Source organism: Apium graveolens, chromosome 5, assembly GCF_009905375.1.
Source record: "Apium graveolens cultivar Ventura chromosome 5, ASM990537v1, whole genome shotgun sequence".
Classification (NCBI taxonomy): Eukaryota; Viridiplantae; Streptophyta; class Magnoliopsida; order Apiales; family Apiaceae; genus Apium; species Apium graveolens.
This window is the reverse complement of record NC_133651.1, coordinates 231806160-231950338: the sequence shown is the minus strand read 5'-3', so window position 1 is coordinate 231950338 and position 144179 is coordinate 231806160. Positions and strand designations below refer to the sequence as shown.

Here is a 144179-nt window from a genome sequence, read left to right as displayed (position 1 = left end):
GCTAGGCTTTCAACTTTTGATGTACCATACTTATGTATCTTTATCAATTGTAATAATGGCAAAGAAATGTAAATTTATTCAGAAACCCTTTTAAGGTGTAATGGCATATAATTGTGGAATAAAATGACTCGTGTTATTTTTGGATATTCATCTCTGAGACTATAACTTGTGGGTGTGTGTTTATTGTGGGGTCACAGTACAGAGTAGTTGATTGTTTATTAAGATTGGGTGTTATAAAGGGAAATGGAACTCGCGACAACCCGGATCCCCGACCCCGGATTTGGGGGTGTTACAGAAATGGTATCAGAGCTAAGCATTATAAACCTCAGAGATGATATGACGTTAAAATTATAAGTTCACTAAGATAATAAGAACTCTTGTCAAGTTCATAGTCGGACTACCTAACGTAGTACTGACAGTTAAAACCCTTATGGGAACCCTTATAAATATCGTGATAGAAGCGTAGTTCGTTATCGTATATGGTAGAGGGACTCTGAACCCTGAGGTTGAGGAACAACAACGCGATGATGTTTTATTACTTATTGGAGATCAGATTATGGATCCATCATGCGTCCTAACGTGGGACCAGATGATGTTCATATTGAGGATGTAGCGGTTGAGGATGTTGTCCTAGAAGGGATTGTTGCTGAGAAGAATCCCATAGAGGATCCTGACAAGAATGAATAAAGGACCACTGACGAATTGATGACTATGGTTAGGGCGACTACCAGAGGTAGGATTGGCCGGTTACTACCGGAGGTTCATTCAAGTTCGTAAAGATAGTAGCCCCTTTAACGCGCTTACTCGTAAGACTGAGAAGTTCAAATGAACAGAGAAATATGAGAACAACTTTCAAGAATTGAAGCAAAGATTGGTGACGGTCCTTATGATGGCGTTGCCGGATGGAAAAGGAGATTTTGTGATGTGTAGTGACGCTTCACATAAGGAATTAGGGTGCTTCTTATACAGCACAACAAGGTAATCGCATACGCGTCAAGACAATTAAGGGAATATAAAATTCGATATCCCCGCCCATGAGCTTGGGCTCGTGGCAATAGTTTTGCCCTAAAGATTGGAAGTACTACTTGTATGGAGAGAAGTGCGAGATTTACATAAGCCATAAGTGCTCTAGTGCATTTTCACGCAAAAAGAGCTCAACATGTGCCAGAGGAGGTGGTTAGAGCTAATCAAGGATTACGATTATGAGATTCTTTATCATCCAGGGAAAGCCAAAATGGTGGCTAATGCCCTTAGTATAAAGGAGAGACTCAAGATGAAAATGTCTTTGGGAGAGTTGATAAGAGATTTTAAGAAAATGGAAATAGAAGTGAAGGTAACCGGAGCCGGTACCGAAACGCTGTTCGAGATTGCAATACAGCCCGAATTATCGAAAAAGATCATATTGTGCCAAAAAAAAGTGATGAATGGAGGCAGAGAACCAATGACCGGAAAAGAGATTAATACCTAGAAAGATGATGAGGGAATAATGAGGTATCCCTACAGAATTTGGGTTCAAATTGTTCAAGAGCTTAAGGACTGGATCTTAGATGAAAGTCATAGTTCGAGGAATAAGATTTAGGGCAAACCCTGAATGTGATAGTCAGGGAGGATGCCATTAAGATAGAAGGAACCCATAACATAGTGAAGTGGAAAATGAGGATTTAAAATATGTAGGATGACCCCGATTATGGGGAGGAGGGGAATGTTCAGACTAAGGAAACAGAAGTTGATTAAGGAAAGTAGACCCGAGACGGTACTCCTATACGATAATTCATGGACCTTTCTAGACATAACTTAGACTATTATCCCCAACCACCACCCTGAGGAAACAATGAGGTGAGAAATTCTTTCAGGACCTTTAAGTCGTTAAGCTCTCAGAGTTCCAAGGAACAAGCTGACCCAGTCGAGGCAAGAGCCTGGCTAAAGGAAATACAAGAATCATTTGAGATTCTAAATGATTGATGAGTCACAAAAGACTATTTTTGTCACTTACTCTCCTAAGAGAGAGGCCACCCGCTGGTGAAAGGCCAAGGAAGGCACGGAGCAAGAGATTATAATAAACTGATTAAAGTTCAGTCAATTGTTTTCAGGAAAGTACTTCCCAAGGTTATAGAGATAATGTAAAATCTTTAGAGCCAGAACAAAGGCAGACGAGTATGATGAATTATGAAACTAAGTTGTAAAAGTTGTCAAGATTCGTTCTGATGACAAGAATCCCAGAATGACGTGATGTTTGAAGTCAATGAGTAGTGGGTTCATGAAATGATTGGAATAGAAAAGAAAATAAAAAGAAACTGAAGTGGAAAGGAAAATAAAGACAATAGAGTTTGAGGAATGATAAGGGAGTTGGGTATGAGGAAACCCCAAAGACTCGTAGCAATAGAAATAGAAAAGTATGTATTCGTCAGGATGAGGGTGATTCACCATAAGTTAAAATTGATGGTTGAAGGCATAAGAGATACATATATTTTATCCCCTGTAAGTTGGGAGGATTCGAGGAAACCTTGAGATAGTTCGAAGGATAAATAATGAGACGCGGATAGACTGAGGAGACAAGGAAGTAAGAAATTAGGAAAACTGGATGAAGGAGGTGACCTTCAAGAATGTGAGGTGTAAGACCGGTGGCATGATACCCAAAAAGGGAGACGTCAGGTATGAAGGATATCCCAACATTGAGATGACTGTTGAGATAAACAACAAAAGTAAATGAGGAATTATTAAGAAGCAGTTCATGTTGAACACGACCAATATCTTCCAGAACATCCTTGTTATCATTACCAAATTAGGCAAGAAAAGCAGATAACCGTTGTTATCTTTTGAAGGCCATATTGATTGACCTCATTCTGAATACAGATGTTATTGTGAAATTAGGCATACTATCGAGGTGGGAATGATTGAATAAGACAACCTTATCAGGGATATATGACTTGATTTATCCATGGAAGGATGCATGTACCTTTTTAAAGGTGGAATTAAGGATAGAACATCGGTAACTTAAAATGAATCCTATGGGAATGCATAAAGGTTGGCATTTTGCCCTTAATATGGACAACATGAGTTTTGGCAGTATGAATTAAAAAGGATTAAGGTAACAACAACCTCTAAAGATCAGTGGAGAAAGTTTTCAGAACTATATAGACAATGGTTCTAGTATTAGTAAATGGTATCTTGATATGCCCTGTACCTAGGGAGTACCGGATGAAGAATTTAAGGATAACCTTAGAGGTTTTACAAGGAGAAAGGTATTATTCAAAGTTCTCAAGAATAGAAATTTTGATGAAGGAAATATGACGTAATTATAATAATGCCAGGTGGGGCACGTGTTGAACCATAAGAAAGTGTAGATCGATCCAATGAGGGTTGAGATTGGTGAAAACAAGAAGGACCCAAGATAAGAGACATCCTAAGTATGATCGAGAGTCAGTCGTGGCAATGTTCACATCTAAAGACTAAGGCAATGACTTATGGAAAAATGGTGATTTTTTTTCTCTCACCAGGACTTAAGAGAAGCATTTTCACATAAGCAGTGATTGAAATGAGGTAGAAAATATAGTTGGAGGTGGTTAAAATAACATTGATTGTAAGGAAATTTTACTATCAGGAAAGGCCAAAGAGGTGGCCAACACTTTAAGTGTAAGAGGACAATTATCGGCGCTCGTGCCAGAGGAATACAGTGATAATGGTTAATTCCATGAAGGTTGTATTATGGTGTGAAAGATTGACATTCCTTCTGATGACTGTGCGGTACTCAACCGTAATAGTAGTTTGGTAAAGATTTAATTCATGTAATCGCCGTGAGCGGGCTTTCTATCTTAGAAGGTCCTATCTTGAGATAAGCCAGGAGCATGTTACGAAAGGACTAAATGAACCTTTGAGCTTCTGTCTCCCAGTAAAGAAATATGGTTAATAATGGTATTAGCCTGCTATCGTTGCTTTGATTGAAACTCTTCTGCAATTTTATCTGCTTCATGTCATGTATGTACGTCAAGATCAGGAGTGTTCTTCGTAAATTATGAATGGTGATTATGTTACCTCCTTAGAAGGATTTGATACAATATGTATGGACTTCGTATGGTTAGTTATTAAGGCTGTATGGAAAACGAATGACTACTGTAGGTCAATGGTGGACCATAGTAATGCAGCAATGATTCTGCGAGTAATGAGTCGATTACTTACAACTGTGAGAGTTGTATTGGAATGGATGTTGAGATTGAGTACCACTAATCGGGTCGTGGTGGTGTATAAGTTATCATTGATAGACTAATTAAGTCTATTATCTACCTATTGAATGCTTATTCCTTCTTATCAATAGAGAGTCGTATTACTATACGAGGAAGGTTGCGGTGCAAGCATAGAATTCTAGTAACGATGATGTCTAGAATGAGACCCCATATTCGATTTTTGATGTCGAGGGAGTTTCAAAGGTGATTGTTTATAAGCTCGAGCAAGAGCATGGGTCCATAGAATGATGGATAGAATAGTAATATTCAGACACGTGAAATACGATGCTATAATACTTGATATTGATATAGATACATATGTTTTGTTCTCCTATAACAAACCTCTATAGTTCAGAGGTAGATTCTAAGCCAGATATTTGTGGCAGTATTTTTTTCATATACAATTCTCTTCAATTCGTTCTTTTCTCTTCTTTTCATTTCATGTAAGCTGAGAAGAACAACCCTTCCAGAAGGGGAGGTATTGCCGAATGGCTATCTATCTGTGTGATAGAAGCCTAGTAGGATACCACATGTGTTTAATTGCTTGTCAAGTACTAAAGGCTGGCCACCTTCTGTACTAACTATGCAATGTAACAATGTTCATGATCATAGTGATCTCTCAATAAATTCTTTTACTTCTATATGAAGGACCAAGCTTTCGAAGATGGAGGCAGCTAGAGATGAAATGGTACCAAGTACGGTGGTATTCCGAATCTAACACGTTCGTGATACTAAGGTTGACGTGATTATTTAGAGTGTATAAAACTCTAGCGAGTAAAGGTATATCTAGAATAGTATCATGTACGGAAGATAGTAATGATTACGAACTGGAAAAGAATGGGTATTGAGAAGCAAAATCTATAGTGCTAGAAGCTATGATGAGAGTCTGTTCAATAGACTTGAAAGAATTTGGAATGATCACTTAACGCGGATTGAGTTTTCTTACGATAATAGATCGTATGTCAGTATCGAGATATCGCCTTATGAGATCCTTGAGGGAACATAATATCGATCTCCCTTATGTTAGGATGATGTTGCAGAGCGCAAGATGCTCGGACCCGCAGTAGTCCAAAGGACCAAGGATATAATAGATCTAATCAGAGGACGGCTGGTAGTAGCCCAAGATGAACATAAGAAGTATGTTGATTTGACACGAAAGGACAAAGAATAGGAAGTAGGGGACCTAGTGCTGTTATAGGTATTCCCTTGGAAAGGATGAATGAGGTTCGGAAAGAAAGGAAAACTAAGCCCATGAATTATTGGACCCTTGGATATATTAAGACGTATTGGGAAGTTAGCATATGAGCTAGCCCTACCCCGAACATGTAGCAAGTTCATAACATGTTCCACGTATCAATGTTAAGAAAGTGTAATTCGGATGTCAGACCACTACTAGAAATATGGGATCAGACATCGGTTCACAACCGATGTAAAAAAAATCTGAACCGATGTCTTCGCGTGTGATGTTAAATGTCATCAGCCTTTAACATCGGTTAACAGCCGATGTCTATTACAATGTTATACATCGGTTTTAAGATTAAATGTGATGTATTTGCAACAAATTTCAGCTTATGTTACAGTATTTGTAGGTGAATATGAGTAAATTATGAGGTATTTATCCATTAAAATATGAAACCTACAAGCTCTAAAAGCCATTTATTAAAATTCTTTCGAACAAACCGATGTGAAATGCTTGATCAGACATCGGTTAGATTAGTTGCCCGATGTTAAATGTTTGATCAGACATCGGTTAAATTAGCCTCTTATGTGAAATAATGGATAAGACATGGGTGTTATTCAAAAACCGATGTTAAATCTTTTTATTTAACATCAGCCAATTTCTCTAACCGATGTTATTTGACTTAAAATACATTGAGTTTTTCAGAAACCGATGTCAAATGACTAATTCACATCGGTTTTTTTAGTTCTTTTTCGTTTAATATTATTTTGTATGATGTCTTTTATACATTATTTACATCGATTTACATGTACCACTGTGATGTAATATTCTCTAAATTGCATGCCATCCTACATCCACAGGAAACCAAAATAATGCAATATCCTAACAAAAAACATCCAAATGGAAACATAAAGGTACTCATCCAAATTACAAGTCTAATACCAAAATATTACTCATACCATACTATACATACATTTCAAATAAAATACAAGCATTCCATTAGCCAACTCATATTATACTAATTTTTAAGTACTAAAAACAAAAGCAACTTGCTCTGTGTTGCTGTACCAGAAACTCACAGCCTCCCTCTTCGACCACCCATTCTGCGAGTGCTATCAGTTTGGATTGGAGTAACATCCTCCAATTTCTCTAGCCCCTCATCTTGTTATGTTTGAACAACATGCAGCAATCAATTTAGGATGGCAAAAAGTCATTTCAGCAATACCAGAAATACATTTATTCTGAATAAGTTAAAGTTCTTGCCTTTCATAATTTAGCGCTGGAGACCTACAATGCCATGGTTATCCAAACCTGATGCTCTGCTCATAGCATCAACTGGCTTACTTTCTGGCCCAAGTAAGCTGTCCCTGTTGGCAAAGTTTGACATATTCAAAGTCGACTTCATCTGGTTAACTTTTGATCTCAAATTTGCAAGCATGTCCTTCCACCGATTCATCTCTTTGTCTGACCTGTGGACAGAAAAATAAAAATTTTAAAATCCAGACTCATTTTTGGGACAATAATAGCGGAAGAAAAATTGACAGTTAGCACTGAGATAATTTGAACATTGATATATTCAGACCCACACACACATGTAAGACACTTACATGTGTCTGATATATGCATATATAGCTATTATATATGCTAAAAAGGGAACAAAAGTGTAACAAATCACGATAACATCCTGCTTCAAGAATCAGACAGTCGACATTAGATTATATTACTCAATCTCTATTTAAGTTAAGTTACACACTAAGCTGCACTGCAGCCTAGTGGTCGCTACAATCTGATAACTTCTGTCTCTGTGCAGTTTTCTATTCTCTAATTGTTTTAACATATAATTTGAAGAGGTTCTGGCCTATTAAGTGGCTTGCCTACTTATATCGTAATGTTCTAATTATCATCTTGCATTTATAAGAATAAGAAGATTAAGGACATTTGCTTGTGACAATTAAATTGTAATACGGGTACCCTCTATGGCGCAATGGACCTCTTCATTCTAGGGAAGCACCAGATGAGTTGGAGTACAGGCTTCAAAGAATGAAGGCTATATCTATGAAAAATAAAGAGGCAAAGGTGCTAAAATGGAAGCAGAATCATAGTGTGGGAATAGTCACTAGGGTTGCTCCTGATACTGCTTCCCAAAAGGGTGTTCGTGATGCTTTTACTACAATCAGGAAACCTGAAGACCCTTGATGAAGATATGAGTAATATATCAAGTTTTGGCTCCGTAATATCACCTTCTGAGAGTTGTGTGCATCTGGGAAGTGTAGATGCAAGGAATTTGACAGGTCGGGTGACCATTCATTTGAGTTTATTCCCTCCTGGCTTATAGCCTAGTGGTTACCCCTCCTCTGGGTACATGACGTGTAGATTTAAGCTATTTATTATAAGTGTAGTGTCCAAGTATTTCAAGTTCCTCTAACAAAGAACAAACAACAAAGCATGAAGAGTAAGCATGGACACAATCAGATTTTAGGAAGTTCTATTTGAAAATGAAAAGGGCATCCTGTGTCCCGACTTAAATTTCACTTTTATATTTTCTAATCCGCGTCGTTGAATTTCAGATACCTCTAAAGATCAGATATCAAACAAATTTCAGGGCTTCACTTACAATAAATGTGTTCGTTGAATGAAGCAAAGATGTGAGCAACACCAAAAACATTATCTCCATCCCTAACAGCAGGCCCCAATGTCACATCTTATTTAGGCTCCCTGGTCTTTCTCCTTGACTACACATCACCCAAAGTGATACCATATCAAACAGACAACCTTCTAAAATGCAAATCAATAAAAGAACCCTATACCAGTTACCATAGATCAAACATTTCACTCAAATACAAATCATGTCAATTGCATCCCAAATAGGTTAGTGTCAATAGTAATACGGATAATTAATCACTCATTACATTTAAGCTTACAATCGCAAAAATAATATAAAGATCACTTAACATATTAATCTAAAAATAATCATATTCTTGTAAACGAATCATCTTTTCCTACTTACAGGATTAACACCACGGCCTCTGATAGCAGATCGAATACGAGTTGCATCATAAGCCTCCTCATATGTAAAAAGCTCAAGATCAGTCAACCCAAGGTTGCAATAAAAGAGACTTGAGTTGGAGAAGTGATCCCGACCTCCTATATCTTCATCTGATTATAGTAAATTAAAAAAGAAACCATCAAACAAACAGCAACTAGAGGTCCCAAATTGTATTTATCTCAGATATATTGAATAATCTAACCAGACCGTCATAGTGAGTGTCGAACATACATTGACTCTTCCTCTCAAATTTGACACTCACATTTGAACTCTAAAATTAATTGTGTGATTCCTCTTAAATTGACACTCACATTAAGATAAAGTAAGATTATAAAAACATTACAAGAACCTTGTTAGATGGTTATAGTCCTTTAGAACGTACTGAGAAAGAGGGTGAATAAGTCCTTCTCAGGCTGAGTATCCTGTTTCTGCACCAGAAATGCCATGCTCTGAATCACTTTCTCTGTAGCTATAGCTACAAGAAATATGTTATTCGGATGAGTACAACAATACAATATATATGTACACACTTTGATATATTACCTACATTTATGCTTTTTCACTTGTTTTTCCTCAACCGACTTTGGAGTTTTTCAATTTGGATAAGTATTATCAATATACTGCCCTCTCTTAGCAATTGCTGCACCTCGCCATGAAGAATATCATTCTCTAAAAGCAGCATTCTACTAATTACAGTCATCTTCTCAAACAATAATTTGGATAAATGGCTTCTTTTTTCTTTTCTTCAAGAAATCTGTAAAGTAGAGAGAAAAGAAAATGTTATAATTAATCACTGACTAAAATTCTGAAAACATGTCGGAACATCTTAACCGCACTACATATCAAACCCTATGATATCAAGTGAATAAATCATGCATCTATACCTCTATAAACATATAGATTTCTAGATTCACACATAAAAAGTTAAAACACCTTACCAACATAGATTTATCCTTGCTAACTTATTGAATAGAGCTCCCTGTAACAGCCTAGAAAAAATTAACATTAAAATGCGAATAGGGAAATCTACAAAATAGAACCGAGAAAAAAAGTGAAACATAGATAATCGGAACAAGAGAGAAAGACAGTAAAAGGGGGGAGAAACATCCAACTTAACCAACTTTATAATAATAATATTAAAATTTATCAAACCAATTTTGAAACTGAAACTTAATCGAACGATATAGGGCTCCTTTCAAGCTCCAAAGCTACTATATAAGTCTAATCTTACCAATTTGAAACTCGATTTGGTGGATTAGGTCCAATTTCAGTGTCAATTTGTACTAGTTATAAATTAGGGTTTGTGAGAGGGAGTGGTGAGAAAGGAAAGAAAGAGCAGAGAGGCGAGGGAGAGAGTCAGGTGAGAAAGGAGAGAAAGAGCAGAGAGGTGAGGGAGAGAGTCAGAGTGTTTGAGAGAGAGGGGGGAGAAGGAGAGAGAGAGAGAGTTGTTGTCGTCGATGTTTGAGAGAGAGAGTGAGGTTGTGAGTAAAAAGAGGGGAAAGGGGGAGATAGATCTGGAAATGGGGAAATAAAATAAGTAAAGGGGAAACAATTTTTTGGTAAAAGGGGGGAATTTGTGTACCAAAACCGGGGAAAATTGACAAGTTAATTTCAAATTTTTAAAAATTGGTCATAGACAACGGCTTGTAAAAATGACCGATGTCAAAGTTAAAATATGGATTTGATAGTTTTTATTTGTGAACATAGACAACGGTTAGTATAAGAAACTGATGTCAATGTTCTCATCCAACATCGATTAATTGAAAACTGATGTTAAAAATTCTTTTAACATCGGGTGCATTACATACCGATGTCTAAGCACCGATGTCGTATGCACTATTTCTAGTAGTAGACAAATAGGGGCATATGAGCGCATAGACATGCAACCAGACGTAACCTACATGGAGCAACCGGAAGGGTTATAGATCAAAAATGGACAAGTGCTTAGGAGAAGGGTTATCAAACTAGTCAGAGTTGGATGGTAGAACCACAATGTGGGAAAATTACGTGAGAGTTAGAAAGTGCAATGCTAAGAGAGTATCCCTATTCATTTTTATCTGATTCCGGGACGGAATCCTTTTAAGGAGGGGAGACAGTAATAACCCCAATTTTTGGAATTTTGAAACCCTTATGAATAGTGTTTTGCTGATTATGCTGAATAAGAAAACTTTTCATACCACACTATGTAGGGGTTCTTTATTGATCTTCTGAGTATTATTAGTACTCTATGTGGTATATAAGTGTATGTAAAGATCGTCAGAATCCAAATCCGAACACTTTGATTTTCCCGAAAATCCAACAGATACCGAAAGAATTGAGTATAAGGTAACAAGATTTAAGGGATTTAAATTCAAGGATTATAAGAGAGGATCATAAAAGGAATAATTTATTGAGAAAGGTTTAGGGGAACCCAAGTAATAAGATCCCGGGTATGATCCCTCAAACGAAAAACGAGAACGAAAGTTAAGCGAACCGTATAACAGATCAGCGGTCATTAGCCAAGTGAGTAGGAGTTAATCAAAGGGTTAGTGGGGAGTGATGTCATCTCACCAACAAGAAGAGGACAACTGTGGGAGGATGGCATAGCATGATGACCTAAGCATGACCAAAAGAGAAGTGTGTTGGTTGATTGTGAACCACACAAAATTCACCATGGTTAAAAGTAATTAATCAAAAACAAGCAACCAACCAAGGCAAGCAAAACAAATCACAAAAACACAACTTGACTTCCTTTTGTCTTCAAGAAAGCTCTCGGCTTTTCCATGGAAAGCAAGGGAAATTTTTCAAAACTTAAGCTACACACCTTCATAATTCAAGAGGTTTGTTTCTTTAGCTTCTATAATTCATAACTTAGATGAGCCATAAGTTTATGCTCAAGATTCCATGATTATCATAGCTAATTAATTCATCAAGTTCTTGGTGAATAGTGTTTTTCAAGAACTTGAAATTTTGATCTTGTTGTTTTTGTTTAGATATAGCTTTGGTAAGGATTTTCAAGGGTGATTCCAAGCTCCCTAGTTACTTTTACTCACCAAGGAATGTATAATCTCATACCCTAGCCCTACTTTTGTATATTTAGAGCATTTGTGTTTGGTATGGTTCATGAGAAGCTTGATTATTGTGTAATTAGAGATGTGTTGGTTTTGTGATGTGTTTGGAGTTGTAAATCTTGTTGATTAGTTAAAGAACTTAAGTAAAGCTTTTAGCTCATGTTGGGAAGTAGTATAAATTTGGAAATATTGAGTTGTTGAGGCTGTTGTAGCATTGTATGTATGGATTTTGGTTGTATGGTTCAATTGTGGTTGATTGGTGGTTGATTTGGAGGTAGGATAAAAATTGGTAATCGCGTAAACATAGTCGTCGTAATGTCCGATTTACTTTAGACTGTTTTGTTCTTAATATCAGGACCCGAGAACTCACTGTTAGGTTTGACCATTTCCATGGTTAGATAGTTCATGTTACGAGCTTCGTTTTGATATGTGGTTCGTTTGAATCCGATGTATGGTTTAGGAGAAACGACCGTTTTAAGTAACGGCATTTTGCGAACGAACCATTACCCCTCGCCTTACTTTGAAACCTGGGTTAAGAACCTTAAATGACTAATTGGGGTTTGAAACAATTGTGTAAAGTGGATAGGGCAGTTGGTAGGGTACTCGCGAAAGAATCGCCTTAAAATTCTTAATGGTTAAATTATTAAAAATGGTGGAGCCGAGGATACTCGAGCGACTTAATGAATTGTTAAGCGCAAAAGCGAACATTAGGGTTCAATTGGTTAAAGTCTAGTTTCTTAAGCGACCGGGGTTTAATTCCGACTTATGTTTGTATTCATAGGTTATCGGACCCACTCTAAGCTTAAGTCTATCCGGGAGCACTCAGGCAAGTTTTCCTACCCGTTATACTGTTTGTTGTGATGTATATATATATATGCATTATCTTGTGATAAGTGCATGATTATTATTAGAAAAATCTTGCTATATATTAGAGCATGTGATATGGTATATATGCATGTCTGTTTCGTAATCTTGATATATATCTGTTGATTCAAATGCTTATAAGTTGCATAATACCTATGCTAGAGATAAGCAGTAGTTGCGTATACCCTTATATAGGGGACCCAAATGTGAACATTTTCTAAACCGGGAGTCGATGTTCCCGAGTATAATATATATATATATATATATATATATATATATATATATATATATATATTTATATATATAGATATAGTTTTCAAAACTATTAATCGAATAAGGTTATTCGATGACTTTATTTTATTTAATGAATATTATTTTAATATTCATTCGAGGACTTATGACTCCGCTTATTTTATTTAATGAATATTATTTTGAATATTCATTCGAGGACTTCTGACTCCGCTTATTTACTAAATAATATTCTTTATTTTATTAAAGAATAATGTGTCGATAATCAAACTTATTTTCGATTATTCAAATAAAGATCATACTTTCGTATAAGTATATCTTTGGTTATTTATTATTCATTTCAAGTATGAGTTTTAAAACTCCTACCTCGATTATTTTTATAAGGATCATCCTTATGGGAATATTATTTAAATAATAATATTCAGATACTTTCTAACATATTGGGACTGATTTATTTTATTAAATCAGCATTACTCTAAACATTCTTTAAAATATTTTCGAGTCTTCAAAATGATTTTAAAGTTAGGGAGGATCCCAAAACTTATTTTTATATTTAAGATCCTCCTTTCGAAGGGGATTTAAATACTCGCTCAAAACCTGAGGGATCCGGCTCTGTGGTGTGTTTTATATTCGCAACAAGGTTGTTGTTTTGATAAAAGAGTTTTTGATTACTTACCCAACACTGGGGAAGTAAAATTCTTATAACAAGTTAATCCATTAACAGGCACTGCCTGGGAAATATCGGTGAGTTTTCCTTTCCAATTAGATACGACTTCTTGGTAGAGCCGTATCAACAAGTTTCTACTTGGGGAAAGGGGGGACAAGCTTTACATTTCAGAGTCATGGATTTCATCTGAACTAGGAGAGGCGTAAGTGGTCGAGTGGCGCCGGCCCAGCCTTATTATATTGCCCAAATGGCCTGAAAGTTCCGCTAAGACGGTCCATTCCTTAGGAGTCCAGTGTTCGGTTGACAAGTAAATCCGACAGGTTCTCCCCTAGATGTAGAAAATGGTGGGGTTGCACTATTGCGACTTATCATCGTAAGTGGTCTTCCTGGCACGGCAAACTCCCGTAATGAGTTCATCATCCAGTTTGGATATTTCTGCAACACTACTCGGAGCATTCGATCGAAAGGCTACAGATGGGTGATTGTTGAGGCATTGACAGGGTCAAACGGTTATAATGATGTTTCCCTCAAATGAAGTATCTCGTAACTTCATTTCTTTTAAACAACATTTCAAGGATTGAATCTATTCAAGTCTTATCTTGTAGTCTCATCTATGTGATGAACTTTCGAAACTGTTTATACCTTGAATGGTGGTGGTTCAAGTAGTATTCGGAAAAGATATAAGTATATTGGAGTATCTTGTAACTTCATCTTTTTAACTTATATCCAGTTAATGATTATCTTATGAATGACAAAGATTTTCAGAAAAATGTTGAGACAAGGTTAAATATTTGAGATCACCTTGCAACGATATTTTATACTGTTATAAACTGGAACTCTGTGTATATTATACATGTCAGAGGATTTCAAAGATTGTGAAAAGTATATATGTATATATATACTGAATATTTTGCGACTTGTCGCGTTAAGATATCAACTTGGTTCATTTCTTCTTGACCAAGACTTTCATGAGTACTATGAGAATGCTCATATATTGTTAATTATTATACATATTATTTCGGTGGGCTTGTTGCTCACCCTTGCTTTCTTCTTTCATCACACAACATCAGATAGACAAGATGAACAGGACCAAGCTCCCAATTCGTGAGCGGATAGGAAACGTTCCGCAGTTTCCTATAGGCGTAGATGTCGCTGTAGCTAAGGTAGGAACTACCAATAGGCTAGGCTTTCAACTTTTGATGTACCAGACTTATGTATCTTTATCAATTGTAATAATGGAAAAGAAATGTAAATTTATTCAGAAACCCTTTTAAGGTGTAATGGCATATAATTGTGGAATAAAATGACTCGTGTTATTTTTGGATATTCATCTCTGAGACTATAACTTGTGGTGTGTGTGTTTATTGTGGGGTCACAGTACAGAGTAGTTGATTGTTTATTAAGATTGGGTGTTATTAAGGGAAATGGAACTCGTGATAACCCGGATCCCCGACCCCGGATTTGGGGGTGTTACACAAATTCCAAGATTTGGAGTTCCCTTAAGGTACCTAAATATTCTTTTAACAGCTATTAGATGAGATTCTTTGGTTCAGCTTGAAATCTAGCACATAAACATGTTGCAAACATTAAATCTGGTCTACTTATTGTGAGATAAAGTATGATCCTATCATACCTCTGTAGCTTGTGATGTCAACTTTCTTACCAGTTTTGTCCTGATCAAGCTTGGAGGCTGTTGGTATGGGAGTCTTTGTTGCAGCTGAATCTTCCATATTATACTTCTTAAGAAGTTCTCTGATGTACTTAGATTGAAAAATGAATATTCCATCTTTCCTTTGACTCACTTGTAATCCAAGAAAGTAGTTCAACTCTCCCATCATACTCATCTCGTACTTACTCTGCATTAGCTTAGAGAATCTCTTGCAAAGATCGTCATTAGTAGAACCAAATATAATATCGTCAACATATACTTGAACTAATATCATATCAGATTTATGCACTTTATGAAATAGAGTTTTATCTATGACACCTCTAGTAAAACCATTTTCAAGTAAAAACTCAAAGAGAGTGTCATACCATGTTCTTGAAGCTTGCTTAAGACCGTGGAGAGCTTTGAATAGAAAGTATACAAAGTCAGCCAGATTTGGATCTTCAAAACCAGGTGGTTGTTCCACATACACTTCTTCTTCTAGCTCTCCATTCAGGAATGCACTCTTCACGTCCATTGATAAACTTTGAATTCTGAATGTGCTGCGAATGCCAGAAACATCCGGATTGCCTCAAGTCTAGCTACTGGTGCATAGATTTCATCATAATCAATACCATCTTCTTGAGAGTAACCTTTAGCTACCAGTCTGGCTTTGTTCCTCGTTACAGTTCCATCTTCATCTAGCTTATTCCTGAATACCCATTTAGTGCCTATCACTGACTTGTTCTTTGGTCGGGGTACCAGCTTCCATACTTTCTGCCTCTCAAACTGATTGAGTTCTTCTTGCATTGCAATAACCCAATCTGGATCTTCCAGTGCCTCATCCACTTTTTTAGGTTCCATTTCTGAAAGAAACCCTGAGAAGTGGCATTCATTCTGAGTGGCATGTCTAGTTCTTACTCCTGTGTCAGGATCACCAATGATCAATTCAAAGGGATGGTCTCTATTCCAAACCCTTTGATGAGGCAGATAAGATCATGATATTTCCCCTTGTTCAGCCTGATGTTGAGTGTGAACTGTAGATCCTCTTCCTACTCCCCCTGAGTTGCTGACACCATGACTGGATGATTCTGATCTGTTTGTAGTGGTTCTTGATGGAGTTCCTGAATAATTATCATGCTCATTATTTCCACCATTATCACCACATGATCCTGAATCAGCATTGCCCTAAACTACAGGCACAGTTCTAGCAATCTTAGGTTCTATTATATCCAAAGGATCATCTGATAGATTCTCAAATTCCAGAGATTCAGAATCCTCTTCTCTCTGCAGGCTTGCCAACTTGGTGTCGTCGAATGTTACATTAAGGCTTTCAATCACCTTCTGATCGGAGATCACATAAACCCTGTAAGCTTTAGATTCCGGAGAGTAGCCAAGAAATATGCCTTCTTCTGATTTAGCATCAAACTTTCCTAGATGTTCATTTCCTTCCTTTAGCACAAAGCAATAGGCATTTAGTGTAACACCCCCAAATCCGGGGTCGGGATTCGGGTTGTCACGAGTTCCATTTTCCTTAATAACACTCAATCTTAATAAACAATCAACTACTCTGTACTGTGACCCCACAATAAACACACACACCACAAGTTATAGTCTCAGAGATGAATATCCAAAAATAACACGAGTCATTTTATTCCAAAATTATATGCCAATACACCTTAAAAGGGTTTCTGAATAAATTTACATTTCTTTGCCATTATTACAATTGATAAAGATACATAAGTCTGGTACATCAAAAGTTAAAAGCCTAGCCTATTGGTAGTTCCTACCTCAGCTACAGCGACATCAACGCCTATAGGAAAATGCGGAACGTTTCCAATCCGCTCGCGAATTGGGAGCTTGGTCATGTTCATCTTTTCTATCTGTTGTTATGTGATGAAAGAAGAAAGCAAGGGTGAGCAGCAAGCCCACCAAAATAATATGTATAATGATTAACAATATATGAGCCTTCTCATAGTACTCATGAAAGTCTTGGTCAAAAAAAATGGACCAAGTTTGATATCTTAATGCGATGAAGTCGCAAAATATTCAGTATATATACTTATATACTTTTCAAAATCTTGGAAGTCCTCTTTCATGCCTAATATACACAAAGTTCCAGTTTATAACTGTATAAAAATATCGTTGTAAGGTGATCTCATATATTTTACCTTGTCTCAACGTTTTTGTGAAAATCTTTGTCATGCATAAGATAATCATTAACCAGATATAAGTTGAAAAGATGAATTTACAAGACACTTCAGTATACTTATATCTTTTCCAAATACTACTTGAACTACCACCGTTCAAGTTATAATCAGTTTCAAAATTTCATCACACTGATGAGACTACAAGATAGGACTTGAATAGATTCAATCTTTGAAATATCATTTGAAAGAAATGAAGTTATGAGATACTTCATTAAGTCCCGATATATATACACTTATATATATATACATTTCATACACTCCTTGAAAACCTCTGTTATGAAAATTATAAACAGAGTTGCAATATCCAATGAATTTGGAAAGGAGAAAACCTTGGCATAAACCTGATATCTTGCTGATCAGGCAAAGATACCAATAAGTAACCTTTTCTACTAGTAGATAGACGAATTCCCCACTGGTCATCACCCTGGCCGCAATAGGACCTTATGTTGGACTGCCACTCAGCCACTTACGCATTTGATGGACTCCCACTGAGCCACTTACACTTTCATGGACGCCCACTGAGCCCATGTTGCTTATCCCGACTCGACAGATGGACTTACTTCCCGAACGTTGGGTAAGTAATCAGTTCATTTACCAAAACAGCAACCTTGTTGGGAATATAAAATACACCACAGAGCCGGATCCCTCTGGTTTTGAGCGAGTATTTAAATCCCCTTTGAAAAGAAAGATCTTAAATATATAAAAATGAGTTTTGGGATCCGCTCTAACTTTTAAAAATCATTTTAAAGACTCGAAAACACTTTAAAGAGTGTTTGGAGTAATGCTGATTTAATAAAGTAAATCAGTCCCAATATATTAGAAAATATCTGAATATTATTATTTAAATAATATTCCGATAAAGAATAATCTTTATACAAATAATTGAAGTAGAAGTTGTAAAACTTATACTTGAAATGAGTATTAAATAACCAAAGATATACTTATACGAAAGTACTATCTTTATTTGAATAATCAAAAATAAGTTTGATTATCGACACCTTATTCTTTAATAAAATAAAGAATATATCTCAGCAAATAATCGGAGTCATAGGTCCTCAAATGAATATTCAAATAATATTCATTAGATAAAATAAGCTGAGTCATAAGCCCTCGAATGAATATTCGAAATAATATTCAATAAATAAATAAGCTGAGTAATAAGCCCTCGAATGAATATTCGAAATAATATTCATTAAATAATAAGCTGAGTCATAATACCTCGAATGAATATTATAAATAATATTCATTAAATAAAATAAAGGAGTCATACATCTTCAAATGAATATCCAAGTAATATTCAATAAATAATATAAAGGAGTCATAAGTCCTCGAATGAATATTCAAGATAATATTCATTAATAAAATAAAGTTATCGAATAAACCTTATTCGATTAATAGTTTTGAAAACTATAACCATATATATATATAAATATATATATAAAAAATCTACTCGGGATCCTCGACTCCCGGTTTTAGAAAATGTTTTCACCTTTGGGTCCCTATACTAAGGGTATATGCAAATTACCGCTATTCTCTAGCATAGGTATTATCAACTGAACCAACAGATATATATGGCAAGAATACGAAACAGACATGCATATATATACCATATCAGCATGCTTCAATATATCGCAAAATTTGCTAATTAACCAACATGCATCTATCACAAGATAATGCATATACATATATACATCACAATAACAGTATAACGGGTAGAAAACTTTCCTGAGCAACTGGGGGTGATAAAAGGCTCGGGACGAGTCTGGTAACCTATAAACAACAAGTAAGTTGGAATTAAACCAAAGTCACTTGTAAATCTATACTCTAACTACCTTAGACTCTAACGCTCGCTTTGCGCTTACTGATTCTCTTAAGTCACTCGAGTACCCTCGGCTCCACCATTTTTTATAATTTAACCATTACAAGTTCTAAGGCGATTCCTTCGCGAGTGTCTTACCAACTGCCTAACACTCTTACCATAATTGTTTCATACACTAATTAACCCTTTTTGGTCTTTAACCTATGTTTCAAAGTAAGGCGAGGGGAAAAGTTTCGTTCGCGAAATGCCGTTACTTAAAATGGTCGTTTCTCCTAAACCGTACATCGGAATCAAACGAACCACATATCAAAACGAAGCTCGTAACATGAACTATCTAAACATGGCAATGGTCATAATCTATCAGAGAGTTCTCGGGTCCAAATGTTATGAACAAAAGCAGTCTAAAGTAAATCGGACATTACGACGGCTATGTTTACGCGATTACCAATGTTTAAACTACTCCAATTAACCACCAACTAACTCATAACCATCAATACAACAAAACTTCACCTAAACCATACCACATCAGTCCATAATCTCCAAGGTTTTCAACTCAAACAACCACAATCAAGAACTATGAACTATAATCAAGCTTCAATTACCAAAACACTTCCAAATCAAACCAAACTACTAATAATCACAATCCATGCTTCTCATTTCACAAAACCAACCATTAAACTTACTAACAATTAAAGTAAAGGCTAGGGTTTGAAGTTTATACCTTCCTTGGGAGGTGTTAAGTTGCTAGGAAGCCTTAGGGAGCCTCCTACAAGCTTGATCTTTCCAAAGAAATCAAGAACACAAAGTTAGGCTTTGAAGTTTCTAAAAGTCAGATTTAAAGGACTGTAAAAATGAGGGTCTTACCATGATTATTTGGATGAGACTTGTGAACAAGAGTTGTAGGCCATCTCAATACCTTTCCAATGAGCTATAGAACACAATATTTGAGTGAGAAATGAAGGAGATACAGCAGTTTTAGTGTGCTGGTTCTGTTTTGACCGAGAGCAATGGAAATGGGGGAGGAAATGCTTTTACTTTCTTGTGTTGGTGGAATAATGTGGTGGATAATGATGGGTTGTCTTGATATTTTTCTAGGTTAATAATAAACAAAGGAGTTAGTGGAAGATGATCTCACCATTTGCCATGTGTTGGTGATTTGTGGTGAGATGAGATCATCCCTAGTTAACTATATAATTAACTAGCCATTCCTTCCTAACTATCACTTGGTTTCTTGTTTGATCAACCATCCACTTGCCTTGCCACTTGCAAAGGTATTTACAAGAGTCGTTATTCATTTCTTTGTCCGGTTATCACTCAATCTCGTTGATCGTTTGGTTAAATACCATAATGGTTTTATTGATAAAATCTTCTTGGTATTTTTAATACCTAAATTAATTCTCCTTTATAATCCTTGAATTTAAAATCCTTCATCTTAATATTAATTCCTTAAATCCCTTAATGTCTGGTGGAAATCTCGGGGAAAAATAAAAGTGCTCGTCTTCAAAATCCGACAGCTTTTACATACACTTATTTTCTTTATGGAATACTAATACGATCTTAGAATTTCCATAACAGTGCTCCTATATATCGTGGTCTGATAATTTTTCTTAATCAGCATTGTCAGCAAAAGTTACTATTCATCCGGGTTTCAAAAATCTCCAAAAATTGGGGTTATTACAGTCTCCCCTCCTTAAAAAGATTCCGTCCCGGAATCAGATAGAAAACAGGTGTGGATGCTTTTCTAGCATTGTGCCTTCTAACTCTCTAGTCAATTTTCCACATTATGGTTCTACCACCAAACTCTGAATAGTTTGATAACCCTTCTCCTAAGCACTTGTCCCTTTTCGATCTATAACCCTTCCTGGTTGCTCCATATAGGTTACGTCTGGTTGCATGTCTATGCGCTCATATGCCCCTATTTATCTGGCATCCGAATTACATTTTCTTAACATTGATACGTGGAACACGTTATGAACTTGCTACATATTCGGGGGTAGGGCTAGCTCATATGCTATCTTCCCAATACGTCTTAATATATCCAAGGGTCCAACAATTCGTGGACTTAGCTTCCCTTTCTTTCCGAACCTCATCCTTCCTTTCCAAGGGAATACCTATAACAACACTAGGTCCCCTACTTCCTATTCCTTGTCCTTTCGTGTCAAATCAACATACTTCGTGTTCCCATCTTGGACTACTACCAGCCGTCATCTGATTAAAATCTATTATATCCTTGATCCTTTGGACTACTGCGGGTCCGAGCATCTTACGCTCTACAACTTCATCCTAACATAAGGGAGATCGATATTGTCTTCCCTCAAGGATCTCATAAGGCGATATCTCAATACTAACATATGATCTATTATCGTAAGAAAGCTCAATCCGTGTTAAGTGATCATTCCAAATTCTTTCAAGTCTATTGCACAGACTCTTATTATAGCTTTTAACATTAGAGCTTTTGCTTCTCAATACCCATTCTTTTCCAGTTCGTAATCGCTACTACCTTCCGTTCCTAATATTATACTGGTTATACTCTTGCTCGTTAGCATTCTATAACCTTTTAATAACCACGTCAACCTTAGTATCACTAACGCGTTAGAATCGGAATACCACCATACTTGGTACCACTTCCTTTCTAGCTGCCTCCATCTTCGAAAGCTTGATCCATCATATAGAAGTAAAAGAATTCATTGAGAGATCATTATGATCATGAACACTTGTTACATTACATAGTTAGTACAGAAGGTGGCTAGCCTTTAGTACTTGACAAGCAATTAAATAATAGCTGGTATCCTACTCGGCTTCTATCACACAGATAGATAGTCATTCGGCAATACCTCCCCTTCTGGAAGGGTTGTTCTTCTCAGCTTATATGAAATGAAAAGAAGAGAAAAGAACGAATTGAAGAGAATTGTATATATGAAAAAAATAAACTGCCACAAAATATTTGGCTTGGAACCTACCTCTGAACTATAGAGGTTTGTCATAGAAGAATAAAACATATGTGTATATATATCAAGTATTATCGCATCGCATTTCACATGCCTAAATATTTTCGCCATTCCGTCCATCATTCTATGGACCCATGCTCTTCCTCGAGCTTATACACAATCACCTTTGAAACTCCCTCGATATCGAAAATCGAATATGGGATCTCATTCTAGACCTCATCGTTAATAGAATCCATTTCTATACCGCAACCTTCTTCGTATGGGTAATACTACTCTTTATCGATAAGAAGGAATAAATATATCATAGGTAGATAATCGACTTAATTAGTCTATCAATGATAACTTATACACCACCACGACCCAATTAGTGGTACTTACTCTCAACATCCATTCCAATACAACTCTCACGGTTGTAAGTAATCAGCTCATTACTCTCAGAATCATTCCTGCATTACTATGGCCCACCGTTGACCTACTGTAGTCATTCGTTTTCCATGAAGTTTTAATAGCTAACCATACGGAGTCCATTCATATCATATCGAATTCTTCTAAGGAGGTAACATGATCACCGTTCTTGATTCATGAAGAACACTCCTGATCCTGACGTACATTCATGACGTGAAGCAGATAAAATTGCAGAAGAGTTTCAATGAAAGCAATGATAGCAGGTTAAAACCATTCTTAATCATATGCCTTCAATAGAAGACTTAACTCAAAGGTTTGTTTAGTCCTTTTTTTTTGAAACATGGTCCAGGCTCATTCTCAAGATAGTATCTCCTGAGATAGATAGCCCGCTCATGGCGATTACACGAATTAAACCTTTACCAACTACTATTACGGTTGGGTATTGCACAGTCATCAGAAGGAATGTCAATCTTCCAAACCATTATACAACCTTTATAGCTTTAACCATCATCACTGTATTCCTTTGGCACAAGCGCCTATAATTATCCTCTTACCTTTAAAGTGTCGGCCACCTCTTTGGCCTTTCCTGATAGTAAAATTTCCTTACAGTCAATGTCATTTTAACCACCTCCAAATAAATTTTCTACCTTATTTCAATCACAGCTTATGTGAAAATGCTTTTCTTTAATATCTGATGAGTAAATAAAAAAAAATATCACCATTTTTCCATAAGTTATTGCCTCAATCTTTAGAGGTTAATCACTGTCACGACTGACTCTCAATCATACTTAGAACATCTTTTATCTTAGGTCCTAATTGCCCTGAACAATTTCGACCTTTACTGGTTCGATCCATACTTTCTCGTGGTTTAACGCGTGCCCCACTTGGCATCATTATAATTATGTCATATTTCCTTTATCAACATTTTTATTCTTGAGAATTTCGAATATTTCCTTTCTCCTTGTAAAACCTCTAAGGTTATCCTTCAATCGTTCCTCCTGTATTCCCTATATACAGGGCATATCAAAATACCATTTACTAATACTAGAACCATTGTCTATATACTTCTGAAAAATTTCTCCACTGATCCTTAAAGGTTATTATTACCTTAATCCTTTCCAATTCATACTGTCAAAACTCATACTATCCCTATTAAGGGTGAAATGCCAACCTTTATGCATTCCCCTAGGATTCGTTTTAAGTTACCGATGTTCTATCCTTAATTCCACCTTTAAAAAGGTACAAGCATCCTTCCATGGATAAATAAAGTCATATATCCCTGATAAGGGTATCTTATTCAATCATTTCCACCTCGATAGTCTATACCAAATTTCACAATAGCATCCTTATTCAAGTTAAGGTCAATCCACATGGCCTCCAAAAGATAAAAATGGTTATCCGCTTTTCTTTCCTGATTTGGTAATGATCACATGGATGATCTGGAAGATATTGGTCGTGTTCAACGTGAACTTCTTCTTAATAAATCCTTATTTACTTTTGTTGTTTATCTCAACAGTCATCTCAATGTTGGGATATCTTTCATACATGGCGTCTCCCTTCCTGGGTATCAAGCCACCGGTCTTACACTTCACATTCTTAAAGGTCACTTCCTTCATCCAATTTTCCTAATTTCTTACTTCCTTGTCTCCTCAGTCTATCCGCGTCTCAATATTTATCCTTCGAACTATCTCAAGGTTTCCTCAAATCCTCCCAACTTACAGGGGATAAAATATATTTATCTCTTATGCCTTCAACCATCAATTTAACTCATGGTGAATCACCCTCATCCTGATGATTACATACTTTTCTATTTCTATTGCTACGAGTCTTTAGGGTTTCCTCATACCCAACTTCCTTATCATTCCTCAAACTCTATTGCCTTTATATTCCTTTCCACTTCAGTTTCTTTTTATTTTCCTTTCTCTTATCATTATTTCATGAACCAACACAACATAAGCATTGATTTTAAATATCCCGTCATTCTGGATTCATGTCCTCAGAACGAATCTTGATAACTTTTACAACTTAAATTCATAATTCATCATACTCATCCGCTTTTGTTCTAGCTCCAAAGCTTTTACACTACCTCCATAACCTTGGGAAGTACTTTCCCGAAAATAATTGTCTGAACTTAAATCAATTTATTATAATCTCTTACTCCGTGCCTTCCTTTGCCTTTCACCAGCGGGTGGCCTCTCTCTTAGGAGGGTAAGTGACAAAAATAGTCTTTTGTGATTCATTAATCATTTAGAATCTCAAATGATTCCTGTATTTCCTTTAGCCAGGCTCTTACCTCGACTGGGTCAGCTTGTTCCTTGGAACTCTGAGAGCTTAGCGACTTAAAGGTCCTGAAAGAATTTCTCACCGCATTGTTTCCTCATGGTGGTGGTTGGGGATAATAGTCTAAGTTCTGTCTAGACTGGTCCATAAATTGTCGTATAGGAGTACCATCTCGGGTCTCCTTTCCTTACTCAACTTTCTGTTTCCTTAGTATGAAATGTTTCAACCTTCTCCCAAAATCGGGGTTATCTTATACATTAAAAACCTTGTTTTCCACTCTATTATGTTATGGGTTCTTTCTTTCTTGATGGCAACCTCCCTGACTATCACATTCAGGGTTTGCCCTAAATCTTATTCCTCAAACTATGGCTCTCATCTAAGTTCTCATCCTTAAGCTCTTGAACTTTTGGAACCCAATTTCTGTAGGAACACCTCACTATCCCCTTATCATCTTTCTCGGTGTGGATCTCTTCTCCAGTCATTGACTCTCTGCCTTCATTCACCACTTTTCTGGCACAATATGTTCTTTTCCAAAAATTCGGTCTGTATTGCAATCTCAAACAGCTTTTCGGTACCGGCTCCGGTTACCTTCACTTCTATTTCCATTTTCCCAAAATCTCTTATAAACTATCCCAAAGACATTATCATCTTGGGTCTCTCCTTTTTACTAAGGGCATCAGCCACCATATTGGCTTTCCCCGAATGATAAAGAATCTCCCAATCATAATTCTTGATTAGCTCTAACCGCCTCCTCTGGCGTATGTTGAGCTCTTTCTACGTAAAAATGTACTAGAGCTCCTATGGTTTGTGTAAATCTTGCACTTCTCTCCATACAAGTAGTGCCTCCAATCTTTAGGGAAAAACTATTGCCACGAGCCCAAGCTCATGGGTGGGGATATCGAATTTTATATTCCCTTAATTGTCTTGATGCGTACGCGATTACCTTGCTGTACTGTATATGAAGCACCCTAATTCCTTATGCGAAGCGTCACTACACATCACAAAATCTCATTTTCCATCCGGCAACGCCAACATAGGGAACGCCACCAACTTTGCTTCGGTTCTTAAAAGTTGTTCTCGCATTTCTCTGTCCATTCGAACTTCTCAGTCTTACGAGTAAGCCGCGTTAAAGGGGCTACTATCTTTACAAACTTGAACGAACCTCCGGTAGTGACCGGCCAATCCTACCTCTGGTAGTTTCCCTAACCATGGTCATCAATTCCTCAGTGGTCCTTTATCCATTCTTGTCAGGATCCTCCACGGGATCCTCCTCAGCAACAATCCATTCTAGGACAACATCCTCAACCGCTACATCCTCAATATGAACATCATCCGGTCCTGCGTTAGGACGCTCTATCGGATCCACAATCCGATCTCCAATTAGTAATAAAATATCATAGCGTTGTTGCTCCTCAACCTCAGGGTTCGGAGTCCCGCTACCATATACGATAACGAACTACTCTTCTATCACGATATTTATAAGGGTTCCCATAAGGGTTTTAACTGTCAGTACTACGTTAGGTAGCCCGACTATGAACTTGGCAAGAGTTCTTATTATCTTAGTTATTATATTAACGTCACATCATCTCTGAGGTTTATAACGCTTAGCTCTCATACCATTTCTGTAACACCCCCAAATCCGGGGTCGGGGATTCGGGTTGTCATGAGTTCCATTTCCCTTAATAACACTCAATCTTAATAAACAATCAACTACTCTGTACTGTGACCCCACAATAAACACACACACCACAAGTTATAGTCTCAGAGATGAATATCCAAAAATAACACGAGTCATTTTATTCCAAAATTATATGCCAATACACCTTTAAGGGTTTCTGAATAAATTTACATTTCTTTGCCATTATTACAATTGATAAAGATACATAAGTCTGGTACACCAAAAGTTGAAAGCCTAGCCTATTGGTAGTTCCTACCTCAGCTACAGCGACATCAACGCCTATAGGAAATTGCGGAACATTTCCAATCCGCTCGCGAATTGGGAGCTTAGTCATGTTCATCTTTTCTATCTGTTGTTGTGTGATGAAAGAAGAAAGCAAGGGTGAGCAGCAAGCCCACCAAAATAATATGTATAATGATTAACAATATATGAGCCTTCTCATAGTACTCATGAAAGTCTTGGTCAAAAGAAATGGACCAAGTTTGATATCTTAATGCGATGAAGTCGCAAAATATTCAGTATATATACTTATATACTTTTTAAAATCTTGGAAGTCCTCTTCCATGCCTAATATACACAAAGTTCCAGTTTATAACTGTATAAAAATATCGTTGCAAGGTGATCTCATATATCTTACCTTGTCTCAACGTTTTTGTGAAAATCTTTGTCATGCATAAGATAATCATTAACCAAATATAATTTGAAAAGATGAATTTACAAGACACTCCAGTATACTTATATCTTTTCCAAATACTACTTGAACTACCACCGTTCAAGTTATAATCAGTTTCAAAAGTTCATCACACTGATGAGACTACAAGATAAGACTTGAATAGATTCAATCTTTGAAATATCATTTGAAAGAAATGAAGTTATGAGATACTTCATTAAGTCTCGATATATATATACACTTATATATATATATATACATTTCATACACTCCTTGAAAACCTCTGTTATGAAAATTATAAACAGAGTTGCAATATCCAATGAATTTGGAAAGGAGAAAACCTTGGCATAAACCTGATATCTTGCTGATCAGGTAAAGATACCAATAAGTAACCTTTTCTACTAGTAGATGGACGAATTCCCCACTGGTCATCACCCTGGCTGTAATAGGACCTTATGCTGGACTACCACTCAGCCACTTACGCATTTGATGGACTCCCACTAAGCCACTTACACTTTCATGGACGCCCACTGAGCCCGTGTTGCTTATGCCGACTCGACAGATGGACTTACTTCCCGAACATTGGGTAAGTAATCAGTTCATTTACCAAAACAGCAACCTTGTTGTGAATATAAAATACACCACAGAGCCGGATCCCTCTGGTTTTGAGCGAGTATTTAAATCCCCTTTAAAAAGGAAGATCTTAAATATATAAAAATGAGTTTTGGGATACTTATACGAAAGTACTATCTTTATTTGAATAATCAAAAATAAGTTTGATTATCGACACCTTATTCTTTAATAAAATAAAGAATATATCTCAGCAAATAATCGGAGTCATAGGTCCTCAAATGAATATTCAAATAATATTCATTAGATAAAATAAGCTGAGTCATAAGCCCTCGAATGAATATTCGAAATAATATTCAATAAATAAATAAGCTGAGTAATAAGCCCTCGAATGAATATTCGAAATAATATTCATTAAATAATAAGCTGAGTCATAATACCTCGAATGAATATTATAAATAATATTCATTAAATAAAATAAAGGAGTCATACATCTTCAAATGAATATCCAAGTAATATTCAATAAATAATATAAAGGAGTCATAAGTCCTCGAATGAATATTCAAGATAATATTCATTAATAAAATAAAGTTATCGAATAAACCTTATTTGATTAATAGTTTTGAAAACTATAACCATATATATATATAAATATATATATAAAATCTACTCGGGATCCTCGACTCCCGGTTTTAGAAAATGTTTTCACCTTTGGGTCCCTATACTAAGGGTATATGCAAATTACCGCTATTCTCTAGCATAGGTATTATCAACTGAACCAACAGATATATATGGCAAGAATACGAAATAGGCATGCATATATATACCATATCAGCATGCTTCAATATATCGCAAAATTTGCTAATTAACCAACATGCATCTATCACAAGATAATGCATATACATATATACATCACAACAACAGTATAACGGGTAGAAAACTTGCCTGAGCGACTGGGGGTGATAAAAGGCTCGGGACGAGTCTGGTAACCTATAAACAACAAGTAAGTTGGAATTAAACCAAAGTCACTTGTAAATCTATACTCTAACTACCTTAGACTCTAACGCTCGCTTTGCGCTTACTGATTCTCTTAAGTCACTCGAGTACCCTCGGCTCCACCATTTTTTATAATTTAACCATTACAAGTTTTAAGGCGATTCCTTCGCGAATGTCTTACCAACTGCCTAACACTCTTACCATAATTGTTTCATACACTAATTAACCCTTTTTGGTCTTTAACCTATGTTTCAAAGTAAGGCGAGGGGAAAAGTTTCGTTCGCGAAACGCCGTTACTTAAAACGGTCATTTCTCCTAAACCGTACATCGGAATCAAACGAACTACATATCAAAACGAAGCTCGTAACATGAACTATCAAAACATGGCAATGGTCATAATCTAGCAGGGAGTTCTCGGGTCCAAATGTTATGAACAAAAGCAGTCTAAAGTAAATCGGACATTACGACGGCTATGTTTACGCGATTACTAATGTTTAAACTACTCCAATTAACCACCAACCAACTCATAACCATCAATACAACAAAACTTCACCTAAACCATACCACATCAGTCCATAATCTCCAAGGTTTTCAACTCAAACAACCACAATCAAGACCTATGAACTATAATCAAGCTTCAATTACCAAAACACTTCCAAATCAAACCAAACTACTAATAATCACAATCCATGCTTCTCATTTCACAAAACCAACCATTAAACTTACTAACAATTAAAGTAAAGGCTGGGGTTTGAAATTTATACCTTCCTTGGGAGGTGTTAAGTTGCTAGGAAGCCTTAGGGAGCCTCCTACAAGCTTGATCTGTCCAAAGAAATCAAGAACACAAAGTTAGGCTTTGAAGTTTCTAAAAGTCAGATTTAAAGAACTGTAAAAATTAGGGTCTTACCATGATTATTTGGACGAGACTTGTGAACAAGAGTTGTAGGCCATCTCAATACCTTTCCAATGAGCTATATAACACAATATTTGAGTGAGAAATTAAGGAGATACAGCAGTTTTAGTGTGCTGGTTCTGTTTTGGCCGAGAGCAATGGAAATGGGGGAGGAAATGCTTTTGCTTTCTTGTGTTGGTGGAATAATGTGGTGGATAATGATGGGTTATCTTGATATTTTGCTAGGTTAATAATAAACAAAGGTGTTAGTGGAAGATGATCTCACCATTTTTCATATGTTGGTGATTTGTGGTGAGATGAGATCATCCCTAGTTAACTATATAATTAACTAGCCATTCCTTCCTAACTATCACTTGGTTTCTTGTTTGATCAACCATCCACTTGCCTTGCCACTTGCAAAGGTATTTACAAGAGTCGTTATTCATTTCTTTGTCCGGTTATCACTCAATCTCGTTGATCATTTGGTTAAATACCTTAATGGTTTTATTGATAAAATCTTCTTGGTATTTTTAATACCTAAATTAATTCTCCTTTATAATCCTTGAATTTAAAATCCTTCATCTTAATATTAATTCCTTAAATCCCTTAATGTCTGGTGGAAATCTCGGGGAAAAATAAAAGTGCTCCTCTTCAAAATCCGACAGCTTTTATATACACTTATTTTCTTTATGGAATACTAATACGATCTTAGAATTTTCATAACAGTACTCCTATATATCGTGGTCTGATAATTTTTCTTAATCAGCATTGTCAGCAAAAGTTACTATTCATCCGGGTTTCAAAAATCTCCAAAAATTGGGGTTATTACATTTAGCACCAAACACATGAAAGTATTTTAGTGTTTGTTTCTTGTCAGCCATAATCTCATAAGGAGTCTTGTCATAATCTTTGTTAATCAGGGTACGATTTTGAGTGTAACACGCTGTGTTGACAGCTTCAGCCCAGAAGTAGGTGGGAAGTCTTGATTCACTTAGCATAGTCCTTGCTGCTTCAACCAAGGTATGATTCTTCCTTTCTACTACCCCGTTTTGTTGTGGGGTCCTTGGGGCTGAGTACTATCTCGAAATACCTTTCTCCGTACAAAATTCATTTAGAAATGCATTCTTGAATTTTGTCCTATTATCTGATCTGATCTTTCTAACAGGTAATTTCGCTTCCAGCTCAATCTTCTTTATATGATCTAATATCAGCCGAGGTGCTTCATCCTTGGATTGTAAAAACAACACCCATGTATACTTTAAGAAATCATCGACCATTACTAAAGCATATATTTTCCTTGATGGTGACAATACGTTCACTGGACCAAATAAATCCATGTGAATCAACTGAAGAGGTTCAGTTATACTTGTCATTTCCTTGCTTCTATGTGATGCTTTCTTTGATTTCCCTTTTTCACATGCTTCACAGAGTCCTTCTTGATAGAATTCTATCTGTGGTAACCCTCTCACTAGTTCTCTCTTGATCAGAGAGTTCATTGTTTTGAAGTTCAAGTGCGAGAGCTTCTTGTGCCATAGCCAACTTAGTTCTGATGAAGCTTTGATATAGAAACATCTGCTTACTCCATCACAGGTAGACTTCAACATACAGATTACCTTTCCTTACTCCCAGTAAAGCAAGCTTCCCATCTTTCCTATGAGAGATCAAACATCTTTATGTTCTGAAATCAACATTGTATCCCCTGTCACAAAACTGACTTATGCTCAGAATATTATGCTTTAAACCTTCCACAAGAAAGATATTCTCAATGATGACATTGCCAATTTTCAAATTGCCATATCCCTTAGTAATCCTTTGTTGTCATCTCCAAAGGTAACTATAGGGCCAGCTTTCTCAACCACACCTGTGAGTATGGACTTTTCTCCTATTATGTGCCTAGAACACCCATTATCCAGTATCCACATGATCTTTTCTTTTCTTACCTTACCCTACAAACACAGATTGATTAAGAAGACTTTGGTACCCAAGCTTTCTTGGGTCCTGAAGGTTTAGGAGTAGAAACAGAATCAATAATTGAACCCTTAACAGGCTTAGCTTCACTTTGGCTGGCTCCTTCTCAGTGTTAGTCTCAACAGAGTTGTCAGACTTAGAAATAGGAGTAACAGTCTTGTCTTGTGTGTGCTTATTACTCATGTTTGTCTTAGTGTTGATGCAAGTGCTAGCAGTTGCATGAAAAGCTTTAATATAATCAGACATGGTAACAAATACACATGGCATACATCCAACTATACCACAAGGTTCATGAAAACTAGGCATGGCAGGCATACTGGAAGTTGCAATAGATTTTACTTTACCTTTAGTGCATGCATGTGTAAGATGTGCAACATAATTGCAATTATTATAAAGCTTCCTAGATGCAGATGAGGAAGAAGCAAAATCAGATTTCTTATTAACACCTACCTTGCCATTCCTGTTCTTCTTAGTCTTAACCTTAGCACTCTCACCAGTCTTAGAGTTGACTATAGGTTCTGGTTTCTTAAAAGTTTTCGTTTCCTTTCTATCCACCTTAGTACCTAGGTCAGCTATGGATTTAGCTTTCGTAGCTGGAGCCTTAGGAGTCTTAGGGGATTCCTCTACCTTCTCTCTATCTTCAGCAATCAATTCCTCATTGATCAGCAAACTTACTTCATCCAAAGGTTCTGAAATAGACTCGGTGAATATCGGAGATACAACATTCTTAATAACATATGGAACCTTTTCTAAGACAAACATGTTTATCTCTGATATGCCACTATGTTTCTCACTGTTCAGCTTAGAATAGTCAAGTCCTATTGAAGTCTTAGATTTAAATCTTTGACTATCTATTATCTCCTTCTGAGTCAAAGCTGCACTCTTAAACGCCTGTAACTTCTTTTCTAAGTCAGCAATTTGGGTTCTAAGAATGGCCTTTATTTCTGCATTGCACTTAACCTTATTCTCTAGATACTTATTCTTTTGCTTAAGGTCTTCTAGTGCAACTACAAGCAATTCTAGTTCTTCATTCTTAGAGGTTAAACTCTCAGATTTAAGAACTGACTTATCATTTTCTATTTTATATGCAAGCATGCTTGTATGAACATTATACAATTCTAAAGTAAGTTCATGCACAATAGATTTATATTCAGATACAGACATTTCTATAGTGGTAAGTTCAGGAACCTGAGATGGTCGTGGTGATTCCTCTGCAGAGTCTGCCATGAGAGCCAGATTTACATGCTCTTCCTCTTCATCCGAATCAGTATCATCCCATCTTTTTCCTTCAGCGATGTAGGCTCTCCCTTTTTCCTTTACCACATAAGCATTCAGCTTCTGTTTCAGCTTCTCATTCTTCCTTTTCAGATCTTCATAAGTTTCCTTCCTTTCATAGGAATCATTTGGTTTAGCTGCCTTGGGCTTTCTGCAATCAGATGCAAAGTGCCCTAACTCATTGCAGTTGTAGCATCTGGTTTTGCTCTTATCAACCCAGCTTGACAGCCATGTATGCCATAGATTTGTCCTCCAACTGTTCAAGTTCCTCTTGAGTATAGAACTCACTTTCATCTTCTGGCTCACAATGAGTAATTTCAGCTACGACAATTTCTTTAATTGTTGAGGAGGGTGCAACCTTGTTTTCCTGAGATTCTGGTTCACGAACTATAAGTGCAGTGGTTTTTGCAAGTGTCGTACTCTTACTGTCAATAGAACCAGGTCCATAGATAATGGTTCTTTATTCTTGCTCCAGCTCATGTGTTCTTAACTTACCATAGATCACATCTAGGGACATAGTGATAAAATCTGATATTTCCCTGATTGATGTGTTCTTTTATTCCAGGTGAACTGGGAGCGTCAGCATAAACTTTCTGTTAGACTCTCGTATGGGGTAGACTTTCCCTTGCATCTTTAATTCACTTAACAGTCTTGTATATCTCTCAAAGAGTAAAGACAGTGCTTCTCCGGGTTGAAGTTTGAATGCCTCATACTAAGTCATCAGAATATCCATCCTGTTTTCTTTAACTTCCTCTGTTCCTTCCATCAAAAGCTCAATGGTCTCCCACATATCTTTTACACTGTTACTTCCTAGAAGCTGATGGCTCATATCCTTATTGGTCGATTCCACAATTATGAGTTGAAGGCTTGTGTCCAGATTTATCAACTCCTTATCGGTTTCCGTATATTTAGACGGATCCCTGGGAGTAGATGTGGAAGGAATTCTTACGCCAGTTGTAGTTGTAGATTCAGCAATTACTTCCATCGGAACATAAGGTCCATTCAGTAGTATCCCAATGTAAAGTGGATTCGAAGCTTTCATAAACAGCATCATCTTTTTCTTCCATAGGTTTTAATTATCTCTGTTAAATGGAGGAACCTTTATGCTTCCAATTCTTTGGTTATTCATTTTCTTGGCCGAATTAAATTATTTAAAATTCAAGAAATTTCGAGAAATGAGAATTTTTTGAAAATTAAAAAATTCAAGAATTTTTCAAGAACTTGTTTCTTTCTCCGGATCTTTATTTGTATGTCAATCAACAAGCTCTGATACCAATTGTTAGTCCCAAAGTATCGTAGAAGGGGGGTTGAATACGATACCTACAATCTTTTTCGATTTGTTTCAAGTTCTTCGTTAAAAGTACGGAATCAAAAACAACACAAAACAATTCGAGGAATATATTGTTTTATTAATATAAACCTTGAGGTTGCTACAATCTAATCAAAGTATTGATTAGCTACAATAAATTCAGTAGCATAACATTCTGTTTACAAGGATAATACATGTGAAGCTTTAATGGAGCTCTCGTAAACTTTCTGTGTTTGTTGAAGAAGATAACCAACTGAATTGAATTACATTCAATTGCTGCTTTGTAGTCTTTCAAAATTAAATAGACAGCTGGTCAATTATTGTCCACACAAATCATTTAACTTTCTTGCACATTGAATCAATGAACAACACCTCTGTGGCGACATATCTATGACGACAAGCTTTCTCTGTGTATCCTCTGTGGTGACAGCTCTGTGGCGACAGAGTTGTCTTGTTATTCTCTGTGGTGACAACCTCTGTGGTGACATGCTTCTGTGGTGACAATTGCTCTCCTGTGGCGACAGCCTCTATGGCGACAGTTGCCTTGAGCAATTGTTCCAACACCTCTGTGGCGACAAGAGCTTCTGTGGCGACAGAGTTGCCTTAGAGCAATATCTCTGTGGTTACATCTCCTGTGGCGACAGGGGTGCCTTGGTGCCATTTCTCTGTGGTTACATCTCCTGTGGCGACAGGTAGAGAGATCTGTCTTTTACTTAGAATATTTTTTGCTCTTGGTCAAACCATTCTTCAATGTATCAATCATTTTTCTTCTGTTAATTGAATCAAAATACTTCCTTGAATGCTGATGTTTGGTGCACTGGTCTGGTTCACAAACAACTAGTACTGATAGGATCCTGATTCAATTTGTCTTGTGATTCTGAGTTGATACATACTGATGTTTATCCATTGCTTCTTTCACTGAACCCTTGATCTGTAACATTTGAAGTCAATACATGCAACTGATACATAAAGCCCCTTGATGTCTTATTCTTCATGGCTGCTTGAACATAGTAATGAACTTCTTCCCATGATCTGTAGGAGGACTTAATGAATCAATCACATCATTTGGTTCTTTGTGTTTATCCTGTCTTCATCCGAAGGGTTCCCGTGCTTCACAATTTAATAATGTTCATCTATTTATGTTTTCATATTGAGTTATAAATCATCGATTACATGTTACATTACATTATGCTTTACAATATATATGCATGCACGTGTTGAAATCGTGATATTTATTTTTCAAATACAGTTTCTTTAAAATAGAGCTTATGAACTACATTACATAATATATATGCTAGAGATAAGCAATATTTATGTATACCCTTGGTATAGGGAACCCAAAGTTGAACATTTTTCTAAAACCGGGAGGCGAGGTTCCCGAGTATATTATATATAGTTTTCTATAATTATTAATCGAATAAGGTATACTCGATAGTTTTGAATAATAATCAAACATTATTTTTTATTATTTAAATAAAGATTTTACTTTCGTATAAGTATATCTTTCATAAATTATTATTTATTTCAAGTATTAATTTCAAAACTTTTACTTCATTTATTTTTATAAAAGTTATTTCCTTATTGGAATATTATTTAAAGAATAATATTCAGATGTCTTCTAATATTTTGAAACTAATTTATTTTATTAAATCATCTTTACCTCAAACGTTTTTAAAAATGTTGTCAAATCTTCAAAATGATTTTAAAAATTTAGAGCAGATCCCAAAACTCGTTTTATTTTAAATCTTTCCTTTCGTGGAGGGGGAGGGATTTACATACTCGCTGAAAATCTGAAGGATCCGGCTCCATGGTGTATTTTTGTCACAATGAAGTTGCTAATTTGATAAAAGAGTTTTTGATTACTTACCCAACATTCGGGAAGTAAATCCATCAAAATGTGTCGGCACAGGCAACATAGGTCGGAGTACGATCTATCAAACTATAAGTGGCTGGGGTATAGTCCATCAACGCGTAAGTAGCTGGGCGACAGTCCAGCATGAGATCCTAATGCAGCCAGGGTGATGACCGGCAAGGAATTCATCCATCTACTAGTAGAGAGGTGACTTGATTGATATCTTTTCCTGATCAACAAGGTATCGGGTTTATGCCAAAGCTTTCCTCCTTTCGAAATCATTGAGTATTACATCTCTGTTTATACTTTTCATAACAGATATTTTCAAGGAGTGTATGATATATATATATATATGTATGTGTGTGGACTTAATAAAGTATCTCGTAACTTCATTTCTTTTGAATGATATTTCAAAGATTGATTTTATACAAGTTTTATCTTGTAGCTTCCTCTATGTGATGAACTTTTGAAACTAATTATACTTTGAACAGTGGTAGTTCAAGTAGTTTTCGGAAAAGATATAAGTATATTGGAGTATTTTGTAACTTCATCTTTTAAACTTATATCTAGTACATGATTATTTATGCATAAAAAGATTTTCAGAAAGTTATCAATAAAGATACTTTGCAATAGCGAACAAACTATATATATATTTTGAAAATATATATATATTGAGTATTTTGTGACTTCGTTGCATCAAGATATCAACTTGGTTCATTTTTGCTTGACCAAGACTTTCATAAATACTATAAGAATGCTCATATATTGTTAATTAATATACATGTTATTTTGGTGAGCTGTTTTGCTCACCCTTGCTTTATTTCTTCATCACACAACAATAACTAGACAAGATGGACATGACCAAGCTCCCAATTCACGAACGGATAGGAAATGTTCCGCAGTTCAGGGTAGGCGTTGATGCCGCTACGGTCGAGGTAGGAGTTACCAATAGGCTAGGCTTTCAAATTTTGATGTACCAAACTTATGTATATCTATGAATTGTTATAATGGCAAGGAATATGTAAATTCATTCAGAAATCCTTTTGAGGTGTAATAACTTTTAATTATGGATAATATGACTTTTATTATTTTCGGATTTCATCTATGAGATTATAACTTGTGGTGTGTATGTGTGTGTGTGTTGTGGGGTCACATTATACAGTAGTTGGTTGTTTATTAAGATTAAGTGTTATTAATTGAAGTGGAACTCATGACAACCTGGATCCCCGATCCCGGATTTGGGGGTGTTACAGAAATGATATCAAAGTTGAGCGTTATAAACCTCAGAGATGATGCGTTGTTAAAATGATAAGTTCACTAAGATAATAAGAAATCTTGCCAAGTTCATAGTCAGACTACGTAACGTAATACTGACAGTTAAAACCCTTACAGGAACCCTTATAAATATCATGATAGTAACATAGTTCATTATCGTATAGGGTAGCGGGGTACCGAACCCTGATGTTCAGGAGCATCAGCATGATGATGTTTTATTACATGTTGGATCTCAGATTGTGAATCCAATAGAGTACCCTTATGAGGGACCAGATAATTTTCATGTTGATGATGTAGCGGTTGAGGATGTTGTCCTAGAAGAGATTGTTGCTGAGGAGAATCCTTCCAAAAATTGAAGAGATGATCGTTGAGGATTTATGACCATAGTTAGGGCGACTACCAGAGCTAGGATGGACACAAGGGAGGTACTAGAGGATGGAGAGTTACCAATGGCACAATGGATAATGAGGGCAGATGGGGTGGGGTCTTCGATGACACCAGTTATACCAGTATCAGACCCTCTCCAGGATGTTCCTATAGACATCCATGAGGTTCCACCAGTTCCTGTTCCCTCCCCTGCTCAGAGCCCAACACCTATTGAGGAAATACCTCATTTATATCTTGCACCGTCATCACCTAATATTGTGCTCGATTATCCGATTGAATCACCCGGGTCTACACCACATGAACCCCATGGACTGCTACTTGCATCCGGTTAGGCTTCTCTTCACATGACTTTGGCGGCCTGTCTGAGGTACGTAATTTCAGAAGTGAGTTGCTGGATCGACTCACTGCACCGAGGAGTGAGGGATGGGTACTTTCGGAAGGCTAAGTCTATAGCATGGATATGATTGAGGCTACCACCCAAATTTCAGCTAGAGGCCATCTTGAGGATCAGATTGATCCAGCTCTACTTATGACAATCCTAGACCTTATCACCTCTTTGATGGAGCAGGATAGGAATTTCATTTGTGCCTGCATTTCTTGATCTAGAGTAGTGTACAGAGTCAAAGCGATCAGACAAGGATTTTCATTCAGCACCACTTTTGGAAGATTAGCCTAGTTATGAATGATTAGTCTAGATTGACTAGACAATTATCTGTAATAGTACTTTTGGAAAAGATCAGATCAGATGATGTAATCTTCTTCCCTGTGTTTAGTTGTTGTACTCTCAAACAAATGGTTATGTATATATTCGTTTATTTCAGCTGAGATTGATTCCTTTTGTGATAAGATGGCAAGTTATTCATATTTTTAATTGCACTATTAACATTTAAGTGTGTCGTGAAGTGTATAGAAACTTGGGAATTCATATTCTGACCCTATAAGGGTTGTATGAGAGAAAGACTTAATTAAAGTAAGTAAAACCAATATAAAGAGATTCTCAAAATTTTCTAAGCATTATGCCCCCACAAGGAATAAGATTAGGGCAAACCCTGAGTTTAATAAACAGGGAGGTCACAATCAAGATATAAGGAACCCAGAACCTTATGAAGTGAAAAATGAGGATTTAAAACATATAGGATGACCCTGATTATGGGGAGAAGGATGGAACATTTCATACTAAGAAAACAAAAGTTGAGTAAGGAAAAGAGACCCAGGACGGTACTCATATGGGGCAATTCATGGACCTGCCTAAATAGAACTTGGACTATTATCCCCAACCACCACCGTGAGGAATCAGTACGGTGGGAAATTCCTTAAGGACCTTTTAGTCGCTTAAGCTCTCAGAGTTCCACGGAATAGCTGACCCAGCCAAGGAAAGAACCTGGTTAAAGGAAATAGAGGAATCATTTTAGATTCTACATGATTGATGAAGCACAAAAGAATGTTTTACCACTTACCTTCCAAAAAGAGAAAGGCCAACCACTGGTGGGAGGCCAAGAAAGGTATAGAGAAATATGTTTTAATAAACTGGTAAGGGTCCAGTCAATTGTTTCGGGGAAATTACTTCCCAAGGTATTAGAGAGAAATATGAGAACAGCTTCCAAGAACTGAAGAAAAGATTGCCGACGGCCCCTGTGTTGGCGTTGCCAGATGGAAATGGAGATTTTGTGATTTATAGTGATGCCTCGCAAAAGGGATTAGGGTGTGTGCTTATGCAGCACAGAAAGGTAATCACGTATGCGTCCAGACAATTAAAGGAATATGAAATTCGATATCCTACCTATGATCTTGAGCTTGCGGCAATAGTTTTTCCTTAAGGATCTAAGGAACTACTTGTATGGAGAGAAGTGCGAAAATTATGCCGACCATAAGAGCCTCAAGTATATTTTCACGCGGAAGGAGCTTAACATGTGCTAGAGGAGATGGTTAGAGCTAATCAAGGATTATGATTGTGAGATTCTTTATCATCCATGGAAGGCCAATGTGGTGGATGATGCCCTTAGTAGGAAGGAGAGGCTCAAGATGATAATCACTTCGGAAGAGCTGATGAGATTTTAAGAAGATAGAGAAGTATGTCATCATCAGGGTGATGGTGACTAATCATGAGATAAAATCAAGGTTTGAAGGCATAAGCGATACCTATAATTAACCCCTTTAAGTTGGGAGTATTCGATGAGACTTCGAGATAGATCGATGGATTAATAAGGAAACACGAATGGACTGAAGAGACAGGAAAGCAAGAAATTAGGAAATTGGATGAAGGAAGTGGTCTTCAAGAATATGAAGTGTGTGTAACACCTATGACTTGATACTTAAAGGGGAGATGTCAGTATAAAAGATATCTCAATTTTGAGATGACCGTTGAGATAAATAACAGAGGTAAATGAGTAATTAAAACTAAAAAGTTCACGTTGAACACGACCAATATCTTCTAGAACATCCCTGCTATCATTACCAAATCAAGCAAGAAAAACTGATAACCGTTGTTATCTTTTGGAGGCCATATAGATTAGCCTTAGTTTAAATAAGGATGTTATTGTGAAACTAGGTATAGACTATCGAGGTGAGAATGATTGAATAAGATACCCTTATCAGGGATATATGACTTGATTTATCCATGAAAAGATGCAAGCACCTTTTTAAAGGTGGAATTATAAAAAGGTGGAATTGAGGATAGAACCTCGATAACTTGAGATGAACCCTAGGGGAATGCATAAAGGTTGACATTTCACCCTTATTACGGACAGTATGAGTTTTGACAGTATAAATTGGAAGGATTAAGGTAACAACAACCTTTAAAGATCAGTGGAGAAAATTTCAGAACTATATATACAATGGTTCTAGTATTAGTAAATGGTATCTTGATATGCCCTGTACCTAGGGAGTACGGAATGAAGGATTTAAGGATAACCTTAGAGGTTTTACAAGGAGAAAGGTGATATTCAAAGTTCTCAAGAATAGAAATTTTGATAAAGGAAATATGATTTAATTATAATAATGCCAGGTGGGGCACGTGTTGAACCATAAGAAAATATAGATTGACCCAATGAAGGGCGAAATTGGTGAAAACAAGAAGGACCCAAAGATAAGAGACATCCTAAGTATGATCAAGAGTCAGCCGTGATGACGTTCATATAACGACCCGTATATTTTTATTATTATTTAAATGAGTAATTATGGAATAAATAATTAAATAAAATATTTATGTAAGTTATTACTCTGTCACTATGTGTATGTGATTACTACTGTATGGAATTAAATTGCGTGGTTAATTAATGAATTGTATGATTTTGTATCGTTGTTAAAAATGGTGTTAATGTAGTTTTATTTCCATAAATACTTGGAATCTCTCTAAAATTATTTTTGTGACTTTATAATTTCAATAATTATTTTTAGGACTTTAAAAAATTGAGAAATCAATATTTCATTAATTATTTATTTTTAAATGATTTTCTGAGTGTGTTTAATGGTAAAATCCATATTTAATTATGGAAATCTTCAAAAATTATGAAACTTATATTTTATTAAGTTCGTATTATTTTGAGAATTTTAAAATTATTTTGGGAATTTTCGGAGTTAGTTTCACCTGCGCGTTGATTCGTTTAATCGTTAAAAGCGGGAATAAATTGCGTTTTAGAAATTATATTCATATTTTGAAAGTTACGTTTTTATTTACTTCAGGATATTTAAAACATTTTAAGACTATTTTCGTGATTTTCTGAATTTGTTTTAAATGCAGCTCGGTTCGTTAATTATGAATTGCGGGCATGTTGCACGTTTCAAGAACGTTTCAAAAATTATAAAACTTTATTAAATTTCAAATACTTCAAGAAATTTGAAACTATTTTTAGTGATTTTTTGAGCTATATTTACTCGCAGAATCATATCTTTAAATTTAAATTTCGGACATCAGATCGAGATAACAAACAGTAAAAGGGGGTACGTGGCGGAATTTTGGCTACGTGGCAGCCCCAGTATTATCGCGTATATGCTACTTGGCTTCTCTGTTTTACATCAATATCTCTACAATCTCCTTCTCTCTTCTGATCTCTCACTTCTCCCTCTATCTTCATCTCTTCTCTCTTATTCTTTCTCGAACCTGATTCTTTCCCCGATCTCCTATTTTTAGTTGCCCCTATTTTCGGTTCTCTCGCCACCGCGCCACTGTCCTTTTCTGGAGACTTTCTTTCTGGTGTATGTATACATCTGTGTTCAGTCCTCCATCGCCGTTTATCCGATTGTTTGCTATTCGTGTTGAATTGAATATGTATATATGTATTTACGTATGTAAATATGTTGTGGTTCGCTGGTTGTTTTTTTTTCCTTTCCCGTTCTCCTTGAGTCCCCTGCTGCCACCTGTGTTTCTCTGGTTTTCGGCTGTTACTGTATTACTTTTTCGGTTTTGGGCGTGCGTGTGATGTACACGCGCGTGTGTACGTATTGTTGTTGTGTATGTGCTGTGGGTTCTGTTAGTTTAATTTGGTTTTATCTATTTCTGCAGGAAAGTTAATTGAGGGATATTTGTGAAATACTTTTTCCGTGCGGAAAATATTATAATATTTAATCGGTGAAATTTGTGAGGAAACCCGAAAATTAATCAGGCACCGACGAATTTTGCCGCCGGCGGTGGACTGTGATGATTTATTCTGAGTCCTAAATTTTATAAATAAATATAAAATACGAATAATAATAATAATAATAATAATAATAATAATAATTAGTTGATTTAAATCGGTGGTTGAGAAATTGTGAAATGTAGATTGTGTGATTGGTTGTGATTTGACGTCGAGTTGTTCGACGGGTAGGCCGATAAACAGAGGAGGTGCTGCCGAATTTTTGAAAATTAAATTTGGAAATTTGGGACATACCCTGTAATTATCGGAATGTCGAACGAGTATAAATAAGTATATCTATATATTTTGTGCGGAACGTGATTGTATGTTATGGTGAATGTTCTGTTAAAACCCAATAACCCTAATTTCGCAAAATAACGAGTATACATATTTTCTGAAAACAAACACTGAACCGATTTCCAAGATTGTGAACCCTAATTGTTGCGTGTGTTATTATAATCTATATAATTACGAGTCGGGATTTGATATTAAATGGGTAGATGTGTTATTGAGGATATGTCAAGCATACCTAGACGTCTAACGTAGGGTATTTCGGCTCTGTAGGTTCTAGTTGAAGGACTCCAGAAGTGAAGTTGAACTAAAGATAACCTAGTGATCAGTCGAAAAGCGTAGCAAGGTTCTAAGCGAAGGACCTGAACGTTGAAGTCGGATCCAGGATAGTCTGATAGTAAGGCGATAAAGCCGAGTGTCCAAGTCAGTTCAAGGTCAATCAGAGATAGTCGTAAGCTCTGCAAGGCAAGTACCCCTGACCATTCTTTTTATGGTTCAGTATATGTGAATAGCTAATATTTTAATCTCATAATGGAACAGAAATGTTTTATGTTACGTATCCCCTGTATTTGAAAATGTTGTTTAAAAAATATATTTTAGGGAAAAGTAACTTCTGAAAATACCTATCTCTAAATGCGATTTATATGAAAAGAGTTTTGAATAGTGTGCTATGAAAGAATGGTTTTAAAAAGAGATAGATTACAGTGATTTTGGAAACTGGATAAAGAGACTGTTTTAATCCACCTATGTCGTAGAATTTTGGAAAGAGACAAAAAGGGAATTCAGTTGATCTATTGGAGTTGCGTAAGAGGCCCGTTATTCGGTAACGGCCTAGCATGTGGTTGCGTAAGTGGCTAATTCGATTGGGCATTCTGTTTAACCGATTAGTCTAGCGTGGGGGAAAGACCTAGCTAGTCTTTTCCCAAGTTCCGGAACACATTCTATTTCTGGACGGCCGCTAGTCGCTGTCCGGTGAGGGTAGACTGATCAGCTATCTTCACCCGTTAAACGTCCAATAGATTTAATTGATTTAGTTTTGAAATTGTTTAACAAATCAACGTGTTTGAGATAGATGATGTTGTAGTTCCAGTAATGGAACAAGTGATTTTGAGGTTCCCGGAGTGGAACAAGTTTTATAGGTCCTGTGATGGGACAAGTTTTATGGTTCCCGTAACGGAACAAATGATTTTGGGTCCCCGTAATGGGACAGATGATTTTCTGGTTCCTGTAATGGAACGAAAGGTTTAAAAATGAAAATAGCATGCTAAAATTGAACTATGGTTTTTATGCACAGCACACTACTGATGATATTGTTTTACAGAGCATGCTAGTTTTGATATCCAGTTTATACTTGTTTTACACGTTTCTGGCAAGATATTAATTTTTTTCCTATAACTGCTTTACTTTAAACTGTTTTACTTGTTATTCATATAGTGGTGTTGCTGAGCAAGCAATTGCTCACCCTTGTAGAATATTTTATATGTATTGCAGATGTCTAAGAGATTCTTGCGCGGTAGTCAGAGCAGAGTTCCAGCTCCTTTCGTGTCAGGCTCCTTTGAGTTAGTTGTGTTCAGACCAGATGAGGTCTGTTGAGTTGCTACATTAAAATAGTGGTCAGGATTGTGTAAGGTAAATTGGGTTGTGTTAGTTGAATAACCTAAGTCATACTTAAACCTGGAAAAGGTCTTGGTAAAGGGGTCGTAGTTATGTAGTATTAATGAGTTGGATTGAATTATGATTGTTACTATTGTTGTTAGTGACGTCAACTCCTGACCCCGGGGTTGAGGCCGTCACAGTTGGTATCAGAGCTACAGGTTTGAGTCCCTGATTTAGGTTATGGGTAGAGTCAAAAGAGTGAAGAAAGGTTCGTAGATAGATGTGAGTCAGCAACTCAATCAGAGGAGTGAGTCTATGAGTTTAGTTAAGGGTTTCGGAGACGTAACCCTGACGTTTATTGAGGATTGACTGGAACTGCCCTAACCTAGTGTACGTCTTCTTTGTATATGTATTATTAGTAACATTCGATAAAGATTTCTAGTTCCCTCTCGAGAATTCGAGTCTGATTGCGAGGATTCAGCGTTGAGCGGGCCCTTGTTGTGTCAGCTGAAGAGACGCCAACCTTATTTCTAAATATCGCAATTTTTGTGTCGAGGAATGTTATTGGACTGATTGTGTGACCTTGGTGAGTTCGGATAGCGTGATAATAGTCAGGTGTTGTTATGACGACTAAGTTTGGTAGTGAAAGTGGATCAGAGTGGGAGATGATGTCGTTGAATTCTTTTATTTCTTCCTTGAAATGTATTTCCAGAGTAATTGTTTCCTGTTCCATAAGTTACTTATTTTCCTGTGAGAAAGTTGTGAACCCAAAGTAAGCTACTTAGGGTTTTGTTGATCTCATTACAAATCAGATTCACCCCTCTTCCTATTTGTGAATTTTCTTTCGAACCTTGTTTTTTCTCTCAGAAATTTTATTGGTTGATTGGGGCAAACAATGCATATGAATTGATCATTTGTCTGTGTGGCAAAAGGGTCTGGTGGGATGCCACCGAATTATGTGTTGGGACCGTATGGTATTAAGACTGGCCATCTTATGTACTTGTATGGTTGCTCTCAGTCATACCTACATTTTCTTCTTCACTGTTTCTTCTTATTCGATTTCCTTGAGCCAGAAATTTCATTGGATATTCTATGGAAATGAATTTATGCGATTAGATGGTCCTCATTATTAAAAGCAAGTAAAAGCGACTGTTGAGAAGAACGAAAGTTCTATATCAGTATATCATTTAAGAAGAATGGTAACCATGATAGTTTAAGACTTAATGATGGAATTATAGCCTTAGGAAAAGTGAATCAATGGTTGATGGGTTACTTGCGGTGATAAGGAAATCATCCTTAGAAGGATGGTTAATTGAAACATAAACGATGGTGCTTAGTAGAGTCAGTGTCCCTTAAGCTTGACTCGATTTATTGGCTTGTTCTGCATAGTGTGTGACTAATATATTCAGCCGACTTTTGTGGTATGTTGGATAAATTTAGTTGTTGTAACTGAGTAGGGATGTGAAGTTGGTCAGTTGCTGTTATATTGAGGAACCGTGCTATGATGACTAGTTCTTTATATTTTCATTTTTCTGTACTGTTGTTGATTCTGCTACTGTCATTGTTGCTAATGCTGCTAATCTGGATTTCTTTTATAAATGGACCCCGATATTAAAGACTTGGGTACTGTGATTGGGCAGCATTATCCTGATACAGGTGCACCATTTAAACGGTGATACCCTTTTGTCAAATAATTTTATTATGTTTTGAATAAACTCATTTATATATTTCAGGAAGATGCCACCCAAGAAAGCTACCCAGTCTAAAGAAAATAGTAGTAGTTTTACGGAGGGTCCAGCTATAAATGAAATTCTAGACTTATTGCGCCAGCAGCAGTAACAACAGTTGCAGTTAATCCAACAGGTTCAGCAGCAACAATTACTATTGCAGCAACAACAGAAAGGAGGGAACCGAAGTGCTAGTTTTAAATCTTTTCAAAATGTTAACCCTCCTGAATTTAAAGGTGAGCCTAATCCGGTAGCTGCTGGAGTATGGTTAAAAGAGATGGAGAAAGCTTTCAATCTTGTTCAAGTAAGTGAGAATCTTAAGACTGATTATGCAAGCTATTTCTTGAAAAATGAAGCGAATTATTGGTGGGAGTCAACCAGGGCATTAGAAGGAGAAGGCCCTGTTCCATGGGCTAGGTTTACTGAGTTATTTTTGGAAAAGTATTTTCCTGAATGCGCAAAGAATCAAATGGAGATTGAGTTCCTAGAACTAAAGCAAGGTGAAAGAAGTGTAGCTGAGTATGAGGCTATGTTCACAGAGTTGGCTAGACTTGTACCAGATTATGTGTGTTCTGAAGCTCAGAAGGTAAGGAGGTTTCAACAAGGATTGAAGCCTGAAATTCGTAGTGGAGTGGTGGCATTGCAACTCAAGACGTATCCTTCCGTAGTTCAGGCCGCCTTAGTAATTGAATTTGATCAGAATTTAGCCGCTAGAGAAAAAGAAGATAAGAAGCGAAAGATTGATGATATGGAAGAAGCGTCAGGTCAAGAAGGATCCATTCAGAAGTCTCATAAAAAGGTCGGAAGGAGTAAGAATAAAGAATTTAGAGAGAAAAATATTTCTTTAAATAGAATTAGTAACACCTCAGCCAGCTCTAATCAGGCTAATTCGGTTAAGTCGCCTATATTGGAGTGTAAGCAATGCGGTAAGAGGCATGATGGAAGGTGTAAGGCAAATACTGAATGTTTTAGGTGTAGTTATAAGGGACATTATGCGTCAAAATGTAAGGTGGAAAATCCAAGGGTCGTCTGTTATAGCTGTGGTAAGGTAGGGCATGTTGCCAAAAATTGTAGAAGTACTTCCCGAGATAGCATTGGAGGTAGTGCATCAAAGGGTTTGACGTCCATTACAGCCAAGGCTAAGAATTGTAATGTGATTAAAAGTTTAGCTGCTCAGGACCCTGATAAGGAACCAGGGAAATAATTGATTACCGGAAGAAGCAAACGATAATCTCTACGGAAGCTAATATTAGGATAAGTATTCAAGGACATAAGCAAGAAGATAAGGCGTAATTAGCGCATATAAGGTATATTAAGAAGGAAACTTCAGGATTGTGTGGTGAAAGAATAATGAGACAAGGTGCATTCCGTGTTGTGCACTGATGTGATCCATAGGAAAGAATAATGGATGTATGAAGTTACGTGATGATTATCAGAAGTTGGAAAAGTTGACGAACAGGAATAAGTAACCCTGCATAGAATTGATTATTTGTGAAAGGAACGTGTTGGTACTTGGAGGAAGACCTAAGATCAGACTAGTGTCAGCTAAAGGTAAGCATGAGGACATACCAAAGGTTGCGATTAGAATGAGTTATGAGCGCTGTAAGTTTTGGTGATAATAGGCGGTGTAATGAGTGTATCAGTTGTCTGTAAGGAATTAAGGAATATGGTGCATCAGGAGTACTTAAATGGTATAATCGTATTTATTGATAACATCCTCGCCCATCTAAAGGTTAGGGAAGACCAAGGTGAAAACCTAAAGAAATGCCGCGAAGGGTTGAATGGTAGCAATTGTATATCAAATCTTAAGAGTATGAAGTCCTGGTCAGGAGCCCGGCTGTTTGAGTAACTACCAACCAAGCAAGGTCCATTTAGGGACCGATGTCTTGAGTAGAAGAGAAGAAATGAGCATGAATATATAGAATGAGGATCGTGGTATAGGCAAAAGTTTTACCTTGGAAGAGATTGGTTAAGTTTGAATAGAAGGGGCAAGTAAATTCCTAATTGTATTGAAGCATTCGAGGTATAAAGAATATAGGTAAAGTTATCTATAAGTTAGTATCATCGCCGCAGTCGTAATATATGTATAAATAATATGTTATACGTGTCAATGATAAGGCGACATGTACCTGATTTGAGCTAAGTCGTTGATTGAGAGTCAAGGGGCTCTCATCTGGATTTGTTTTACGTGGAACAATCGATTCGAATGTTAGATCATTAAAAAGCGAATCCCTAGGAATGAATTTATGTTTATAGTGAGTATGCTTTGGAATAAATCTTTGAGTCGAAGAGTCTACCTGAAAGTTAGAGTTAAGTATGCTTAACAAATATCCTCACTTGTTTAGTCAAATCAGATTCTGAGGACAGAATCTTTTGAAGGGGGAAAGATATAACGACCCGTATATTTTTATTATTATTTAAATGAGTAATTATGGAATAAATAATTAAATAAAATATTTATGTAAGTTATTACTCTGTCACTATGTGTATGTAATTACTAGTGTATGGAATTGAATTGCGTGGTTAATTAATAAATTGTATGATTTTGTATCATTGTTAAAAATGGTGTTAATGTAGTTTTATTTCCATAAATACTTGGAATCTCTCTAAAATTATTTTTATGACTTTATAATTTCAATAATTATTTTTAGGACTTTAAAAAATTGAGAAATCAATATTTCATTAATTATTTATTTTTAAATGATTTTCTGAGTGTGTTTAATGGTAAAATCCATATTTAATTATGGAAATCTTCAAAAATTATGAAACTTATATTTTATTAAGTTCTTATTATTCTGAGAATTTTAAAATTATTTTGGGAATTTTCGGAGTTAGTTTCACCTGCGCGTTGATTCGTTTAATCATTAAAAGCGGGTATAAATTGCGTTTTAGAAATTGTATTAAAATTTTGAAAGTTACATTTTTATTTACTTCAGGATATTTAAAACATTTTAAGACTATTTTCGTGATTTTCTGAATTTGTTTTAAATGCAGCTTGGTTCGTTAATTATGAATTGCGGGCATGTTGCACGTTTCAAGAACGTTTCAAAAATTATAAAAATCTAACTTTATTAAATTTCAAATACTTCAAGAAATTTGAAACTATTTTTAGTGATTTTTCGAGCTATATTTACTCGCAGAATCATATCTTTAAATTTAAATTTCGGACATCAGATCGAGATAACAAATAGTAAAAGGGGGTACGTGGCGGAATTTTAGCTACGTGGAAGCCCCAGTATTATCGCGTATATGCTACTTGGCTTCTCTATTTTACATCAATATCTCTACAATCTCCTTCTCTCTTCTGATCTCTCACTTCTCCCTCTATCTTCATCTCTTCTCTCTTACTCTTTCTCGTTCCTGATTCTCTCCCCGATCTCCTATTTTTCGTTGCCCCTATTTCCGGTTCTCTCGCCGCCGCGCCGCTGTCCTTTTCCGGCGACTTTCTTTCCAGTGTATGTATATATCTGTGTTCAGTCCGCCATCGTCGTTTATCCGATTGTTTTCTGTTCGTGTTGAATTGAATATGTATATATGTATTTACGTATGTAAATATGCTGTGGTTTGCTGGTTGTTTTTTTTTCCTTTCCCGTTCTCCCTGAGTCCCCTACTGCCGCCTGCGTTTCTCTGGTTTTCGGTTGTTACTGTATTACTTTTTCAGTTTTGGGCGTGCGTGTGATGTACACGCGCGTGTGTACGTATTGTTGTTGTGTATGTGTTGTGGGTTTCCGTTAGTTTAATTCGGTTTTATCTATTTCTGCAGGAAAGTTAATTGAGGAATATTTGTGAAATACTTTTTCCGTGCGGGAAATATTATCATATTTAATCGGTGAAATTTGTGAGAAAACCCGAAAATAATCAGGCACCGACGAATTTTGCTGCCGTCGGCGATGAGCCTAGGCGAGCCGACGGTGGACTGTGATGATTTATTTTGAGTCCTAAATTTTATAAATAAATATAAAATGCGAATAATAATAATAATAATTAGTTGATTTAAATCGATGGTTGAGAAATTGTGAAATGTAGATTGTGTGATTGGTTGTGATTTTACGTCGAGTTGTTCGACGGGTAGGCCGATAAACAGAGGAGGTGCTGCCCGAATTTTTGAAAATTAAATTTGGAAATTTGGGACATACCCTGTAATTATCTGAATGTCGAACAAGTATAAATAAGTATATCTATATATTTTGTGCGGAACGTGATTGTATGTTATGGTGAATGTTCTGTTAAAACCCAATAACCCTAATTTCGTAAAATGATGAGTATACATATTTTCTGAAAACAAACACCGAACCGATTTCCGAGATTGTGAACCCTAATTGTTGCGTGTGTTATTATAATCTATATAATTATGAGTCGGGATTTGATATCAAATGGGTAGATGTGTTATTGAGGATATGTCAAGCATACCTAGACGTCTAACGTAGGGTATTTCGGCTCTGTAGGTTCTAGTTGAAGAACTCCAGAAGTGAAGTTGAACTAAAGATAACCTAGTGATCAGTCAAAAAGCATAGCAAGGTTTTAAGCGAAGGACCTGAACGTTGAAGTCGGATCCAGGATAGTCTGATAGTAAGGCGATAAAGCCGAGTGTCCAAGTTAGTTCAAGGTCAATCAGAGATAGTCGTAAGCTCTGCAAGGCAAGTACCCCTGACCATTCTTTTTATGGTTCAGTATATGTGAATAGCTAATGTTTTAATCTCATAATGGAACATAAATGTTTTAAGTTACGTATCCCCTGTATTTGAAAATGTTGTTTAAAAATTATGTTTTGGGGAAAAGTAACTTCTGAAAACACCTATCTCTAAATGCGATTTATATGAAAAGAGTTTTGAATAGTGTGCTGTGACAGAATGGTTTTAAAAAGAGATAGGTTATAGTGATTTTGGAAACTGGATAAAGAGAGTGTTTTTATCCACCTATGTCGTAGAATTTTGGAAAGAGAAAAAAAGGGAATTCAGTTGATCTATTGGAGTTGCGTACGAGGCCCGTTATTCGGTAACGGCCCAGCATGTGGTTGCGTAAGTGGCTAATTGGATTGGGCATTCTGTTTAACCGATTAATCCAGCGTGGGGGAAAGACCTAGCTAGACTTTTCCCAAGTTCCGGAACACATTCTATTTCTGGACGGCCTCTAGTCGCTGTCCGGTGAGGGTAGACTGATCAGCTATCTTCACCCATTAAACGTGCAATAGATTTAATTGATTCAGTTTTGAAATTGTTTAACAAATCAACGTGTTTGAGATAGATGATGTTGTGGTTCCAGTAATGGAACAAGTGATTTTGAGGTTCCCGGAGAGGAACAAGTTTTATAGGTCCTGTGATGGGACAAGTTTTATGGTTCCCGTAACGGAACAAATGATTTTGGGTCCCCGTAATGGGACAGATGATTTTCTGGTTCCTGTAATGGAACGGAAGGTTTAAAAATGAAAATAGCATGCTAAAATTGAACTATGGTTTTTATGCACAGCACACTACTGATGATATTGTTTAACACAGCATGCTAGTTTTGATATCCAGTTTATACTTGTTTTACACGTTTCTGGCAAGATATGAATTCTGTTCCTATAACTGCTTTACTTTAAATTGTTTTACTTGTTATTCATATAGTGGTGCTGCTGAGCAATCAATTGCTCACCCTTGCAGAATATTTTATATGTATTGCAGATGTCTAAGAGATTCTTGCGCGGTAGTCAGAGCAGAGTTCCAGCTCCTTTCATGTCAGGCTCCTCTGAGTTAGTTGTGTTCAGAGCAGATGAGGTCTGTTGAGTTGCTGCATTAAAATAGTGGTCAGGATTGTGTAAGGTAAATTGGGTTGTGTTAGTTGAATAACCTAAGTCATACTTAAACCTGGAAAAGGTCTTGGTAAAGGGGTCGTAGTTATGTATTATTAATGAGTTGGATTGAATTATGATTGTTACTATTGTTGTTAGTGACGTCAACTCCTGACCCCGGGGTTGAGGCCGTCACAGTTCATATTTAAATACTAAGGCAATAACTTATGGGAAAATGGTGATAATTTTTTTTACTCACCAGAACTTAAGAAGAGCATTTTCACATAAGTAGTGATTGGAAATGAGGTAAAAAAATTTAGTTGAAGATGGTTCAAAAGATATTGATTGTTAAGAACTATTACTTTCAAGAAAGGCCAATGAGGTGGCCGACACTTTAAGTGTAAGAGAGCAATTATAGGCACTCATGCCGAAGGAATGCAGTAATGCTGGTTAAAGTCGAGAAGGTTGTATTATGGTGTGGAATATATACATTCCTTTCTGATGACTGTACAATACTCAACCATAATAATAGGATGGTGGAGATTTAATTCATATTAATCGATGTGAGCGGGCTACCCATCTTAGAAGGTCCCACCTTGAGATAAGTCAGGACCATGTTCCAAAAAAAAGGACTAAATGAACCCTTAAGTTTCCAGTCTCCTGTTAAGGACATATGATTAATAATGGTATTAACCTACTATCATTGCTTTGATTGAGACTCTTCTGCAATTTCATCTGCTTTATGTCATATATACATCAAGTTCAGGAGATGTTCATCATGGATCACAAATGGTGATCATGTTACCTCTTTAGAAGATTTCGATACGACGGGTATGGACTCCGTATGATTAACTATTAAGATTCCGAGGAAAATGAATGACTACAGTAGGTCAGCGGTAGACCATAGTAATGAAATAATGATTTTGTGAATAATGAGACGATAACAACCGCGAGGGTTGTATTGTAATGGATGTGGAGATTGAGTACCACTAATTGGGTCATGGCAATGTATAAGTTATCATTGATAGACTAACTAAGTCGATTATTTACCTATTGAATATGTATTCCTTCTTATCGACAAGGAATAGTATTACGATACAAAAGAGATTATGGTACAACGTAGGATTCTATTAATGATGATGTCGAGTATGAAATCCAATATTTAATTTTAGATGTTGAGGGAGTTTCAAAGGTGATTGTTAATAAGATTGAACACGAGCATGGACCCATAAAATGATGGACTAAGTAGCAAAATATTTAGGCACATGAAATACGATGCAATAATATTTGATATTGATATATATTATAAACATGTTTCGTTCTCCTTTGATAAACCTCTATATTTCGGAGGTAGATTTTAAGCCAGATATTTTGTGGTAATATATAATTCTCTTAAATTCTTTATTTTTCTCTTCTTTTTAATTTCGTGTAAACTGAGAGGAAAAACCCTTCCAGAAGGGGAGGTATGGCCGAATGACTATCTATCGGTGTGATAGAATCCTAGTAGGATACCACATGTTATTTAATTGGTTGTCAAGTAATAATGGTTGGCCCCCTTCTATAATAACTATGTGATGTAACAAGTGTTCCTTGATCATAGTGATCTCTTAATAAAATTCTTTTACTTCTTTAAGATTGATCAAGCTTTCAAAGATAAGAGCGACTAGGAAAGAAGTAGTATAAATGTGTTTGTCTCCGGAATCAAAACGTGTTTGTGATACTACGGTTTGTGCAATTATTAAAAGGTTATAGAACGCCAGCGAGTAAAAGTATAGACCGATTAGTATTATAAATAGGAGATAGTAACGCTTACGAACTAGCAAAGAATGAGTATCGAGAAGCGAAAGCTGTAGTGCTAGAAGGTATGATGAGAGTCTGTGTGACAGACTTAAAAAATTGGAAAGATCGCTTAGAATGGATGGAGTTTTTTTACGATGATATATGATATGTTAGTATCGGGATATCGTTGTATGAGACTTTTTAGGAAAGAAGATGTCGATCTCCCTTGTATCGGGATGAAGTTGGAAAGCGCAAGATGCTCGGACCCGCGATGGTCCCAAGAATATAATAATTTCAATTTGAGGATGGTTGGTAGCAGCCCAAGATGGATAGAAGAAGTATGTTGATTTGACTTGAAAGGATAAAGGGTATGAAGTAGGGGACCTAGTGTTGTTAAAGGTATCCCCTTGGAAAGGATTGATGAGGTTCGGAAAGAAAGGAAAGCTAAGTCCATGATTTATTAGACCTTTGGAGATATTAAGACGTAGTGGGAAGTTATCATATAAACTAGCCCTGCCCCCGAACCTGCAGCAAGTTCATAACGTGTTCCACATATCAATGTTAAGGAAGTATGATCCGGGTGCCAGACACATAGTGGAATACGAGCACATAGACATGCAACCAGACTCAACCTATATGGAGCAACCAGTAAGGGTTATGGATCGAAATGAGCAAGTGCTTCAGAACAAGGAGATCAAGCTAGTCAGGGTTTTGTGGCAGAACCACAATGTCTAAAATCGATTTGAGAGTTAGAAAGCGCAATTCTAGAAAAGTATCCTCAACTATTTTCTATCTGATTCTGTGACCAAATCATTTTAAGGAGGGGAGACTGTATTAACCCCAATTTTTGGGAATTTTTGTAATCCTGATGAATAGTAACTTTTTGTTGATTATGCTGATTAAGGAAAAGTATCAGACCATACTATATAGGATTACTATTATAGAAATTATGAGATCATATTAGTATTCCATAAAGTAAATGAGTGTATGTAAAGGTCATCAGAATTCGAATTCGAATTCGAACACTTTGGTTTTTTCCCAAAAAATCCACCATATACCAAAAGAATTAAGTATAAGGTAATATGATTAAAAGGAATTCAATTCAAGGATTATAACAGAGGGTCGTTAAAGGAAATAAGATAATAAGAAGGGTTTAGGGAAACCCAAGTAATAAGATCCCGAATATGATCCCTCAAACGGACAACGAGAACAAAAGTTAAGCAAACCGTAAAATGAATAAGCGACAAGCTTGTATAAGAAGCAGGGTGATTGAACAAATGGACTAGAAACAAGGTGACATCATCAAACCATGAGATGAAGACATGTAGAAGGGAAATGAGATCATCAAGATGATGTAAGAAAGTTAAAGAGATATTTATGCAAGATTGATCATGGACCAAGTATTTTAACCATTTGTTTAACCATGGTTAAAGCTTAACCAAATAATTAAACACCACATAAATAACAAGGTAAAAGGCAAGAAACAATTTTCTCTTCTATCTTCATCTTGCTTCGACTTTTTAAGAAAAGAACAAGGAATAGAAATTCAAAACCTTAGCTTCACTCAAGCATAAATCTCAAGGTTAGTTTTCATGGATTCTAAATTTCATAACTTAGCTATGGTATGATTTTGATTGATTCCAAGGATAACATAGCTGATTAATTCACCAAAGTTTAGGGTGAATAGTGTTTTCAAATTCTTTGTGTTCTTGATTTCATTTGCAAGATCAAGGTAGTATAAGGTTAGATCAAGGTTCTTTTAGGCTCCCTAGAAACTTTGCACCCTACAAGCAAGGAGGAAGCTTCAAACCCTTTAGTACCAGATTTAAATGTTGAAGTTTTGAGATGGTTTGGATGAATGAGTAGTAATTTGAATGATAAGCATGATTTGAACTTTGTTTGATTAAGTAGTTTAGTTGATTTTGGAGATAGTATGATATTGGATTGGATTGAGATTTTTGAGCTCATTTTCACTACAATCAGTAGCCTAGGTATGGATCTTAAGTTGTTGATGATTTGTAGTTGGATTAGTATGATTTGGATTGGTAAAATTTGGGAATTATGTAAACATAGTCGTCGTAATGTTCGTCTTCCTTTAGACTTATTTGTGCTTAATCTTCGTACCAGAACACCCACTGTTATGAACTCATCATTTCCATGATTAGCTAGATTATGTTTTAAGCTTCACTTTGATATGAGTTTCACTTTGATCCGATTTATGATTTAGGAGAAATGACCGTTTTAAGTAACGACATTTCGTGAATGAACCCTTACCCCGCGCGTAACTTTCAGACCATGTTTAAGGCCCTTAAAAGACTAATCGGGACACAAAACAATTATGTAAAATGGATTATACAGTTGGTAAAGTCCTCGCGAAAGAGTCACCTTAGAATGTTTAACGGATAATTTTATAAAAATGGTGGAGCTGAGGGTTCTCGAGCAACTAGTGTAAATCCTTAAGAGTAGAAGCGAGCGTTAGGGTATGCATGAGTAAAGTTTATTTTCATAAGCGACCGAGGATTAATTCCGGCTTATGTTGTTGTGCATAGGTTACTAGACCCACTCTAAGCTTATGAGTAAAGTTTTGGGATGCATGCACGTGTTATTCTTTAAATATATATATATATATATATATATATATATATATATATATAAATATATATGCATGCACGTGTTGAAATCGTGATATTCACTTATCAAATACAATTGCTTTGAAGTAGACCTTATAAACTGCATAATACATATACTAGAGATAAGCAATATATGTGTATACCTCTGGTATAGGGAACCCAAAAATGAATATTTTTCCTAAAATCGGGAGGCGAGGTTCCCGAGTATATTATATATAGTTTTCTATAACTATTAATCGAATAAGGTATATTCGATAGTTTTGAATAATAATCAAAATTATTTTCGGTTATTTAAATAAAGATTTTACTTTCGTATAAGTATATCTTTCGTAAATTATTATTCATTTCAAGTATTAATTTCAAAACTTTTACTTCATTTATTTTTATAAAAAGTTATTTCCTTATTGCAATACTATTTAAAGAATAATATTCAGATATCTTTTAATGTTTTAAAACTGATTTATTTTATTAAATCATCTTTCCTCAAACGTTTTCGAAAAAAATTCAAATCTTCAAAATGATTTTAAAAGTTAGAACGGATCCCAAAACTCATTTTAATTTAAATATTTCCTTTCGTGGGGGGAATTTAAATACTCACTCAAATTCTTAGGGATCCGACTTCGTGGTGTAATTTTGTCAAAACGAAGTTGCTGGTTTGATAAAATAGTTTTTGATTACTTGCCCAATATTCGGGAAGTAAGTCCATCAAAATGTGTCGGCATAGGCGACAAAGACCGGGGTACGGTCTATCAAGTGTGTAAGTGGTTGGGGTACAGTCCATCAACGCGTAAGTGGCTGGGCGACAGTCTAGCATGAGGTCCCAATGCGGCCAGGGTGATGACCGACGAGGAATTCATCCATCTATTAGTAGAGAAGTGACTTGATTGATATCTTTGCCTGATCAACAAGGTATCGGGTTTATGCCAAAGCTTTCCTCCTTCCAAAATTATTGGGTATTACAACTCTGTTTATACTTTTCATAACAGAGGTTTTCAATGAGTGTATGGTATATATATATAAATGGACTTAATGAAGTATCTCATAACTTCATTTCTTTTAAATGATATTTCGAAGATCTATTATATACAAGTTTTATCTTGTAGCTTCCTCTATGTGATGAACTTTTGAAACTAATTATACTTTGAACAGTGGCAGTTCAAGTAGTTTTCAGAAAAAATATAAGTATGTTGGAATATTTTGTAACTTCATCTTTTAAACTTATATTTAGTAAATGATTATCTTATGCATAAAAAGATTTTATGAAAGTCATCAATAAAGATACTTTGCAATAGCGAACAAACTATAGATATATTTTGAAAATATATATTTTTGAGTATTTTGCGACTTCGTCACGTTAAGATATCAACTTAGTTCATTTTTTTCTTGACCAAGACTTTCATAAATACTATGAGAATGCTCATATATCCTTAATTAATACACATGTTATTTTGGTGAGCTGTTTTGCCCACCCTTGCTTCATTTATTCATCACACAACAACAGCTAGACAAGATGGACATGACCAAGCTCCCAATTAGCGAACGGATAGGAAACGTTCTGCAGTTTCTGGTAGGCGTTGATGTCGCTATGGCTGAGGTAGGAGCTACCAATAGGCTAGACTTTCAACTTTTGATGTACCAGACTTATGTATATTTATTAATTTTAATAATGGCAAGTAACATGTAAATTTATTCAGAAATCCTTTTGAGGTGTAATAACGTATAATTATGGATAATATGACTTGTATTATTTTCGGTTTTCATCTTTGAGACTATAACTTGTGATGTGTGTGTATTGTGGGGTCACAGTACGTAGTAGTTGGTTGTTTATTTAGATTAAGTGTTATTAATGAAAATGGAACTCGTGACAACCTGGATCCTCAACCCCGGATTTGGGGGTTTTACATGATCGACCGACCAACTGATAATTATAATTTTAATATTTTATTTATTATAAAATAGTCTAGATTTAAGTTGAAGTTCAGATCAAAGTATACGAATTATGTTTAATACGATATTGATTTTGTTCTATCTCGTATAAATAATTTACATTATTGTGTTTTAACTCGAGGCCCATTGCACAAACAAATCCAACTAATTTTGTTTGTTTATTTTAATTTTTTTTTACGCATAAATTAATAGGATAATTTTTTTAGTCTGGATAAATAACATATATGTTTTTTTTGTCGGTCGAATTCTGTTTTTATTTTAATTTTTTTTTCATTTTGGATAAATTGTATAACATTTGTTTAGACTGGATGAATAATATATAATATTTGTTTTAATCCAATTTAATAGTATAATATTTTTAGCGAGGATCTATAGTATCTTAAACTGAGGCACATTATGCCAACCAAATTTAACTAATTATATTTAATTTATTTTAAATCTAAATTTAACTCTGATAAAAAATATAATTTGTTTTAGCCCCCGAATGAAAAGTGTAGATTCTTTTGTATTATCTCGAGGTCATACCGAGCAACAAATTAATTTTTGATAGTATAGTTAAATATATCTATAATATTTATTTAAAGTTTAAATAAATTGGTTAATATAAATTAGAATTCAAATTATTTGAAGAAATTGATTTTAACATTAATTAGACTAATATATAGTTTAATATGAATTAGAATTAAATTGTTAGAGAATACTTTAATATCAATTAAAATTAGAATTAATCGACCGATAATATCACTTAGAATTAGAATTAACCAAATGATCAACCAACCAACCAAATTTATAATATTTCGTGTATTATAATATAGTATAGATACGAATTATGCTTTGTTTGATATGAATTTTATTTTATCCTGAATCAATAATTTAATTTATTGTGTTTTAACCCGAGACCCATTACATCGACAAAATTTAACTAATTAATTTTAGTTTCATTTTAATATTTTTATTCACTGATTAATAAAGTAATTTTCTTTTAGCATGGATAAATAATATTTATGATTTTTTTTATTTGGTCGAATTATATGTTGGTTATAATTTTTTTTTACTTTGGATCAATTGTATAATATTTTTTATCATGGATTAATTTTATATATTATCTTATTTTAACTTAGTTCACTTATATAATTTTTCAGTCGGATTAATAGTATTTATTATTTGTCATATCATGAGGCACATTATATAATAATAACTGAATCCAACTAATTAAATTTAGTCTACTATAAATTTTATTTTAGTTCGGATCAATAATATAATTTGTTGTAACCCATATGAAAAGTGTATATTATTATATTTTATCTCGAGACCCTTATACAAAGCAACAAATTATTTTTTGATAGTATTGATAAATATATATATAATATCTATATATAATAGATATTATAATATATTTTTTATAGTTCGATTATATAGTATCTAATCTGGTTTGATTTTTATAGTAAAGATTGTTTTATAATTAAATAAAATTCAAATTAGTAGAATAAATTAGTTTCAATATTAATTATAATAAATTTTAATATGAATCAGAATGTAAATTGGTAAAAAAATTGATTTTAATATTAATTAGAATTATATAAAATTTGATACAAATAGAATTTAAATTGATAAAAAAAATCAATGTCAATTATAATTGACCGACCAACCACATCGGTACATAAAATTATTATTTGTACATGACCATCATCTGATTTAATAGTTCCTTGTTAGATATATTTGTGATGTCATGTCTAATCTGATTTTTTTAGTTTCAGAACTTAATATCAGGACTTATCAGGACTTACTGGAAATCAGGATTTACTGAAGACATGAAGATATAAGAACTTAAGATATCAGAACTTGTGATATCAGAACTTAAGGAAGGATATGCTTCAGAAGTAAAGTGCGGCTGATTTCTAGGAGAGGATCTGGATTAAACAAAGGAAGATATGATTTAGGAGTTGGACGACTAGAAGACTTATAAAAAGATAATATCTGATTGGTATATTTTAGGAAGAGATATATTTCATATCAATTAGAAGATATATTGTAACTGTGTACTATATAAACACAGTTTAGGGTTTATACTATATGTGTTATCATTCATGAGAATATTATTCTTTGTAACCCTAGCAGCTTGTTAGATATATTTGATAATGTCATGGCTAATATGATTTATGTTTAGATTTCAGATCTTACTTAACAGGACAAATCAGTACTTAACCATTAATCAGTACTTATACTGGAAGTCAGGACTTAAGGATATCAGTACTTATATTATCAGGAGATAATTATCAGAAGTTAGATATCAGAACTTAAGTGTTGAAGGACGTTCAAATAAGGACAGTAGCTGATTAAAGGAAAGAAGATCGAGATAAACATAAGAAGAGATATGCATGAAGAAGGAGTTCCGTGAAGAATGGAATACTTGGAAGAAAAGATATCTGATTGATATATTTTAGGAAGCAGAATTATATTCCATATCAATTAGCGATTATCTTGTAACTGTGTAGTATATAAACACAAACATAGGGTTTACACTATAAGTGTTATCATAATCGAGAAGATTATTTATTATAACCCTAGCAGCTCTCGTGATATTTGTTCATCACTGAGAGGTAACAGTTCCATACCGTAACAGAGTTTATTATTTCAATAAAGTTTATTTTCTGTTACTTAAGATATTAAAGTTCGATTTGATTGTATTATACACTGTATTCACCCCCTCTATAGTGTGTGTGACCTAACAAGTGGTATCAGAGCTAATCTGTTAACACACATACAGTTAAAGATCCAAACACAATCATGTCTGACACAGAAACTCCAACTAAGCCTACCAAAACTGAAGAACCTCCAAAGACACAAATTCAAAGTCGGTATGAGACTATCAGAGTTCCCATACTGAGACCATCTGAATATCCCATATGGAAGGTAAGGATGACCATGTTCCTGGAAGCAACAGATCCAGAATACCTTGATAGAATCAAGGAAGGGCCTCACAAACCAAACAAGCTCGCTGTTGCAGTTGCAGGTGAAGCAGCAAAGACCGTACCAAAGGAGAAGAGTGATTATACTGCTGAAGATATAGCATCAATTGCTAAGTATGCTAAGGTACGACACTTACTGCATAGTGCCATTGATAATATAATGTCAAACAGGGTAATCAACTGCAAGACTGCTAAGGAGATATGGGATGCTCTGGAAACAAGGTGTCAGGGAACTGACACAATTAAGAAGAACAGGAAGACAATACTCACTCAAAAGTATGAACATTTTGACTCAAAGACTAATGAGTCATTGAATGATTTATATGATAGATTTGTCAAACTTTTGAATGATTTGTCATTGGTTGATAAAGAGTATGATCTTGAAGATTCAAACCTTAAATTCCTGTTAGCTCTTCCTGAATGCTGGGATTTGAAGGCAACGACAATAAGAGACAACTACAATCTTGATGAAACAACTCTTGATGAAATCTATGGAATGCTCAAGACTCATGAACTTGAGATGGAACAAAGAAGCAAGAGGAAAGGAGGAAACTCAAGGACATTTGCTCTTAAGGCTGAAGAAGAATCCCCCAAAGCAGCTTCCTCAAGGAAAGACAAGGGTAAAGATCTTTTAATAAAGTCTGATACTGAGTCATCAAGTTCTGAGAGTGATGATGACTCAGATTCTGAAAGCTTTCCTGAGACTGATGCTGATGAGGAGATGATGAAGCTGTGTGCTCTTATGGTGAAAGGTATCACAAAGATTGCATACAGGAAGTTCAGGAAGGGAAAGAAGTTTTCCAGGAAAGGCATAAGTTCTGATAAGAAGAATTTCAGAAGATCTGAAGGCAGAGGAGGAAAGTCTGACAGAGAAGATTATACAAATGTTAAATGCTATAACTGTGGTGAGAAAGGTCACATATCTCCTGATTGCAAGAAGGCAAAGGGTGACAAAGGCAAGGCTCTTGTCACAAAGCAGAAAAGCTGGACAGACACCTCAGACTCTGAAAGTGAGGAGAACTATGCATTGATGGCAAATGCTGATAAAGAAAGTGCTGAGAGCAGTTCTGAAGCTGCTGAAAAAAGGTACCTCAGACTACTTATGATTTTCATACTGATGATATTAATGAGTTGAGAAGATATCTTAAAACCATGTTTGTTAGTTATAGAGATCAAACTTTAACATGTGAAAGATTAACTTCTGAAAATCTTGCTTTTAAGAAAAGAAATGATTTCTTAGAAAAAGAGTTAGTTATGTTCCATCAAACTCAGAAGGATAGAGATGATGCTTTTTATGTTAGGGATGAAGTGCTAAAAATGAATGAATCTCTAAAAACTGAGTTAGAAAAGGAAAGAGAGATTATCAGGACTTGGACTAACTCTGGCAAAACAACTCAAAATTTGCTAAGTAGTGGAAACTGGAAAGAGGGCTTAGGTTATGGAGAGGATAAGAATGATAAAGGAACTGAAGAAATTACGCCTGTTGTTAAGCAAAAGCCAAAGTTAAAACCTGTTAAGTTTGTAACTGTAAAGTCTGAAAATGAGAAATCAGAAGTTAAAGAGGAATTAACTTCTGACAAACTAAAACAGGAAAAGACAGCTGAAGTAAACATAGGCTTAATGACAAAGAAGCAGCTTAAGCATAAGCTGAAAGATGTTAAGAATGCAAACAAGGTAAAATCGCCTAGGAAAAATAGGAATGGAAAGGAAGGTGTGAATAAAAGCAATGATTATAAACCTGTTCCTGATGCTCCTAGGAAAACATGTCATAACTGTGGAAGTTCTAAACATCTGGCTTCTTTTTGCAGGAAGAATAAGAATATTAACTCCTTACCTTCAAAATCAGGATTTAAGAGTCAGTCTGTTAGATACAAACCACAAAATCGTTGTTTTCATTGTGGTAGTGTATGGCATTCCATTTATACTTGTAAGGAATATCATAGTTTGTACTATGATTATTATCAAATAAAACCTTCTTTGAAGAAATTTCCATTGTTCCTTCTAGTATAAATTCTAATTCAAAGTCTGATAGTGTAAGTTCTGATAAGAAAAATGTTAACATAAACTCTGATGCTAAATCCGCTGCAAATGTTAACAAACTTAATAAGACCAAAGGATCCAAGCAAGTCTGGGTCCTTAAAACTAATAATTTGTGGTCTTTGTGATTGCAGGGCAACAGGAAAAATATTCTAGTTCTGGACAGTGGATGTTCAGGACATATGACTGGAAATAAGGCCCTGCTATCAGACTTTGTGGAGAAAGCTGGCCCAAGTGTTTCTTATGGAGATGGCAACATTGGAAAAACATTGGGATATGGCAATATCAATCTTGGAAATGTCATAATTAAAGAAGTAGCTCTGGTCTCAGGACTTAAACACAATCTGCTGAGTATAAGTCAAATCTGTGACAGAGGTTATCATGTTGATTTCTTTGAAGAACACTGTGAAATTGTGAGTAAATCTAAAGGAAAAGTTGTTCTGAAAGGATACAGGCGTGGTAACATTTATAAAGCTAAGCTTTCAACAAGTACTGATGGTTCTGCAATTTGTCTGATGAGTAGAGCATCAATTGAAGAAAGCTGGAATTGGCACAAGAAACTCTCTCATTTAAATTTCAACAATATAAATGAACTGGTCAAGAAAAATCTTGTGAGAGGACTGCCAAAGTCAGTATTTGCTCCTGATGGCCTTTGTGATTCCTGTCAGAAAGCCAAACAAAGAAAATCTTCATTTAAGAGCAAGACTGAATCATTAATTCTTGAGCCTTATCATCTACTACATGTTGATCTATTTGGTCCAGTGAATGTCATGTCTATTACAAAAAAGAAATATGTGTTGGTCATAGTGGATGAGTTCACCAGATACATATGGGTGTATTTCTTGCACACAAAAAGTGAAACTGCATCTATCTTGATTGATCATGTCAAACATCTGGATAAATTGGTCAAAGATTCTGTGAAAATCTTAAGGAGTGATAATGGCATTGAGTTCAAGAATTTGATAGTGGAAGATTTCTGCAAAAACCATGGAATAAAGCAGGAATTTTCTGCTCCTGGAACTCCACAGCAAAATGGAGTTGTTGAAAGGAAGAATAGAACTCTCATTGAAGCTGCACGTACAATGTTTGAAGAAGCAAAGCTTCCAACCTATTTCTGGGCTGAAGCCGTGCAGACTGCTTGTTTTACTCAAAATGCAACACTCATTAACAAGCATGGAAAAACACCATATCAGATGGTGAAGAAAAAGAAGCCAAATCTGAAATACTTTCTTGTATTTAGATGCAAGTGTTTTATTCTCAAGACTCATCCTGAACAGCTATCCAAGTTTGATCTAAAAGCTGATAAAGGAATCTTTGTTGGATATCCACTTTCCACAAAAGCCTTCAGAGTCTATAATTTAAGAACAAAAGTGGTCATGGAATCTATCAATGTCTCTTTTGATGACAAGAAGATTACTGGTCTTGAAGATTTCATTGACCATGATCAGCTGAGATTTGAAAATGAAGACTCAAATTCTGATACTGAAAATCCTGACAATCTAAGTCCTGATACTTTAAATTCTGATGGATTAAACTCTGATGTTATTGAAACTGTGGTGACTACGTCAAAGGAAGATGCACCTATGCAGGGGGAGCATTCTCAAGATCTTACCACATCTCAAGAAACATCAGAACATACATCTGGCTCTTCAAGTTCTGATTCGTCAATTTCTGATAAGCCAAGTTTTGATAGTGCTGAAAATCTAAATACTGAAGAATCCAACTCAGAGAGCATAGTTTCAGGGGGAGCATCAGAAAATGAAAATGAAGACAGCATGGATCATGGGGGAGCATCCAGTTCTAGAGAAAACCTTCCATCTGCAAGGAAGTGGACAAAATCACATACACCTGATTTGATAATTGGAAATCCTGATGCAGGTATCAGAACTAGAACAGGTACTTCAAATGAATGTCTTTACAATTCTTTTCTCTCTCAGACTGAGCCAAAGAAAGTGGAAGAAGCTCTTCAAGATGCTGATTGGGTGCAAGTAATGCAGGAAGAGTTAAATGAATTTGAAAGAAACATAGTCTGGACCCTAGTACCAAGACTAAAGAATAGATCTATTGCTGGTACAAAATGGGTATTCAGAAACAAAACTGACAGTGATGGCATAAATACAAGGAATAAGGCAAGGCTGGTTGCAAAAGGATATTCTCAACAGGAGGGAATTGATTATGATGAAATATTTGCACCAGTTGCTAGGTTAGAAGCCATAAGGATATTTTTGTCTTATGCTGCTCACAAAAAGTTTACTGTCTTTCAAATGGATGTGAAAAGTACTTTTCACAATGGAGAATTGGAGGAGGAAGTATATGTTGAACAACCTCCAGGCTTCGTAGATTCCAAACATCCAGATTATGTCTACAGGCTTGATAAAGCACTTTATGGACTTAAGCAAGCTCCTAGAGCATGGTATGAGACTTTAACTCAGTTTCTTTTAGAAAGTGGATTCAACAGGGGAACAATAGACAAAACACTGTTCTACCTCAACCATGGAAAGGACTTACTTCTGGTCCAGATTTATGTTGATGATATCATTTTTGGGTCTACAAATGACAGACTTTGCAAGAAGTTTGCCAAACTGATGCAGTCAAGATATCAGATGAGTATGATGGGGGAACTTAGCTATTTTCTGGGCCTTCAAGTCAAGCAGAATGAAGAAGGCACTTTTATTTGTCAAACTAAGTACACCAGAAACTTGCTGAAGAAATTTGGAATGCAAGATTGTTCAAGTGCATCCACTCACATGGCCACTACAACAAAACTGGATAAGGATACTGGTAAATCAGTAGATATTACTAATTACAGAGGTATGATTGGCTCTCTACTTTATCTAACTGCTAGTAGACCTGATATCATGTATGCTACCTGTCTTTGTGCAAGATTTCAAGCAGATCCAAGAGAACCTCACTTAACAGCTGTGAAAAGAATTTTTAAGTATCTTAAAGGAACAACTGATCTGGGATTGTGGTATCCTAGAGAATCAGATTTTAAACTAATAGGTTACTCAGATGCAGATTTTGCAGGTTGCAAAATTGACAGGAAAAGCACAAGTGGAAGCTGCCAATTCCTTGGAGGCAGATTGGTTTCTTGGTTCAGCAAGAAACAAAAGTCAATTTCCACATCAACTGCAGAAGCAGAGTATATTGCTGCAGGAAGCTGTTGTGCACAGATTCTTTGGATGAAGAATCAGTTACTAGATTATGGGTTAACATATTTCAAAATCCCTATTTACTGTGATAATCAAAGTGCTATTGCTATGACAGGTAATCCAGTTCAACACTCTATGACAAAGCACATCAGCATCAGGTACCACTTCATAAGGGAACATGTGGATGAAGGTACAGTGGAATTGCACTTTGTTCCAACAGATCAACAACTAGCAGATATCTTCACAAAACCACTGTGTGAAGCCACTTTTACAAGATTGGTAAATGAACTTGAAATGGTTTCAGGTTCTTTTTCTAAATCTGCCTAGTTTTGTTCTGATGCATCAGACTTTATGATCAGTATTTACAGAATGTAATCTCTTTGTGTATTCTGTGATTAATTGATAAATGTTTTTAAGTACTGACTGTTGTCTGATATATGTTTCTAAACTCTGATAAGTGATATGTCTGTCTAAGTAACCATTCAATCCTATGAGGATAACTGTGCTAGATACTGACCTAGTAGTCTTCAATAAACAAATGATCCCATGTAAGAAGTAATTATTTCTGTGGAAATTTTATGACACAAGCAAATTCTGATAATTGAGCTTAGTTGAGTTTACTTTGTGTATCTTATTACTAAGTCACAAATTAGAATAATGCTACTCATCTATTAAGTTCTGATACTAGTAAAACTGCTGAATGTACTAAATGCTGATAAACCTCACTTATCAAAAGAAAAACCAAAAGGATCAAAGAATAAAATCAGGTACTCCTTTGAGATCTAGAGTAAAAATGTGGAAGGGACGACCCAAGTGCATTGCTGGTATTAAGTAAATATGCATTAGAAAAGCAAAATATTTTCTTGGTGACTTTTCACACTCTATGATTACTGGAGAAATACTCTGATAATAGCATAAATTCTGATAAGCAGTCGTGACTCACTTACACTGAGAAGCCACTGTAAAATAGAATTTAAAAAGATGCATAAAATTAGCAGAAAACAGTTGAGGTGGACTCAAGCATGAACTCATTCATCAGTAGGTTTCAGGATAATGACAGCTCTTTAGCAAAATTTTAGTTATGCCTTATTTCTAAGATGTACTGAAGTGAATCAGACTTTACTCTTTGTCTGCTATTTAGCTTAATGCACACACTAACCACTCCATATGAATGATGAAAATCACTGTGATGATCTATGTTGTTTTAGATGAACAGTCATTGTGTCACCTTACACTAATTCTGAGGACAAGTTCTGGTTGCATATTCTAAAGATTAAGTTCTGAAGAGTATAACTCAGAACTTGTATGAGGATTTACTCAGATAAGCATTCCTTTTTCGAGTTAAGAAATTATGTTCTGATGACTGTTAAGTTCTGATATAAGTCTAAGTTCTGATATTACAGTCTAAATTCTTTACTTGACTTATCTGTGGATAAAATTTGATAACAGTCTCGGTTCAAACTAGAATATGTTGAAGTGGAAGATTAATAGTCACTATGGTTATGGTTAATGGTATTCGTACTTGAACAGTCTACTTTTACTTGTTACTTGTGCGCATTAAACCATGTTTTCTCTTTCCAATGAATGTTATTCTTTTTTTCAAGTCTGGGGACACGAAGAAGAATTAATTCTACCTGTCAGCATTAAATTCCTTTGCGTCTCCTGGCATTCACTTGCCTATATAAGCAACCACTTCACATCAGCTTTCCCATCAAATTCTTTCTCATAAACTTACCTTCATACTTTTTCTTTCAAAAACACAATGGTCAGATACAACATGTTTTTGAATTACCAAACATTTAATATGGAGCTAAGCTGTGCTGATTGGCAGCAGGAATGACACGTCACGGCCATTCCTGAGGAGATATGGGACTCTGTCCCACGGGAGGTACTGAACCACCTCCTGTTCTTCTATATGGATTACCATCGCCATCTGGAGCGATTGGAGGAGGAAAGGTTGGAAGCTCTTCGCCAGCAAGAGCGAATCATCCGACTCGCCATTCTGTTTGTCGAGAGTAGGAAGAAGAAATGATTTATTTTCTTCTTCCTGTTTTTCTTCATCATCAGCCTTGCCCTGCTTCTTGAGCTAGGACTAAGGCTGTTGATGTTAGGTTTAGTAGCTTAGGGAAATCTTGTATAAGTACTGATGTAATTTCAATTTCATGAATGTATTCTCTTGATATATTAATGAAATTTGTTTTTGTTTCAAGATTTTGTCTCTAAGTTATTGTTATTGTGTAATGCATTGATAAATCCTGATAATTATTCATATTCTGATGACCATATAAATTCTGTTTTAATTTAAGTTCTAATTTTCCTTTATCAGTACTTACTCATATAATTTATCTTGGTCATTTTCACTTGATTTCTTTTCAGAATATTAATGATGCAGTGAAAAATAATTAAATCAGTGGGAACCGTTTCAATTTTGAATTAAAACTATTTCACCTTGATTAATGGAATATCTGAGTAAGTGGAACGGTTTTTCCTTGAAAACAGGCAAGTGGGTAAGTAATGATTACTATTTTCTCGAGCCCAGTAATTATCCGTTATTACTGCATGTCTGACAGGTGTCCCAACGGTTACTTTTTGTGTATAAGTAACAGAGAGAAAAGATTGTCAAATCTTTTATTTACTTTTCTCTTTTATCTCTCTCTCTTTACTTTCATCCTTTCTCATCTACTGACAATTTTTCATATAGACATTTTTTCAAACACAATACAAGCAACCGTATTTCTCTCAAATTTTAATGGCACCCAAGGACATAATCTTCCATGGAGCAAAGTTTGTTCCTAATAACTTCTCTGCAATACTCAACACGTCAGAGGCACCCTCTGAACTTCATTTCATTCAGGACTTTCTCACTAATTCTGATATTGGGTACGTTTTAACTGAGCCTGAATCAGTCTCTGGAGTTCAAGTACTGGAGTTCTGGAGGAGTGGAGTATATGATGATGGTGGTGCTCAAGGTTCCCCGAGTATTATCTTTTCATCAGGGGGAAATAAGTATGTTGTGACTTTGTCTACGGTTCGACAAGCACTGCAGATACCTGAGAACTGTGTTTATTCTACGGTTGACGAACCAGTTCTTCAGAACATGATGGCCAGTATAGGATATGAGGGAACATTGGCAAAACTTGGAAAGTTGAAGAGATCTTTCATGAGGAGGGAATGGAGTTTCTTCTTTGACTGCATTACCAAGGCTTTCGCCAATAAATGCTCAAATTTCGATGCAATTCCCATATTCAGCCAACAAATCGGGTATGCTCTTATAAATCAAACTGATTTTGATTATGCAACTGTTGTCTTAGGTTTTATTGGGGATAGGATGACAGAAGATCGCAATACTGTATATTTTGCCAGATTTTGTCAGCTTATTTATAAGTTCTGTTGTAATCAGCCCCAAAATTTTGGTGATTTAATTCCATCCTTCAGAATTGCTAAAAGAGCTTTCACTGACTTATTATCTACTGATAATAAGAAGGCTGTGTTAAGACCCCTCTTAATACCTTTATCTGTCAAACAAGCCTTGATCACCTATGACCCTGTTAAGTACACTGCACTTTTTCATAGATGTTCAACCATCAGAACCTCATCCCTCAACACCTACTGTGAAGCCTTCATCTTCTAAATCTAAGAAGACAAAGACTGTTCCTAAAACTCTTCAGAAGAAAAGGAAAATTGCCTTGAGAGATGAATCTGATACTGAGGACTAGGTTCCTTCTTCAGAATCTGTTGTAAGTGAAGCTGAGAAAAAGACTTCTCAGAAGGATTGTGGAATTGGGGGATCTAGGCTTCTCAAAAGGCTTAGAAGAATGACAGTTCCTGAAACTCCCAAGGAATCCAAATCAACAACGAGATACAAGAAACAGAGGGCAAAAAGGCCAGTTTCAGATGATGACGAGGAAGCAGCTAAGGAAGGGGATCAGGAATCTCTGATCTCACAAGACAAGGAATTTGCTACAGTCACTTCTTCTCCATCAACTTCATCTAAGGAAGCTGTTTCTGAAAAGGCTACCACGCCATCTGTGTCTCCTGTTAATCCAGGCACAAGTACTGATATTGATGTTCAAAACTTGGTTGTGCCTGAAGTAATTCTCTTAGAAGCTCCAACAACAACTAATCCTTCAACAACACCTGTTACTGATGCTGTTCAAACTCCAGAGTTATCTACAACACCTTCTCTGCATCAAGATGTTGATGCTCAGACTTTAGGTGAGCATCAGGATATGGCTGTTGATCAGAACTTAGAACCAGATCAGCAACTAGAGGATGTTGAAGCCTCCATTGCTACTCACACTGTTGTTTTATCAGAAGATACTGATTCCGTAAGTTCTGATGCTGCAAATGCTGGAGATACTGGTGATGCTGCTACAAATGCTGATGCTGATACAGCAGGTCCTTCAGGACATGCTCCTCAACAAACTAATCTTAAGTCTGAACTTGTTAAGAAGTTTGTTACCAGAGAAGCACCAGTGCCTTGGAGTGAAACTACTGCAGGACAGAAGTGGACTAAGGAATGGAACTCAGTCACCTGTGTTCCAACTGCACAGAATCTGGCAGAGCAATTGACAAAAGCTGATGAGATGTTAAATATTGATGATTTCAAAACACAGCTTAGAGTCACTGCATTGAGTACTAAACATTTACAAGGTCTTCATTCAAATACTCATGCAGAGTTACATCTCTTACGGGAAGAACTAATGAAGCAAGAACAAGTTCACAAGATTGATAAGAAAAAGTTCTTCCAACCTACCTTTGACAGGATTGCTTATATTGAGAAGACTCAAGATAATCAACAAGCTCAGATTGATGATATTCTAAAAATCAAGCTTCTCAGCAATCACAACTTAATGAAATCCAATCTTCAGTGGAATTGCTTGTCTCTCTTCTATTACCTGCTGATGCCAAAAAGGGGGAGAAAGTAATTAAGTCCAAATGCAAGACTGACAAGACACTGAAAGGGAAGGATGATGGAAAAGATGATCGAGGAAGCTCTGGAATGGGTAGAGGTCATAGTCAAGGTAGAGGATTCACATCAAGACAAGCTGAAATCACAAGTCACAAGACAAGTTCTGATACTGGGAAAAGGATAAGTTCTGCTACTGGTAAAAGGATAAGTTCTGATGAACTTTTAGATCTTGATGAGGAAATGTCAAGACAGTTATTTCTTCAGGAAAATCCAGGAATGGACTTGGAGAGTTTAATGGAAGAAGAAGCCAGGCTTAAATCAGAAAAAGTCACATCTAAATCTGAAGCTTCTGGTAAAAAGCCACTTCCAAAACTCAAAGGCATTGTGATCAAAGAAAGGACACATTATGAAGCAACATTGGCTAGATCACAACCACAGATAGATCCAAGATCCAAGGGTAAAGAAAAGGTTGGTGAACCTATCAAGGTTTATGTACCTCCTGAGGATGAAGAAATTACTGATGAAAAGGATGATCTTGCTCTGACTTCAAGAAAAGTTCTTAAAACAACCTCTGACATAGCTCAAGTTGTTCAGAGTCAAGAAATTGTAAGTTCTGATATTCAAAAGAAGCAAGTAACCTCTGACATAGCTCAAGTTAACTTGATATCAGAAGATAGACCAAAGACACTCCTACCAGGATTCACTAAAGCAAAACAGACTCAACCTTTGAAGACTACTGCAAGTGGTTTTGAAGCTAGAGTAGTTACTGGAAAGGAAGCAAGAGATAAAACTGGATTGGGAAGTGCTGATGAAAGGAGAATACAGAACACTACCAATGATCCAACTTCCTTGAGTGAACCAGGTATTGGAGCAACTCCTGAGAGATTGAATCAACTGGAATCTGTACAAATGGTTTACCATACCTACTTGAAAGAATACATCTTGTTGTATTTCATGACAGATGGTAGGGTTTATCATATAAGGCAAAATGCCATTCCGTTGAAGTATTTTGAAGAATTGGAGCATGTACTATTCTTACTTCAAGTGGATGACAGATTTACAGGGACTGCTGCAAACTATTTGAAGGATCAGATTCAGAGACAGAAAAGGCTTTATTCTGTTAAGTTTGACAGCACATACGTTCCAAAGTACAGAGATCACAAGGGTGATATAGTTAAAATGAAGCCCAATTCTGCTCAAATTATAACTACCTTTCTAGGGTACAGGGCTGTGGAATTCAATCTTGAGTCTGATAAAGCTTATTTGATCAGACTGGATCAGGATATAAGAAAAGGAAAGATCAATGATCTCAGAGCTGCAATCTTTCAAATTGGTGAAGATACTACAGAGCTTAAAGATGCCAAAAGGAGAATGATTGATGAACTTAGATATGCTGAGAGATGTTTGTTGAAGAACTATCTTAGAACAACTCCTGACATCAGAAAGATCAGATAATGAAGCCAAGTCAAAGATCTACAACTCCTTAAATTCTGATATTTGTACAGACTGAAGTTGTTATCAGAAGTTAAATATTGGTAAAGCTTTAAGGACTGTAAGTTGTAGTTATCTAGTCTAATTCTCATGCATTTGTACTTAATGTTTTTGACATCATCAAATATCTGTTAAACTTGTATATTATGCTAATTTACAAGTTGGGGGAGATTGTTAGATATATTTGATAATGTCATGGCTAATATGATTTATGTTTAGATTTCAGATCTTACTTAACAGGACAAATCAGTACTTAACCATTAATCAGCACTTATACTGGAAGTCAGGACTTAAGGATATCAGTACTTATATTATCAGGAGATAATTATCAGAAGTTAGATATCAGAACTTAAGTGCTGAAGGACGTTCAGATAAGGACAGTAGCCGATTAAAGGAAAGAAGATCGAGATAAACATAAGAAGAGATATGCATGAAGAAGGAGTTCCGTGAAGAATGGAATACTTGGAAGAAAAGATATCTGATTGATATATTTTAGGAAGCAGAATTATATTCCATATCAATTAGCGATTATCTTGTAACTGTGTAGTATATAAACACATAAATAGGGTTTACACTATAAGTGTTATCATAATCGAGAAGATTATTTATTGTAACCCTAGCAGCTCTCGTGATATTTGTTCATCACTGAGAGGTAACAGTTCCATACTGTAACAGAGTTTATTGTTTCAATAAAGTTTGTTTTCTGTTACTTAAGATATTAAAGTTCGATTTGATTGTATTATATACTGTATTCACCCCCTCTACAGTGTGTGTGACCTAACACAGCTCTTAGTGATATTGTTCATTACTGAGAGAGTAGTTTAACCTACTGTAACAGAGTTTATTACGATTGAATAAACTACTACTTTGTGTTCTAAATCGATTTGATTGTATAAACACTATATCCAACCCCCTTCTATAGTGTTGTGTGACCTATCAAGTGGTATCAAAGCATCTCTGTTGATATACAAACAGTGAGATCCAGTTTACAATCATGTCTGACGAAACATAAACTCTACCTAAGCCCACCAAAACTCAAGATACTCAAAACAATCTAACCCACAGTTGATATGAAAGTATTAGGGTTCCCATACTGAGAGCATCTGAGTATCCTATATGGAAGGTAAAGATGGCTATATTTCTGGAAGCCACAGATCCATAATACCTTGATAGAATTAATGATGGACCATATAAGCCTACCAAGCTTTCTGTTGCAGTTGCTGATCAACCAGTAAAGACCATACCAAAGGAGAAAGGTGATTACACACCTGAAGACATCTCATATATTGTCAAGGATGCAAGGGTAAGGCATTTACTTCATAGTGCAATTGACAATGTCATGTCAAACAGGGTAATTGGATGCAAGACTGCAAAGGAAATATGGGATGCTTTGGAGAAAAGATGCCAGGGAACTGAAGCCATCAAAAAGAATAGGATGACAATACTCACACAGGAGTATGAGCACTTTGACTCAAAATATGATGAGTCACTAACTGATTTATATGACAGATTTGCCAAACTCTTGAATGATTTGTCAATGGTGGACAAGGAATATGATCTTGAAGATTCAAATCTTAAATTCCTTTTAGCTCTTCCTGAAATTGGGATTTGAAGTCTACTACCATAAGAGACAACTATGACCTTGCTGAAACTACTCTTGATGAAATTTATGGTATGCTCAAGACTCATGAACTTGAGATGGATCAAAGGAGCAAAAGGCATGGAAGAAAGTCAAAGACAGTTGGACTTAAAGCTGAGGAGGAATCTCCTAAAGTGGTTGTCTCAAAGAGGGGTAAAGGAAAGGCTCTTATCATACAGTCTGATTCAGAGTCATCATATACTGATGATGATGATTCAGAATCTGAAAATTTATCTAAAGTGGATGTTGATGCAGAGATGATGCAACTGTGTGCTCTTATGGTAAAGCGTATCACAAAGATAGCCTACATGAAATTCAGAAAGGGTCAGAAGTTTTCCAGGAAAGGTGGAAGTTCTGAAAAGAAAGGGTTTAGAAAGACTGAAGGCAAATGAGGAAAGTCTGACAGAGGAGACAACTCAAATGTCAAATGCTACAATTATGGTGAAAGAGGCCACATCTCTCCTGACTACAAAAAAGGAAAAGGTGATAAAGGCCAGGCACTTATCACAAAGAAGAAAAACTGGGCAGACACTTCAGATTCTGAAGAAGAGGTGAACTATGCTTTGATGGCAAATGCTGATAGCAGTTCTGGAACTGCTGAACTAAAGGTACCTCATTCAACTCTTGCTTTTCATACTGATGATATTTCTGAGCTAAGATTATATCTTAAAACCATGTTCATTAGTTTTAGAGATTATAATTTAGAAAATGAAAGTTTAAAATCTGAAAGTCTTGCTCTTAGAAACAGAAATGACTACTTAGAAAAAGAGTTAGTTATATTTTATCAAACTCAGAAAGAAAGAGATGAGGCTTTGTATGTTAAAGATGAACTGCTAAAACTGAATAAATCTCTTAAATCTGAACTAGAAAAGGAAAAGGAGATAATCAAAATTTGGACTAACTCTGGAAAACCAACTCAGAAAATCTTAGAAAGTGGAAATTGGAAAGAAGGAATAGGTTACCTAGATGATAAAGAAGAGAAGGAAACTGTGTCATCTAAACCAAACTTTACCAAGAAAGCTGAAAAGCCTAAAGTTAATCCTGTCAAGTTTGTGTCAAATTCAGACAAGTTAAAATCTGAAAAGATGAAAGACTCTAAAACAGAAGTCAAAGAAAAGTCAACTTCTGACAAATTAAAATAGGATAAACCAGTTGTAGTAAACATTGGCTTAATAACAAAGAAGCAGCTTAAGTATAAACTGAAAGAGATTAGAAAAGTGAACAAGGTAAAGGAAGCTAGGAAAAATAAGAATGGAAAGGAAGGTGTGAAAAAAGCAATAATTATATGCCTGTTCCTAATGCTCCTAGAAAGAAATGCTATAATTGTGGAAACTCTAACCATCTTGCTTCTTTTTGCAGGAAAAATAAAGATATAAACTCTTTACATCCTAGATCAGGAGTTAAGAGTCATTATGTTAGATTTAAACCATAAAATCCTTGTTCTCATTATGGTAATTTATGGCATTCTATTTATACTTGTAAGGAATATCATAGTTTGTACTATGATTATTATCAAATAAAACCTTCTTTAAAGAAAGTTAGTGTAATTACTTCTAGTGTAAATTCTGATGCAAAGTCTGATATAAAGTCTGATAAAAAGCATGTTAGCATAAACTCTGAAACTAAATCAGCTGCAAATGCTAACAAACTTAAAAAGGCCAAAGGATCCAAGCAAGTCTGGGTCCTTAAAACTAACCAATAGTGGTCTTTGTGATTGCAGGGTAACAGGAAAAACATCCTGGTTCTGGACAATGGATGTTCAAGATATATGACTGGAAATAAAGCCTTGCTATCAGACTTTGTGGAGAAAGTTGGCCCAGGAGTTTTTTATGGAGATGGCAACATGGGAAAGACTCTGGGATATGGCAATATCAATCTTGGGAATGTCATAATTGAATCAGTAGCTCTTCTCTCAGGACTTAAACATAATCTGCTAAGTGTGAATCAAATATGTGATAGAGGTTATCATGTGGATTTCTTTGAAGAACACTGTGAAGTTGTAAGTAATTCTACAGGCAAAGTGGTTCTGAAAGGTTACAGACATGGTAACATATATGAAGCCAGACTTTCAACAAATTCTGATGGTTCTGCAATTTGTCTGTTAAGCAGATCAATTGAAGAAAGCTGGAATTGGCATAAGAGAATCTCTCATTTAAATTTCAACAACATAAATGAGCTAGTAAAGAAAGATCTTGTGAGAGGACTGTCAAAATCAGTATTTGCTCCTGATGGTCTTTGTGACTCATGTCTAAAGGCAAAACAAAGAAAATCTTCATTCAAGAGCAAAACTGAATCCTCAATTCTTTAGCCTTATCAGTTACTGCATATTGATCTATTTGGTCCAGTCAATGTCATGTCCATTGCAAAGAAGAAATATGATATGGTTATAGTGGATGAGTTCACAAGATACACTTGGGTGTATTTCTTGTACAAGAAGAATGAAATTGCATCTACTCTAACTGATCATGTCAGACAGCTGGATAAATTAGTCAAAGATTCTGTTAAAATAATAAGAAGTGATAATGGCACTGAGTTCAAGAATTCAATCATGGAAGAGTTATGCAAAGATCATGGAATAAAGCAGGAATTTTCTGCACCTGGAACTCCACAGCAGAGTGGAGTTGTAGAAAGAAAGAACATGACTCTTATTGAAGCTGCACAAACTATGCTTGATAAAGCAAAGCTACCAACCTATTTTTGGGTTGAAGCTGTGCAGACTGCTTGTTTTACACAGAATGCTAAACTCATAAACAAGCATGGAAAAACACCATATGAGATGGTGAAGAAAAAGAAGCCAAATCTGAAATACTTTCATGTATTTGGATGCAAGTGTTTTGTTCTTAAGACTCATCCTGAACAGCTGTCAACATTTTATCTAAAAGCTGATAAAGGAATTTTTATTGGATATCCACTTTCCACAAAAGCCTTCAGAGTCTACAATTTAAGAATAAGGGTTGTCATGGAATCTATCAATGTATCTTTTGATGATAAAAAGATTACTGGACTTGAATATTTCAATGATCATGATCAGCTGAGATTTGAAAATGAAGATATAAATTCTGATTCTGTAAATTTTGATGACCTAAATCCTGATCCTGTAAGTTCTGACGGGTTAAATTCTGATGTCATTGAAACTTTGGTAACTACTCCAAAGGAAAATGCACCTGTTCAGGGGGAGTAAGCTGATGAACATACCACATCTCAAGACTCTCAAGAAGCATCAGAATCAGTCACTTGTTCTTCAAAATCTGATTCATCAAGTGCTGATGAGCCAAATTCTGACAATTCTGGAAACTCTGATTCTTCAATTCCTGAAGGATCCAACTCAAATTCTGGAATCTCAGAGAGCATAATTTCAGGGGGAGCATCAGAAAATGCTGATGGAGACAGCATGGATCATGGGGGAGGATTTAGTTCTAGAGGTCAACTTCCATCTGCAAGGAAGTGGACTAAATCACATACACCTGACTTAATAATTGGAGATCCTGAAGCTGGTGTCAGAACTAGAACAGCAACATCAAATTAATGTCGATATCATTCCTTTCTATCTCAGACTGAACCAAAGAAAGTGGAAGAAGCTCTTCAAGATGCTGATTGGGCGCATATAATGCAGGAAGAGTTAAATGAATTTGAAAGAAATAAAGTCCAGACCCTAGTGCCAAGACCAAAGGACAGATTCATTGTTGTTACAAAATGGGTGTTCAGAAATAAAACTGACAGGGATGGCATAATTACAAGAAACAAAGCAAGGCTGGTTGCTAAAGGTTACTCTCAACAGGAGGGTATTCACTATGATGAAACATTTGCTCCAGTTGCTAGATTGGAAGTCATAAGAATCTTTTTGGCTTATGCTGCTCACAAGAAGTTCAAAGTCTTTCAAATGGATGTGAAAAGTGCTTTTCTCAATGGTGAATTAGAGGAAGAGGTATATGTTAAACAACCTCCAGGCTTTGTAGATCCAAAATTTCCAAATCATGTCTACAAGCTTGATAAAGCACTTTATAGGCTTAAGCAAGCTCCTAGAGCATGGTATGAGACTCTGACTCAATTCCTTCTGGAAAGTGGATTTCACAGAGGCACAATTGACAAGACTTTATTCTACCTCAACCGTGGAAAGGACTTACTTTTGGTACAGATATATGTTGATGATATCATCTTTGGCTCTACAAATACAAAGCTTTGTGAAAGATTTTCTAAATTAATGCAGTCAAGATATCAAATGAGTATGGTGGCAGAACTTAGCTATTTTCTGGGACTTCAAGTCAAGCAAACTGAAGAAGGTACTTTCATAAATCAATCCAAGTACACCAGAAATTTACTCAAGAAGTTTGGAATGCAAGACAGTTCTACTGCATCAACTCCCATGGCCACTGCCACCAAGTTAGATAAAGATACTGGAGCATCAGTAGATATTACTAACTACAGAGGTATGATTGGCTCTTTACTCTATTTAACTATAAGTAGACCTGATATCATGTATGCTACCTGTCTTTGTGCAAGATTTCAGGCCGATCCAAGAGAACCTCATCTAATAGCTGTTAAAAGAATTTTTCAAGTACCTCAAGGGTACAGCTGATCTAGGATTGTGGTATCTTAAGGAATCAGATTTTAAGCTAATAGGTTACTCAGATGCAGATTTTGCAGGATGCAAAATAGACAAGAAAAGTACTAGTGGAAGCTGCCAATTTCTTGAAGGCAGATTGGTTTCTTGCTTTAGCAAGAAACAGAAATCAATTTCCACATCAACTGCAGAAGCATAATATATTGCTGCAGGAAGCTGTTGTGCACAGATTCTTTGGATGAAGAATCAGCTACTGAACTATGGGTTAGAATTTTCTAAAATACCTATTTACTGTGATAATCAAAGTGCTATTGCTATGACAGGAAATCCAGTTCAACACTCAATAACAAAGCACATCAGTATTAGGTACCATTTTATAAGGGAACATGTGATGGAAGGTACAGTGGAATTGCATTTTGTTCTAACAGATCAACAACTAGCAGATATCTTCACAAAACCACTATGTGAAGCTACTTTTACAAGACTGGTAAATGAACTTGGAATGGTTTCAGGTTCTTTCTCAAAATTTGTTTAGTTTTTGTTCTCATACATCAGACTTTATGATCAGTGTTTACAGATTTTCTTATCTCAATGTAATATGTGCTTAAATTGTTACATATTAAACACTGCTTGTTATCTGATGTGTTCCAATAAACTCTGAAAGTGTTTTGAATATTCTGTGACTATTCAATCCAATGAGGATTATCTTGTTAGATGCTGACTTAGTAGTCTTTAACAAACTATGTATCCCATGTTTGAATTAGTTATTTATGTGGAAATCAATAACACAAGCAAATTCTGATTTTGATCTTAGTCAAATTTACTTTGTATATCTTATTACTAAGTCACAAACTAGATTATTGCTTCTTATCTGTCAAATTCTGATGTCAGTAAATCTTAAGGATGAACTACATGCTTGATAAGCCTCACTTATCTGAAGAAAATAAAAGAAAAGAAAAATTGAAATTAGGTACTCCTTTGAGATCTAGAGTAAATATGTGAGAGGGAAGATCCAAGTGCATTGTTGGTATTAAGTTATATGTATTTGAAAAGAAAATTGATTTTTCTTGGTGACTTTTCACATTCTCTGATTACTAGAGAAATATATAGATAACAGCATACATTATGATGGCAGTTGTAACTCATTTACACTGTGTAGCCACTCTCTAAAGAATTTCAAAAGATGCATAAAATAAGCATAAACAGTTGAGGTGGATTCTTGTATAACTTTATTCTACAGTAGACTTCACAATTCAAGACAGATTTTAAGCATTTTTCTTAGTTATGCCTTATTTCTAAGATATACTGAAGTTTATCAGAGTTTAATCCTTATCTGATCATTTGCACATACACACACTATCACTCCATATAAATGATGAAAATTACTGTGGTGATTAAGTTGTTTCTGATAAATAGTTAAGTATTATATGCATAAATTCTGAGAACAAGTTCTGATTATGTTCCGATGATTAAACTCTGAAGATACCAGTCAGTATTTGTGTGAAGAATCACAGAAAAAGTCATTCACTTTTTGATTACAGAAGCCATGTTCTGATGACCGTTAAATTCTGATAAGAGTCAAGTTTTGATGCAAACTCTGATGCTTACGTGTCATATTTTAATTACTTGACTTATTTTTAGTATTTACTGTAACGGTTATATTTTACAGGAAAGTAATTAAGTGAAGATAAAAATAGTGATAATCATTTGGTTAATGGGTTGCGTGTTTGTTTTGGTAACCGCATGTGAGCAATAATTACTGCATGTTTACCGTGCCAACTAATAATGTTTTGACTGTTTATATGCTGCCAGGTGTAAAATGTTGGTTTTACTTCCAAAAAGAGCCGTTGAGTGGAAAGAGTATAAATATTAGAGATAGAAGATTATCAAATCTTTTAGCTTCTCTCTTATCTTATCTCTCATTTCTTTTCTCTCCCTCTCTCTTTTTCTCTCTATTTTCTGACGGACTTTCTTACAGGCATTTTATCAAACACCTTGCAAACACACAACTTTTCACTTATTTTCTCACAGAAATGGCACCAAAGGACCTTATCTATGATGGAGCAAATTTTGTTCCCAACAACTACATGGCTATTCTCAACAAGGACGAGGCTCCTTCAGAACTTCACTTCATTCAAGATTTTCTTGCTCGAAGTGAAATTGGGTATGCTCTGACCCAACCACAGACTCTCTCAGGCAAGCAAATTCTGGAGTTTTGGAGGTCTAGAGTCTATGATGGTGGTGGTGAAAATGGGTCCCCGGGCATTATTTTTACAACAAAAGAAGATGAGCACTTGGTCACCTTGTCAACTGTTCGACAAGCATTGCATTTTCCAAAAAAATGAATTTACAGTTCACACGTTGGAGAGTCAGTACTTCAAAACATGATGGCAAATCTTGGCTATGAGAAATCTTTGTCCAAGATGGGACAACTGAAGAGGCCCTACATCAGGAGGGAGTGGAGCTTCTTTTTCGACTGTATTACCAAATCCTTTGCGAACAAATGCTCCAACTTTGATCTTATTCCAATCATGAGTCAGCAAATTGGGTATGCTCTTCTTAATCAAACTCATTTTGATTATGCTAGTGATGTGCTAGGTTTTATTGGGGATAGGATGAAAAAGGACCCAAATACTGTTAATTTTGCTAGGTTCTGTCAGCTTATCTACAGTTTTTGTTGTTCTGATAAGCCCCAAAACTTTAGTGAGATAATTGAACCCTTTAAACTTCATAAAAGGGCTTTCACATACTTATTATCAGCTGATAATAAGAAGAATATACTAAGACCCCTCCAAATTTCTCAATCTGTGAAACAATTCTTAGTAAATTCTAATCCTCACATATATAAACCATATATCCTGATGTTGCACTTACACAGCCTTCTACTTCTCAACCTCCACCAACACAGCCTTCCAATACTCAACCACAGTCTACTATCAGAACCTACTATCAACCAGCACAATCCTCTCAACCACAACCATCAGCACCTACTATCAGAATCTCACATCTCAAATCAAAAATCAAACCAACCTCTGGTACTTCTCAAAAGGTGCCAGTTATATTGGGGATAGGACTCAAAAGGCCCAAAACCAAAAGAACTATCTCTGTGCCTAAATCTCCACCAAGGAGAAGAAGAAGGATGATTCTGAGAGATGAATCTGATGAGGATGAACAAGTCCAGGTTCCTGCATCATAACCTGTGACAGTAGAAGCTGAAGAGTCAATCTTCAGAAGGAGAATGAAGTTGAGGGTTCTAGAATTTTGAAAAGGAAAAAACCTTCAAGTTCTGATACAGATAAACTCACTCCTCCATCTAGAAGATCAAGGAAGACTAGAGCAGGTGTGAAAATTACACAATCTCAATATGAAGATGTTGAGGAAGGGGATCAGGAATCTCTGATCTCATCAGAACCTATTGTAATTGAAGCCCTTCCAGCACCTGAAGACACTGTTCAAGACATAGTGATCACACCTCCTATCTCTCCATTTAAAGAAATAACTACAGTTGAAGATTCAGGGTAAGTCCTGAAATTGACATTCACAGGCTGAATATTCCAACTGTCTTGTATCTGGAAGCACCACCAGCAACAGAGTCAATTCCACCTGTTTCTCCAATGCTAAATGCTAAAGTTCCTACTACATCAATTCTGGATTTGGAACCTGAAACAGATGAAATTGTTCCAGAATCTCCTTCAGTTACACACACTCTGGTGTTATCAGAAGATGATGAGATTTTATCAAGTTCTGAAGATAGTGCTTCAGCAAGTGCTCCAGTCAGTGCTCCAATTCTTGAAAAGGAGGCACTACTTAAGTTTGTTGAAGAAGATGCTCTTGTTCCTTGGGAAGAAACTTTTGGAGGAGTTGAATGGACAAAGAAGTGGAATGAACCTGACGTCATTCCTAGATCACATGTTCTGTCAGAACATATTTCAAAAGCTGATGAGTTGCTGACAAGTTCTGATTTCAAGCAACAACTTAAAGTTACTGCTCTCAGTACTAAAAATCTTCAAGGTCTACACTCCAAGACTCATGAAAAGGTTGATAAGCTTCAGGAAAATGCTGATAAGCTGGACCTGATTCTCAAGCTAGACAAGAATAAGTTTATTAGACCAATTCATGAAAAAGTGGAAGCTATTGAGCAAGTTCAAACCAAGCAGCAGGCTCAACTGGATGAGGTCTTGCGAAATCAAGCCTCTCAACAAAAACAACTCAATGAAATCCAATCTTCAGTAGAACTCCTTCTTTCTCTACTCCTGTCAGATGATGCCAAAAAGGGGGAGAAGGTAGTTAAGTCCAAATGCTCAATTAGCAAATCACTGAAGAAAAAGGATGATTCTGAAGATGACCAGGGAAACCCTATCAAGGGCAAAGGTCAAGGTCAAAGCAAGCAAAGCAGCAAAGTTTCTTCATAGAAATTAATTTATGATTCTAGCAAATCTTCTACATAGAAGAATATAAGTTCTGAAGTTGTGAATGCTCAAACTCCGATAGCAAGTTCTGATAATCAAATTCTGATGACAAAGTCTGATATTCTGATTCAGTCTGGAAGTCAAGACTCTCAGAAGTTTTTACAAACTCTGAAGCTTAAGGGAAGGGAGACTACTATCTATTATAAGGATCCCAAGATTCAGACTCTTGATGAAGAAATTGCTAAAAGATTATTTCTCAAGCATAATCCTGGAATGGATTTAGAGACTCTAAAGGAGGAAGAAGCTAGATTTGCTGCTGAGAAGACAAATCCTAAATCTTAAGCTTCTAATACAAAGAAGGCTCCCAAACCTAGGGAGAAAGGTATAGTGATAAAAGAAAGAACTGCCACAGAGATTCCTACAACAAGGACTAGATCTCAAACTAATACTGATCCCAAAGACAAGGGAAAAGGAAAAGTTGGGGAGACAGTTAAGAAACAGGAAATGAAGATTCCTCAAATTCTGATGGTTCCTATGTGCAAGTTGGTTCAAGTCTTTGATGATGCTGCTGCTGAGGATGAAACTGTTGAAACTCTGAAAAGAAGAAAGATGACAGAAGAATCTAAGACAACCTCTGACATAGCTCAAGTTGTTCAGAGTGAAGAAATTTCAGAACAGCAAGCTATAGAAGAATCTGCAAATCCTGAACAAGTCATCAAGACATCAACCTCTGACAGAGCCCAAGTTGATTTGAACAAGATGACAGTTACTGATAAGAAGAAACTCATGTGGAAAAATGTTAAACCATCAGATCCTAAGAAAAGTCAACTGTTATCTAATTTCATGACTGTTGAATTGAATGCCAGAGAAGCAAGAGACAGATCTGGGTTAGGATCAAGCGAAGCCAAGATCAAAACAGGAGTTGAAGTAACTATCAAAGATCCATTTTTATTAACTAATAAACCACTTAAGGAAGTTACACAAAAATACCTTGACAAGGTTATATCTGTTCAAGTGGTACTGGATACTCATGATAAGAGTAAAGTCAAGGAAAAGCTGATTCTATTTCTTAAAGATGGAAGAACATACATAATGTCAGAATCAGATGTGCTGAACAAATCTCTTAAAGAACTCCAGTTCTTTCATTATCTATTGGAGATAAAGTCTGAGGTTACCAGAAGATGGTCAAATTTAATGATGAAGACCATAAGGGATAAAGCCAGAATCTCTAGATCAAGGGTTGCAGAATTTATTCCAAAAATAGTTGAAGATGATGGAAGAGAAATTCCAATGAAGAAGAATTCTGCTAAGATGGAAGTTATTCTGAAAGAGAAATGTCTATGCTACAATGAAGACTCCCCTCATCCAAGGGTAATCAGACTTGGTGATGGATTGGAAAGAAATCATATTTCAACACTTAGGACTGCCAACTACCAGATTGGAAGTCAAGATGAAGAACTGATGCAATTCAAAACACAGTTAGCTCAAGTCCTGAGAAATGCAGAAGAGAAGCTGATATCAAACTTTGTCAAGAATCATTTTGGATTCAGATTGATTCAGTAAGATTGGTAAAAGCTGCAAGGACTGTAAGTTGTAGTTAGTTGTCTAAATAAAGTCTCATTGCATTTGTACTTAAATGTTTTTGACATCATCAAATCTATTAACTTGTATATTTTTCATAATTTACAAGTTGGGGGAGATTGTTAGATATATTTCTGATGTCATGTCTAATCTGATTTGTTTAGTTTCAGAACTTAATATCAGGACTTATCAGGACTTACTGGAAATCAGGATTTACTAAAGACAGGAAGATATCAGAACTTAAGATATCAAAACTTGTGATATCAGAACTTAAGGAAGGATATGCTTCAGAAGTAAAGTGCGGCTGATTTCTAGGAGAGGATCTGGATTAAACAAAGGAAGATATGCTTTAGGAGTTGGACGACTAGAAGACTCGTAAAAAGATAATATTTGATTGATATATTTTAGGAAGAGATATATTTCATATCAATTAGAAGATATCTTGTAACTGTGTACTATATAAACACAGCTTAGCGTTTACACTATATATGTTATCATTCACAAGAAAATTATTCTTTGTAACCCTAGCAGCTCTTAGTGATATTGTTAGTCACTGAGAGAGTAGTTTAACCTACTGTAACAGAGCTTATTACGATTGAATAAACTACTACTTTGTGTTCTAAATCGATTTGATTGTATAAACACTATATTCAACTCCCTTTTATAGTGTTGTGTGACCTAACATTCCTTTCGAGCCAAACCAAGACGATAAACATGTTTTAATCAATATATTTTTTGTATGCATCTGAGCAAGTGATTGTCTGCTTAATTAAATAGTAAAAATTACGTGAAAGGAGAAACCAACGGCGTGCCTGTTTTGATCCTACAAACAACAAAGTAAGGCAGTGAAGATAAGGCAGTGAAGATAGTACTCATCATTAGACAACTAGCATACGATTGTTTCACTTCTATTTCGGAGGTGAATATAAACTTTTTACTAATAATTGATTTGAATTAATTAATAATTTTTAATAAAAGTTTTAAGTAAAGTAAGGGTAATTTGGTAAAGTTAGCGTGTACCAAAAAATAGGTACCATACCAAAATTTTCAATATTTTGCCTTTAATATAGTAGTAATAGATTAGTCTAAAACTCGTGTGATGCACATATTGTTTTTAATATTATATAGTTTTTGAATTTATTTCAAGTGAAAAGTTTAAGCTCTAAAATTTATTTATTAGAAATTTTTTATAATATGATTTGATAATTATTTTAAATAGGCAAGTGTATAATTTAGTGAAATTTTAATTTTTGAAAAAATATCAGTGATTGAAAGATTTAGTTTTGTTTAAATTCATTGTTGTGTTTACAAAAGATAATTATATTTTAATTAAAATATAAGTTTTAGCTCACATCAATAGTAAACAAATTATCTTTACTTTGGTATATCGAACAAATATAACTAATTATATTCAAATTTATTTTGGTTTAATTTTTTTAAACCCGGATCAATGATAAAAAGTTTATGTAACAATAATAAAAAGTTTATGTTAACTCGAATAAAAGTACATATTATTTTATTTTAGCTAGTATAGTTATTTTCTTATTTTAATTTTGATTTATCATGAATCAATTGTATAATATTTTTTAGTTTGGATGAATAACATGTATTGATTTATTTTAGTCTGACACAATTATACTAACTAGGAATCATCTCTATTTTCATTTTATTAAAATAGTTTTAGATATTATAGATATTGAAAAAATCCCGTAATTATATAAACCCAAACATTTTACACACATATTTGCAATCGGGTGAAAATCCAAAATACCCACCATTTGGGGGCTTAGTGCCCAAAATACCATTTGGCGTGACGGAGTGCCCAAATTACCTGTTGAATATGCATGTTCAACATGCGAATTTCATTTTTTTTAAAATTTATAAAGGATACGCATGTCTGACATACATATTCAGTTTTTTGTTTTTAGTGAATACGCATGTACGACATGCGTATTCCTTGTTTTTCAAAAATTGAATTTCAAAAACTGAATACGCATATCACATATGCGTATTCTTTACAAAAAAAGCTGAAGGTTGTATACGCACTGCTATAATGCGTAATCCGTCGGTATTTTGGGCAGTTGAAACTAAAAATGGGGTATTCTAGGCATTCTTTCTTTGCAATCAAACTTTAAATATTTTGCTATTAGAGTCGAATCTCAACGAATTAGTTAGATTTTAATTTTATTATAACACAGATCAATAATATAAGAATTAGCTTTAGATTGAATTGAATTTTAGTTTTAGCGTAGATCAATGATATAAATTATTTTATTTTAATCTTAGGCCCGTTATATCAACCATTTAATTATATTTAGTTTGTTTTTAGTTTTATTTTAGCTCTAGTTAAATATTATTTTATTTTGAAGCCGAATAGATAATATATTTTATTTTATTCTGATGATATTATATCGACCAACGCATTATGTAGTAGGGGGTTTGATAAAATATTTTTTAGCTAGATCTGTAGTATTTATTATATAGTTTTAGCCAGAGATAGTAAGTCTTGGTTTTAGTCTCAAACCAGTTATGTCAACCAAATCCAGGTAATTATATTTAGTTTTTTGTTTAATTTCATTTTAGTGTGGAATGAATATTATTATGTTTTAGACCAAATTGATAATATGTATTATTTTATTTTAGTCTGATGATATTACGTGTGCCAAACAAATTTACTTTCAGTTTATTTTGTTTTACCTCGTTTACTTTTTTTATTTTAGCGTGATGACATTATATCGACAAAACAAATTTGCTTTCAAATTTTTATCAGTCTTTATTATTTTATTTTAATCTGATGCTGCAGATCCAACTAATTGTACGTAATTTATTTTTATTTTTTATTTAGGATTACATCAATAGTATAATTTTATATAATATTATACATTTTTTTTAAATTAAAACCATTAGACATATTAAAAATATATTTAAATTTATTTAATTATATTGTTAATATTAATATATTTTTGGGAGTGTTTTATTTGAAATATTACTATAATTATGGTGACCAGGCCGACTACAAACCAAACTTTCATTATTTTATCTTTAATATAATAGTATACAGATAGATAAAATTCAACTAATTGTACATAATTTATTTTTATTTTTTATTTAGGATTTGAACAATAGTATAATTTTGTTTAATATTATATATAATTTTGTTTAAATCAAAACCATTAGACACATGAAAATTTTATTTGTATTTATATAATTATATTATCAATAGTAATCTATTATGAGAGTGTTTTATTTTAAATTGACTAGACCAACTACCACCCAAACTTTTATTATTTCGTCTTTAATATAATAGTATAGACTAGCCTAAACTCGTGCTATGCACGGATTGTTTTTAATATTATATAATTTAGTGATATTTTATTTTAAAAAAATAAGACTAATTGAAAGATATAGTTTTACTGATATTTTTACGCGTGTTTATGACATATAATTATGTTTTAATTAAAAGGTAAATTTTAGCTTACATCAATAATATACGAGTTATCTAATATCGGCCACATCTAACTAATTAAATTCAGATTTATTTTAGTTTTAATTTTTTAATTTTAGTGTAGAACAATATTATACATTATTTTATTTTAGTCTTAGGCCCGTTATATCAACCAGCTAATTATATTTAATTTATTTTTAATTATATTTTAATTTTGGGTGAATATTATTTTATTTTAAACCTAATAGATAATATATTTTATTTTAGCGTGAGAATATTATATCGACCAACTTATTACATTTCAATTTTTTTTGTTTTAGCCCGGTTCAGTAAATATTTTATTGGCTTGATCGATAATATTTATTATTTTGTTTTAGTATAAGTTAGTAAATCTTGATTTAACCTCACATCCATTATATCAAACAAATCTAGCTAATTATATTTAGTTTTTTGTTTAATATTATTTTAGCCCGGGGTAAATAGTTAAATATATTTTTTTCTCTTAGACTGAATGGATAATATATTTAGTTTTGTTTTAGCATGATGACATTAAATGAGCTAAACGAATATTCTATCAAATATTTATTTCTTGTTTTAGCCTGTTTATTATTTTGTATTATTTTGTTTTATCCTGAAGACATTACATTGATCAAATGAATTTCCTTTCATTTTTTATTGGTTTTTATTATTTTGTTTTAATCCAAGACTAAAAATCCAAATAATTATATTTAGTTTATTTTTTATTTTTATTTTGGATTGGATCAATTGTACAATTTTTTTTAGCCCGACCCGGGTGAATATTATATATTATTTTGTTTAAACAAAGTTCATTAGACATATTACAATTTTATTTATATTCATATAATTATATTATGAATGGTAATCTATTTATGAGAATGTTTTAAAAAAATTACTGTAATTACGGCGACCAGATCGACTATCAAACACACTTTTATTATTTCGTCTTTAATATAATAGTACTAGTTTAAAACCCGTGCGATGCATTGATTGTTTTTAAAATTCTACATTTTTAAAAAATCTACTTTGAATTAAAAATCTTAAGATATGAAATTTATTCATATCCTATTATTTTATTACACTCCACATAAAAATATAATTATTTATTTTAGTTTATCTAATTATTTTCTAGATTTTAATTTTTTTTATCTTTTATAAATTGTATAATATTTTTAGGCCGGGTGAATAGTTTATATTATTTAGGTACGAAGTTATTACACAAACTAACGAATTATTTTAATTCCGTTTTAATAAAAGAGTATTGATATTATAGAGTGTTATACCCAAAATTTGACATTGGATTGACTCGGGTCAAATGCGGATTAAGTGCAGTCAAAACCGGTATTGTATTGTAGAAGGTAAGGACGCGTCCAGGCACAGAGGACGCGCCTACATTTGAGAAGATGTTTTATGGTCTGGTGATGGCGAAGCTTGGGAGTGCATGAGTAGGGAAGGACGCGTCCAACGTTGTGGACGCGTCAACCGTGATGAAAGTACTTGGCAAATGTAGTCTTTTGGCAATGGAAGCTGGAGGACGCGCCCGTCCCTATTAGGACGCGTTTTGTCGCCGTGGCATGCTATAAGAAACAGTTATTGAAGAAACAATGTTGGCTTTATAAAGGTGAGAACGCGCCCAGAGTCTTAGGACGCGTCCTTTGTTTGGTTAATACACTTTTAATGGTGACTTCAGGACAAAGCTTGCATGGAGGGGAGCAGTGGAGGTTATTTTTACTAATGTATTTGTTGCAGGTAATCTTTGAAGAATTCCCTCCTTGAGACGGTCAAGGAGGGGGATGTCCGTGAAAAGCTTGAAGGCCTCCAGGGGTATGCCTGATGATTGAAGGTCTTCTCCTGTATTCAACGGTTGTCCTCATTGGGGATGTGGGGTTAACATTGGTGTGTGCTTTGGGAACTCTGTTCTTGTATTCAACGGGTGTCCTCGTTGGAGAACTTTGGAGTCATCCTGCACTTTGCACCCAAGAGCTTGGGATCACCTGTCCTGTTATCTGGTGGGTTATCCTCATTCGGGGGACAGGGATGCGTCCGGCACTTGGGGTGAACCGTGGCTATACCTGCGTCCGTAAATCAAGGGAGATAGCTGTAGCGGAGTGTTATCCTTGCGTAGGGAGATGCACTATCTGTAAAGTCCTGTGATTACGGATGAGCCTTGGGCCTTCGCGGTTGGGCCTCATAGTTGGACATTCCTAAAGCTAGTGGAAGACGGACTTGGGATGGGCTTCTACCGGGCCTAGGAATAAGAAGTCTAAGCCCATTAGATTTCTTGTTCCACAAGAACTACATCAGGTTTGATCCCTATATAAAGGGTACGTAGGCACATTGAGGGGGTAAGAATTTGAGAGCTGATAAGAGAGCCACCACTTACTATGATCAATCTCAGCCTAAAACAACCACAAACTACCACACACCGCTTGATTTTCTGGCAAAGAACCACCGTCATAGATTTTAATTCCGGCGAGAAACCTCAAACTTTGTTGTTACCAAATTCCTCCATCAACAAATTGGCGCTAGAAGGAGGGGCTGCTGATTAAGATCGTAATCTTGGGAGGAAAAGTTCTTACAATCATGATGGAAGTTCTTATGATGGAAGTGATAACAGATCTAAAGGAGAAGGCGAGGGAGGCTACGCTCGTCACGAACCCTACGTGCCCAGAAATATGGCAGATCCACAGAGAGCTCCGGATGTGGGAGGGACACATCCGGTTCTCATCAGCAATGCTGATATCTTGGGGCAGTTGTACCGCATGGGGGATACTCTTAATAGTTTTCACTCAAGGCTGAATACGGTGGAACGTCGCAGGACAAGGAGAGATCGTCATTTTCCGCGTCGCGGCCACGCCGTGGGGAAGGCGCCCGTAGTTGAAGGAGATGCTCAGGCCAGCGGAGAAAACCCGCGAATCACTCCACGAAGCTTGGAATATTCTGATGATATAGAACCTATTGTGGAGCTTGTTGATGAGGACACGAACGGAAGAGAAAGGCCTCATCTTGTCAATCAGGTTATGCCACACCCCCATAGGTGTGGGTGTACGATGGACGAGCGTCGTCGTGCGGAAAATACTCAGAATCAAGATGAAGAAGGAAGAGACTTTTTAACCTTAAAAAGAAGGCTCTGCATAAGGTTGGAGGATGACGATCTGAGAATGCTACTGGTAGAATGGAAAAAGGAAGGAAACACTAGAGAAGCGAGGCCCCGTGATACAGCGCGTGTGCCCCCTACATACCAAAGGGATGATAGGGTGCGACACCGCGAACACGAGCGTGCCCCTCCGCGAGGAAGGTTCGGAAATTATTACCGAGGCTATCAAAGGAATGGGCGAGGAAGGATGGGATACCAACATGGAAGGGAACCCTACAATGATAGGAGAGATGGCGCGCTCTCCACTGAAGAAGCTCATATCGTTATTCCTGTAGCTTTCCACAGTGCTACGGGCAATGGTTCCAGGACGCGTCCTCATGACCGGGATGACGTGCGAATTCAAGAAAGGTTGAAGAATAATGAGGAAGTACCGCGACGCGGCCCGGAGGAACCCCGCGTGCGGGACAATGTTCAAAATTAAGATGGTAATATACCGCAGTCGCAGCCTCAGGGCGAGGGGCGGCGAGATCCACCGCTACACCCGGAGGGTAATCAAGGGGAACCGCAACAAGTCACGGAGCAACCCCAACAGCCGATTATTCAAATCATTCCTGGAGTAGGGATGTTTAATGTGAACGATCTAAAGAGGTTGCTCAACCATCTTGAAGGAGGAAGAGTAACGGCGACTGCGCAAGCTCCTTCTCCTTTTGCTGCTGTTATGAAGGCGCAATTATCGGCAGGATACAGGAACACAACCAATGACTTGCGTTTTCATGGGAACTCTGATCCTGTAGAATTTCTGGGGCGTTTCAACATTGAGATGGATGTATATCAAGTACCTGATTTGGATCGATGTCGTCTCCTGGCGGCCACCTTTAGAGAAGGCGCTCAGCAGTGGTTCCAAAAACTTGGTCTAGGTGTGATCACATCCTGGGAACAGATGAAAACCTTTTTTTAACCCAGTTTCAAGCTGCAGTGAAGTATACACCGCCAGTTACCATGCTGGCCAATGTGAAACAGAAAGAGGGGGAAAGCTTAACCTCATACTTTAAAAGGTTCAATGCAGAGTCTACTTTGGTGAGGGGCGCAACTGATGAAACACTGAAAATACTTCTTATAGCTGGTCTGCGTGTGGGAACAGATTTCTGGAAGCACCTGCAGGGGAATGACCCTGTGTCGTTAGCCGATGTACTTGCGCAGGCGAAATCGTTTAAAGCAATTGAACAGTCGCTTGCAGAAATAGAAAAGAATGATAACACCCACAACTCTAAGGGGAAATCCAAGAAGAGAGATAAATCCGTGAGCCCGGATTATCGACGGAATGCTAGAAGCCCTAATAGGGTGAACACCGTGAACGCGCGGAGAGAATGGAGCCCACCATCGAACTATGAAAGGAGAGTAAGCAACTACACTCCACTGGCAGCGTCCATTGATCATATCTTCGAGGTGAATAAAGATAGAGGAATCTTCAAAAACCAGACCATCTGACTTCATGGCTGAGTAGAGATAAGAACAAGTATTGTGATTACCATGAGTCTACCGGTCATGACACCCATGAGTGTCGTCACCTGAAAGATGAAATTGAAGAGTTGATCAAGGCGGGATACCTAGGAGAATGGATTGATAAGGTGAAACGACGCAGGGGGAATGATGACAAGGGGAAAGATGAAAGGCAGCCCCCGTGAGATGAAGACGCTGAAAAGACAGCGGAGGTTAAGTTCCAAAGAGCTGATAGTATCAGGGCAATTTTTGGAGGACACCCCTTTGTCGGTGACAGTAGTCGGGCATTGGAAAGAAATGCAAGAGAAGCACGACACCCGCCACTCACCAACATTCATAGTTTGGAAGATAGACCTCCAAAAATATTCAAAGGGGAGTCAGCTGATATTACATTCAAGGAGAGAGAGTCAAGATGGGTACATCATCCCCGTAATGATGCACTAGTAATAACTATGCTTATCGGGGCAATGAACGTGTATTGGGTCTTCTTGGACAACGGGAGCTCTGCGAACATCCTGTATTACAGCACGTATAAAAAATTGGGTTTCCCGGATAGCGACATGTATTTTGAAGATGCACACGTCTATGACTTTACTGGAGAAGCAGTGAGAGTTATGGGTTCGGTTAGGCTTCCCGTCACACTTGGGGAAGGAGCTTTGTCTGTCACTCAAATGATAGATTTCAAAGTGTTGGATCAGGATTCTGCGCACAACGTGTTGGTGGGAAGACCTTGGTTACGGGCGTTCAGGGTGATAACCTCGATACATCACTTGATGATAAAGTTCCCAACACCTAACAGAGTAGGCAGTCTGAGAGGGTCGCAATATGAGTCACGCGACTGCTATCACAAGGCTGTTAAGGAATTCCGCAGGAGAAGATACGAGGGAAAGGGTCTTCCATTTAAGGGTGCGGAGGATATTCATACAAAACCAAGTGGAGAGGTGCATGCCCACTATTTCGTAAAAGGCCTAGAGGAGGAAGAAACCCCTACCACCGGGACCCCTTTTTTGGCGTTGAGTAATGTTTCGAGGATCCGTAGTGTGGAAGAAGTTGTGGTGAACCATATAGAAGAGATCATGCAGAAGGAGGTTAACAGGGAAAAGTTGGAAGGAAGAATTGAGATTTTGCAAAATCTCAAAAATAACTTTAAGGTGGATGCTCCTCAAAAAGAGGACGCGCCCTTGAAGAGCAAAAATGCAATTAAGGTTGTTGCTCCTTAAAATGAGGACGTGCCTCCATACCTGCGTTGCACAAAACCATGCCTTGTCCTAAGGTAGATGCACCCACTCATGGGGACGCGCCCTCGGATAAAAAAATGGGCGTGGAGGACCCCCATGACTTTGATTTTGATTTGGATCCCAGGATTCCTATGCCCGCCGAGAAGATGGGGCCGGCTGAAGACACAATATCTGTTCCGGTTGACAAAGATGACCCGAGCAAGGTTCTGAAAGTGGGATCCCAGTTAGGTGATGAAATGAGGGAAAGTCTTACCCGCTTCTTGATTGCAAATCTCGATATCTTCGCATGAAGTCATTCAGACATGTTGGGAATCAACCCAGGAGTAATATGTCACCGATTGAATATCTTCCTGAATTGTACGGGCATACGTCAAAAACATCGTCCAATGAGCGGAGAAAGGGCGATAGCATTAAAAGAAGAAGTAGACTGATTGTTGGAGTTGGGACTAATCAAAGAATCTTACTACCCCGAATGGCTTACAAATCTAGTGCTCGTAAAAAAGTCGAACGGGAAGTGGAGGACGTATGTGGATTTCACAGATCTCAACAAGGCTTATCCAAAGGATAGTTTCCCGCTCCCATGAATTGATCAGTTGGTTGACGCGATGGCAGGGCATGCCTTGCTAAGTTTTATGGATGCATATTCGGGTTACAATCAGATCCCCATGTATGGTCCCGATCAAGAGCATACATCCTTCATCACCGACAGGGGGCTATACTGCTACATAGGAATGCCGTTTGGATTGATTAACACTGGCGCAACCTATCAGCGGTTGGTGAATATGATGTTCAAAAACCAGATTGGGAGAACCATGGAGGTGTATGTGGATGATATGTTGGTAAAATCCAAGGAGGCAAATGACCATATTGAACACTTGATGGAAATGTTTAACATTTTAAGGAGGTTTCGCATGAAGTTGAACCCACAAAAGTGTGTAATCGGTGTGGAGTCGGGTAAGTTTCTCGGGTTCATCATCAACCATCGGGGAATCGAGGCCAATCCCACAAAGATCAAGGCATTGCTGGATATCAAATCACCCACCAATATGAAACAAGTGCAAAGTTTAACTGGGAGGATTGTCGCGCTGAATCGATTTATTTCCAAATCTTTTGACAGATGCAAGGAATTCTTTAAGGAGATTAAGTTGGTAGGGAAAGACTTCGTATGGACACCAGAATGCGAAGAGGCTTTCAGAAAGATCAAGGAGCAACTGGGAAACCCTCCCATGCTGTCAAAACCGTTAGATGGAGAATCTCTAATACTGTACCTTACAGTATCTAACTATTCAATTAGCGTTGTTCTGGTAAGAGTGGAAGACGGACAGCAATCACCGGTGTATTATGTGAGCAAGCGGATGCACGATGCTGAGACTCGCTACACTAGCATGGAGAAACTGGTTTATGTCCTGATCCTTGCGTCAAGAAAATTACGACCATACTTCCAGGCCCATAGAATTGAAGTCCGTACGGCATACCCGTTACGGTAAGTCCTTCACAAACCAGAATCCTCGGGGAGAATGTTGAAGTGGGCTGTGGAGTTGGGACAGTTTGATTTGGAATATATGCCTCGGACGTCAATTAAAGGACAAGCCTTAGCCAATTTCTTGTTGGAATTTGACTCTGCAGTTGATGACAGAGCTTTGGTGATGTTGTGTCCCCCTCATACAGGGGAGTCTTTGGAGGAATTTCTACATCCCTGGTGGATCTTGCATGTGGATGGGCAGTTAACAATGGGGGAGCAGGTGCGGGTATAGTACTCGTGTCTCTAGAAAGCCATCACCTGATGAGCACAATTTACTTCAAATTTTATGCAACAAATAATGATGCGGAGTATGAAGCATTGATTAATGGCCTAAAGATCGCTTTGAAAATGGGAGTGCGGAACCTAATTGTGAGGAGTGACTCGGAGCTGGTGGTAAATCAGGTGAATGGGGGGTTTCAAGCTCGAGGACCGCGGACAGAGTTATATTTGAGATGCACGCAATGCCTGATTGAAAATTTCAGAGAAGTTAGGCTGGAATGTGTACCGCGGGAGAAGAACAGCAATGCGGATGCCCTGGCCAAAATGGGGTCGCAACAGGAAGCTGTGTTACTGGGATCTATACCCCTAGATATCCAGTAGATTCCTAGTATCCCGGAGGTAGAAATGATGCAAGTAGATGAAGGGCCCAAGGAAATATGGATGACACCCATTCTCGCTTATATTCATAAAGGAACCCTCCCCGAGGATAAGTTCAAGGCTCGGCGACTCCGCTACCAAGATGCAAGGTATGTGGTATACGATGGAATTCTGTATAAGAGGGGTTTCAATCAACCTCTGCTTAAATGTGTTGATGAAGATGAAGGAAATTGTATCTTAAGGGAAGTGCATGAAGGGATCTGTGGCAATCACTCGGGGGGTAGCTCGTTGGCAATGAAAGTTTTGTGCCAAGGATATTATTGGCCTACAATGAAAGAGGATGCTGTAAATTTCATCAGGGCATGCGATCGCTACCAGCGCTTTGCAAACTACTCATTTATGCCAGCGACGCTCTTGACGTCTATGATAAGCCCGAGGCCATTTGCCATGTGGGGGATAGATCTTATTGGGGAGTTGCCCAAGGCTAAAAGGGATGTCAAGTATGCGGTGGTCGCAGTTGACTACTTTACTAAGTGGGCAGAGGCTATGCCATTGGCAACTATCACGGCAAAGAAAATTAGAGATTTTATTTTCAACTCCATTGTTTGCAGGTTTGGTATTCCTTACAAACTTGTTTTTGACAACAGGAAGCAGTTCGGCACAAGGAATTGCGGCAATTATGTGAGGACCTGAAAATTAAGAAGGAGTTTACAGCGGTCTATCATCCTCAAAGTAATGGACAGACAAAGGCTGTGAATAAAATAATAAAGCACACCCTTAAGACCAAACTGGAAGAGCGCAAAAGGAATTATCCTGAAGAACTCCTAAAAGTGATGTGGTCCTACAACACTACTCCACAATCTACTACTGGAGAAACTCCATTTATGCTGACTTACGGCTACGAAGCTATGGTCCCAGTGGAAGTTGGTTCGGGGTCGCTTCACAGAGATCGTTACACGGAGGAGGATGTAGAGGTTAATCACAGGCTTCATTTGGATCTTTGGAAGAAACAAGGGAGAGTTCTCAGTTGAGGCTTGTGGCGTATCAGCAACGTGCCGCAAGGTATTATAACAAGAAGGTGAAGGGACAGCTGCTAAAGGTAGGGGATTTGGTGCTCAGGAAGGTGATGCCAAACACGAAGAATCCCCAGCATGGAGTGTTTTGGAGCTAATTGGGAAGGGCCATATAAGATAAAAGCAATTTTGTGGAAAGGGACTTATCACCTTGAGGATATGGAAGGGAAGCTAGTTCCGCGAGCATGGAACACGGAACATCTCCGAAAGTATTATCAGTAAGGCGCGGCTTTGGCCCCTTACGTACCTCTTTTATTATATACATAGGGCTGTGCCCAGATTATAGATTAGAATTAAATAAAATCCTCCTAGCCTAGGGGGTAGTGCATGTACTACTTACCTTAGAACTAGTTGAAGGATCATGTTTTCGAATAAATTCCCCACAGAGCATAGTAGCCGTGGGACTGGTGCACTTTGGACACCAGAGCGCGTTATTAATGAAAACTTTGAAATTTTCCAAAAGTTATTTGCTTGTTAATTTTCTTGGCTCTTGGACGCGTCCTATCCATAGGGCGCGCCCTGAGTAGTAGTTTTATACGGATGTTAATAGAAGCAGTGACTGTCAAAAGGAACAACGAAACTCAAGTAAAAATGGAACTAAGACGCGTACTATTTCCAAGGACACGCCCAAGTTATCTTGGTTGATGCTCTTTCAGTTTTAAGTTTCTTTAATTTTGGCAAAACCTAACTAAAAGGGAAGACACGTCCTTGCTAAGGACGCGTCCAGACTGAGGGATTAAATATATCTTTAAAAAAAAAGGGTAGACGCGTCAAGATAGTAGGACGCGCCCCTCAGGATTTATGCCTTTTTCTGAAAAGTACAAGTGTAGCATGATATCATAATTATTAAAAATATCCTATCTGGATGATCTAAGGACGCGCCCAATTAAAGAGGACGCGCCCTTCAAGGACATCTACCCTTCAAGGACATCTACTTAACAGATGATGGTAAAAACACAACAAGATTCCAAAGGTGACGCGTCCTAATAGTAGGACGCGCCCTTATCTATGACAAAGCAAAGTTAAGAAAATAAAATGATATGCATCAAAGTAATAAAAGAGAAATATCATAAAAAGTGCAAGCAAAAGGAGTTCCAAGATAATCATTACAAGTTGCAAGGCTTAAAGGGGCCCGCACCCTTAAGATAGTTCTGATAAAAGTTGCATAAATAAAAGGAAGACGCGTCCTAGACAGGGGGCGCATCCTGTGGCTTGTCTTGGTTGTCAGTTGGAGGAGGTTGAATGTTAAGTGGAGAAGGCGCCGGGGACGCGTCAGCTTCCTCCAAGCCTAGAAAAATCATCTTGCTCTTGATGGAATCTGTAGCTCTAATTCTAAAATCACTTACCCATTTCTGGGTGTCCTCATCAAACTTGGAGAAAGAATACTCTGGGTCATTTGTAATAAACCCAGAGCACCATTCCTCGAACCCAGTTGCAAAACCATTTTGATAGACTAGCTTTTTCTCCTCTTTCCACCCATGCAATCTGTCATCGTTTAGAGTGTCAAGCTATAGCTGCATGGTGGAATTTAGTGTGTTAACACTCTCCATCATTTTCTCCAAAGAGGAGACATTACCCTCCAACACAGCTTTTTCCGCCTCAAGACGCGTCTTGTCCTCCTGCAGGCGCCGGATCTCGACATCCTTTTCTTGGGCAAGCAAATTGATGTACTTCTCTAAAGATTTGATTTTGTCTTCAGCCTGGCTCTTTGCAGTGTCAGTGATAGCAAGACGCGCCCTGAGTCTAGCAGCCATGTTGGCACTTTGTCTGGCGTGCAAATGAAGCTCAGCTGCAGCCCTCACCATGGCTTCTTCTGTTTGTTCCTCAGTCCTGAACGTCCAGCTTCGAACTTCATCTTCAATGAAGTGGCCAGCTGAGGACGCGCCCAAATATCGGAGAACAAAAGATTGATCATCTGGTTGTGTCTTTTTTTTCTTTGAGGGCACGTCCTCTTTCTCAGGGATGTCCAGCACAGTAGTGTCAATTATTTTTGGTGGAGGGGAAGAAGTCACAGCAAGAGTGGGGTCTTAACCTTTGGATCAGGCTTTTATTCCCTCTTTTATTTAAGACCGGGTATATAGTTATTTTTTATCCCCTGTCATTATACCTATTAATAAATTATCTTTCAGTTTTTTGTATTAGACTTATTTAATAGTATATTTTTTTGGACCGCGTCAATAATATATATATATATATATATATATATATATATTAAAAAGATGTCTAAAATAATTAGGCCTAAAATATATTATTAATATTATTACCTTATTTTGGACCCCAAGTATAAAAGTTTTCTAAAATAATTAGACCCTAAAATTTATTATTATTATTATTATTATTATTATGGACCCACACATTAAATATGGAGTATTGTACATTGCATCGATATCTATATACATTGTAATTATATATAATCTCAATTAGGAATCTAAACTATTGAATGTCTTCGAGTTCGATGAAAATTCATGGATGTACTCGATGATAATGGAGTTTGATCAAAATTTTAGAGTATTTTAATAGAATTTTACTTAGTTACTAATTTTATAAAAATATAAAAGTGAGCCTGTATCAAAAACAGATACCAACTTCCAAAATTTTCAATGTTTTGGCTATTATATTTTTAATAACTTAGAGTACCTAATATCATGTAGTTTCTTGGATTGATATGCAACCATATATTAAGTCTATTATTTTTATTATATATTAGAATTAGAATATAATAGATAATGATAATTAGGTAAATTTAACATGTACTAAAAAATTAGGTGTCGTCCCAAAAAATTTTAATATTTCATCTTTTATATATTAACTAACCTAAAACCCGTGCGATGCACCGATTGTTTTTAATATTATATAATTTTTGAATTTAATCTGAAATAAAAAAAATTAAAGTTCTGAAATTTATTTATTATAAATTTTTGATAATATGATTTGATAATCATTTTAAATATGCATGTGTATAATTTATTAAAATTTTATTTTTTTACAGAAATATCAATGATTGAAAATTTTAGTTTTGTTGAAATTTATAGGTGTGTTTACAAAAGAAAATTATCTTTTAATTAAAAGATAATTTTTATCTCATATCAATAGTAAACGAATTATTTTACTTTGGTATACCGAATAAATCTAACTAATTATATTTGAATTTATTTTGGTTTAATTTGTTTAAATCAGGATCAATGATAAAAAGTTTATGTATCAATAATAATAAAAATTATATTAAACCGAATAGAAGTACATATTATTTTATTTTAGTTGATATGGTTATTTTCTTATTTAATTTTAATTTATCATGGATCAATTTTATAACTTTTCTAGCCCGGATGAATAACATTTATTGATTTATTTTAGTATGATGAAGTTATACTTATTAAGGAATCATCTCTATTTTCATTTTATTAAAATAGTTTTGGATATTACAGAAATTGAAAAAACCCTTAATTATATAAACCTAAACATTTTACGCACATATCTGTAATCAAACTTTTAATATTTCGGTTATCGGATCCCAGTTATCCCACAATCATAAGTCTACATTATACTTAACAACGAATTAGGTAGAACTTTAATTTTATTTTAACACGGATCAATAATATAAGAATTACCTTCAGTTTGAATTTGATTTAGTTTTAGGGTAGATCAATAATATACATTATTTTGTTTTAGCCTTAGACCCGTTATATCAACCATCTAATTATATTTAGTTTATTTTTAATTTTATTTTAGCTCTGGTTAAATATTATTTTTTAAGCCGAATAAATAATATATTTTGTTTTATTTTGATGACATTATATCGACCAACAAATTATATTATATGTCGGTTTGATAAAATATTTTTTAGCTAGATCGGTAGTATTTGTTATATTATTTTACCCTGAGCTAGCAAATCTTGGTTTTAGTCTCAACCCGTTATGTCAACCAAATCCATCTAATTAAACTTAGTTTTTTGTTTAATTTAATTTTAGCCCGGAATGAATGTTATTATATTTTAGACCGAATTGATAATATGTATAATTTTATTTTAGTCTGATGACATTATATCTGCCAAACGAATTTACTTACAATTTATTTTGTTTTAACTCGTTTATTTTTTTGTTTTAGCCTGATGCCACTATATTTACCAAATGAATTTTTTTTCAAATTTTTTCAGTCTTTATTATTTTATTTTATATAGAGGCTGCAAATTCAACTAATTGTAAGTAATTTATTTTTATTTTTTATTTAGGATTGGATCAATAATATAATTTTATTTAATATTATATATTATTTTGTTTATATCAAAATCATTAGACATATTAAAGTTTTATTTGTATTTATATAATTATAGTAATCTAGTTATTAGAATGTTTTATTTAAAATATTACTATAATTACGGTGACAAGACTGACTACCAACCAAACTTTTATTATTTCGTATTTAATATAATAGTATAGATTGTGAATTTCATTTGAATATTATTATAATTTTACTAACAAAATTTTATCGTTATTTTGATTTTAATATAATGGCATAGATACATAGATAAGTATAACGATACAAACTTCATATGATTACGTGACGATGAGCTGATAATGGACAAAAAATAAATAGATTGTTAGGTAATGAATACAACACAGAGGGGGGTGAATGTGTTTTGGATTATTTTAAAGCTTTTTGAACTGTTATAGATGTGGTGAACAAAGTAATCTAACTTGTAGAGATAAAGTGTTTTAATAGAAATAATAAAACATGCACATGAACACACTATCTTCAAAACTCACTTAATTTTATATTAAAATCAAGTAGGTCTTGCAACAAATTTCTGGGTTCTTTTTGATAAAGAACTCAACTACTTTCTTGAGAGAGTTGCAAGAATTTAGATCTATTTGTTACAACTAAAACAAAGCATCTCGTGTTTACTTTATACAACAATAAACACAGGTTCTACACGGCATGCAATAGTATGTACGAAACCCTACTTTAAGTTAACTAAAATTTTCTATTTCTGGCTTAGTGTATCTTTGCAAATCATGCATGTTTGTGACTTTAATTTTGTTGTGTATATGTTGTGAACTTGATGATTTCATTAACAAAACACATTGGTAGATTTAACTTAGTGAAATATGTAGCACTCGATGGATAAGCAAATATAGTCCCGACGGATGACTCAATATAGTCCCGACGGATGATGATTTGACATCCATCGAGTGAGTAGCTTATGTAATAATAAGTCATGTAGCACATCTCTACATACACCTTTGTATAGATTCTGTAGTAGCATATAAGTCATGTTAACTTTAATTAGATATGCAGAATAGGTTGATTAATTGTACATAGATGATGTCTTGTAATTCTGCATAAATGAAATGAGGTCAAGTGCCAAATAGCTACCCGACGGATGATCAACAAAGCTACCCGACGGATGATCAACAAGGCAACCCGACGGATGATCATGTACCCGACGGATAATCAATTCAAACATCTGTTGACAGTGACAACACAGTCACATGCGTCGAGTGTATGCAAAAGGAATGTGGAAGCCTATTCAACTGGGTTTTTTAGAATAAAGAAGCATTGACATTTCCATGCTATTATGAAGATATTCAAAGATGCTGAAATAGAGTAGTGAAGCAGCATAGTATTAGACTTGATAGGTTTTGTTTTATTATCTTGTCTTATTACTGTGTAATCTTGGTGATATATAAACTAAGAGTAGCAAATAGAACAACAAGAAGACTATGCAAGTATTTTTCTCAGAGAAACATTTGTAAGCTGTATTCTTAGCATTTCTCTGTAAGTTTAGTTGTTCTTATTTGTAAGCAGCTGTGAGCTATTCAAGCTTCACAGAGTTCTCTTGATATATATATATATGGTGGATACATTTAAATCCACCAGAAAGTTTTAAAGACCTGTGTTTTTATTACTTTGTGTTTTTGATTCGTATTTAAATTGTCATTCCGCACTTTGCAACTCAAAACACTGTCATATATATCTTAAGTTAGAACATTTTATAATTCAGAAAAAGTTTCAAGAATTCCATTCAACCCCCCTTCTGTAATTCTTGTTGCATTTTTAGGGACTAACAATTGGTAACATAGCAAGCTCTTGAAGAACAAATAGTTTAAAGATCACAACGAACAGCAAGATGAACAAGAAGGATGTTGGAGTCAATATTCCTTTTCTGGATAAAGACAATTACCATCACTGGAAGGTAAAGATGCATCTTTATTTACTTTTTCAAGATGAGGCCTATGTGGATTGTATAGAGAGAGGCCCTCATGTACCAATGAGAGCTGCAACTGGAAATGAGCCATCAGTTCCCAAGCCAAGGCATGAATGGTCAGATCCTGATATTGAACAAGTCATGAAGGACAAGAAGGACATGAATATTTTGTTTAATGGAGTTGATGGTGACATGTTTGACAACATCATCAATTACAAAACTGCCAAGGAAGTTTGGGATACAATTCAGATTATCTGTGATGGCACTGAACAAGTTAGAAAAAACAAGATGCAGTTACTAATTCAGCAATATGAGCATTTCCACTTTGAAGAAGGTGAAACTCTCACTGATATCTTTAGTAGATTTCAAAAGCTACTAAATGCTCTAAAGCTGCATGGAAGAGTCTACCAAACCAAAGATTCTAACCTCAAATTTCTGAGATCCCTACCAAAAGAATTGAAACCAATGACAGTCTCCTTGAGAAACTTACAAGAATATAAGGAGTTTACACTAGAGAGACTGTATGGCATTCGAAAGACTTATGAGCTTGAAATAGAGCAAGATGAAAGAATGGTGAAAGGGAGAAAGAAAGGAGGATCCATTGTACTAGTTGCTGAGTGAAAAAGAGAAAGAGATGAAGATAGAAGCTGTTGAGTGTACTTCAAAGGTCTGTGAAAATAAGGGCAAGGGGCTAGTAGCAGAAAATGAAGATTCTTTGAGCCAAGATGATATGGAAGACATTGATGAACATCTAGCATTTCTTTCCAGAAGATTTTCCAAGCTCAAGTTCAAGAAGAACTTTGGAGTAGCTAAGCCAAATAGAAACATGGTGGATAAATCAAAATTCAAATGTTTCAAATGTGGTTTGGCAGGGCACTTTTCCAGTGAGTGTAGAAAGTTAGATTCCAGCAAGAAGAAGTTTGAGCCTGTGGATTATAAACAGAAATATTTTGAGTTGCTCAAACAAAAGGAAAGGGCTTTCATTACACAAGATAATGACTGTGCAGCAGATGGTCTGGATGAGGATGAGGATGTCAACTATGTCAATCTAGCCCTAATGGCCAAGTCTGATGAAACAGAGACAAGTTCTTCAAGTAATCAGGTAATCACCATTAACCTTGCACATTTATCTAAAGCTGAGTGTAATGATGCAATAAATGACATGTCTACAGAATTATATCATTTGCGTGTTACACTTAAGTCTCTTACTAAGGAAAATGATAAAATCAAAGAAAACAATTTGTTTTTTAAGTGAGAGGAATAATATGCTAGAGTCTCAGTTTATTGAATTAGAAAAATTGAGAATTGAGTGTAAATTTCTAAGGATGAATTAACTAAGTCCTTGAAGAAAGAAGAGATCTTGAAGAAGCAGCTTGAACGAGAACAGGAGGTGATTAAGGCATGGAAAACATCTACAGATGTTCATGCTCAAATCGCCAAAGTTCAAGGTATTGAGTCCTTTTGTGATGCAGCCTGGAAGAAGAATAAGAAGAAGCTGGAATCCAATTTGGTTGAAGGAGTGCTAACAGATGTGGACTCGACGGATGATGAGAGTCATCCGTCGAATAATCAAAAGGATTATCTGTCGAGTGATATAAACCCTCATTCGTCGGCTGTGAGCAAACCTGTGAGTAAAGCCAAACTTGCCAAGTTAAATGAAAAGTATGGATCAGTTTCCAAAAACTTAATTTCAGGAGAATCTAGTCAAGTGAGGAAGGAGAAGAAAGTGAATGTTGGACATCTATCTATCAAGCAATTGAATGACGGACTAGAAAAGATTGAGGTTAAAACAGAGGCTAAAAAGAAAAACAATAGAAATGGTAAAGTGGGGATTAACAAACATAACAACTACACACCTGATAAGTATGCTCCTAGAAAAATCTGTGTTAAGTGTGGTAGTGTAAATCATCTGTCTGTTAATTACAAAACTGCCATGCCTACTTCCATATATGTGCCACCTTCATTTCCTAACATGAATGCCATGCCTTCTATGCCTATGAATGTTATGTCTACATAGAATATGAATGCACAATTTGCTAATATGCCATTTGCACCTAATCCTTATTATGCTGCATTTAGTATGCCTCAAATACAATTTAGCATGCCCTACTAGAATAACATGTTTACTAGTAGCATGCCATTTTCTGTTAATCAAAATGTGCAAGATAATTCTGTTATAATGAATGGTTTCAAAGGTCCAACTCAAATGACTAAGGATGAATCTGATATCCCCAAGTCAAATGAGATCAAACCTAAGAAACAGAAGAAGAAAGCTAACAAGGCAGGACCCAAGGAAACTTGGGTACCAAAATCAACTTGATTTGATTTTAATGTGTGCAGGGAAACAGAAAGAATACGTGGTACTTGGATAGTGGATGTTCAAAACACATGACTGGTGATTCTACACTGCTCACAAAGTTCAAAGAGAGAGCTGGCCCAAGTATTACTTTTGGAGATGACAGCAAGGGTTATACTGTGGGATATGGCTTGATTTCAAAAGATAATGTCATCATTGAGGAGGTTGCCTTAGTGGATGGTCTCAAGCATAATTTGTTGATTATCAGCCAGCTGTGTGATAAAGACAATTCGGTAACATTCAACTCAGAAGCCTGTGTTATGACAAACAAGAGAAGCAACAAAGTGGTTCTCACTGGAGTGAGAAAAAGGAATGTGTACTTAGCTGACTTACACTCATCAAATGCAGAATCTGTTACTTGTCTTCTCAGTAAAACAAGTCAAGATGAAAGTTGGCTTTGGCACAAGAAGCTATCCTATCTAAACTTCAAGACCATGAATGAACTTGTAAAGAAAGAACTGGTTAGAGGCATTCCTCAAGTGGAGTTTTCTAAGGATGGACTGTGTGATGCGTGCCAAAAGGGAAAGAAAATTAAAGCATCATTCAGAAAGAGACTTGATTCAACAATTGAAGAACCTTTGCAACTGCTACACATGGACTTGTTTGGACCAGTCAATGTGTTGTCCATCTCAAGGAAAAGATTTTGCCTAGTAATTGTAGATGATTTCTCAAAGTTCTCTTGTACATGTTTCCTTAAGTCTAAAGATGAGGCTAGTGAAATCATCATCAATCATATAAGGCAAGTCAACAATCATCTTGATTTCAAAGTCAGAAGAATCAGGAGTGACAATGGAACTGAGTTCAAGAATTCTGTCATGAGAGCATTTTGTGAACAAAATGGGATTTTGCATGAGTTTTGAGCAGCAAGAACTCCACAACAAAATGGAGCAGCAGAAAGAAAGAACGGATCACTTATTGAAGCTGCAAGGACAATGCTTGAAGAATCTAAGTTACCAACATATTTCTGGACTGAAGTTGTAAATACTGCATGCTACACTCAGAATATTTCTCTGGTTAATCAAGCAAAATGCATGACTCCCTATCAATTGTTCAAAAACAAGAAGGCAACTCTAAATTTTCTTCATATCTTTAGCTGCAAATGTTTTATCCTGAGAAATCAAACTGATCAGAATGGGAAGTTTGATGCTAAAGCAGATGAAGGAATTTTTGTTGGATATGCTGTTGGTAAAGCATACAGAGTCTACAATCTGAGAACCAACATTGTTGTGGAATCAATACATGTTGTGTTTGATGATAAAAAGATTGAAGGACTGCAAGATGGAGATTATCATAAAAGCCACAAATTTGATAATGTAGAGATGGTTAGTGATGACAGTGATGATGAAAGTGATCAAGAAATAGTATCAAAGGATAATGCAGAAAAATCCACTACCAATGAAGCACAAAATTTAACATCTGTCAAGTTGTAAAATGCTTTATCCGTCGGGAGACAACCAGCTTCATCCGTCGGTACTCAAAATTCACCATCCGTCGGGCCATCAAAAGAAGCTAAAAGTTAGTATAGATCACTTACAGAAAGTTCCCCTTTCTCAAATCAAAGATCCATTAACTCAGAGGGAGTTTCTAATAATCAAAACTCAATCACACATCAATAGACCAATGAGGCCTCTTCATCTAGAGCTAATCTACCTAAACAAAGGAAATGGACAAAGGATCACCCCTTTGAGCTCATCACTAGTGATGTATCTTCTAGAGTTCAAACAAGGAGAGCAACTCAATAAGAATGTCTATATAGCAGCTTCCTCTCTAAGGAAGAACCAAAGAAGGTAGAAGAAGCTTTGTTGGATCCCGATTGGATTTTAGCTATGCAGGAGGAGCTAAACCAATTTGAAAGGAATAAAGTATGGAAGCTGGTACCCAAGCCCAAAGGAAAGAATCCAATAGACACCAAATGGGTATTCAGAAACAAGATGGATGAAAATGGCATAGTAGTTAGGAACAAAGCTAGATTGGTTGCTAAGGGCTATTGTCAACAAGAAGGGATAGATTTTGATGAAACATTTGCTCCTATTGCAGGACTTGAAGCCATCAAAATCTTCTTAGCTTATGCATCCCATGCCAATTTCAAGGTCTATCAAATGGATGTCAAAAGTGCCTTCCTGAATGGAGATTTGGAGGAGGAAGTCTATGTTAGTCAGCCTCCTGGTTTTGAAGATCTAAATTTTCCAGAATATGTCTACTATCTTTTGAAAGCACTTTATGGACTGAAGCAAGCACCTAGAGCCTGGTATGACACTTTGTCAAAGTTTCTTTTAGAGAATCACTTCACTAGAGGTACTGTAGATAAAACTTTATTCTTTAGAAATGTTAATGGCTCTAGTATACTTGTTCAAATTTATGTAGATGACAATATTTTTGGCTCCAGAGATTAGAAAGTTTGCAAAAAGTTTGCCAAATTGATGCAAAGTAAGTATGAAATGAGCTTGATGGGAGAACTAACTTACTTTCTTGGTTTGCAAGTTAGCGATGGAATATTCATTAGTCAAACTAAATACATTTATGATCTTTCAAAAAAGTTTGATCTAATGGATTGCACATCTGCAAAAACTCTCATGGCCACTGCAACTAAACTTGAATTAAACACTACTGAAAAGTCTGTGGATATTTCAAGTTATAGGGGCATAGTTGGCTCACTTCTGTACTTAACAGCTAGTAGGCCTGATATAATGTTTGCTACATGTCTTTGTGCTAGATTTCAGGCTGATCCTAGAGAATCTCGCTTAGTAGCTATTAAGAGAATTTTCAGATATCTCAAGGGAACACCAAAACTTGGCATTTGGTACCCTAGAGATTCTGGTTTTGATCTAACTGGTTATTCAGATGCAGATTATGCAGGTTGCAGAATTGATAGAAAAAGTACAACAGGAACCTGTCAATTTCTAGGAAATAAGCTTGTGTCCTGGTTCAGTAAAAAGCAAAATTCAGTTTCTACTTCTACATCTGAAGCTGAATATATTGCAGCTGGTAGTTACTATGCACAGATTTTGTGGATGAAAAACCAATCGCTAGACTATGGTCAGTAAGTGGAAAGGATTCCCATTTTCTGTGATAACACAAGTGCAATTGCCATCACTGAAAATCCAGTACAGCATTCAAGAATAAAGCACATAGACATCAAGTACCACTTTATAAGGGAACATGTAATGAATGGTACTGTGGAACTATATTTTGTTCCAAGTAAAAAGCAGCTTGTAGATATATTTACCAAACCACTGGATGAATCCACCTTTTCAAGGTTGGTAAGTGAGTTAGGTATGCTTAATTACTCTTGAATCTTTTCAGATAATTTGCAAGTTGTAATGCAGCCAGAAATTTAATTGATTTTTCAGTCTTGGATGAAATTTTGGCTAAGTCAAAATTTACATCTCGGCGAATGATCATTATCCATCGAGTTCGATCATCCGTCGGTATACAATATGTTAATAAAATCAATTATTTTTCTGGAATACTTTATATCTCGACGGATAACTTATTTATCCTCATCCGTCAAATTGTCTTATTCTTAGCAGTTTATTCTCTGAACATTATCCATCGAGTATACTTACAGCTTGTAAGCATAACACAACGGATAATTGATGGAATTTTTACAGTTTATTTTTTAAACGGCTATTTTGGGCAATTCTTATTGGTTACTTTATTTTACTTTATTATTTTTGACAGTTATTTTTGAGAGCGTATAAAAGCATATTCATTTTCATTACTTTTCTTTTATCATTCTCAAATCATCTGCTCTAACTTCTCTCTTTCTCAAAAGCACTTATTCTCTCTCTGCAAGTTTTTACTCTCTAACAATGGCACCAGTCGTAAAGATCATGTCTCAAACTGGATTTATCTACGAGAAGAACAACTTCACAGCTTTAGTGAACAAGGGGATTCAGCAGTCTGGAGACTACCACAAAATGATGGATTTTGTGAAGAACTGCAAACTCAACTATGCCATGTTGGAATCACCTACCATTTATTGTGAGGTTGTTGAAGAAATGTGGACGACTGCAACATACAACTCAACTGATGAGACTATCACTTTCACTATTAAAGGTAAGGAATTCTGTGTTAATAGTTATATTGTAAAAGTATGTTTCAAAAATCCTGATAATACTGTAACTTATCCACACACAGACACTGACATTGTTAATATCTTAATTATATGGGCTATGCACTCTCTACTTCCAAATTAAGTGAGATTAGGAGATTAGGTCTTCGGAAGGAGTGGAGTTATCTGTGTGATGTAGTTACTAAGGTATTTTCTGGTAAAATTAATAATTTTGATTCAGTTAATATCTCTATGCTCAACATGCTTTACATGCTAGTAACTGATAAATTTTTCAACTTTAGTGACCTTGTCATATTTGAGTTGGGGTTTAAGTTAGGGGAGCTAAATAAGAGGGGTAAAAATGTTTACTATGCTAGATTTTTAATGATGCTTGCTAACCACCTCTCTGAGGATATTGTACTTGAGAACCCAAACAACAAATTAGATTGTTGGGTTCAAGAAAGGAGAATCATTGCATATTTGAACAGGGCAAATCATCACAAAGAGGTGCCACTCTTCTATTTTCCAGTTATGGAGGCACCTCAGGTAAGTGAGGTAATTTCAATTGTCCCTACTCTTCCAGCCTCACAAACTTCTTTGCATTCTAGTGTAGCTATGACAAATGTATCATTGACCCAACAGTTTCCTACCCAAGCTGCCAAACCCAAAATTTCAAAAACAAAGACAAAGAAAGCCCCTTCTGGTGTCTCTCAAAAGATGTCAGTTATAAAATCCACCAAACCAAAAGAGGGGAGTGTAAAGGTGGGTAAGAAAGGTGAGGGACAGGGTGAACATCAAAGAAACCCTAAGGATAAGGTTGGAGAGGTGAGTGTTTCCCATCCTAACCACACTGCAGTTTCCCAACAAACTGCAGTGCTTAAGAAGGATATAAGCTCTTTACTAGTTGCATCCTCCCAAAAGGATGTGACTATTGAACAAAGCTCTCAGCCAAGAGCACAGGCCAAAAGGGTAAGGGACACAAGCTCACCCCAAACTTACACTAGAAATAAGAGATCAAAGACCCGTTGGGATGCACAGGGCTCACACACTGTGCAAACTGGTGCTAAAGACATAATCACTGCACCTTCTCAAAGTCAGGTTGATGTGGCTCCAATAAATGTGGAGTCACAGCCAAAATCTCTAACAATTGAAGCCCCTGAAACACCAAAATCTCCCACACACTCTTTGGATATTGACATGATAAACACATCACTTCCAAATTCTCCATCTTTAACTCTCTTGGAGAAGCCAAAAATCCAAGCAAGTGAGCATCATCTTCTAAATGATTTGTTGGTTCACTTGCCATTTCTTTCTGAAACTGTTGAGACATCTGTGCCAAAATTCTCATCAATCTGCACAGAGTCCACAATAGTTTCCACTCCAAACTCATTCATTTCTGCTCACTCGATGGATATTGTTCATCCGTTGAGTAGTGATTGTATCCCGATGGATAAGCTTAACAGCAGTTATCCATCAGATAGTCAAACTGCTAACCCGACGGATATTCCTTATCTGTCGAGTGTCTCTGCACAACTTCAAATTTCATCAATTATTACAAGTGCAGAAGACTTAGTGGTAGTGTAATCACTCCTAGGATTGAGGGAAGGGAGTGAAATGAGTGAGAGTTTGGGTTGCTCCCAGGAAAAAGGAGAGGAAAAGAGTGAACAAATGCAATCCATTTCTTCAGTATTGGCAAAAGTGAGTGTGAGGAGTTCTACCTTAGATGGTGAAGGTGAGGGTGTGAGGGTGGGGAGCCAAGGTGAGACCTTGATGCAACAAAAGAGAGATCAAGAGAGAAATGCAAGTACAGGAGTGATAAGGATGGAAACCATTGCAAGTGAGTCAATGAATGTCAATGATGTAGAAAGGGAAAGGCTATTTCAACAAGAATATCAAGCTGTTATAGATTCCATTTCCCTGGATGCTGAGACATTTACTCACCCTGTGACAACTTACCAAACTCTAGTTGTACAGGGCAATGAGGACACTGAAAGATTGCTGAACTTGGTGCATACTACACAATCTTTACAAAGAGCAAAGGATGCAATCACTGCTATGCCTTCCAACATAGGCAGTGATTTTAAACTGGATGAAGCTTCTTTTGGGGATGATGAGGAAGACAGCATGGACATAGGGGGAGATGTAGATGTTCCTGCCTGGATGCTTACAAAAGAATGTTCCTACTCATATCTCCAATCAACTCTATTCAAGTTAATTCATGACACCCAAGCAGCCATTCAGGCATCTTCCAATGCTAGCACAAAGAAGCTACTCACAGCACATCTTGAAGCACTCCAGCTGCATAAAATTCAAGCCCTCCAACACAGTCAGAGTGTGGATGTAATCAAGCAGGAAATTTCTGAAGTCAAGCAAGATGTTATAGAAAGGATGCATGCTAGACTCCCTGCAATCACCATGACTGAAATTGCTCAAAAGCTAAGGAAGGAGGCTGATCTCAATAGGAAAGTTAAGGCCATAGACTCAAGACTATCTGCTGTAGAGAAGTCAATGGCCAAGATACTTAACAATCAAGAAGCTCAGACTGCACTACTCCAACAGTTGGTGGCTGCTCAACTCCCTCCCACACAACTTGATGATAACAAAAAGGGGGAGACAGGATCAAGTGAGGGGGAGAAACAACTCAATATTCAAGTTAGCAAAGTAATTGTGCCTACAATTGCTTTCACCAAGCCACCAACTATAGACAGCATTGATCAGATTAATGAAGCAGCAGCCACATTGAGAGTAGCTGAAAAGAAGCAGTTGAGCCCAATCAACTGGGAGAAAATTGATGAGGATATTCAAAAGAGATTTGGGCTAGTAAAGAAGCCAGAAAAATCAGCCATTCATCACTCTCAAGTCAGGAAAATCTCTGTGAATGATATGAGCATGAATAATTTGGAAAGAGGACAGCCATCCTGCATCAAATCTCCAAAGGCTGAGCTAATTTTGAAGACAAAGGTGAACTATCCTAAATCTTCACAAAAAAACCCCTTGAACACAGTGTATGAGACACCAAAGCCTAATGAGAAGAAGCTGTTGGCCAGGTCTATAGCATTCTACAAGGATCCTGCAGATTCAGTTCTAAAAAGCCAAGATTTTTAGAAATGGTAAGGAAATTTGTGTGGTGGCTGGACACCCTCATTTTGCTGAAGCAAAAAGGGAAGAAAAGGCAAGACTGAAGCAAGAAAAGAAGCAAGCTGCTCTAGATGCTAAAAAGCTCAAACAAAATAAGGAGCAAGCTGCTATCGTGGCCAAGTTACAAGCTGTAAAACCCATACAACAAATTTCTGCACAACCATCTAAAATTGTTGAACTTCAAGATCAAGTAATACAAAATGAACCTCCACAGACAAAGAAGCCAAGGTACAAGCAAATAATCGAGAGAAAATTGGATTTCAGTGATGAGGAGATGGAAGAATACTTTCCCAAAGAGTCTATTTCTACAATAACTCAAACAGCCATGCCCTCTGTGGCACATGAAGAATTTAAGATAGATCCATCCAAGAATTTTCATGGTGAACCTATCATTCCAAAGGATGAGCAAATAGACTGGGATAGTCTACCAATACCTAAACTCAATCTACCTCACTTCATGAAGCCAAATAAGACAAATACCAGTGCAGTCAAGAAAGTGAAGCCCTCAACTCTCAGATTCAAGTCCCTAACCAAAGCTCAAACCAAAGTCAACAAGGGAGACATCATGTACATCTGTGACATCAAGGAATTCTCAGATTTAAACCTCTATCTAGATGAACTGGAAGAAGTTAGAGGGATTGATGCTTACAGAAATCTACCTGAAAGGTTAGTATTCAAGTACAAGGGAGGAAAAGAGATATAGTGGCCACTTCACATGATCCTTCAATAAAGTCAATCTGTGTTGATAAAGGTTTATTCATCCTTCAAGAAGAACTTTGGATTCAATGTGACAGCTAGAAGACTTGTTCTAAAGAAGATTGAAGAACTGAGGAGTATTAGAGCTAAAGATGCACTCCCAAAGACTATAACTATTCCTTACACAGGGAGTAGAGTGCATCTAAGGCCCTACTGGCTGATGGAATTCATGGATGATAAAGGATTTAGAAGATTCTTCAGATTAGAAGACCAATTGAGCATCTCTAGCAATGAGACTCTTTTGGAAATGCAAGAAATGCTAAATCTCTCAGAATCTGATGAACTGGAATTCCACAGACATCTCTAAAATCAGATAGAAAAAAACAACAGGAAGCTTGGAAAGAGATCCAGATCTTCAAGGAAATAGATTAATCTGCTCAGGCTAGAGGAGCACCTTGAAAATGACTGCGAGCAAATCTTTGTACATTCTGTTAATTACAACACTTTACAGTTTTATCTACTTCCATTTAAATTTGTATTTTTAGGGTGTTTTGTTATCATCAAGTTTCTCTTAATTTATGGCTACAATTCTAGTAGACATAAATTGGGGGAGATTGTTGTCTATATGTTATGAACTTGATGATTTTATTAACAAAACACCTTAGTAGATTTAACTTAGTGAAATATGTAGCACTCGACGGATAAGCAAATATAGTCCCGACGAATGACTCAATATAGTCCCGAAGGATGATGATTTGACATCCATCGAGTGAGTAGCTTATGTAACAATAAGTCATGTAACACATCTCTGAATATACCTTTGTATAGATTCTGTAGTAGCATATAAGTCATATTGACTTTAATTAGATATGCAGAATAGGTTGATTAATTATACATAGATGATGTCTTGAAATTCTGCATAAATGAAATGAAGTCAAGTGCCAAATAGCTACCCGACGGATGATCAACAAGGCTACCCGACGGATGATCAACAAGGCAACCCGACGGATGATCATGTACTCGACAGATAATCAATTCAAACATCTGTTGACAGTAACAACACGGTCACATGCGTCGAGTGTATGCAAAAGGAATGTGGAAGCCTATTCAACTGGGTTTTTGAGAACAAAGAAACATTGCCATTTCCATGCTATTATGAAGATATTCAAAGATTTTGGAATAGAGTAGTGAAGCAGCATAGTACTAGACTTGATAGGTTTTGTTTTATTATCTTGTCCTATTACTGTGTAATCTTGGTGATATATAAACCAAGAGTAGCAAATAGAATAACAAGAAGACTAAGCAAGTATTTTTCTCAGAGAAACATTTGTAAGTTGTATCCTTAGCATTTCTCTGTAAGTTTAGTTGTTCTTATTTATAAACAGTTGTGAGCTATTCAAGCTTCACAGAGTTCTCTTGATATATATATATATATATATATATCTCTGGTGCATACATTCAAATCCACCAGAAAGTTTTAAAGACCTGTGTTTTTATTATTTTATATTTTGATTCATATTTAACTTGTCATTCCGCACTTTGTAAATCAAAACACTGTCATATATATCTTAAGTTAGAACATTTTATAATTCAGAAAAAGTTTCAAGAATTCCATTCAATCCCCCTTCTGTAATTTTTGTTGCATTGTTAGGAACTAACAACTTTGTTAGTTAATCTTGGCCTTTGATCTTTAACTCTTCAAGCTGCTTTTTGTAGACTTTTCAAATCATTATTTGATTTTTTTGTTGATTGATAATCTTGGATATTTAACCGGTCTGCATTCTGTACTTGAGTTTTACATCGAGATCTCCAGTTTGTTATATAGAGAACTCGACATCTCGATAAGTATAATGGCTTATCGATATCTCTTATTACTTTATAGTTGTTTTGACTTATCGAATTCTCTGAGTTCTCTATAAGAGAATTTGGCTTGTCGAGATGTCTGAATTTTTGCATTTAAAAAAGACTTGTCGATATCTCTGAAATCTCCATAGGCATATTGACTTATCGATATCTCTGAGATCTTTAGTGAGAATTTGACTTGTCGATATCTCTAATCTTCATATCTTCAAATTGACTTGTCGATATCTCTGAGTTCTATAATGCAGAAATGACTTGTCGATATCTCTAATCTTCGTTTGACTTGTCGATATCTCTAAGACTTCTCTATAAGCTGATTTTGACTTGTCGATAAGTCATTCTGGAGTTCTCGAATGACTTCTCTATAAGACTTAATCTGTGACTTGTAGATTTCTTGACTTAGAATATTTTTTTACAAAACAGATTTATTCAACTTCAATCTTCTTCACAATGTCTTTAAGGAATGATCTTCATGATATTCTTCCAGAGTTTATTATTAGGATTGAGACTGTTCACCGAAAATACTTCAGTCTAATCTATTGACAATTTTACAGACTCAAGTAATACAATACAAAGTGCAAATATAGATTATCATACAACTTACTTATGGCTGTCAATTTGACTTAGCCTTGTTATAGTACAAGCATGTCTTGCACAACAATCTTTTCCAATTTGTGAGAAGATTGCTTATCACAAATTCATGTCTGGTAACAAGACTAACCCCAAGCTACAATGAATAATAAAGCTTTACATATAAATTGACAGAAATATAACATTTATACATAAATGAGTTTCTTGAGTTTAACAGATATAATCATTAATCAAATTTTTCATCTCCCGATTTATCTCTAATTAGGTCCTTTAACTTTACAAGTACTTCCAGTTCTTTTATGATTGGTGTTCCACTTATAGCTTCAACAAGTTTGAGTTTATCTGCTAATGAATAACCATTCAAGAAACCAGCCCTAATTTTTGTGAATCTGCCAACTTTGATGTTGAGAAATTGTCCTTCCTTGGTATTTTGCTCATCCCCTTTGCTTTAAGATCTTCAGATTTTTGAATATACATGTATATCTCCTCAATGTACTTTATTTTCCTCTCCTCACTTTCAGCTTTATTTCTTCCCTTTCTACTAACCATTCAGCCAAAACAGATCTCCATGCCTTAGTGGCAGAATCTTTATTCTTCAATAAGCTTATCACTTTTTTCATCTATGTGGGTGAAAATATATTCATTAACCCTTTGCCAAGAAATGTGAAGGTTCCATCCTGATAGTAGATTCTTACTTTCCTTAATGATATAACCCAAACTCTGACCATTTCTTCAGCTAATTGTTGAAAGTAGTCTTCATCTGAGATGCACCAGTTTAGAGGTAGAAAATCACTTTGATTAAATAGTTCCAGATGGCCCTCTGAGTAACTTGCACTTTCTTTGGTTTTCTCCCAACAGATTTATAATGAATTTTGGTTGGTGGCTTAATAGAATGTAGGTTAGAGATTTTCTTTAGAGATGTTTGGTTTGAGGTGATTGGTATTTTCAGAAGGGTGTTGGTAGTTTATTTGTACAAGAATTTAGGCTTTAAGGTTTGAGGTGGTTTGGTATTTGAGTTAGTTGGCTTGGAGGGTTGAGTTTGATTGATTTAGATTTTTAGGGTTTGTTGTTGTGGTCCTGAGCCATCTTGCCTTTTCTTCCTTATCCGTTCATCCCCTTTCTTCTTGTCATCGCCTTTCTTCTCATCTTGCTTCTTGTCATTGCTACCAGTTGCTCTTGAAGATTGACTTGGATTTGAGCCAGAAGGTTTTTGCTCATCATGCTTCTGCTCATCATCATCCTTGTCATCTTTTAAATTGTATTGTGAGTTTGGCAACATGTTATCAGCATTCACAAGGTACCTTTCAAAGATTCTGATCATTTTTTCATCTTCAATTTTCTTATTCTTTTTGCGTTTCAGATCAGATTGAAGTGTCATAATCACCCTCATGTTTCCTCTAACACATTTCTTAGGAACATTGAAGATCTTGCATTTCTTGGTCTGAAAGTAGATGTAGGTCACCCCTCTAATTGGATATTGATAAGCTTCAGGAAAAGCATCTGTTTGAGCCTTTTTGAGTTCATGAAGCAATTGGGTGTCCTATGTGATGACTACATGTACCTTATCAATCACTACATCCAGCTTAAATGCTCTTAAGGTTCTGAGATTTGGAAGAGACACCTGTAGACATCTGTCCACACCACCATCATTGATATTTACAATAATCCTTTTCTCTAAGTAATTATCAATTTTCACAACCACTACCCTAATGGAGTTGATGTTCTTGGCCAATGCTCTTTTGTAGGTGATGTAGTTATTTTGAAGAGACATCCTCAGGACTGCAAGAAGTTTACTGAATTCTTGATCTTGATTTGGTCCTTCTACAGCCTTGTTGACTTTATCTTTTCCCACATCATGGAATTGTTGAGCTTGTGAAGAACTTTGGCCATGCTGAGTTGATGTGATAGGCTCCTTAGATTTACCAGCATCCTTGGACTGTTGAATCCTAGCTGCTATCTCCCCCTTAGGCTTGTTGACAGGCATGATTAGGGGAGTTGGTATTTATGGCCTTACATCTTCAGGTAATGAGGGAAATGATATATTGAGCTTCCCCATGATGGCTCCCACAGCCAAATAATTCTGCATTTGGAGATGCTTGTGAGAGTCCACCAGGATTTTGATGTATGTTTGTTGACTCTGCACCAAAGATGTGAGAGCATGTACTTGTGCACTAAGTGAGTCATTTGAAGTTTGGAGAGAAGATCATTGTTGTTGAAGTTCTTGTTAGATATATTTGATAATGTCATGGCTAATATAATTTATGTCTAGATTTCAGATCTTACTTAACTATACAAATCAGTACTTAACTGTTGATCAGTACTTATACTGGAAGTCAGGACTTAAGGATATCAGTACTTATATTATCAGGAGATAATCATCAGAAGTTAGATATCAGAACTTAAGTGCTGAAGGATGATCAAAGAAAGGACAGTAGCTGATTAAAGGAAAGAAGATCGAGATAAACATAAGAAGAGATATGCATGAAGAAGTAATTCCGTGAAGAATGGAATACTTGGAAGAAAAGATATCTGATTGATATATTTTAGGAAGCAGAATTATATTCCATATCAATTAGCAATTATCTTGTAACTGTGTAGTATATAAACACAGACATAGGGTTTACACTAAAAGTGTTAATATATTCGAGAAGATTATTCATTGTAACCCTAGCAGCACTCGTGATATTTGTTCATCACTGAGAGGTAACAGTTCCATACTGTAACAGAGTTTATTGTTTCAATAAAGTTTGTTTTCTGTTAATTTATTAAAGTTCGATTTGATTGTATTATACACTGTATTCACCCCCTCTACAGTGTGTATGACCTAACAAGTGGTATCAGAGCCAATCTGTTAACACACATACAGCTAAAGATTCATACACAATCATGTCTGACACAGAAACTCCAACTAAGCCTACCAAAACTGAAGAACCTCCAAAACCACAAATTCAAAGTCGGTATGAGACTATCAGGGTTCCCATACTGAGACCATCTGAATATCCCATATGGAAGGTAAGGATGACCATGTTCCTGGAAGCAACAGATCCAGAATACCTTGATAGAATCAAGGACGGCCCTCACAAACCAACCAAGCTCGCTGTTGCAGTTGCAGGTGAAGCAGCAAAGACCGTACCAAAGGAGAAGAGTGATTATACTGCTGAAGATATAGCATCAATTGCTAAGGATGCCAAGGTACGACACTTACTGCATAGTGCCATTGATAATGTAATGTCAAACAGGGTAATCAACTGCAAGACTGCTAAGGAGATATGGGATGCTCTGGAAACAAGGTGGCAGGGAACGGAGACAATTAAGAAGAACAGGAAGACAATACTCACTCAAGAGTATGAACACTTTGACTCAAAGACTAATGAGTCATTGAATGATTTATATGATAGATTTGTCAAACTTTTGAATGATTTGTCATTGATTAATAAAGAGTATGATCTTGAAGATTCAAACCTTAAGTTCCTGTTAGCTCTTCCTGAATGCTGGGATTTGAAGGCAACGACAATAAGAGACAACTATAATCTTGATGAAACAACTCTTGACGAAATCTATGGTATGCTCAAGACTCATGAGCTTGAGATGGAACAAAGAAGCAAGAGGAAAGGAGGAAAGTCAAGGATAGTTTCTCTTAAGGCTGAAGAAGAATTCCCCAAAGCAGCTTCCTCAAGGAAAGACAAGGGTAAAGCTCTTGTCATAAAGTCTGAAACTGAGTCATCAAGTTCTGAAAGTGATGATGACTCAGATTCTGAAAGCTTGCCTGAGACTGATGCTGATGAGGAGATGATGAAGGTGTGTGCTCTTATGGTGAAAGGTATCACAAAGATTGCATACAGGAAGTTCAGGAAGGGAAAGAAGTTTTCCAGGAAAGGCATAAGTTCTGATAAGAAGAATTTTAGAAGATCTGAAGGCAGTGGAGGAAAGTCTGACAGAGGAGATTACACCAATGTTAAATGCTATAACTGTGGTGAGAAAGGCCACATATCTCCTGATTGTAAGAAGGTAAAGGGTGACAAAGGCAAGGCTCTTGTCACAAAGCAGAAAAGTTGGACAGACACCTCAGACTCTGAAAGTGAGGAAAACTATGCATTGATGGCAAATGCTGATAAAGAAAGTGCTGAGAGCAGTTCTGAAGCTGTTGAAACAAAGGTACCTCAGACTACTTATGCTTTTCATACTGATGATATTAATGAGTTGAGAAGATATCTTAAAACCATGTTTATTAGTTATAGAGATCAAACTTTAACATGTGAAAGATTAACTTCTGAAAATCTTGCATTTAAGAAAAGAAATGATTTCTTAGAAAAAGAGTTAGTCATGTTCCATCAAACTCAGAAGGATAGAGATGATGCTTTTTATGTTAGGGATGAAGTGCTAAAAATGAATGAATCTCTAAAAACTGAGTTAGAAAAGGAAAGAGAGATTATCAGGACTTGGACTAACTCTGGCAAAACAACTCAAAATTTGCTAAGTAGTGGAAACTGGAAAGAGAGCTTAGGTTATGGAGAAGATAAGAATGATAAAGGAACTGAAGAAATTAAGCCTGTTGGTAAGCAAAAGCCAAAGTTAAAACCTGTTAAGTTTGTAACTGTAAAGTCTGAAAATGAGAAATCAGAAGTTACAAAGGAATTAACTTCTGACAAACTAAAACAGGAAAAGACAGCTGAAGTGAACATAGGCTTAATGACAAAGAAGCAGCTTAAGCATAAGCTGAAAGATGTTAAGAATGCAAACAAGGTAAAATCACCTAGGAAAAATAGGAATGGAAAGGAAGGTGTGAATAAAAGCAATAATTATAAACCTGTTCCTGATGCTCCTAGGAAAACATGTCATAACTGTGGAAGTTCTAACCATCTAGCTTCTTTTTGCAAGAAGAATAAGAATATTAACTCCTTACCTTCAAAATCAGGAGTTAAGAGTCAGTCTGTTAGATACAAACCACAAAATCCTTGTTTTCATTGTGGTAGTTTATGGCATTCCATTTATACTTGTAAGGAATATCATAGCTTGTACTATGATTATTATCAAATAAAATCTTCTTTGAAGAAAGTTTCCATTGTTCCTTCTAGTGTAAATTCTAATTCAAAGTCTGATAGTGTAAGTTCTGATAAGAAAAATGTTAACATAAACTCTGATGCTAAATCCGCTATAAATGTTAACAAACTTAATAAGGCCAAAGGATCCAAGCAAGTCTGGGTCCTTAAAACTAATAATTAGTGGTCTTTATGATTGCAGGGCAACAGGAAAAATATTCTAGTTCTGGACAGTGGATGTTCAGGACATATGACTGGAAATAAGGCCCTGCTATCAGACTTTGTGGAGAAAGTTGGCCCAAGTGTTTCTTATGGAGATGGCAACATTGGAAAAACATTGGGATATGGCAATATCAATCTTGGAAATGTCATAATTAAAGAAGTAGCTCTGGTCTCAAGACTTAAACACAACCTACTGAGTATAAGTCAAATCTGTGACAGAGGTTATCATGTTGATTTCTTTGAAGAACACTGTGAAATTGTGAGTAAATCTAAAGACAAAGTTGTTCTGAAAGGATACAGGCATGGTAACATTTATGAAGCTAAGCTTTCAACAAGTACTGATGGTTCTGCAATCTGTCTGATGAGTAGAGCATCAATTGAAGAAAGCTGGAATTGGCATAAGAAACTCTCTCATTTAAATTTCAACAATATAAATGAACTGGTCAAGAAAAATCTTGTGAGAGGACTGCCAAAGTCAGTATTTGCTCCTGATGGTCTTTGTGATTCCTGTCAGAAAGCCAAACAAAGAAAATCTTCATTCAAGAGCAAGACTGAATCATCAATTCTTGAGCATTATCATCTACTACATGTTGATCTATTTGGTCCAGTAAATGTCATGTCTATTGCAAAGAAGAAGTATGTGTTGGTCACAGTGGATGAGTTCACCAGATACACATGGGTGTATTTCTTGCACACAAAAAGTGAAACTGCACCTATCTTGATTGATCATGTCAAACAGCTGGATAAAATGGTCAAAGATTTTATGAAAATTTTAAGGAGTGATAATGGCACTGAGTTCAAGAATTTGATAATGGAAGAGTTCTGTAAAAACCATGGAATAAATCATGAATTTTCTGCTCCTGGAACTCCACAGCAAAATGGAGTTGTTGAAAGGAAGAATAGAACTCTCATTGAAGCTGCACGTACTATGCTTGAAGAAGCAAAGCTTCCAACCTATTTCTGGGCTGAAGCTGTGCAGACTGCTTGTTTTACTCAAAATGCAACACTCATTAACAAGCATGGAAAAACATCATATGAGATGGTGAAGAAAAAGAAGCCAAATCTGAAATATTTTCATGTATTTGGATGCAAGTGTTTTGTTCTCAAGACTCATCCTGAACAGCTATCAAAGTTTGATCTAAAAGCTGATGAAGGAATCTTTGTTGGATATCCACTTTCCACAAAAGCCTTCAGAGTCTATAATTTGAGAACAAAAGTGGTCATGGAATCTATCAATGTCTCTTTTGATGACAAGAAGATTACTGGTCTTGAAGATTTCATTGACCATGATCTGCTGAGATTTGAAAATGAAGACTCAAATTCTGATACTGAAAATCCTGACAGTCTAAGTCCTGATACTGTAAACTCTGATGGATTAAACTCTGATGTTATTGAAACTGTGGTGACTACGTCAAAGGAAGATGCACCTATGCAGGGGGAGCATACTCAAGATCCTACCACATCTCAAGAAACATCAGAACATGCATTTGACTCTTTAAGTTCTGATTCGTCAAGTTCTGATAAGCCAAGTTCTGATAGTGCTGAAAATCTAAATACTGAAGAATCCAACTCAGAGAGCATAGTTTCAGGGGAGCATCAGAAAATGAAAATGAAGATAGCATGGATCATGGGGGAGCATCCAGTTCTAGAGAAAACCTTCCATCTGCAAGGAAGTGGACAAAATCACATACACCTGATTTGATAACTGGAAATCCTGATGCAGGTGTCAGAACTAGAACAGGTACTTCAAATGAATGTCTCTATAATTCTTTTCTCTCTCAGACTGAGCCAAAGAAAGTGGAAGAAGCTCTTCAAGATGCTGATTGGGTGCAAGCAATGCAGGAAGAGTTAAATGAATTTGAAAGAAACAAAGTCTGGACCCTAGTGCCAAGACCAAAGAATAGATTTGTTGTTGGTACAAAGTGGGTATTCAGAAACAAAACTGACAGTGATGGCATAATTACAAGGAATAAGGAAAGGCTGGTTGCAAAAGGATATTCTCAACAGGAGGGAATTGATTATGATGAAACATTTGCACTAGTTGCTAGGTTAGAAGCCATAAGGATATTTTTGGCTTATGCTGCTCACAAAAAGTTTACTGTGCTTTTCCTAATGGAGAATTGGAGGAGGAGGTATATGTTGAACAACCTCCAGGCTTTGTAGATACCAAACATCCAGATTATGTCTACAGGCTTGATAAAGCACTTTATGGACTTAAGCAAGCTCCTAGAGCATGGTATGAGACTTTAGCTCAGTCTCTTCTGGAAAGTAGATTCAACAGAGGAACAATAGACAAAACACTGTTCTACCTCAACCATGGAAATGACTTACTTCTGGTTCAGATTTATGTTGATGATATCATTTTTGGGTCTACAAATGACAAACTTTGCAAGAAGTTTGCCAAACTAATGCAGTCAAGATATCAGATGAGTATGATGGGGGAACTTAGCTATTTTATGGGCCTTCAAGTCAAGCAGAATGAAGAAGGCACTTTTATTTGTCAAACCAAGTACACCAGAAACTTGCTGAAGAAATTTGGAATGCAAGATTGTTCAAGTGCATCCACTCTTATGGCCACTGCAACAAAACTGGATAAGGATACCGGTAAATCAGTAGATATTACTGACTACAGAGGTATGATTGGCTCTCTACTCTATCTAACTGCTAGTAGACCTGATATCATGTATGCTACCTGTCTTTGTGCAAGATTTCAAGCAGATCCAAGAGAACCTCACTTAACAGCTGTGAAAAGAATCTTTAAGTATCTTAAAGGAACAGCTGCTCTGGGATTATGGTATCCTAGAGAATCAGATTTTAAATTAATAGGTTACTCAGATGCAGATTTTGCAGGTTGCAAAATTGACAGGAAAAGCACAAGTGGAAGCTGCCAATTTCTTGGAGGCAGATTGGTTTCTTGGTACAGCAAGAAACAAAAGTCAATTTCCACATCAACTGCAGAAGCAGAGTATATTGCTGCAGGAAGCTGTTGTGCACAGATTCTTCGGATGAAGAATCAGTTACTGGATTATGGGTTAACATATTTCAAAATCCCTATTTACTGTGATAATCAAAGTGCTATTGCTATGACAGGTAATCCAGTTCAACACTCTATGACAAAGCACATCAGCATCAGGTACCACTTCATAAGGGAACATGTGGATGAAGGTACAGTGGAATTGCACTTTGTTCCAACAGATCAACAACTAGCAGATATCTTCACAAAACCACTATGTGAAGCCACTTTTACAAGATTGGTAAATGAACTTGGAATGGTCTCAGGTTCTTTTTCTAAATCTGTCTAGTTTTGTTCTGATGCATCAGACTTTATGATCAGTATTTACAGAATGTAATCTCTTTGTTTATTCTGTGCTTAATTGAAATACACGTTTAAGTACTGATTGTTGTCTGATATATGTTTCTAAACTCTGATAAGTGATATGTCTGCTCAAGTAACTATTCGATCCTATGAGGATAACTGTGCTAGATACTGACCTAGTAGTCTTCAATAAATAAATGATTTCATGTAAGAAGTAATTATTTCAGTGGAAATCTTATGACACTAGCAAATTCTGATAATTGAGCTTAGTTGAGTTTACTTTGTTTATCTTATTACTAAGTCACAAATTAGAATAATGCTACTCATCTGTTAAGTTGTGATACTAGTAAAACTGCTGATTATACTAAGTGCTGATAAACCTCACTTATCAAAAGAAAAAGCAAAAAGATCAAAGAATAAAATCAGGTACTCCTTTGAGATCTAGAGTAAAAATGTGGAAGGGACGACCCAAGTGCATTGCTGGTATTAAGTAAATATGCATTAGAAAAGCAAATTTTCTTGGTGACTTTTCACACTCTATGATTACCGGAGAAATACTCTGATAATAGCATAAATTCTGATAAGCAGTCGTGACTCACTTACACTGAGAAGTCACTGTAAAATAGAATTTCAAAAGATGCATAAAATTAGCATAAAACAGTTGAAGTGGACTCAAGCATGAACTCATTCATCAGTAGGTTTCAGGACAATGCCAGCTCTTTAGCAAAATTTTAGTTATGCCTTATTTCTAAGATGTACTGAAGTGAATCAGACTTTACTCTTTGTCTGTTATTTAGCTTAATGCACACACTAATCACTCCATCTGAATGATGAAAATTTCAGTGGTGGTCTATGTTATTTTAGATAAATAGTCATTGTGTCATTATTGCACAAATTCTGAGGACAAGCTCTGTTTGCATATTCTGATGATTAAGTTCTGAAGAGTATAACTCCGAACTTGTATAAGAACTTACTAAGATAGGCATTCCTTTTTCGAGTTAAGAAATTATGTTCTGATGACTGTTAAGTTTTGATATAAGTCTAAGTTCTGATATTACAGTCTAATGTTTTACTTGACTTATCTATGAATAAAATTTGATAACAGTCTCAGTTAATATTTGAATATGTTGAAGTGGAAGATTAATAGTCACTATGGTTAGGGTTAATGGTATTTGTACTTGAACAGTCCACTGTTACTTGTTTCTTGTGCGCTTTAAACCATGTTTCCTCTTTCCAATGAATGTTATTCTTTTTCAAAGTCTAGGGAGACGAGATAGAATTAATTCTACCTGTCAGCATTAAATACTTTTACGTCTCCTGGCATTCTCTTGCCTATATAAGCAACCACTTCACATCAGCCTTCCCATCAAATTCTTTCTCACACACTTACCTTCATACTTTTTCTTTTAAAAACATAATGGTCAGATTCAACATGTTTTTGAACTACCAAAACTTCAATATGGAGCTACGCTGTGCCGAATGGCAGCAGGAATGGCACGTCACGGCCATTCCTGAGGAGATATGGGACTCTGTCCCACAGGAGGTACTGACCCACCTCCTATTCTTCTATATGGATTACCATCGCCATCTGGAGCGAATGGAGGAGGAAAGACTGGCAGCTCACCGCCAGCAAGAGCGAATCATCAGACTCGCCATTCTGTTTGTCGAGAGTAGGAAGAAGAAGAAATGATTTAATCTTGTCTTCTTCCTATTTTTCTTCATCATCAGCTTTGTCGGGCTTCTTAGCTAGGACTAAGGCTGTTGATGTTAGGTTTCGTAGCTTAGGGAAATCTTGTATAAGTACTGATGTAATTTCAATTTCATAAATGTATTCTCTTGATATATTAATGAAATTTGTGTTTGCTTCAAGATTTTGTCTCTAAGATATTTGGTAATAAATTGCTAAATCCTGATTGATATTCTGATGACCATATAAATTCCGTTTTAATTTAAGTTCTGATTTTTTTTATCAGCACTTACTCATCTCATTTATCTTAGTCATTTTTACGTGATTTACTTTCCAAATATTAATGATGCAGTGAAAAATAATTAACTCAGTGGGAACGGTTTCAATTTTGAATTAAAACTGTTTCACCTTGATTAATGGAATATCTGGGTAAGTGGAACGGTTTTTCCTTGAAAACAGGCAACTGAGTAAGTAATGATTCCTGTTTTCTCGAGCCCAGTAACTATCCGTTATTACTGCATGTCTGACAGGTGTCCAACGGTAACATTTTTGTTCAGAGTATAAGTACAACAGAGAGAGGATTTCTTTAATCCTTTATTTTCTTCATATTTTTTCTCTTTACTTACTTTTACTCTCTTTCTTCTCACGTTGGTTTTTCATACAGACATCTTATCAAACACCTAACAGGCACTTTTGAATCTCAATTTTTCACATGGCACCTAAGGATTTAATCATTGATGGAGCTAAGTTTGTTCCAAACAACTAAGCTGCAATTCTTGATCATGCTGAAGCTCCATCTGAATTGCATTTTGTGCAAAATCTTCTTGCACACAGTGAGATTGGGTATGCATTAACTCAGCCTGAAGTCTTTTCGAGTCAACAAGTTCTGACGTTTTGGCGGACTGGGCACTTTGATGATGGTGGTAAACATGGCACTCCCAGTATTGTTTTTGAAGTGGGTGATTCATCTTATGCAGTCACTCCTGGTACAATACGCAAAGCTCTACATCTCCCAGAAAATTGTACTTTTTCAACTCCAGAGGAATCAGCACTTCAGGAGTTAATGGCTGATTTGGGATATGAAAAGAGTTTGGCAAAGCTTGGGCAGTTAAAAAGGGCTAATATCAGAAGAGAATGGAGTTTTTTCTTTGACTGCATCACCAAAGCTTTTGGGAACAAATGTTCGAATTTTGATGCTATCCCAATTCTGAGTCAGCACATAGGGTATGCTATTATCCATCAAACTCATTTTGATTTTACAACTGGAATAATTGGTTTTATTGGGGATAGGATGACAGAGGATAGAAATATTCTCTATTTTGCTAGATTCTGTCAACTTATATATACTTTTTGTACTGATGAACCTCAATTAGTCAGTTCCTCAACCCCACCTTTTAGAGTTGCAAAACGATATTTTAATGATCTGGTAAATGCTGATACTAAGAAAAAAGTGGTTAGACCATTACAGATTCCTCAGTCTGTAAAACAGATCCTAGTAAATGCTGATCCTGATACTTATAGATCTGTTTACTCTGATGTCCAACCAACCACAAACACCCAAAAACCATCATCCTCAGCAACTACCACTCATACTACTCAACCTACCCTCAGGACTTATCTCAAATCCTATCTCTCTACTTCACAGACTGTTCAACCCTCATCCTCCAAGCCAAAGAGGACAAAAACTATTCCTCAAATAAATCAAAAGAGGAGGAGGACTGTACTGAGAGATGAATCTGATACTGAGGAACAGGTTCCTTCTTCAGAACCTGTTGTAGGTGAAGCTGAGAAAGTGACTTCTCAGAAGGATTCTGGAATTGGGGGATCTAGGCTTCTCAAACGGCTTAGAAGAATGACAGTTCCTGAAACTCCCAAGGAATCCAAATCAACAAAGAGATACAAGAAACAGAGGGCAAAAAGGCCAGTTTCAGATGATGAAGAGGAAGCAGCTAAGGAAGGGGATCAGGAATCTCTGATCTCACAAGATAAGGAATTTGCTCCAGTCACTTCTTCTCCATCAACTCCATCTCAGGAAGCTGTTTCTGAAAAGGCTAACACACCTTCTGTGTCTTCTGTTGATCCAGGCACAAGTGCTGATATTGATGTTCAAAACTTGGTTGTGCCTGCAGTAATTCTCTTAGAAGCTCCAACAACAAATATTCCTTCCACGACACCTGTTACTGATGCTGTTCAAACTCCAGAGTTATCAACAACACCTTCTCTGCATCAAGATGCTGATGATCAGAATTTAGGTGAGCATCAGGATATGGCTGTTGATCAGAACTTAGAACAAGATCAGCAATTAGAGGATGCTGAAGCCTCCATTGCTACTCACACTGTTGTCTTATCAGAAGATACTGATTCTTTAAGTTCTGATGCTGCAAATGCTGGAGATACTGGTGATGTTGCTCCAACTGTAGATGCTTATGAAGCAGGTCCTTCAGGACTTACTCCTCAACAGACTCTTCCTAAGTCTGAACTGGTTAAGAAGTTTGTTACCGGAGAAGCACCAGTATCTTGGAGTGAAACTCGTCCAGGTCAGGAATGGACTAAGGAATGGAACTCAGTTTCATGTGTTCCAACTGACAAGCATCTTGCTGAGCACTTGACTAAAGCTGATGAAATGTTAAATTCTGATGATTTCAAAACTCAGCTTAGAGTCACTGCATTGAGTACTAAACATTTACAAGGTCTTCATTCAACTACTCATGCAGAGCTACACAAGATTCAGGAGAACTTTATTAAACAGGAACAAGTTTAGAAAATTGATAAGAAAAAGTTCTTCCAACCTACCATTGACAGGATTGCTTATATTGAGAAGACTCAAGATCATCAACAAGCTCAGATTGATGAAATTCTGAAAAATCAAGCTTCTCAGCAATCACAACTAACTAAAATCCAATCCTCAGTGGAATTGCTTATCTCTCTTCTACTACCTGCTGATGCCAAAAAAGGGGGAGAAAGTGATTAAGTCCAAATGCAAGACTGACAAGACACTGACAGGAAAGGATAATGAAAAAGATGATCAAGGAAGCTCTGGAATGGGTAGAGGTCATAGTCAAGGTAGAGGATTCACATCAAGACAAGCTAGTCACAGGACAACTTCTGATACTGGGAAAAGAATAAGTTCTGCTGCTGGTAAAAGGATAAGTTCTGATGAACTTCTAGATCTTGATGAGGAAATGTCAAGACAGTTATTTCTTCAGGAAAATCCAGGAATGGACTTGGAAAGTTTAAAAGAAGAAGAAGCCAGACTTAAATCAGAGAAAGTCACATCTAAATCTGAAGCTTCTAGTAAAAAGCCACTTCCAAAACTCAAAGGCATTGTGATCAAAGAAAGGACACATACTGAAGCAACATTGGCTAGATCACAACCACAGATAGATCCAAGATCCAAGGGTAAAGAAAAGGTTGGTGAACCTATCAAGGTTTATGTACCTCCTGAGGATGAAGAAATTACTGATGAAAAGGATGATCTTGCTCTGACTTCAAGAAAAGTTCTTAAAACAACCTCTGACATGGCTCAAGTTGTTCAGAGTCAAGAAATTGTAAGTTCTGATATTCAGAAGAAGCAAGTAACCTCTGACATAGCTCAAGTTAACTTGATATCAGAAGATAGATCAAAGACACTCCTACCAGGATTCACTAAAGCAAAACAGACTCAATCTTTGAAGACTACTGCAAGTGGTTTTGAAGCTAGAGTAGTTACTGGAAAGGAAGCAAGAGATAAAACTGGATTGGGAAGTGCTGATGAAAGAAGAGTACACAACACTACCAATGATCCAACTTCCTTGAGTGAACCAGGTATTGGAGCAACTCCTGAGAGATTGAATCAACTGAAATCTGTACAGATGGTTTACCATACCTACTTGAAAGAATACATCATGTTGTATTTCATGACAGATGGTAGGGTTTATCATATAAGATAAAATGCCATTCCATTGAAGTATTTTGAAGAATTGGAGCATGTACTTTTCTTACTTCAAGTGGATGACAGAATAACAGGGACTGCTGCAAACTACTTAAAAGAACAGATTCAGAGACAGAAAAGGCTTTATTCTGTTAAGTCTGACAGCACATATGTTCCAAAGTACAGAGATCACAATGGTGATATTGTTGATATGAAGCCTAATACTGCACAGATCAGAACATATCTTGGTATTAAGGGACTTGAATTCAATCTGGAGTCTGACAAAGCCTATGTCATAAGACTAGATCAGGAGTTGAGAAAAGCAAAGATCAATGATCTCAGAGCTGCAATCTTTCAAACTGGTGAAGATACTGCAGAGCTTAAAGATGCCAAAAGGAGAATGATTGATGAACTCAGATATGCTGAGAAATGTTTGTTGAAGAACTATCTCAGAACAACTCCTGACATCAGAGAGATCAGATGATGAAGCCAAGTCGAAGATCTACAACTGCTTGAATTCTGATATTTGTACAGACTGAAGTTGTTATCAGAAGTTGAATATTGGTAAAGTTTTAAGGACTGTAAGTTGTAGTTATCTAGTCTAATTCTCATGCATTTGTACTTAATGTTTTTGACATCATCAAATATCTGTTAAACTTGTATATTATGCTAATTTACAAGTTGGGGGAGATTGTTAGATATATTTGATAATGTCATGGTTAATATAATTTATGTTTAGATTTCAGATCTTACTTAACAGGACAAATCAGTACTTAACTGTTGATCAGTACTTATACTGGAAGTCAGGACTTAAGGATATCAGTACTTATATTATCAGGAGATAATCATCAGAAGTTAGATATCAGAACTTAAGTGCTGAAGGATGATCAAAGAAAGGACAGTAGCTGATTAAAGGAAAGAAGATCGAGATAAACATAAGAAGAGATATGCATGAAGAAGGAATTCTGTGAAGAATGGAATACTTGGAAGAAAAGATATCTGATTGATATATTTTAGGAAGCAGAATTATATTCCATATCAATTAGCAATTATCTTGTAACTGTGTAGTATATAAACACAGACATAGGGTTTACACTAAAAGTGTTAATATATTCGAGAAGATTATTCATTGTAACCCTAGCAGCTCTCGTGATATTTGTTCATCACTGAGAGGTAACAGTTCCATACTGTAACAGAGTTTATTGTTTCAATAAAGTTTGTTTTCTGTTACTTAATATATTAAAGTTCGATTTGATTGTATTATACACTGTATTCACCCCCTCTACAGTGTGTGTGACCTAACAACCATATCTCCTTCCACCTCTCAACCTCACCTCATATCCCAATGGCTACAAGAAGCTGCATCTCAACCCTCCACTATAGATGATCTAGTGGTTGATCAACATGATGGCCTTGCACAAATATCACCACAGCTTCTCACATCCAACATGTCAAACCAATACTATCAGGCCATCATGCTTTCCTACCAGACAGATGTTGAAGCTCAACAAGCCAAGATTGTTGATGAAGTTGGTCATGATGCAAATTGTGATGCATGGCTGGACAAGGAATTTTCAATTGAAATGGATGCTGTGTTAGCTCAATTCAGGGAGGAGTATCTAACCATGTTGGGGAGCAATGGCGGATCTTTATCTCCACAGGAAGTTTATGATGTAGTAAATGAAGTATACAAGGCTCAAATTAAAGCTTTCCAAAACTATAGAAAAGCACTTCAAATTAATTTAACTGGAATCAGGACAAGATAATGAAGATGGTCAGAGAAAAGATGGACCAAATCATTCCTTCATAGACAGAGATCAAATATAAATTCACAATCTTTGTTGATCAAATGGCAAGGTATGATTTAAGTGGAGTGGAATCTAGTGTCAAAAATCTAAGAATCTCATTTGTAGCTCTGCATGACCAAGTTCAAAAACATATCACTCACTTCAATGACACAAGACTAAAGCTGGATCAGATGCACTCTAGAAGATACACTCCTACAGCCTTGCTCATGGAAGAAATTAAAAAGGCTATGCATGATACTTTTGGGGTTTCTACTTCCTCCACATCTCAATCCTCATTTAACATGCAAATTCAAGAACTGTTAGGTCACACACACTGTAGAGGGGGTGAATATAGTGTATAATATAATCAAATCGAACTTTAATATATTAAGTAACAGAAAACAAACTTTATTGAAACAATAAACTCTGTTACAGTATGGAACTGTTACCTCTCAGTGATGAACAAATATCACGAGAGCTGCTAGGGTTACAATGAATTATCTTCTCAAATATATTAACACTTTTAGTGTAAACCCTATGTCTGTGTTTATATACTACACAGTTACAAGATAATTGCTAATTGATATGGAATATAATTCTGCTTCCTAAAATATATCAATCAGATATCTTTTCTTCCAAGTATTCCATTCTTCACGGAATTCCTTCTCCATGCATATCTCTTCTTATGTTTATCTCGATCTTCTTTCCTTTAATCAGCTACTGTCCTTTCTTTGATCATCCTTCAGCACTTAAGTTCTGATATCTAACTTCTGATGATTATCTCCAGATAATATAAGTACTGATATCCTTAAGTCCTGACTTCCAGTATAAGTACTGATCAACAGTTAAGTACTGATTTGTCCTGTTAAGTAAGATCTGAAATCTAGACATAAATTATATTAGCCATGACATTATCAAATATATCTAACAATCTCCCCCAACTTGTAAATTAGCATAATATACAAGTTTAACAGATATTTGATGATGTCAAAAACATTAAGTACAAATGCATGAGAATTAGACTAGATAACTACAACTTACAGTCCTTAAAACTTTACCAATATTCAACTTCTGATAACAACTTCAGTCTGTACAAATATCAGAATTCAAGCAGTTGTAGATCTTCGACTTGGCTTCATCATCTGATCTCTCTGATGTCAGGAGTTGTTCTGAGATAGTTCTTCAACAAACATTTCTCAGCATATCTGAGTTCATCAATCATTCTCCTTTTGGCATCTTTAAGCTCTGCAGTATCTTCACCAGTTTGAAAGATTGCAGCTCTGAGATCATTGATCTTTGCTTTTCTCAACTCCTGATCTAGCCTTATGACATAGGCTTTGTCAGACTCCAGATTGAATTTAAGTCCCTTAATACCAAGATATGTTCTGATCTGTGCAGTATTAGGCTTCATATCAACAATATCACCATTGTGATCTCTGTACTTTGGAACATATGTGCTGTCAGACTTAACAGAATAAAGCCTTTTCTGTCTCTGAATCTGTTCTTTTAAGTAGTTTGCAGCAGTCCCTGTTATTCTGTCATCCACTTGAAGTAAGAAACGTACATGCTCCAATTCTTCAAAATACTTCAATGGAATGGCATTTTGTCTTATATGATAAACCCTACCATCTGTCATGAAATACAACATGATGTATTCTTTCAAGTAGGTATGGTAAACCATCTGTACAGATTCTAGTTGATTCAATCTCTCAGGAGTTGCTCCAATACCTGGTTCACTCAAGGAAGTTGGATCATTGGTAGTGTTGTGTACTCTTCTTTCATCAGCACTTCCCAATCCAGTTTTATCTCTTGCTTCCTTTCCAGTAACTACTCTAGCTTCAAAACCACTTGCAGTAGTCTTCAAAGATTGAGTCTGTTTTGCTTTAGTGAATCCTGGTAGGAGTGTCTTTGATCTATCTTCTGATATCAAGTTAACTTGAGCTATGTCAGAGGTTACTTGCTTCTTTGAATATCAGAATTTACAATTTCTTGACTCTGAACAACTTGAGCCATGTCAGAGGTTGTTTTAAGAACTTTTCTTGAAGTCAGAGCAAGATCATCCTTTTCATCAGTAATTTCTTCATCCTCAGGAGGTACATAAACCTTGATAGGTTCACCAACCTTTTCTTTACCCTTGGATCTTGGATCTATCTGTGGTTGTGATCTAGCCAATGTTGCTTCAGTATGTGTCCTTTCTTTGATCACAATGCCTTTGAGTTTTAGAAGTGGCTTTTTACCAGAAGCTTCAGATTTAGATGTGACTTTCTCTGATTTAAGTCTGGCTTCTTCTTCCTTTAAACTTTCCAAGTCCATTCCTGGATTTTCTTGAAGAAATAACTGTATTGACATTTCCTCATCAAGATCTAGAAGTTCATCAGAACTTATCCTTTTACCAGCAGCAGAACTTATTCTTTTCCCAGTATCAGAAGTTGTCCTGTGACTAGCTTGTCTTGATGTGAATCCTCTACCTTGACTATGACCTCTACCCATTCCAGAGCTTCCTTGATCATCTTTTTCATTATCCTTTCCTGTCAGTGTCTTGTCAGTCTTGCATTTGGACTTAATCACTTTCTCCCCCTTTTTTGGCATCAGCAGGTAGTAGAAGAGAGATAAGCAATTCCACTGAGGATTGGATTTCAGTTAGTTGTGATTGCTGAGAAGCTTGATTTTTCAGAATTTCATCAATCTGAGCTTGTTGATGATCTTGAGTCTTCTCAATATAAGCAATCCTGTCAATGGTAGGTTGGAAGAACTTTTTCTTATCAATTTTCCAAACTTGTTCCTGTTTGATAAAGTTCTCCTGAATCTTGTGTAGCTCTGCATGAGTAGTTGAATGAAGACCTTGTAAATGTTTAGTACTCAATGCAGTGACTCTAAGCTGAGTTTTGAAATCATCAGAATTTAACATTTCATCAGCTTTAGTCAAGTGCTCAGCAAGATGCTTGTTAGTTGGAAAACATGAAACTGAGTTCCATTCCTTAGTCCACTCCTGACCTGCACGAGTTTCACTCCAAGGTACTGGTGCTTCTCCGGTAACAAACTTCTTAACCAGTTCAGACTTAGGAAGAGTCTGTTGAGGAGTAAGTCTTGAAGGACCTGCTTCATAAGCATCTCCAGTTGGAGCAGCATCACCAGTATCTCCAGCATTTGCAGCATCAGAACTTAAAGAATCAGTATCTTCTGATAAGACAACAGTGTGAGTAGCAATGGAGGCTTCAGCATCCTCTAATTGCTGATCTTGTTCTAAGTTCTGATCAACAGCCATATCCTGATGCTCACCTAAATTCTGATCATCAGCATCTTGATGCAGAGAAGGTGTTGTTGATAACTCTGGAGTTTGAACAGCATCAGTAACAAGTGTCGTGGAAGGAATATTTATTGTTGGAGCTTCTAAGAGAATTACTGCAGGCACAACCAAGTTTTGAACATCAATATCAGCACTTGTGCCTGGATCAACAGAAGACACAGAAGGTGTGTTAGCCTTTTCAGAAACAGCTTCCTGAGATGGAGTTGATGGAGAAGAAGTGATTGGAGCAAATTCCTTGTCTTGTGAGATCAGAGATTCCTGATCCCCTTCCTTAGCTGCTTCCTCTTCATCATCTGAAACTGGCCTTTTTGCCCTCTGTTTCTTGTATCTCTTTGTTGATTTGGATTCCTTGGGAGTTTCAGGAACTGTCATTCTTCTAAGCCGTTTGAGAAGCCTAGATCCCCCAATTCCAGAATCCTTCTGAGAAGTCACTTTCTCAGCTTCACCTACAACAGGTTCTGAAGAAGGAACCTGTTCCTCAGTATCAGATTCATCTCTCAGTACAGTCCTCCTCCTCTTTTGATTTATTTGAGGAATAGTTTTTGTCCTCTTTGGCTTGGAGGATGAGGGTTGAACAGTCTGTGAAGTAGAGAGATAGGATTTGAGATAAGTCCTGAGGGTAGGTTGAGTAGTATGAGTGGTAGTTGCTGAGGATGATGGTTTTTGGGTGTTTGTGGTTGGTTGGACATCAGAGTAAACAGATCTATAAGTATCAGGATCAGCATTTACTAGGATCTGTTTTACAGACTGAGGAATCTGTAATGGTCTAACCACTTTTTTCTTAGTATCAGCATTTACCAGATCATTAAAATATCGTTTTGCAACTCTAAAAGGTGGGGTTGAGGAACTGACTAATTAAGGTTTATCAGTACAAAAAGTATATATAAGTTGACAGAATCTAGCAAAATAGACAATATTTTTATCCTCTGTCATCCTATCCCCAATAAAACCAATTATTCCAGTTGCAAAATCAAAATGAGTTTGATGGATAATAGCATACCCTATGTGCTGACTTAGAATTGGGATAGCATCAAAATTCAAACATTTGTTCCCAAAAGCTTTGGTGATGCAGTCAAAGAAAAAACTCCATTCTCTTCTGATATTAGCCCTTTTTAACTGCCCAAGCTTTGCCAAACTCTTTTCATATCCCAAATCAGCCATTAACTCCTGAAGTGCTGATTCCTCTGGAGTTGAAAAAGTATAATTTTCTGGGAGATGTAGAGCTTTGCGTATTGTACCAGAAGTGACTGCATAAGATGAATCACCCACTTCAAAAACAATACTGGGAGTGCCATGTTTACCACCATCATCAAAGTGCCCAGTCCGCCAAAACGTCAAAACTTGTTGACTCGAAAAGACTTCAGGCTGAGTTAATGCATACCCAATCTCACTGTGTGCAAGAAGATCTTGCACAAAATGCAATTCAGATGGAGCTTCAGCATGATCAAGAATTGCAGCATAGTTGTTTGGAACAAACTTAGCTCCATCAATGATTAAATCCTTAGGTGCCATGTGAAAAATTGAGATTCAAAAGTGCCTGTTAGGTGTTTGATAAGATGTCTGTATGAAAAACCAACGTGAGAAGAAAGAGAGTAAAAGTAAGTAAAGAGAAAAAATACGAAGAAAATAAAGGATTAAAGAAATCCTCTCTCTGTTGTACTTATACTCTGAACAAAAATGTTACTGTTGGACACCTGTCAGACATGCAGTAATAACGGATAGTTACTGGGCTCGAGAAAACAGGAATCATTACTTACTCAGTTGCCTGTTTTCAAGGAAAAACCGTTCCACTTACCCAGATATTCCATTAATCAAGGTGAAACAGTTTTAATTCAAAATTGAAACCGTTCCCACTGAGGTAATTATTTTTCACTGCATCATTAATATTCGGAAAGTAAATCACGTAAAAATGACCAAGATAAATGAGATGAGTAAGTGCTGATAAAAAAATCAGAACTTAAATTAAAACAGAATTTATATGGTCATCAGAATATCAATCAGGATTTAGCAATGCATTACCAAATATCTAAGAGACAAAATCTTGAAGCAAACACAAATTTCATTAATATATCAAGAGAATACATTTATGAAATTGAAATTTCATCAGTACTTATACAAGATTTCCCTAAGCTATGAAACCTAACATCAACAGCCTTAGTCCTAGCTAAGAAGCCTGACAAAGCTGATGATGAAGAAAAATAGGAAGAAGACAAGATTAAATCATTTCTTCTTCTTCCTACTCTCGACAAACAGAATGGCGAGTCTGATGATTCGCTCTTGCTGGCGGAGAGCTGCCAGTCTTTCCTCCTCCATTCGCTCCAGATGGCGATAATAATCCATATAGAAGAACAGGAGGTGGGTCAGTACCTCCTGTGGGACAGAGTCCCATATCTCCTCAGGAATGGCCGTGACGTGCCATTCCTGCTGCCATTCGGCACAGAGTAGCTCCATATTGAAGTTTTAGTAGTTCAAAAACATGTTGAATCTGACCATTGTGTTTTTGAAAGAAAAAGTATGGAGGTAAGTGTGTGAGAAAGAATTTGATGGGAAGGCTGATGTGAAGTGGCTGCTTATATAGGCAAGAGAATGCCAGGAGACGTAAAAGTATTTAATGCTTATAGGTAGAATTAATTCTATCTCGTCTCCCTAGACTTTGAAAAAGAATAACATTCATTGGAAAGAGGAAACATGGTTTAAAGCGCACAAGAAACAAGTAACAGTGGACTGTTCAAGTACAAATACCATTAACCCTAACCATAGTGACTATTAATCTTCCACTTCAACATATTCAAATATTAACTGAGACTGTTATCAAATTTTATTCACAGATAAGTCAAGTAAAACATTAGACTGTAATATCAGAACTTAGACTTATATCAGAACTTAACAGTCATTAGAACATAATTTCTTAACTCGAAAAAGGAATGCCTATCTTAGTAAGTTCTTATACAAGTTCTGAGTTATACTCTTCAGAACTTAATCATCAGAATATGCAACCAGAGCTTGTCCTCAGAATTTGTGCAATAATGACACAATGACTGTTTATCTAAAATAACATAGACCACCACTGAAATTTTCATCATTCAGATGGAGTGATTAGTGTGTGCATTAAGCTAAATAACAGACAAAGAGTAAAGTCTGATTCACTTCAGTACATCTTAGAAATAAGGCATAACTAAAATTTTGCTAAAGAGCTGTCATTGTCCTGAAACCTATTGATGAATGAGTTCATGCTTGAGTCCACCTCAACTGTTTTGTGCTAATTTTATGCATCTTTTGAAATTCTATTTTACAGTGGCTTCTCAGTGTAAGTGAGTCACGACTGCTTATCAGAATTTATGCTATTATCAGAGTATTTCTCCGGTAATCATAGAGTGTGAAAAGTCACCAAGAAAATTTGCTTTTCTAATGCATATTTACTTAATACCAGCAATGCACTTGGGTCGTCCCTTCCACATTTTTACTCTAGATCTCAAAGGAGTACCTGATTTTATTCTTTGATCTTTTTGCTTTTTCTTTTGATAAGTGAGGTTTATCAGCACTTAGTACAATCAGCAGTTTTACTAGTATCAGAATTTAACAGATGAGTAGCATTATTCTAATTTGTGACTTAGTAATAAGATAAACAAAGTAAACTCAACTAAGCTCAATTATCAGAATTTGCTAGTGTCATAAGATTTCCACTGAAATAATTACTTCTTACATGGAATCATTTGTTTATTGAAGACTACTAGGTCAGTATCTAGCACAGTTATCCTTATAGGATCGAATAGTTACTTGAACAGACATATCACTTATCAGAGTTTAGAAACATATATCAGATAACAATCAGTACTTAAACGTGTATTTCAATTAAGCACAGAATAAACAAAGAGATTACATTCTGTAAATACTGATCATAAAGTCTGATGCATCAGAACAAAACTAGACAGATTTAGAAAAAGAACCTGAGACCATTCCAAGTTCATTTACCAATCTTGTAAAAGTGGCTTCACATAGTGGTTTTGTGAAGATATCTGCTAGTTGTTGATCTGTTGGAACAAAGTGCAATTCCACTGTACCTTCATCCACATATTCCATTATGAAGTGGTACCTGATGTTGATGTGCTTTGTCATAGAGTGTTGAACTGGATTACCTGTCATAGCAATAGCACTTTAATTATCACAGTAAATAGGGATTTTGAAATATGTTAACCCATAATCCAGTAACTGATTCTTCATCCAAAGAATTTGTGCACAACAGCTTCCTGCAGCAATATACTCTGCTTCTGCAGTTGTTGTGGAAATTAACTTTTGTTTCTTGCTGTACCAAGAAACCAATTTGCCTCCAAGAAATTGGCAGCTTCCACTTGTGCTTTTCCTGTCAATTTTGCAACCTGCAAAATCTGCATATGAGTAACCTATTAGTTTAAAATCTGATTCTCTAGGATACCATAATCCCAGAGCAGTTATTCTTTTAAGATACTTAAAGATTCTTTTCACAGCTGTTAAGTGAGGTTCTCTTCGATCTGCTTGAAATCTTGCACAGAGACAGGTAGCATACATGATATCAGGTCTACTAGCAGTTAGATAGAGTAGAGAGCTAATCATACCTCTATAGTCAGTAATATCTACTGATTTACCGGTATCCTTATCCAGTTTTGTTGCAATGGCCATAGGAGTGGATGCACTTGAACAATCTTGCATTCCAAATTTCTTCAGCAAGTTTCTGGTGTACTTGGTTTGACAAATAAAAGTGCCTTCTTCATTCTGCTTGACTTGAAGGCCCAGAAAATAGCTAAGTTCCCCCATCATACTCATCTGATATCTTGACTACATTAGTTTGGCAAACTTCTTGCAAAGTTTGTCATTTGTAGACCCAAAAATGATATCATCAACATAAATCTGAACCAGAAGTAAGTCCTTTTCATGGTTGAGGTAGAACAGTGTTTTGTCTATTGTTCCTCTGTTGAATCCACTTTCCAGAAGAAACTGTGCTAAAGTCTCATACCATGCTCTAGGAGCTTGCTTAAGTCCATAAAGTGCTTTATCAAGCCTGTAGACATAATCTGGATGTTTGGTATCTACAAAGCCTGGAGGTTGTTCAACATATACCTCCTCCTCCAATTCTCCATTGAGAAAAGCACTTTTCACATCCATTTGAAAGACAGTAAACTTTTTGTGAGCAGCATAAGCCAAAAATATCCTTATGGCTTCTAACCTAGCAACTGGTGCAAATGTTTCATCATAATCAATTCCCTCATGTTGAGAATATCCTTTTGCAACCAGCCTTGCCTTATTACTTATAATTATGCCATCACTGTCAGTTTTGTTTCTGAATACCCACTTTATACCAACAACAGATCTATTCTTTGGTCTTGGCACTAGGGTCCAGACTTTGTTTCTTTCAAATTCATTTAACTCTTCCTGCATTGCTTGCACCCAATCAGCATCTTGAAGAGCTTCTTCCATTTCTTTGGCTCAGTCTGAGAGAGAAAAGAATTGTAGAGACATTCATTTGAAGTACCTGTTCTAGTTCTGACACCTGCATCAGGATTTCCAATTATCAAATCAGGTGTATGTGATTTTGTCCACTTCCTTGCAGATGGAAGGTTTTCTCTAGAACTGGATGCTCCCCCATGATCCATGCTATCTTCATTTTCATTTTCTAATGCTCCCCCTGAAACTATGCTCTCTGAGTTGGATTCTTCAGTATTTAGATTTTCAGCACTATCAGAACTTGGCTTATCAGAACTTGACGAATCAGAACTTGAAGAGCCAGATGCATGTTCTGATGTTTCTTGAGATGTGGTAGGATCTTGAGTATGCTCCCCCTGCATAGGTGCATCTTCCTTTGACGTAGTCACCACAGTTTCAATAACATCAGAGTTTAATCCATCAGAGTTTACAGTATCAGGACTTAGACTGTCAGGATTTTCAGTATCAGAATTTGAGTCTTCATTTTCAAATCTCAGCTGATCATGGCCAATGAAATCTTCAAGACCAGTAATCTTCTTGTCATCAAAAGAGACATTGATAGATTCCATGACCACTTTTGTTCTCAAATTATAGACTCTGAAGGCTTTTGTGGAAAGTGGATATCCAACAAAGATTATTTCATCAGCTTTTAGATCAAACTTTGATAGTTGTTCAGGATGAATCTTGAGAACAAAACACTTGCATCCAAATACATGAAAATATTTCAGATTTGGCTTCTTTTTCTTCACCATCTCATATGGTGTTTTTCCATGCTTGTTAATGAGTGTTGCATTTTGAGTAAAACAAGCAGTCTGCACAGCTTCAGCCCAGAAATAGGTTGGAAGCTTTGCTTCTTCAAGCATTGTACGTGCAGCTTCAATGAGAGTTCTATTCTTCCTTTCAACAACTCCATTTTGCTGTGGAGTTCCAGGAGCAGAAAATTCATGCTTTATTCCATGGTTTTTGCAGAACTCTTCCATTATCAAATTCTTGAACTCAGTGCCATTATCACTCCTTAAAATTTTCACAGAATCTTTGACCATTTTATCCAGCTGTTTGACATGATCAATCAAGATAGATACAGTTTCACTTTTTGTGTGTAAGAAATACACCCATGTGTATCTGGTGAACTCATCCACTATGACCAACGCATACTTCTTCTTTGCAATAGACATGACATTTACTGGACCAAATAGATCAACATGTAGTAGATGATAAGGCTCAAGAATTGATGATTCAGTCTTGCTCTTGAATGAAGATTTTCTTTGTTTGGCTTTCTGACAGGAATCACAAAGACCATCAAGAGCAAATACTGACTTTAGCAGTCCTCTCACAAGATTTTTCTTGACCAGTTCATTTATATTGTTGAAATTTAAATGAGAGAGTTTCTTATGCCAATTCCAGCTTTCTTCAATTGATGCTCTACTCATCAGACAGATTGCAGAACCATCAGTACTTGTTGAAAGCTTAGCTTCATAAATGTTACCATGCCTGTATCCTTTCAGAATAACTTTGCCTTTAGATTTACTCACAATTTCACAGTGTTCTTCAAAGAAATCAACATGATAACCTCTGTCACAGATTTGACTTATACTCAGTAGGTTGTGTTTAAGTCCTGAGACCAGAGCTACTTCTTTAATTATGACATTTCCAAGATTGATATTGCCATATCCCAATATTTTTCCAATGTTGCCATCTCCATAAGAAACACTTGGGCCAGCTTTCTCCACAAAGTCTGATAGCAGGGTCTTATTTCCAGTCATATGTCCTGAACATCCACTGTCCAAAACTAGAATATTTTTCCTGTTGCCCTGCAATCATAAAGACCACTAATTATTAATTTTAAGGACTCAGACTTGCTTGGATCCTTTGGCCTTATTAAGTTTGTTAACATTTGCAGCGGATTTAGCATCAGAGTTTATGTTAACATTTTTCTTATCAGAACTTACACTATCAGACTTTGAATCAGAATTTACACTAGAAGGAACAATGGAAAATTCTTCAAAGAAGGTTTTATTTGATAATAATCATAGTACAAGCTATGATATTCCTTACAAGTATAAATGGAATGCCATAAACTACCACAATGAAAATAAGGATTTTGTGGTTTGTATCTAACAGACTGACTCTTAACTCCTGATTTTGATGATAAGGAGTTAATATTCTTATTCTTCCTGCAAAAAGAAGCCAGATGGTTAGAACTTCCATAGTTATGACATGTTTTCCTAGGAGCATCAGGAACAGGTTTATAATTATTGCTTTTATTCACACCTTCCTTTCCATTCCTATTTTTCCTAGGTGATTTTACCTTGTTTGCATTTTTAACATCTTTCAGCTTATGCTTAAGCTGCTTCTTTGTCATTAAGCCTATGTTCACTTCAGTTGTCTTTTCCTGTTTTAGTTTGTCAGAAGTTAATTCCTTTGTAACTTCTGATTTCTCATTTTCAGACTTTACAGTTACAAACTTAACAGGTTTTTACTTTGGCTTTTGCTTATCAACAGGCTTAATTTCTTCAGTTCCTTTATCATTCTTATCTTCTCCATAACCTAAGCCCTCTTTCCAGTTTCCACTACTTAGCAAATTTTGAGTTATTTTGCCAGAGTTAGTCCAAGTCCTGATAATCTCTCTTTCCTTTTCTAACTCATTTTTTAGAGATACATTCATTTTTAGCACTTCATCCCTAACATAAAAAGCATCATCTCTATCCTTCTGAGTTTGATGGAATATGACTAACTCTTTTTCTAAGAAATCATTTCTTTTCTTAAATGCAAGATTTTCAGAAGTTAATCTTTCACATGTTAAAGTTTGATCTCTATAACTAACAAACATGGTTTTAAGATATCTTCTCAACTCATTAATATCATCAGTATGAAAAGCATAAGTAGTCTGAGGTACCTTTGTTTCAACAGCTTCAGAACTGCTCTCAGCACTTTCTTTATCAGCATTTGCCATCAATGCATAGTTTTCCTCACTTTCAGAGTCTGAGGTGTCTGTCCAACTTTTCTGCTTTGTGACAAGAGCCTTGCCTTTGTCACCCTTTACCTTCTTGCAATCAGGAGATATGTGGCCTTTCTCACCACAGTTATAGCATTTAACATTGGTGTAATCTCCTCTGTCAGACTTTCCTCCTCTGCCTTCAGATCTTCTGAAATTCTTCTTATCAGAACTTATGCCTTTCCTAGAAAACCTCTTTCCCTTCCTGAACTTCCTGTATGCAATCTTTGTGATTCCTTTCACCATAAGAGCACACAGCTTCATCATCTCCTCATCAGCATCAGTCTCAGGCAAGCTTTCAGAATCTGAGTCATCATCACTTTCAGAACTTGATGACTCAGTTTCAGACTTTATGACAAGAGCTTTACCCTTGTCTTTCCTTGAGGAAGCTGCTTTGGGGAATTCTTCTTCAGCCTTAAGAGCAACTGTCCTTGACTTTCCTCCTTTCCTCTTGCTTCTTTGTTCCATCTCAAGCTCATGAGTCTTGAGCATACCATAGATTTCGTCAAG

The 144179-nt window shown here is 36.1% G+C and overlaps 1 protein-coding gene across 1 annotated transcript; it reads left to right on the top strand.

Annotated features, from left to right (window-relative positions):
* Nucleotides 1-91837: 91837 nt before the first annotated feature.
* On the top strand, nt 91838-93839 carry LOC141660794 (uncharacterized). The gene is made up of 4 exons (XM_074467777.1): nt 91838-92036; nt 92096-92565; nt 92679-92800; nt 92897-93839. The coding sequence occupies exons 1-4, from the start codon at nt 91838-91840 to the stop codon at nt 93837-93839; spliced, it is 1734 nt and encodes a 577-aa protein (XP_074323878.1).
* Nucleotides 93840-144179: the final 50340 nt, after the last annotated feature.

What these genes read in the sequence shown, in the direction of transcription:
- LOC141660794 (XM_074467777.1), top strand. Translation starts at nt 91,838, where the DNA reads ATGAAGGCGCAATTATCGGCAGGATACAGGAACACAACCAATGACTTG. An exon ending in GTTCCAAAAACTTGGTCTAG is followed by an intron (nt 92,037 to 92,095) that starts GTGTGATCACAT and finishes TTCAAGCTGCAG; the next exon opens with TGAAGTATACACCGCCAGTT. An exon ending in CCATTGATCATATCTTCGAG is followed by an intron (nt 92,566 to 92,678) that starts GTGAATAAAGAT and finishes GACACCCATGAG; the next exon opens with TGTCGTCACCTGAAAGATGA.